General features: G+C 38.5%; 6 protein-coding genes and 1 long non-coding RNA gene across 13 annotated transcripts in view; 3 read left to right on the top strand and 4 right to left on the bottom strand.

Annotated features, from left to right (window-relative positions):
• pnpla7a (patatin-like phospholipase domain containing 7a) overlaps positions 1-5331 on the top strand; it is a 35169-nt gene extending 29838 nt beyond the window's left edge. For 2 of the 3 annotated variants that reach the window (XM_058057115.2, XM_058057118.2), the window contains 4 exons: positions 1-80; positions 1686-1770; positions 3743-3858; positions 4639-5331. The exon at positions 1-80 is cut by the window's left edge and continues 40 nt beyond it. In XM_058057115.2, coding sequence (XP_057913098.2) covers positions 1-80; positions 1686-1770; positions 3743-3858; positions 4639-4761 — 404 coding nt within the window. In that variant the 3' untranslated portion in view covers positions 4762-5331. The remainder of the gene's footprint in view (positions 81-1685; positions 1771-3742; positions 3859-4638) is intronic. The other variant, XM_058057116.2, reaches the window with a different exon arrangement.
• Positions 5332-19815: 14484 nt separating this feature from the next.
• On the top strand, positions 19816-26680 carry LOC144902106 (uncharacterized). Its single transcript, XR_013630364.1, has 3 exons — positions 19816-19910; positions 23769-23899; positions 26346-26680. It is a non-coding gene; the product is annotated as an uncharacterized LOC144902106 (long non-coding RNA).
• Positions 26681-31971: 5291 nt separating this feature from the next.
• nsmfa (NMDA receptor synaptonuclear signaling and neuronal migration factor a) lies at positions 31972-69475 on the top strand. The gene is given in 14 exon segments (XM_058056142.2): positions 31972-32254; positions 42938-42999; positions 43179-44012; positions 47199-47271; positions 56869-56921; positions 57552-57641; positions 60974-61104; positions 61175-61258; positions 61339-61372; positions 63750-63820; positions 63890-63969; positions 65637-65739; positions 66804-66879; positions 68781-69475. Coding segments are annotated over 14 exon segments (1860 nt in total). The 5' UTR covers positions 31972-32183; the 3' UTR covers positions 68879-69475.
• A 3562-nt stretch (positions 69476-73037) lies between these two features.
• Positions 73038-89873, bottom strand: camkk2 (calcium/calmodulin-dependent protein kinase kinase 2). Of its 4 annotated transcripts, XM_058056137.2 has the most exons (18): positions 89772-89872; positions 89586-89696; positions 87159-87461; positions 86748-87065; positions 85353-85400; positions 81895-81948; positions 81010-81061; positions 80799-80932; positions 80677-80713; positions 80549-80570; positions 80358-80446; positions 79118-79317; positions 78939-78992; positions 78785-78858; positions 78635-78722; positions 78437-78568; positions 77063-77148; positions 73038-76964 (listed from the first exon to the last, which is right to left on the bottom strand). In XM_058056137.2, the coding sequence occupies exons 3-18, from the start codon at positions 87396-87398 to the stop codon at positions 76892-76894; spliced, it is 1701 nt and encodes a 566-aa protein (XP_057912120.2). In that variant the 5' UTR covers positions 87399-87461; positions 89586-89696; positions 89772-89872; the 3' UTR covers positions 73038-76891. The 4 variants fall into 4 exon arrangements, with proteins under 4 accessions (XP_057912120.2, XP_057912119.2, XP_057912121.2 ...); XM_058056136.2 differs by having other exon boundaries at positions 89586-89873; XM_058056138.2 differs by lacking the exon at positions 89586-89696 and having other exon boundaries at positions 89772-89866.
• Positions 89874-90309: 436 nt separating this feature from the next.
• Positions 90310-93819, bottom strand: snrpd3l (small nuclear ribonucleoprotein D3 polypeptide, like). Its single transcript, XM_058056141.2, has 4 exons — positions 93652-93819; positions 93035-93174; positions 90645-90837; positions 90310-90527 (listed from the first exon to the last, which is right to left on the bottom strand). Exons 2-4 carry the CDS (start codon positions 93158-93160, stop codon positions 90463-90465), a joined length of 384 nt encoding a protein of 127 aa, XP_057912124.1. The 5' UTR covers positions 93161-93174; positions 93652-93819; the 3' UTR covers positions 90310-90462.
• A 6960-nt stretch (positions 93820-100779) lies between these two features.
• On the bottom strand, positions 100780-107413 carry adora2ab (adenosine A2a receptor b). 2 transcript variants are annotated; one of them, XM_058056593.2, is made up of 5 exons: positions 107078-107413; positions 104527-104886; positions 103756-103887; positions 102793-102896; positions 100780-101758 (listed from the first exon to the last, which is right to left on the bottom strand). In XM_058056593.2, exons 2-5 carry the CDS (start codon positions 104724-104726, stop codon positions 100881-100883), a joined length of 1314 nt encoding a protein of 437 aa, XP_057912576.2. In that variant the 5' UTR covers positions 104727-104886; positions 107078-107413; the 3' UTR covers positions 100780-100880. The 2 variants fall into 2 exon arrangements, with proteins under 2 accessions (XP_057912576.2, XP_078655253.1); XM_078799127.1 differs by lacking the exon at positions 107078-107413 and having other exon boundaries at positions 104527-104960.
• A 4617-nt stretch (positions 107414-112030) lies between these two features.
• Positions 112031-131410, bottom strand: part of LOC131106980 (breakpoint cluster region protein-like) — a 99065-nt gene continuing 79685 nt past the window's right edge. Inside the window, exons 13-23 of the mRNA XM_058056585.2 lie at positions 131176-131280; positions 130923-130997; positions 130648-130745; positions 128970-129101; positions 126461-126520; positions 126256-126365; positions 124304-124443; positions 124083-124217; positions 123909-124014; positions 120497-120659; positions 112031-119163 (exon numbers count right to left, since the gene is read on the bottom strand). Of these exons, the coding sequence (XP_057912568.2) occupies positions 119074-119163; positions 120497-120659; positions 123909-124014; positions 124083-124217; positions 124304-124443; positions 126256-126365; positions 126461-126520; positions 128970-129101; positions 130648-130745; positions 130923-130997; positions 131176-131280 (1214 nt within the window). The 3' untranslated portion in view covers positions 112031-119073. The remainder of the gene's footprint in view (positions 119164-120496; positions 120660-123908; positions 124015-124082; positions 124218-124303; positions 124444-126255; positions 126366-126460; positions 126521-128969; positions 129102-130647; positions 130746-130922; positions 130998-131175; positions 131281-131410) is intronic.

Here is a 131410-nt window from a genome sequence, read left to right as displayed (position 1 = left end):
GGAGTCGCAGCGGCGTGGTGGAGAAAATGCTGAAGGACAGACACCAGGAGGAGTTTCACAACACTCAGTGCAAGAACAATGTAAGCACCCACTTTGGCTTCCTTCCTGTCTCTTACATCACAATCCCTCAGACGCAGGCGGACTTTTCGCCGTGCGCGTTAGTCCAGCTCTTCACAGAAACCCCGGGCACGACAAAGCAGACTTGACATTTTGATGAAGCGTTCCATCAATAATTGGCTTTTTTCCATCCTTCCGAGAGGAACAGTAATCAGCTTTTATGCTGCACTCTGTGTTTTTACGCCAAAAGAGCCCCAGCGCCCCAGCTTAGGTCTCACTATGGCTTTAGCCTTGTTGTCCTATCGCTCCTCGACATACTGTTCTCTGGCCCGGGATTGCCATATGCCAAAAACGACTTGTTTCATAAGACAAACACACAGGCACAGGACGGATTCATCTTCCAAATCATTATACCTGACAGTCTTTTATTTATGAAGCCTGTTTTCTTTCTACTGCACTTTTCCTTCAAACAATAGAAGCCAACCCACACATGCCTTAATGAGGCTGCAGGTTGCAACAATTCTCTTGGGGACTGGGGGGGGGGCAATCGCGACGCTTTTCTATGTGATTACCATTTCTTTATGTGTTGTGCGTGGCCAAAACAATTCTTTTGGCGGAGATTTCCTAGCAACCCGAGAGAACAAGCACTTAACACTGAAGCCTTTAGAGCAGTGGTTCTCAATCGCCCCCACCGAGGGGACTAAAATGTTTTCACGCCCCCCCCCCTGATTTGAAATACGATTGAGAAACTGATAACACATGTTTACTGTATTTATCTCTACACATGTTGACAGGTCTGCACTCCCTGCCTCTCATGCCCCCCCCCGATAGTTCACCACGCCCCCCACGATTTGAGAAGCACTACTTTTGAGTACATAACATTCACCACAGCTTTCATAATACGACTAAGGAAAGGAAATATACAATATATCATTACTTCAAGTATGGTAAGATTGATTAAATATTTTTTTAAATTACAAAATTAATATTAGTATTATATTTAAAATGCATTTATAATGTCATTATTATTAGATATTATAAAATGAATATAAAATTTCCAATTGTCTGCCTGGTTTTGTGGGTTTTAGTACATTGGATTGTCAATGCAGACCTACCAACATGTGCAAATTTATGGTACTCAACATGCATTTTGACGCTTGAATATGCTTGCATGCTCTCCATTTTGTTTTCGTTCTCCTGGTTTCATTTTTAATAATAATAATAATAATTGTTATTATTATTATATATAAATATGAGGAAAAATGCCAGTCATGATGTGCTATATATATATCACTATATTGACACTTACTATGGTACCCAGTATGTCATTGTATGGTCATATCACCTTGTACTTTGGTACGTGACAAAAAATATTTTTATTTTTATTTTTATTTTTATTTTTATTTTTATTTTTATTTTTATTTTTATTTTTATTTTTATTTTTATTTTTATTTTTATTTTTATTTTAACTTAAAATAATAACTTAAATTATATTAGGAAAGCAGGAAGTGAACAAATGTAATGGTTACTGATTGTAAAAGTACCAGATGGAGGGGTAGGATTTAATAAGCTTTGCTTCTTTTTACCTTTCCTCTCCTCTGGACTCATGTCTGTGTTTTGTTTTCCAGGTGTTGACGTGTCCCAATGCTTCCTTCACTGACCTGGCAGAAATTGTGTCTCGCATCGAACCTGTCAAACCTGCCCTGGTGGACGGTAAAGGGACAGACACCAAGACCCTCTTTAACGCTATTAGTCTTGCATCTTAGCAAGTGCGACCCCCCAGTACACACATACTACAGTAGTATACACACATACGTGCATATCGATACTATATCATCTATGGTGTTTAGTGAAGAGTGACCCAAGATGAAGCTGAGGGCAGATACGCTGCTTGTGTTGCTCTTTCTCCACTATATTTAAAGAAGGTGTGTCCAAAGTGCGGCCCCGGGGCCATTAAAAATCTAAATATAAAAATGAATTCAAAATAAAAATAAAGTAAAAAAATATATATAATTCAACAAGATAAATAAGGAAGAAAAGGGGAAAATCAGCAGAAATTTCAAAGTCCAAATATTTAAAATAATAATTTGTAATCTAATGAGAAAAAATAACATCATTTTGGTGGCATAAAGTTGAAATATTAAAGACATATATATATATTTATTTAGGTCGTAACGACAAACAAAACTAAAAAATAAGTTTGAATTTTTTAAATTTACAACAAAGAAGCTGAAAGTTTTGGAAAATAAAAACACAGCAGAAATAAAAAAAAAAGAGAATAGCTGCAATTTTACAATAAAAAGTCAAAATATAAAAAAATGTGTCAATTTCACTTGAATAAATGTAGCACCGAGTTGAAATATTAAAGTCAACTTATTGTTTTTATTTTAAAAAGTGAACTTGTTAAAAAAAAGTCATATTTAAAAAAGTCATATTATGATATTATGATAAACAAAACAAAGAATGAATTTTTGGAAAATTAGTTTACAAAAGTTATCATGTTATGAAAATATAGTCATAGTTTTGAGCAAAATGTACAAGACAAAATTTACATTTTTTTAAATAAAAAGAAAAATGGCAGAAATGAAAAAAAAACTGCTATAATTTTACAAATATTAAGAGAAACAAAAATTGTATTCTGACAAGAAAAAAATTGGCAATTTTACCTAAATGACCTCCTGACATTGAGGAAAAAAATATTGTAGCATAGAGTTGAAATATTAAAGAAATGTTATATAGACAAAATTGTAATATTATGAGAAACCAACAAAACAAAATTAATGTTGGAATTTTGGGAAAATTTTGTTTTGGAAGTTATAATATGAATATAAAGTCAAAATATGATGGGAATAAAATCAAGAAGAAAAATATGGACATATTTCGAGAATAAAATTAAAACATTAACAGGAAAAAGTGGAATTTAAAAAAAAAATAATTAATTAAAGAAAATTGTAACCTTGTAATATGAGACAAAATGCAATTAAAATTTTTTGGGAACTTTTTTAAAAGTCCTAATATTATGAGGAAAAAAAATAAAGTTGTACTTTTAGGAAAATGAATTGGAACATATATAATACATATTATAATATGATGGAAATGTGCTTCATAAATAAACTTCATGAATAAACTTAACCATAATATTACGAAAATAAAATGTACAAATATTATTTGAGAAGAAAGTTGAAATAGTTTGAAATTTCCAAAACAACAACAAAAATGGGAAAAAAGATTGAATTGGATATTAATAATAGGCTTTTTCACCTACACTGCACCTAGTATTGGTTTATGAAATATCAAAGTAGCAAAGTTCATCCTATCATTTTTGGCAATGTGGCCCTTGCTGGAAAAACGCTTGGACACCCCTCCTTTGAAGCAACAGCAATAAATGACTTATTCGCTTTATGCTTGGAAAAGGCGTGCACATGCTTCCGTGTACAGTCGTGTGAAAACACGAGGACGATCTTGTCTTAGCAACTCATTTAACATTCGTCTAATGACGATAAAACGTGCATGTATGCATTTTGACCACAACCCATAGGGGGCGTAAGTCAGGGTGTCCTCATTTTTTCACGTGGCCGTCACGTTCCTGTCTTTTCCTTCACCTGCATGCTCCACTCCTACCTGCTGGCCTCCAACTCCACATCACACAATGTCATCCTTTTGTCCTCCCCTTCCTCCCCGTCAGAGGAGTCAGACTACCACACTGACTATGACGAGGAGGCGGTGGAGAGCGCTCTGTCTGACCTGGAGCTATACACTCACTATGGAGAGCACACTGAAGGGGAGGAGACGGCGGACACGGTGCGGGCCTCCGGTCGTATGGGCGGGTGATCTCTTTTAAGCACATGCACTTTTTGTCTTTTTGTCACTGTTTGGAACACTTCACTTTCAGTACTTGAATAGTGGATTTATTACTATTAGACAGCATTAATAGTATTAGTACTAGTAGCAGGTATAGTGTGGATAATAACAACAATAGCTAACAATGTCATTTTCAGTGTCAGTTTTTTTTTTCCACAAACGAAAATAAGTGTACATTAACAGTGGTGTCAAAAAGTGTTTACCCTCTTTCTGATTTCAGATTTTTTTTTTTTTGTACACTTAAATGTTTCATATTATCAAAGAAATTGAAATTAGTCAATGACAACACAACTGAACACAGAGAATTTGCTTTAAAATACATAAAAATAATATTATGACTTCATTTTCATTGCATGACTTTATTTTAGAAATTTTACAGCTTGGAGTAAATTACAAGACCATTTATTTATGTATTTTTCCTGAAATGTTGTACTGTTATTTACAGTATATTTAATACTTGTACTGACCTATTATTAGAATTTAAATATGTATTTATAGTTTATAAATATTTCTTTTGATTTCAAATATGTATTGCATTTATTCATATTTATATTGAATTTTTTAAAATAGTTTTTCCATATTTATTTTGAATTAATTGATGTCTTTTTTTCTTTAATGTAAATAGTATTGTCAAAATATGAACATAAATATGTATGTTAATTTCATCTCATGTTCGTGCGGTGACAAAAACGTGTTTATGAGCTTCCCTCTTATCCTCAGGATGAAGAACTGGATGAGCGAAGTGATCGCCACCGCCGCAACCACGCACTCTCTGAAGATCAAACACATTCACTGAACAACTTCGCCAATCAGGAAGTACTTTCCAAGCCGTCCAGCAAGTGATGGGAGACGCTGAGCGCCAGCGTCTGTACCACATGACTCTCTTATTGAGACTGTAGTGGGATCGCACCAGAAGAAGAAGGAATTGCAGCCGCAAGGTAATCTACAGGAAGCAGAATCAGGACCACACGGATAAACGTCAGTGTGTCCCTCATGCTGCTTCGTACATTTATTTTGGAAAGAACAAACAAAAAGAGAGCCTATGCAGAATTTGCTATGATTTTGTGCCATAAGTAGTTTATCATACTACTACTACTACTCTACCTTTCAATCCTATATACCGCCTTGAGTAATTGTTACTGTTTAGATGTACAAGCCTGTCTTTAGCGCTTCCGTGCGGGAGAACACGTGCGTAGCCTGGGCAGCACCCCTGCACGGGTAGCTGCGTGGGCGGCGTCACTCTACAGATGCACTTCAATGCAAACGTTCATTTACTGACTGGTAGTGCTTCCTGGAGGGCACTACTTTATCATATAGCATTTACCTCATCGCTACTACATCGTTACTATTTAGTAGGAATATAGAGATGTGGCATTAATCATCCTCACCTCAAAAAATATTACTATTATTATTGTCAAAATAGATCCTTATTGATTGTATTGTCTGATAGTGATCTGTGTATTTTTTTTTAAATCTGGGATATTTGGACAAAAATATGGGGACACCCTCTAATAATAACTACAGGAAGTTAAAGTAAGTAAACGACCCGCATAGGAGGCGTGTCTCGACTACAGGATGTCGAATCTCCATGCGGGCTTCGTGGGCCTTATTATGTCATTCCAGTGCCGGGAGCCTTATCCAAGTACAGTGGAACCTCTAAAGCACAACTGGATTTTCCTTGGATTTTTGATATTTTATTTTGTCATGTAAGTTTAAAAACAAGCCGACGTCTGTATTATGAAATAACGAAGGAGCACTCAATTTGAACTTGAATGGCAAAGAGGTTGTTGTATCGTAGCCTTCTTAAAGGAAAAGTGCACTTTTGGGGTGAATATTGCCCATCAGCCACAATCCTTCTGTGAGACATGAGCTTTCTCTGTTCATACATCCTAAAGATATCAAAATAGCTAATAAATGCACATAATGGGACGCACCTATTCTGCCTACAAAGCTGTTAAAACATCTTTCCTGGGTGCAGTGACTTCACGTAGCAACACAGTAAGGAATGCTACGCTTAGCGTTACCTTTTCCAAAAGGTTTTTCCCCTGTGTTGCGACTATTACACGACAGTCTTTGATCTCAAACTATTTAAAGACTCATTATTAGAGGACGTTAGAGCTGAAGGTTTGTGTACTAAAAGGGAGCTGGAAAAGATCACAACACAAACAATTCAGCCGTTAGCTGTCCCACTGCAACAGCCAACCAGGAAGTCATCGTCCCACTCGGTATTGGAACGCATTACGCCATAGCTGGATGAAACCGTCGTGAGGAGCATTGGCCCTTCACTGACTCAAGTTGATTTTTGTGAGCGCGTGTGTGGGGAAGGTAGTCGCAAGCTGGCTACTCGTGGTGTCACTACACCGGTAAAATAGTTCTTGGGCGTAACAACAACGGCGCTGTACATTGGTTAATAAGCATAATCACATTATGGACATTTGGTGTGAGATGTATTGGTGTGTTTTCCAGAAGGCTTTTTAAGTGGAAAAGGTGCATCCCATTCATAATAGTAATGGATTACATTTTCTAGTATTTCACACTTCACATTAAAGTGAAATCACACACTGGTGGTGGTAAACTACATCTGTAGTCACAGCTGCCCTGGGGTCGACTGAAGGAAACATGGCCTCTCCCATCACCACCAAACATTCATTTGCATTCATACACCAGTGTGGGCAGCACTCGAGGCAAGGCGGGTGACATGTCTTGACACGACGACAGTGGCTGGCTTCCTCTTTTTGGACGACCTGCTCTACTTCCTGAGCCACTGCCGTCCTATCGTTACATGACAGGGTGGTGCTCAGGATGGTTCTTAGGTGCTTGTAAATTTTCATAACAACTTGTCTTGACAATACAATGGTGTAGTCCCAAAATATACGTTGGACTCTTAACACGTTTGTTAGTTTCCTGACACAATGATATAGCACACCTGTCAGTCACATGAGAAACCCATATATTGACCATTGTTAGAGCTCACACAACAAAGTGATATAATGGAGTATCATACATTTCTTTCACAAAAGTGCATCTCTGCTTTATCAAATAGGTGATAAATTATTATTAATATCAACTTCAGTCTTTTTTTTCTTTTTTTGGCCATTTTTTTAATTTTACAAATATTAAACTTCTTTTAAAAATCACTGTAAACTTTATTTTGATAATATAACGTTATTTCAATAATGTTCATATATGCATATATTATTATTTATATAGTATACGGTATTTCCAGTATCCCAAAGAGTTGTGCTTTGTCATATTTAGCTTGCAGTCAGTTTGTCGTTACGATAGACTATACATTCAACATTAGTAGCAAAACTTGGCCAAATTGCTATCAGTGGCTGACAACAAACTTAATTGCGATCCTCATGGATAAGTGGCATAGAAAACGGATGGATGGATGGAGTGGAAATATTTGGAAAACGTAAAAAAAAGAGAAAAAAGTCTGAAGTTGATACTACTAATAATACTTTTTCATCTATATGACAAAGCTGAGATGAAATACTGTATATACTGTATAAGGCTTAGCATATTTACATGTGTTGCTTTTAGCCGCTTGTAGCTTGGCGGGAACAATGGCGGCACACTGATCCACTCTCATTTGTCCGTGTACGACTTTCACCCCCGGGAAGCGTTCCCAAAAAGGAGACTTTAGCGACAAAAACTGTCTCCTCCTTGGGAATATCACGTGCCAATTACACTTCCTGTCCCTCACTCCATGTGTAGCGGACAAATGGGATGACGAGTACGTTAAACCCCTTACTTGAAGCCGTTCCGTCTTTTCTGTGTAAAATTGTCAAAAAAAAAGGAAAAAGCCAAAGAAAAAGTAAACCCGTGCACAGTCAGGCCTTTTGATCTTTTGAATTACCAACCCTTCGACCTGTGGGAGACTTTAGAGGTTCCACTGTACGAGCAGTCAGCGCTGGTGTTGGCTAGCAGAAGCGTCTTTCTCCATTTTGGGGCATTTCCAAAAACAAAGCACAAAGGATTGATGCTCTCTGTCGCAGACACCATGAACGATTTACAGCTCTTTTTTTTTATAAACGCTGATGGATGAGACGCTGATGCGATGTGTGGACCCACGCCAGGTGGCGCTAACACACACACATGCTTTGGATGGACAAGTGCACAATGATATATGCCTTCACTCCATGGCTTTAATGACTTAGCATATTTGTGTATTCCTTATTCCTTATTTCATCATCAGGTGATACTAATAAACCACTATTGTGCTTTCATTTCTTGTAATTTCTTTATAGGAAATAAATTCATTGAATTCATAGAAGACTGACTTGGAAGTTTGTACACACACAATTTGACATTTCCCACTTAATTTTCCCTTTAAATCGAATCTGTCACATTTTTAATTGCCTCAGAAAAACACAAAAATCCTTATGTTAAAGTAACAAAAACAATTTTAAAAAATGTAACAATAAATAAATAATAAATCAATAATAAATACAAACATTTAAAAGTTGAATTATGACAACTACAAAATACTGTCACCAAGCGTCATAGCCCCCCCCCCATATTGGGATTCACACCTTAAATATTAGTCTACATAATCAGAATCAAATTATCTACATAATTAGATGTAAACACACAATGGAAGGGTCTGAATGACTTAAAGAATGCTAACATGCTAACACCAAGCATAATAGTGTAGTGTTTGTATAAGTGCCTATCTATTAAAATGCAGGTAATACCTAAAACTATCATGTTAGCTAGCATGCTAACACCTAGTATGATAGCACTAAGTGCTTCAGTTTATATTCATGAAAATTGCCAAACATTATACTATGCTCATGTTAGCAATAATTTTAGCATGCTAATTTTTTGAATAATAGTATCTACCTATTATTTAAAATGGATAAAAAAAGTTATCATCTTAATGTTAGCATGCTAACACAGTATGCAGGTTTTTGTCTACCCATGAAAAGAGCTAAAATTGCAACTATGCTAATATGAGCATGTTATATGAGCAATGCTAACACTTAGTTTGATAGTAATAAGTTTGTATATATGTCTACCCATGAAAATAGCAAAAACTGCTAGTATGCTAATGTTAGCATACTAGAAATACTAACATGCTAACATTAGTGTGCTAACACCTTGTGTGTTTATGTGTCTACCCATGAAGATAGCAAAAAATGCAACTATGCTAATGTTAGCATAAAATGTTAGCACTAAATTTATTTTTTTAATGCAAAGAATTTCTTAAAGTAACCAATAAAAATAGTATTTGAGCTGTCATAAAAGCAACAAATATTTCTGTGAAAGTTATGCCTGAAATACTGTTTTAGTCGGGAACTGATATTTTCCTGAAACTTACCTACATATGTTCTACTGCTCAAGAACGGGAAAAGGTGGGTTCTTTCTTTTGGTGTCCTTTGAAAAATGGCTGGGGCTGAATGAGTTGAGGATGAATGCTGCTAAAGGGGTCATGGAGTCTGTGTACTGTTACATCTAGGAAGAGAAGAGCACTTCTGGCTCAAGAGATAAAACTACTTTTGTGTATTTGACTTTCACTTGAACAGCAGGTGGCAGTGGTAGCCGGGCAGGGGGTGGGGGGGGGGCTTCATGCTTGGCTGTTTATTCCATAAAAACACAATAATGGATCCCACACAAAGTATTATTAATCCACTCTAATGAGTTTTTTTTTCAATCTTCCTTCCCCAGGGCAAAGCATCAGCCAATTAATGAGCACAGGAGAGGGAATGTAGGCCGCTGAGGATTGAGAAAGGAGAAAGATCTCCGTCCATATATCACCAAGAAGCGGCAGAATGCCAAATGTAAAAAAAAAAAAAGAGTGCTGACAGTGAACAGGAGGTGTCACATTAGCGGCATGTTGGTGGACAAGAATGCCGCTCTGCAGTAAAATAGATGAGTTTGTGATTTATGAAATGTGTACAAATAACACTGAGTCCCATTCTGCCCCCACCCATCCTTTCCCCCCTGCTGCTCTTGCTGCCTGCAGGCCTTGTGAGGAATGGGGACAAAAAGGACTTAAACAGGTAAGTGGGTCACACAGCAGTAGAATAATGCCAGTGCACAAACAGCATGGTGAAGAAAGCAGTGGAACTAAATGGAGAATAATCTTCTCCTTGGAATGGGAATAAAAATACCCTGACCCCCGTGTGAGGGTGGACGTCCGTTGTTCTGTTTTTAGCGGCACACAGGAGGTCGACATGGAAACACAGCAGCTTGTTTCAGTCGTCCTGCTGCAGTCTAATAATAAGAATAGTATCGACTGGGAGCACCTCACTGGTCTAAAAGACGCGTCACTGCTGGGGCTAAAAGGAGACTTCAGTGTTCTTTCTCAAAACGGAACCTATAGTGGCGTGACGATAGGCCCGTTCTCTACGTGTCCTGAATAGATAGAGAACTGACAATAAAGAATATTGTTTAAAAGAGGCTCATAAGAGGCTTTATTGGTCTCAGATTCCCAAATACACTAATCCCTCGTTTAATGCCGCTAATTGGTTCCAGCCTCCGACCGGGAATTTCCGCAAAGTAGGGCTCCTTAATTGGAAATTGAATATTTTGGTAGTTTTTTGTTTAGTTTTATTTGGGCAAATATATGAATTGCAGTGCATTTCTTACATCAATCAAAATATAACTTTCTATTATTTACATTTGTATTATATATATTATATATATTATATAATCATGTTCATGCCACAGTCTTGTTTTCCCCTGTTATTATTATTATTGTAATATTCATTCATTCATTTTCTACCGCTTTTTCCTCACGAGGGTCACGGGGGTGCTGGAGCCTATCCCAGCTGTCTTTGGCCGAGAGGCGGGGTACACCCTGGACTGGTGGCCAGCCAATCACAGGGCACATATAGACAAACAACCATTCACACTCACATTCATACCTATGGACAATTTGGAGTGGCTAATTAACCTAGCATGTTTTTGGAATGTGGGAGGAAACCGGAGTACCCGGAGAAAACCCACGCATGCACGGGGAGAACATGCAAACTCCACACAGAGATGGCCGAGGGTGGAATTGAACCCTAGTGTCCTAGCTGTGAGGTCTGCGCGCTAACCACTCGATTGCCGTGCTGCCCACTTATTTTGTAAAAAAAAAATAGATATTTGTAGATGAAAAACGGTTTTGTTGTCTTTTTTTTCTTTAATATTTCAACTCTATGCTACTAGAATTCAATTGTTTTTGTTATAATAATAATAATAGTTTATTCTCCTGACATTTTGTTGACATTTTTTGCCCCATTGTAATATTAATATTGTTATTATCATTATTATCATAATTGTTATAAATGTTATCATTATTACCATCATTATAATCATCATTAATATTGCCATTTTCATCATTATGGTTGTAACAATTTTTGGATTTAATTTTTTTTTATAATTATTTAATTTTACAGACTTCATTGCCTCTTGTAGAGTGCTGTATCATTCATCTGTTGTTTTCTGAAATCCGCAGTATTTGTGCTTTTATTGTCAATTTATTAGCCCACTTTTCCCCCTAAGTGTAACATTTATGTATCATTTTCTGGATTGCATGTGTCTAATCTTGTGCATTAAAAAAAACAAGAATTTGAGACTGTGTCTGGACAGGTGACCAACCCAAACATCAGTTTCTTCTTGTTAAGCCCTACCTTGAGGTTTTTAGATGTGCATTAAAAAGCAAGAGTTTAAGGTCTGTGCTCAAACCGATGACCAGCTCCAGCCCCAGTCTTCACTTGCTGTGCCTAATCTGGGTTGTTTGTTTGCATTGTATTGTATTGTATTGTATTGTAATGGTTGCTGTATTTTGACGTATGTAGATCATGTTTTTAAATGAGTATTTTAAATCACCACCTTTCTTTGTTTTATCATCAACAACCAATTGTTGCAAAACTCAATTTTTGAAGCAATGATTTCTTGCTGTCTGTTATTACTATTTTTTCCTAAAGTAATAATTAATAACAATAATAATGATAATTATTACCTCTGTATTTATGTATGATTAGCCTAGGTACCTCTACCTCTCACTTACGTTTCTCATATCAGTCAATCAGAGATTAAGAGATTGGAGTGCATTGAAAACCCATGAACCATCCTTCTAAATACGGCTTTTAGCATTACTAGAGCCCAGTAGAAAGACAATAAAACAAATAAAATATAAATAAAATATAAAAATAAAATGTACTATATAAGGCAGGGGTCTCAAACACGCGGCCCGTGGGCCAAATGTGGCCCATAGTTTTGAGGCCCCTGCCTTGATATGAAAGTTTAATGTTAGTGCGGCTCACGCAAGTTTGATATGGATGCTGTATGGTATCATGTACGCAGAAAAAATTATTACGTTTGATTAATGTTCATGTTAAAGGTTAAATAACTGTTAATAGTTATCCTCCCTATCTGTGTGGAAGTGGTAAGTTTTTGGCTATTTAAGTTTAAAGGAAATAACTTGATGGCTACCGTTTAGGTCGCTAGCTCTCGAGTTAGCGAGTTAGCATGTGTCTCAAGAGCCTGCAGTTGCGCAATATGTTGTAAATAAAAAGAGTATAAATGTGACTATAGTCGTGTTTTGTCATGTCTACAGGGCTCTAATAATGCTTTGGTAATTTTAATCTGAAAAAAATAATTTGTCTACCCACCAACTATATGTGGTTTCTTGAGTTTTTATTATTATTGTTATATTTATTTATTACTGATTGAATGATTTATTCTTGATTTGTTTATTTATTTTTCATCTTATTTTGTGCAGAAAAATAAAAATTAAGATATTTGAGAACAGTGGAATGTTTTATCAGAGCTTTTCTTGTAGAAAATCGGAACCAAAGCACTGAAAAAGTTTGTATATTTTTCTGTTTTTAATAAATGCATTTTTTTTTTTTTGAAAACCTAATGTGGCCCGGCCTTGCCCAGACCCTAGCTCCAGTGGCCCCCAGGTAAATTGAGTTTGAGACCCCTGATGTAAGGAAAATACATAGGCAATAAATGTGTTCCAGATGCGTGGAGGACAGGAAGTGACATCGAAGCAGTAGTGATTTTTATTATTTTTATGGTCTCACTTTACAATAAAGTACACAAAACTACAGTTGTTACTAATGGAACTAATGAGGAAGTTAGTACAGTTACCGAGGAACTAATGAGTATTTATAGCAAAATTAGTCATGGGGACAGGCCTACTTGTGTGTCTCGGCATGTGAGTCTGTCCTTCACCGGAGGAGACAGACCTCGCATGTTGGAAACCAAGCGACATAAGCACTCTGACTTCCTCGTGGTGCCCCTGAGCAGCACTTCATCACGTCCTGCCTGATGATGGACTTGGCTTCACGAGCCGAGACTCCAGCAAAGGGTGTGTTTGTTTTCCGTAAACCCACACCCCAGCGGAGCCCCAAATGTGATTCATCTTCCCGCCTGCAGGAGGACAGCCAGCCAGGTCCGCCGGCCGGGGACGTCACCGCCCTGCTACCTCATTCATCTACTTAGTAGTAGTAAGTATTAAATATACACTTAATTCCCTTGTGAATGTTTCCACACAATGTGGGCACCGCACGATCTGCTTACACTGCAATCAAGACACTAGGGACTGCAACACAAGTATAGTCTACATAATGCACACCTAGCATGGTTTTGGAGCTTGTCATGCATTTGTGTGCTTTTGGGGGGGAGAACAATGGAAATATGGGAGGGGGGCAATTACGGACAGAACCATAAATACCGTAAATCCTTCAATGTACATCTCCAGTCAATTAACCGCTAGGCTGTGAGCTAACCGCCGGCGTCTCTGATTAGCACCTGGTCATCAAAATACGGGAATTAACAGCTGTGGCTGTAGGCAACCTCCTGATGTAGCTCAAAAAGGCCAGACACCTTTGAGAAAATGTGGTTAAAGTTAATTAGTGCACATTAATTTATTTAGCAAAATTAATTCCTGGCTTTTTTTCACCACATTGCCATTCGCTGGACACAATGGGGCACTGCCCCACTTTTGCGCTGTAGGCAACCTCCTGATGTAGAACCAAAATGTCAGACACTTTTGAGAAAATGTGTTTAAAAGTTAATTAATGCACATTAATTTATTCAGCAAGATTAATTCCTGGCTTTTTTCACCACATTGCCACCATTCGCTGGACACAATGGGGCACTGCCCCACTTCTACCCGGTAGGCAACCTCCAAAAGGTCAGACACCTTTGAGAAAATGTGGTTAAAGTTAATTAGTGCACATTAATTTATTTAGCAAAATTAATTCCTGGCTTTTTTTCACCACATTGCCATTCGCTGGACACAATGGGGCACTGCCCCACTTTTGCGCTGTAGGCAACCTCCTGATGTAGAACCAAAATGTCAGACACTTTTGAGAAAATGTGTTTAAAAGTTAATTAATGCACATTAATTTATTCAGCAAGATTAATTCCTGGCTTTTTTCACCACATTGCCACCATTCGCTGGACACAATGGGGCACTGCCCCACTTCTACCCGGTAGGCAACCTCCAAAAGGTCAGATACCTTTGAGAAAATGTGGTTAAAAGTGAATTAATGCACATTAATGTATTTAGCAAAATTAATTCCTGGCTTTTTTCACCACATTGCCATTCGCTGGACACAATGGGGCACTGCCCCACTTTTGCGCTGTAGGCAACCTCCTGATGTAGAACCAAAATGTCAGGCACCTTTGAGAAAATGTGGTTAAAAGTTAATTAATGCACATTAATTTATTCAGCAAAATTAATTCCTGGCTTTTTTCACCACATTGCCATTCACTGGACACAATGGGGCACTGCCCCACTTCTACCCGGTAGGCAACCTCCAAAAGGTCAGACACCTTTGAGAAAATGTGGTTAAAAGTGAATTAATGCACATTAATTTATTTAGCAAAATTAATTCCTGGCTTTTTTCACCACATTGCCATTCGCTGGACACAATGGGGCACTGCCCCACTTTTGCGCTGTAGGCAACCTCCTGATGTAGAACCAAAATGTCAGGCACCTTTGAGAAAATGTGGTTAAAAGTTAATTAATGCACATTAATTTATTCAGCAAAATTAATTCCTGGCTTTTTTCACCACATTGCCATTCGCTGGACACAATGGGGCACTGCCCCACTTCTGCCCGGTAGGCAACCTCCTGATGTAGAACCAAAAGGTCAGACACTTTTGAGAAAATGTGTTTCATTGGTAATTAATGCACATTAATTTATTTAGCAAAATTAATTCCTGGCTTTTTTCACCACATTGTCATTCGCTGGACACAATGGGGCACTGCCCCACTTCTGCCCGGTAGGCAACCTCCAAAAGGTCAGATACCTTTGAGAAAATGTGGTTAAAAGTGAAATAATGCACATTAATATATTTAGCAAAATTTATTTTCTGGCTTTTTTTCACCACATTGCCATTCGCTGGACACAGTGGGGCACTGCCCCACTTTTGCGCTGTAGGCAACCTCCTGATGTAGAACCAAAATGTCAGACACTTTTGAGAAAATGTGTTTCATTGGTAATTAATGCACATTAATTTATTCAGCAAGATTAATTCCTGGCTTTTTTCACCACATTGCCATTCACTGGACACAATGGGGCACTGCCCCACTTCTGCCCGGTAGGCAACCTCCAAAAGGTCAGATACCTTTGAGAAAATGTGGTTAAAAGTGAAATAATGCACATTAATATATTTAGCTAAATTTATTTTCTGGCTTTTTTTCACCACATTGCCATTCGCTGGACACAATGGGGCACTGCCCCACTTTTGCGCTGTAGGCAACCTCCTGATGTAGAACCAAAATGTCAGACACTTTTGAGAAAATGTGTTTAAAAGTTAATTAATGCACATTAATTTATTCAGCAAGATTAATTCCTGGCTTTTTTCACCACATTGCCACCATTCGCTGGACACAATGGGGCACTGCCCCACTTCTACCCGGTAGGCAACCTCCAAAAGGTCAGACACCTTTGAGAAAATGTGGTTAAAGTTAATTAGTGCACATTAATTTATTTAGCAAAATTAATTCCTGGCTTTTTTTCACCACATTGCCATTCGCTGGACACAATGGGGCACTGCCCCACTTTTGCGCTGTAGGCAACCTCCTGATGTAGAACCAAAATGTCAGACACTTTTGAGAAAATGTGTTTAAAAGTTAATTAATGCACATTAATTTATTCAGCAAGATTAATTCCTGGCTTTTTTCACCACATTGCCACCATTCGCTGGACACAATGGGGCACTGCCCCACTTCTGCCCGGTAGGCAACCTCCAAAAGGTCAGATACCTTTGAGAAAATGTGGTTAAAAGTGAATTAATGCACATTAATGTATTTAGCAAAATTAATTCCTGGCTTTTTTCACCACATTGCCATTCGCTGGACACAATGGGGCACTGCCCCACTTTTGCGCTGTAGGCAACCTCCTGATGTAGAACCAAAATGTCAGGCACCTTTGAGAAAATGTGGTTAAAAGTTAATTAATGCACATTAATTTATTCAGCAAAATTAATTCCTGGCTTTTTTCACCACATTGCCATTCACTGGACACAATGGGGCACTGCCCCACTTCTACCCGGTAGGCAACCTCCAAAAGGTCAGACACCTTTGAGAAAATGTGGTTAAAAGTGAATTAATGCACATTAATTTATTTAGCAAAATTAATTCCTGGCTTTTTTCACCACATTGCCATTCGCTGGACACAATGGGGCACTGCCCCACTTTTGCGCTGTAGGCAACCTCCTGATGTAGAACCAAAATGTCAGGCACCTTTGAGAAAATGTGGTTAAAAGTTAATTAATGCACATTAATTTATTCAGCAAAATTAATTCCTGGCTTTTTTCACCACATTGCCATTCGCTGGACACAATGGGGCACTGCCCCACTTCTGCCCGGTAGGCAACCTCCTGATGTAGAACCAAAAGGTCAGACACTTTTGAGAAAATGTGTTTCATTGGTAATTAATGCACATTAATTTATTTAGCAAAATTAATTCCTGGCTTTTTTCACCACATTGTCATTCGCTGGACACAATGGGGCACTGCCCCACTTCTGCCCGGTAGGCAACCTCCAAAAGGTCAGATACCTTTGAGAAAATGTGGTTAAAAGTGAAATAATGCACATTAATATATTTAGCAAAATTTATTTTCTGGCTTTTTTTCACCACATTGCCATTCGCTGGACACAGTGGGGCACTGCCCCACTTTTGCGCTGTAGGCAACCTCCTGATGTAGAACCAAAATGTCAGACACTTTTGAGAAAATGTGTTTCATTGGTAATTAATGCACATTAATTTATTCAGCAAGATTAATTCCTGGCTTTTTTCACCACATTGCCATTCACTGGACACAATGGGGCACTGCCCCACTTCTGCCCGGTAGGCAACCTCCAAAAGGTCAGATACCTTTGAGAAAATGTGGTTAAAAGTGAAATAATGCACATTAATATATTTAGCTAAATTTATTTTCTGGCTTTTTTTCACCACATTGCCATTCGCTGGACACAGTGGGGCACTGCCCCACTTTTGCGCTGTAGGCAACCTCCTGATGTAGAACCAAAATGTCAGGCACCTTTGAGAAAATGTGGTTAAAAGTTAATTAGTGCACATTAATTTATTTAGCAAAATTAATTCCTGGCTTTTTTCACCACATTGCCATTCACTGGACACAATGGGGCACTGCCCCACTTCTACCCGGTAGGCAACCTCCTGATGTAGAACCAAAAGGTCAGACACTTTTGAGAAAATGTGTTTCATTGGTAATTAATGCACATTAATTTATTTAGCAAAATTAATTCCTGGCTTTTTTCACCACATTGTCATTCGCTGGACACAATGGGGCACTGCCCCACTTCTACCCGGTAGGCAACCTCCAAAAGGTCAGATACCTTTGAGAAAATGTGGTTAAAAGTGAAATAATGCACATTAATTTATTTAGCAAAATTAATTTCTGGCTTTTTTCACCACATTGCCATTTGCTGGACACAGTGGGGCACTGCCCCACTTTTGCGCTGTAGGCAACCTCCTGATGTAGAACCAAAATGTCAGGCACCTTTGAGAAAATGTGGTTAAAAGTTAATTAATGCACATTAATTTATTTAGCAAAATTAATTTCTGGCTTTTTTCACCACATTCGCTGGACACAATGGGGCACTGCCCCAATTTTGCCCCTTGATGTAGAACCAAAAGGTCAGGCACCTTTGAGAAAATGTGGTTAAAAGTTAATTAATGCACATTAATTTATTCAGCAAAATTAATTCCTGGCTTTTTTCACCACATTCGCTGGACACAATGGGGCACTGCCCCACTTTTGCCCTGAGTGGGATCTGATGCTGTCCATTTCCCTGCCCTCAGCCCACTGATTCCCACCCTTCTGTCAGCTAACTTAACGTTCCGTCTCTCCATCAACGGCTGCCGTCCTCTCTTGGCTAAGCTTCGCAGCGGGAATTACGTGTCGTGGGACGACGACGGGGGATGTGAGGGGGAAGGGAAATGAGAAGCGGTGAGGTCTGCTGCAGCAGCAAGGTGAGCCAAGGTGGGGATACGCATGGATGTCACGTACTGGAAGAGGGAGGCCTTCCCTCTCACACACACACACACACACACACGGAGTGAATGTGGTTAGTGTGGTCGGTGATTGTGGAGCCAGTAATGAGATTGTTAGGAAGAGTTATATCAGACGGTGAATTCGCTTACACCGCGGTCAGCACATACACGACCACTTATCGTCACCTTCATCCTACTCCAGTGTTGCTCAACCGCAAAAGTGGGTCGCAGACAACACGTCATAAATGGCACTGGATTATTAAATCAAATATTTAATGTTGTCATAGTCTGAAATGTATCATTTTTAGCCCCTCCTTTATGGCGGTTAATTGTGTCCAGACCGGACAATGATAAGTGAATTATCAGGCTTTGATTGTAGTGCAGACCTACCAACATGTACTGATGTGTAGTACTCAACATGTAATTTGACTCCTGAAGGCGCTTGGATGCTCTCTGTGTTGTTGTATTTTCCTGCTTTTAAGTTCACTGTACAGTACAGTACACATATACATGAGGTATTAACAGTGTTTCAAATTGGGGCGAAACCATTTCTGCCCCTTAGGGGGGCAGATAGTAAATAATTGAGAAGCACTGAATGAACCTCGGGCGGCACGGCGGTCAAGTGGTTAGCGCGCAGACCTCACAGCTAGGAGACCAGGGTTCAATCCCACCCTCGGCCATCTCTGTGTTCTCTCCGGGTTTTCTCCGGGTACTCCGGTTTCCTCCCACATTCCAAAAACATGCTAAGTTAATTGGCCACTCCAAATTGTCCATAGGTATGAATACATTATTCATACAATTTGGAGTGATTTCCAGTGGGTGGCACAGTGGTCGAGTGGTTAGCGCGCAGACCTCACAGCTAGGAGACCAGGGTTCGATTCCACCCTCGGCGTGGGTTTTCTCCGGTTTCCTCCCACATTCCAAAAACAAGTGTGAATGGTTGTTTGTCTATATGTGCCCTGTGATTGGCTGGCCACCAGTCCAGGGTGTACCCCGCCTCTCGCCCAAAGACAGCTGGGATAGGCTCCAGCACCCCCCACGACCCTCGTGAGGAAAAGCGGTAGAAAATGAATGAATGAATGAATGAACCTAACATGCATATTTTGGGAATTTGGGAATGAGCGAAGCTGTGAATTGGTGAGGGATTATTATTAGTAAGCCACCCCCCGTTATACGAAGAGCAGTGGCGTGACCCCGGCGTCCGTTTTTATCCCGCAGCTAAACCACTATCACAGACGAGTACAAAAGCTAGCCTCCCATTGTGCAAGGAGATGTCTGAGTGAATGAAGAGTTTGTGCTACAACGATGGAAAATGGAGTTGAGCTTAAGGAGTTTTTTTTTCTTTCTTCCTTTCGCTGGCTTTTGTCCGGGAGCGTCGTCTTGACAGAGGAGACGGTAATGGCTGCCCTTTGTCGTCTCCGTAGAGAGGCCATCTATCTCATCACTGTCAACATCAAGCACTGACGGAACTCAAAGTGAAAGACTGGACTCACAAGGCCAGATGTCACAACGCTGGTATGGTACACACGTACACACACTTTACACACATGTACACACACGTGTACACACACTTCCGTAAGCTCAGCCGAATTCAGCATCAACTCACTGAAGGAGCCACTTATAGTATATGTCCTGTATATTTCGTCCAAGTCTCATCTCATGCCAGTATCATCATGTTCACCTTGTGGACATTGAAAGGGTGAAGGAAAATACATTTCCTGGAATAATTCCCACAATAGATGAAAATATGAGCTGGAAACCTCATATTACAAATATACAACATAAGGTGGCCAGAAATATTTCAGTATTGAACAAAGCAAAGTTTGTTCTCAATCAGAAATCACTCCACACTCTTTATTGCTCTCTGGTTCTACCATATCTTACTTATTGTGTGGAAATATGGGCTAATAACTATAAAAGCAATCTTCACTCGCTAAATGTACTGCAAAAAAGGTCAGTAAGGATAATTCATAATGCCGCCCACAGAGAACATACTAACTCCTTATTTCTAAAATCACAAATACTTCAACTTAATGATATAGTTCATCTTCAAACAGCTAAAATAATGCATAAGGCTAAAAATAACCAATTAGCTAAAAATGGCATCCAATACTTCTCTACTAAATTTGAAAGACTTCTATGCTAGGACTACGTTAAAAAGCCATAGCATTTCAGTATGTGGAATCAAACTATGGAATGGATTGAGTAAGGAAATCAAACAATGCACAACGATGAGCCAATTCAAGAAACAATACAAGCAGTTGATGTTTGCTAAATACAAGGATGAAGAGTCTTGAACCAGTCATGGTGTGCTATATATATCACTATATTGACACTTACTATGGTACCCATTATGTCATTGGATGCTCATATCACCTCCTACTTTGGTACGAGGTGCATTATAAAAAAAACAAAAAAAAACCTTAAACTGTACTACGGAAAGCAGGAAGTGAACAAATGTAACAGTTACTGATTGTAAAAGTACCAGATGGAGGGGTAGGATTTAATAAGCTTTGCTTCTTCCTACTCCTTTTGGACATGTGGAACTGTGAACTGATTATGGGATGCATTCAATTGTAATCTGATGCATGTTCAAATGAAATAAAACCATTACCATTACCATTACCATTACCATTACCATTACCATTACCATTACCATTACCATTACCATTACCATTACCATTACCATTACCATTACCATTACATTACCATTACCATTACCATTACCATTACCATTACCATTACCATTACCATTACCATTACCATTACCATTACCTTGTATGTATGCACAGAACTAGTCTCTTATTATTTTTATTGTGGTCTTTCTCCAGCCAAACATCCCATTTTAAAGCCCCGCCCATTAATCGACTGTTTTAAGGATGTGTGTGACCTTCGACTGTTTTTTTATATTGCCCTGCAGCACATTATAAAAAGGTCATTTCACAAAAAAACTAGCAAAAACAACAGCGAAAAAATTAGAAAATCAGCAGTTATTTTTTACAAGATTTGTCTCAAAATACTAACAGGAAAAAGTTGTAAGCTAACAAGAAAATGTGTCAATTTTATGGTAATGTTAATGGTAATGGTAATGGTTTAATTTCATTTGAACATGCATCAGATTACAATTGAATGCATCCCATAATCAGTTCACAGTTCCACATGTCCAAAAGGAGTAGGAAGAAGCAAAGCTTATTAAATCCTACCCCTCCATCTGGTACTTTTACAATCACTAACTGTTACATTTGTTCACTTCCTGCTTTCTGTAGTACAGTTTAAGGGTTTTTTTTGTTTTTTTTTATAATGTACCTCGTACCAAAGTAGGAGGTGATATGAGCATCCAATGACATAATGGGTACCATAGTAAGTGTCAATATAGTGATACAGTGAAGAAAATAAGTATTTGAACACCCTGCTATTTTGCTATTTCTCCCACTTAGAAATCATGGAGGGGTCTGAAATTTTCATCGTAGGTGCATGTCCACTGTGAGAGAGATAAACTAAAAAGAAAAATCCAGAAATCACAATGCATGATTTTTTAACAATTTATTTGTGTGATACAGCTGCTAATAAGTATTTGAACACCTGAGAAAATGAATGTTAATATTTGGTACAGTAGCCTTTGTTTGCTATTACAGAGGTCAAACGTTTCCTGTAGTTTTTCACCAGGTTTGCACACACTGCAGGAGGGATCTTGGCCCACTCCTCCACACAGATCTTCTCTAGATCAGTCAGGTTTCTGGGCTGTCGCTGAGAAACACGGAGTTTGAGCTCCCTCCAAAGATTTTCGATTGGGTTCAGGTCTGGAGACTGGCTGGGCCATGCTAGAACCTTGATATGCTTCTTACGGAGCCACTCCTTGGTTTTCCTGGCTGTGTGCTTCGGGTCGTTGTCGTGTTGGAAGACCCAGCCACGACCCATCTTCAATGCTCTGACAGAGGGAAGGAGGTTGTTCCCCAAAATCTCACAATACACGGCCCCAGTCATCCTCTCTTTAATGCAGTGCACTCGTCCTGTCCCATGTGCAGAAAAACACCCCCAAAGCATGATGCTACCACCCCCATGCTTCACAGTAGGGATGGTGTTCTTCGGATTGTACTCTTCATTCTTCTTCCTCCAAACACGCTTATTGGAATTATGACCAAAAAGTTCTATTTTGGTCTCATCTGACCATAAAACTTTCTCCCATGACTCCTCTGTATCATCCAAATGGTCATATGCAAACTTAAGACGGGCCTTGACATGTGCTGGTTTAAGCAGGGGAACCTTTCGTGCCATGCATGATTTCACATCATGACGTCTTAGTGTATTACCTACAGTAACCTTGGAAACGGTGGTCCCAGCTCTTTTCAGGTCATTGACCAAGTCCTGTCGTGTAGTTCTGGGCTGATTCCTCACCTTTCTTAGAATCATTGAGACCCCACGAGGTGATATCTTGCATGGGGCTCCACTCCGATTGAGATTGACCGTCATGTTTAGCTTCTTCCATTTTCTAATGATAGCTCCAACAGTGGACCTTTTTTCACCAAGCTGCTTGGTAATTGCTCCGTAGCCCTTTCCAGCCTTGTGGAGGTGTACAATTTTGTCTCTGGTGTCTTTGGACAGCTCTTTGGTCTTCGCCATGTTACAAGTTAAAGTCTTACTGATTGTATGGGGTGGACAGGTGTCTTTATGCAGCTAACGACCTCAAACAGGTGCATCTGATTCAGGATGATACATGGAGTGCAGGTGGACTTCTAATGGGCAGACTAACAGGTCTTTCAGGGTCAGAATTCTAGATGATACACAGGTGTTCAAATACTTATTTGCAGCTGTATCACACAAATAAATTGTTAAAAAATCATGCATTGTGATTTCTGGATTTTTCTTTTTAGTTTATCTCTCTCACAGTGGACATGCACCTACGATGAAAATTTCAGACCCCTCCATGATTTCTAAGTGGGAGAAATAGCAAAATAGCAGGGTGTTCAAATACTTATTTTCTTCACTGTATATATAGCTCAGTTTTTGTATACTTATTTTAACTTATTTTTGTAGAACGTTTTTTCTAATGTTACCTAATTTTTTCACACTGAACAAACTAGCCTGTTTGACTGTTCCAGTCAAGTCTCGGTTTTTGTATACAGCGATTTGTTTTTTTTTTGTTACAGTTGTTATACATGTATCGGTTTTCATGCCTTGTCCAGTCAAACCTCGGTTTTAGCGTATAATTTAACATTGTATCTCGGTTTTCATCCACCGTTTTGGTTTATGTACAATATTTCACATAACAAACTAATCTGTTTGCTCTGCACTGTATCGTTCTGAGTAATTGAGCGCCCCCAACAAGGCACCCTGCGGTTTACTGACTCAGTGTTTGTGCATCTTTTTATTCAGTACGGCTGCTAAATAACCCGCCATGGGGTCAAGGAAAGCTACGAGTTCTAGCACTTTGATACAGAAGGTGAAAGACACTTCAATTCAAGTACGGAGAGGGTGTCCCCTCGCCGTCTGGACCACCAATAAAGGTACGATTCCATTTCATTGCGCATTTATAATTATGTGGCATTGTGGAAAATAATAAGCCTTCTCTTTAAAATGTTTTTAAAATGTAGTTTTTTTTTTCATTAGACTGGCTTGATTTCCATTCATTCATTCATTTTCTACCGCTTATCCTCACGAGGGTCACGGGGGTGCTGGAGCCTATCCCAGCTGGAGTACACTCTGGACTGGTGGCCAGCCAATCACAGGGCACATATAGACAAACAACCATTCACACTCACATTATTCATACCTATGGACAATTTGGAGTGATTTCCAGTGGGCGGCACGGTGGTCGAGTGGTTAGCGCGCAGACCTCACAGCTAGGAGACCAGGGTTCAATTCCACCCTCGGCGTGGGTTTTCTCCGGGTACTCCGGTTTCCTCCCACACTCCAAAAACAAATTGTCCATAGGTATGAATGTGAGTGTGAATGGTTGTTTGTCTATATGTGCCCTGTGATTGGCTGGCCACCAGTCCAGGGTGTACCCCGCCTCTCGCCCGAAGACAGCTGGGATAGGCTCCAGCACCCCCCATGACCCTTGTGAGGAAAAAGCGGTAGAAAATGAATGAATGAATGATTTCCAGTGGAGTGCTTTGGTTTTTCCACGTTCATCCCCCAAATAATTGAAAGCTCGACGGCGGTGCCGGGTGGAGGGAATAAGTGAGAGCGGCTGAGTGATGAATGGAACGCTCAGCGGCGAGGTAGCGGCTGCTCCTTGTCATTCTTCACGTGGCGCCTGCTCTACCGCTCTCATCATGCCAGCAAATGACGACCTTTCATTCCCGCACATCAACGCTGGGATTCCGAGGCTCATTTATCCATGCCGGCTGAATGTCACTGGGGATGGCAGGGTGGGGGTCGAGGGGGGGGGGGACGCCATGACTGCGGGGATTCCCGTTAAAGCAGGCGGAATGACAATTAGCATCCAGCCGACTTTTGTCAGGCAGCGAGAGAGAGAGACAGTGGGAGCGATGAGTCACCATGAGAGGGAGTTGAGCTGATGATAAACACAGAGACGCGTCCTCGCAGGAAGTAGAGGCGGGAGTTTGGACACGTTGGACAGTGACACCTCCTCACTGCTCCAATTATATCCTCTTATGTCCCGAAAGCCTGAACTTTTCTTCCTGCTGTAAAAATAAAATGCAGGGATTCCCATACACTCACTCTGAGGATGAAGAGACAGCGCCAAATCTTCAAAATAAAAGCATACTTGAAAATATTATCATAATAAAGTCATAATTTACAAGAAGAAAGTTGATATAGTTGGGCAAAAACAGCAGAGCAGGTAAAAAAAAACCAGCTTGGATTTTACCGGAATAAAGTTAAAATATGAATATTTGTAATATGTGGAAAAATAATCTCATTTTAGTAGCAGAGATTTGAAATATTGAAGAAAAAAAATGGAAGTTGTAAAAATATGAGACACAAAAACAATTGTTTTAGAATTTTTTTTTCCTGAAAGCCTGAACTTTTCTTCCTGCTGTAAAAATAAAATGCAGGGATTCCCGTACACTCACTCTGAGGGTGACGAGACAGCGCCAAATCTTCAAAATAAAAGCATACTTGAAAATATTATAATAATAAAATCATAATTCCAAGAAGAAAATTTACAAGAAGAAAGGCAAAAAACAGCAGAGCAGGTTAAAAAAAAACAGCTGGGATTTTACTGGAATAAAGTTAAAATATGAAGAGAAAGTGTCACAATTTTACAAGAATATATTTGTAATATGTGTAAAAATAATCTCATTTTAGTAGCAGAGATTTGAAATATTGAAGAAAAAAAATTAAGTTGTAAAAATATGAGACATATAATATATGAGAGAAAAAAATTCCCAAAAGCTTGAACTTTTCTTCCTGCTGTAAAAATAAAATGGAGGGATTCCCGTACAAAGAGACAGCACCAAATCTTCAAAATAAAAGCATACTTCTAAGTGGAAAGTTTGTAGTTTGGATGCGAAATAAATCGTTTGTGTCACCAATCGTGGAGGAGACCTGGATGGCGGGTGGAATGAATGAAGTCCTGTAGCGTTCACTGTGGGAACAGAACTGGAGGAGTCCGCTTTGTTTCTGTGGCGACTTTGGTGGTGTTGTCACTCTCCATCTTAGCAGTGTGGACTCCTTTCTTCCAAGGTTAGCCGGAAGCCACTTAGCAGGCAAGCAGGAGGTTGTTATTTGGTGTGGAACACGTACTAACACACGCTGCACCGCCACTGCTTGATAAGGATCTGCCGCCACGGCGTTTTATTTCATAGCAGGCCTGCCCGCCTCTGCAAGCGCTCACGCTGTTTATCCATCACACCCTTGTAATCATATGCACGCCGGCCGCCTTCTTACGGCTAAAATTGATGTGTTGGCACGAGGCCTCGCACACAAGGCAGGATAAATGTCTGCTGCCTGTCCTTGTTTGAGGGTTTCTTCTTTTTTATGCAGGCTTGGCTGGACTTTTCATGGGGAGACGGAAGGATGGGACTGCTTTTCTCCATGGAATATCATCCTCACCTCTTCATAGGTACCAGCCACCCTCCCATACATGCCCAAATAATAATGATCATGCTTTATTTATTTCAGAAAAATACATTAAAAAAGTAAATCATAATAATACACGAATGAAAATGAAAAAATGCCCTGAGAATGCAGTGACCTGTATGAATGACAATATTCACTGGCAAATAGAATATAAAATATTCACAGCGCTTCTTTGTTTCCACATTTCCTTATTTGTCAGCCTTATTCCAAAATGGATTTCATTCATATTTTTCTCAAAAAGTCTACACAAAACACAATTGTTGCAAATTTATTGCAAATAAAAAATTAATAATCTCATTTATTATATTCGTATTCACAGCCTTTGTCGTGAATGAAGTAAATTTGATAAAGTAAATCATAGATAAATTACAATATTGGAAAAATAAGTGAAAGGAAATAAGATTAAACAAATAAAATAATTTACTTCTAATATGGTGATAAAAAGAACTACTTAAAAAATACATAAAAAAGTAAATATAAAGAAATTAAAAATCATTGTAAAAAAATTAGATATGCTTAGTAAGCTTAGTAAGTTACAATAAAAAAGGATAAGTTTTTAAAAATACATAAAAGAGCTGCTGAATGAACATAATAAAAAAATAAATACATAGAAAATAAAATTTCAAATGTTACCATTTGAAATATTTTTAAAAATGCATTAAAAAGTAAATAAATACTAGAAAAATAAAAATAATTAGAAGAAATAATAAATAGATAAATAGATAAATAGATAAATAGATAAATAGATAAATAGATAAATAGATAAATAAATAAATAAATAAATAAATAAATAAATAAATAATAAATAATAAATAATAAATAATAAATAATAAATAATAAATAATAAATAATAAATAAATAAAATAATAAATAAATAAATAAATAAATAAATAAATAAATAAATAAATAAATAAATAAATAAATAAAGTGAAAAAACATATGGTATGTTTTATTTGTTTTCTACACACTTAATAATAAATAAAAGCAATAACATGTGAATAAATCTTCTTTTCCTGTTCAAGTAAATGTTCCAAAAATAGAATAAAAATACATAAACATGATATAGTAGAATAGATATGTTTGTTTTATGGTTTTATTTTTTTCTTAGCTTCAGCTATATGTGATGGAAGTCAATGATCATTATATATATATATATATGCCCATATATATATATATACTCTACTCTTTATAAGTTCTACTCTTTCCCTTCTGAAGCCTCGCTTGTGTCAGTCCGCCGCCGCCATCCATCTCCGCCTGACCCCGCCCTGGGATGGCGGTTGAGCGTGCACGGGCCGCTCGCTTTTCACTCACATGAGACATCAGCCCCCCCAAATGCCCACCCCCGCTCCAGGAGCACCACGTTTTTCATCTTCATTTGTGCATTCCTTGCAAACGCTTGTCTCGCTTGCTTGACGTGATTGGCTTCACAGCGAGGCATGCTGTAACGTCTGTGTGGAAAATGTTGAAGGATGGTGGTTAGGAAGGCTGACATGTTTCACACATGCCCATCCCCCCACTTGAGATGTTCACCACAGAGTGGAACCATGGAGCTTCAGGTTGTGCAGGAGCATCAAACTGTCAGCGATCTATCAGTGTGGAAAAGGTTATAAAGTCATTTCTACAGCTTTGGGACTCCAGCAAACCACAGTGAGAGCCATTATCCACAAATGACCAAAACATGGAACAGTAGTGAACCTTCTCAGGAGTGGCCGGTAAAACCAAAATGACCCCAAGAGCGCAGCTACGACTCATCCAAGAGGTCACAAAAGACCCCACAACAACATCCAAAGAAGTTCAGCCCTCACTTGTTAAGGTCAGTGTTCATGACTCCATGAACACTTTGTCTCAATTTTCCAGAAAACATCTTGATGATCCCCAAGACCTTTGGGAAAATACTCTCAGGTCAAAGGTGTGTGTCCATTTACATCTGGCTTTTCCGGAATAAGAACTTCTCATAGCAACAGTAAAATATGGTGGTGGTAGTGTGATGGTCTGGGGCTCTTATGCTGCTTCAGGACCTGGAAGACTTGCTGTGATAAATGGAAGCATGAATTCTCCGGCCATCTGTTGGTGACCTCAAGCTGAAACCAACCTTCTGAATAGCGGAAGAAAAACCAAATGGAGACTTCGGAGTGGCCTAGTCCAAATCCTGACCTGAATCCTATTGAGATGCTGTGTCATGGCCTTCAAAAGGCTTCATGCTGGGAAAGACAACAATTCGGCAAAGATGAAGAAGAGACTCATTGCAAGTTATTACAAACTCTTGATTGCAGTTGTTGCTGTTAAGTGTGACCCAATTACATATTCATTTTAGGAGCTTTAGGTCCCATTGAATCATATTTTAAGAATGTGCTGAGGGGCAATAAAAAAAATGTCGGGCCACACTTTGGACACCCCTGGTTTAGCAACGGCAGATGTTCCTCATGAGATGCTAGCAATGTTTGCAGCTATTGTTGCTCCCATTGCAGACTCCATTGATCTGTTTTTCCCAATCAATGCAAAGGTGAGGAGTCATCAGTGTAAGAGTCGATGCTAATGTGTGGACCAGACGTGGATTTATGACCAACGTGTGTCTCTATGATCATGTGATGTTCCTCCACCTGCTTTTTGAGCAGGAAACACCATCTTCTTTCTCTCTCTTACTCCACCACAATATGTGCCCATTCACGTTCCTCTTTCCTTTTCCATTCATTCTTCTGTCTCCTCATCTACAGTCCACACACACACACACACACACACACACACTCACACACTCACTCCTTCGTCTCGGTCAGAGCTGCCTGGAATTATTTATCACTTAATGGTCTACAGGAGCTCACAGCAACCCGCTGCTGCTTTGCTTTATTTATTGATTTTCATTCCTTTTTGCTCTCGCTTCATCTGTCTGTGTGCGGCTTCATGTATGTGTGTGTGTGTGTGTGTGTGTGTAGGCATGCGGTGCTCATACCACAAGCTATATATATATATATATCGAAAAAAAAAAAAAAGCCCAAGGACGTCTTGCAAATTCGCCAAGCTGCTGAATTGACTTACGGATTGAACGAGTGATTGATTGGATGTTGGAAGGCTAATCGGCCGTTACAGGGCAATTCATCTGCATGCATGTGTGTGTGTGCACGGTGTGTGTGCACGGCGTGTGTAGTAACAGCCTCTGAGGTGTGAGAGTTAACACATTTTCTTTAGCAGCTACACATACGTACTTCATAGGAATCCTTCCCTTGGCATCATTTTATTCACTAAAAGTCACTCCACCGTACGGGGAAAAGTATGGGGACATGTTAGCTGTACAGTAAGTGAAAATCAAGCTTAGAAATAAATTGATATAAATAATAATAATACTGATAATATACAGATACAGTGTGTAACCGCTACATTTTGGTTACAAGTGGAAAAAATATTAAATACAATTACAAAAAATGTCCAAGTAAAAGCTGTTTTTTCTTGTGATGGCAAAAGTGATGACAACCATAGAACCTCAAATGGAACTTACTGGCACCAAGAAACCTCAAGTTTGGATATGTTCTACAGAAAGTCATGACCAAATGGGACATGAACGCACTGTGATCAGAGGATGTACCAATCACAGTTTTACGTCATGCTAGACGGGACGACTTAGAGGGGGAGGAGTCAGTGTAGCTTCCACCACCTCCCCCACTCAGCAGGGAATTTCTCTTGTTTTCTCTGTAATTTCATAAATTCTCCTTTCTTTGTTCATATTTTACTCAACATTTATCTGATCTGGAAAGATTTGTCCTATTCTCTTTTTATATTTCATATTTTCAAAAATGCCCCTTATTTTCTAGAAAATTTCCCCTGATTTATTTTCTCATATTTTCTGAACAATTAGCCTTATTTTCTTTACTTTTCTACTTAATTCTAATTTTTTTTTCATGAAATTTCTCTTATTTTCGTATATTTTCTGGAAATTGTCCCTGTTTTCCACAAAATGTCACTTTTTTCCCCTATTCTCCCCCCATATTTCAGAAAATGTCACTTATGTTCAGGAAAATGTCCTTTATTCCTTTTTTATTTTTTAAAAAGTCAAACTTTCTACTTATTTTCTGGAAAATGTCCCTTGTGTTCTCATATCTTTCTGAAATTAGCCATATTTTTGGAATATTGTCCCTAATTTTATTTTTTTTCTTTTTGTTGATTCCCCCTTTTTTGGGGAGACTTTCTCTTATTTTGTCATATTTTCTGGAGGTTTCCCCCTTTTTCTGGAATTTTTACAAATTATTTTCTGGAAAACTTATTTTCCTGAAAATGTTCTTTAATTTTTGTATAATAATAATAATAATAATAATAATAATAATAATAATAATAATAATAATAATAATAATTATTATTATTATTATTATTATTATTATTATTATTATTATTATTATTATTATTGTTGTAATAAATATTTATTAATAATAATTAATAATGTATTAATAATTATTATTAATAATTATAATATTATAATAATGATTATAATTGATAATTTATTAATAATAATAATAATAATAATAATAATAATTGTTATTATTATTATTATTATTATATAAAATAATAATTATTATTATTTTATTATAATAATAATATATTAAATTATATATATAATATAATATAATATAGGGCGGCACGGCGTTCTAGTGGTTAGTGCGCAGACCTCACAGCTAGGAGACCAGGGTTCAATTCCACCCTCTGCCATCTCTGTGTGGAGTTTGCATGTTCTCCCCGTGCATGCGTGGGTTTTCTCCGGGTACTCCGGTTTCCTCCCACATTCCAAAAACATGCTAGGTTAATTGGTGACTCCAAATTGTCCATAGGTATGAATGTGAGTGTGAATGGTTGTTTGTCTATATGTGCCCTGTGATTGGCTGGCCACCAGTCCAGGGTGTACCCCGCCTCTCGCCTGAAGACAGCTGGGATAGGCTCCAGCACCCCCGCGACCCTCGTGAGGAAAAAGCGGTAGAAAATGGAAATGAAATGATAATATAATATAATATAATATAATATAATATAATATAATATAATATAATATAATATAATATAATATAATATAATATAATATAATATAATATAATATAATATAATATAATATAATATAATATAATATAATATAATATAATATAATATAATATAATATAATATAATAATAAAATCAATATTTAATTATAATAATTTTATTTAATAATAATAATAATAATAATTATTATTATTATTATTATTATTATTATTATTATTATTATTATTATTATTATTATTATAGTATTATTATAGCATTATTATAGCATTATTATAGTATAATAATAATATTGTTGTTTATTTTATTTATTTATTTTTTCTGCTTGCCTGACATTTACATGACAACACCGATGACTGCTGCACAAATTCCTGCAGGGATGTCCATCACTCGACTTCCACGCCCCCTCCCCGCCCCTCTGTGTGCGCGCGCTCGTGTGTGTCTGTGTGTGCGCAGCTGCTGCTGATGGTGGTGATGATGATGATGATCTCCACCTCCTCTCTCTCTCCCCTCGTGTGTGCGCGTGTCCACGTCAATGAGACACGGCAGAGATAGAGAGAGAGCGAGACACTCCGTGGATTTCCATGCGGACACCTGTGCACGTGCTTGTTTTTGCGGATTTCCTCTTCCGTTTCCCCCCCCTGTCGCATTCCATCCATCCACAAGAGGAGTGTATGTTTTTTGGTGGAGGGGGGGGATGATCTTCTTTCTGTCTGCGTCGTTTCCATGCCAGCATGGGAACCTCCGTGTCCAAAAGGAGGAATCTGAGACACGACGCGATATCATCCGTGGCGGCAAAAGTTAGGTGAGTTTTTTTAACCGTGTGTGTCTTGATGCATGTTTAAAATGGGACCCAAGTGAACTTGTGTTCCTGCGCCATGTTTCCTGCCGTCCTAATCCGGGATTGGCGCACCAAAACGGACCTTGTGGTGTCTCGTAGTGCGTCGCCACTGCAGGACAGGACGTTGCTTTTTTTTTGTGAATGAAGTGATTGTGTCATGCAAGTGCTGGGCGTTCATCCGTAATATGGAGGAGGCGGTCAGCTGACACGGTGACAGGTCAGTGCTGGGGGGGAGTGGGGGTGGGGGGGTGTGTGGCTCCGTGGCAGGAGTCCATACGGTCCCCTGAGAGGGAGTGCATACAGTCTTATACGGGCTCCCCGCTGGGTCGTTAAAATTCCATCAATGAATGACCTTGACTCCGATGTGATGTTACGTCACCCCCCCCCCCTTTCCCCTCTTTGGGGTGTGTGTGTGTGGTGTGTATGTTGTGTTACTAACGTCGCACCGCCGCGTGTTTGCATGCAGACCTGTGCTCCTCTTTCTGGACCAGTAAAGGACGCTTGGACGTATACTGGAAGTCTGGAGGACATTCGGGTTGCTGGACGCCAAGTTAACCGTTTGTGGACGACTACACTTATAGCCCAGCGGTTGTAAACTCATTCCAGTATATGCATTAGTAATGATTTGGGGTGCATGAGAAAGCGGAACGGGTACCTCCATAATGTTCCGTATTAACACATACTAGTGCAGTATATCATAGCGCTGCTACCAACCAACCAGTTTCTAACCCACGGGTGTCCAACATGAGGCCCCAAATGGAAAGAAATGACAGTAAAGAATCGAATAAGAAAATAGAAAAAAGTTGTCATCTTAAAAGCAAAAGAGTCGTAATTTTACGGGAATAAAACCGTAATATTAAGTGAAAAAATAATGTAATTTCAGAAGCATGAAGAATAAATTATTTATTCCAATAAAATATACACAATTGTATTATAATAAACCATCAAAGTTGCTATTTTTTTATTTAGAAATATTCCTGGAATAAAATCAAAATATGAGCAAAATAAGATTTTTAGTATGAAGTAGAAATATTTGGAAAAAGTAAACAAAATGCAGCATAAATTGTAAAGAACGGAACCAAAGTTGAATAAAGTTGTCCCTTGTTCATCACTGTTAATTGGTTCCAGACTCAACCGCTAACTCAAGTAGTATTTAATATGAATAAATGGAATATTTTCATAGTTTGTAAGGTAAATAAATCGTGGTAAAAACCTGCTTACTATTTTATAAATGTTTTTTTAACATTATTAGAGCTCTCTAGACATGAAATAACAGCCCTATAGTCATCTTTACATGTGTGTCACCCAATAGAGTAGATATAATCAAAGACAACAAGACAAAATAAATTAATAAAAAATACAAATAAAAATACTAAATTAAAAAATTATGGGCGGACAGATGTTTTGAGACAGGAAGAGATGTGGAAGTTGAGAATGAGGTTTTAGCTTGCCATGGGGTATAGCCCCAGCAGTAGCCCGTGTTGTAATTATTGTTATTATTATTATTATTATTATTATTATTATTATTATTATTATTATTATTATTATTATTATTATTATTACTGTGCCGGCCAGATCATTTCAACCTGCAATAAACGCCTTTTGTGGCCGTCACGTCTGGCCCTTGTCTCGGTGAGGAATTGCTGACACCTAGTGGCCAATATAGGATACTACATTCACAGTTGGAATGCTTTATCTGCCTTGGATTTGTATTTTAGCTCATTTGGGTACCTCCTATCCTAACTGCTAATCCTTCAGCTAATTTTTTGAAAAGAGTAATCCCTCCCCACTTGGCGGACATTATGATGATATGTAGTAGTCTACATTGGTCACTAGGTGTCAGCATTGTTACGTTGATGAGACAATAACCGCTCAATCACTCCTAGTGCTAACGTGTGCGTCTATATTGTATCTTATTTATGTCTTATTTTGTCTTATAATTAAAAGTACTAAGTAAAAATGGGGGGTGTATGAGAAAGTGAAAGAAAGAAAGAAAGCTCAGGTCTTTGGCTACACGGTCATTTATGAACAGAACCAATGTTGTAATACTGATAATATAAATGATAATAAAAAATACAAAAACATGGATAGGGTTAAAACGGGGTGTGCATGACAAAGTGGAAAGAAAACTTAGCTCTTCAGCCATACGGTCATTTATGAACAAGTATATTGCTACAACAGAACCAATGTTGTAATATCGACATTATAGATGACAAAAAATGGTTAGGTTGGGCGGGTGTGTATGAGAAAGTGGAAAGAAGACTCGGTTCTTTGAACAAGTATGCTGCACACCCGAGCAGCACCAGAACCAATGTTGTAATACTGACAATATAAATGCCAAAAAATACAAAAACATGGATATGGTTAAAATGGGGTGTGCATGACAAAGTGGAAAGAAACATTTATGAAGATTTATGAACAAGTACTATATTGCACAACACAGCAACAACAGAACCGATGTTGTAATATCGACATTATAGATGACAAAAAATGGTTAGGTTGGGCGGGTGTCTATGAGAAAGTGGAAAGAAAACTCAGCTCTTTGAACAAGTATGCTGCACACCCCAGCAGCACTAGAACCGATGTTGTAATACTGACAATATGAATGCCGAAAAATACAAAAACATGGACAGGGTTAAAACGAGGTGTGCATGACAAAGTGGAAAGAAAACTTAGCTCTTCAGCCATACGGTCATTTATGAACAAGTATATTGCCACAACAGAACCAATGTTGTAATATCGACATTATAGATGACAAAAAATGGTTAGGTTGGGCAGGTGTGTATGAGAAAGTGGAAAGAAAACTCGTTTTTTGAACAAGTATGCTGCACACCCCTAGCAGCAACAGAACCGATGTTGTAATAATGACAATATAAATGGCAAAAAATACAAAAACATGGATAGGGTTAAAACGGGGTGTGCATGACAAAGTGGAAAGAAAACTTAGCTCTTCAGCCATACGGCCATTTATGAACAAGTATATTGCCACAACAGAACCAATGTTTTAATATTGGCAATATAAATGATCTTGATCTCTAAAAAATCTTTAGAGTTAGGGCGGGTGTGCATGAGAAAGTAGTAAATAAAACATAGCTCTTCGACCACAAGTATATTGCACAACATAGCAGCTACAGAACCAATGTTGTAATCGCGATAAAGATGCTGAGTCAGCATTAATAGCACAGATGAGTTGACCGGAAACAGCAGTACTAGTTAACCAAGTGGGTTTTCATGCCGACAGCTGTGTATATTATGTGTATATTGTGTATATTGTGTGTATATTGTGTATATTAATATTTTAAAGCGCACACAGAGCCATAGATAATGAAGATACTTCTAAGGATTAGGTTTCCTACAGCCATGGCTGTTGCGAATGCTAATGTTTTTTGGCCTAATTTGAGACCCCTGATGGTTATTTTGCTAATGTAGGCTACACAACCCATGACTATAGGACATTGGTTGAATAAAGGAGTTATAATATGAAATAATAACTATATCATCAAATGGGACACAGCATGGAGAGGCGTTTGGGGCATTCTGTAAATCCGAAATGAGGCTTGTCTCATTTGGTCGGTGTTGTTTAGAGGACGGCGAAAGACAAGGACGGCCATGAATGTTTGTCATGTTTATGGATGACTGCTTCCCAAATGGGTCACATCCCCCCCCCCCCCAACACCCGATCCTACTCCTGTAGCCTCTCCTGATGGGCACAATGGCAGTCTTCAATGGAGGCGCTCCATTGGAGGCTTTGATGGCGCTCTCAGGAAACCCTCGGGCGTCAAACCCCGAAGGGTGGGCGGGCACGGCGAGGGTTGGTAAAAAGATGAAAGGATGCAAATGCGGCGTGGTGGACAGGTGCTCGTCTTTTGTCTTTGGCTCTCTGAAGTCTGCTTCACGTCGGCGTTGGCCTCTTGGCTTGGCCTGTAAAAAGGTCTGGATGACTTTTAGTGTGGAGCATCTTGCTCCTGAAAGTACCTCTTCACATGTATGAGATAGGACTTTGATGGCAGGCTCGCCCACAGCCTTTGAACCAAGATATTAGTTAGCCTTCATCATTGGCCTACGGGGGCACAAACTTATTATACAAACGGATTCGCTTATTGGGATTATTTTTTTCAACCCAGCTGTCACCGGCGATTTCTGAGTTACCGTAAGTCTTCAACTAGCAAAATATTCCAGACGTTTCTGAAGAGACTCAGGAGGGTGTACAAAGCAGAGTGGGGGTTTGTGTGTGCGGCAAGTCCAGACGGCCCACACGGGCTTCATATTTGATGTTTGCTTTGTTTTGGTCTTTCACTGTGTTGTGTGTCGCACTCTTGGCTTCTCAGTTGCTGTGGTTTTGTTTGACATCTGGAGGACGGCATCAAATTCTGCACACCCCCCCCCACACACACACTTTTGCAAAATCTCCTCTCACTTTATGATTTCCGCTTTTGCTTGCTTCTGTTTTCTGCGCTCGCAATCGTCTTTTCTGCTTGCTCTCGATTCTTCATTGAATTATGTCTTTTTTGTGTGATATTCACAACATTTTTCTCTTAATGTGTGGTCATTTTCTTTTAAATCAATACTTTTTTTGTGATGTAAACATTTTTTATTTGTTATTTTTTTACATATTTCAAACTTTAAAATAACTTTGAAAATACTTTATTCTTAAAGAATTTTTTTTTACTTTCTCTTTACTTTTACTATTTACTATTTACTTTTTACTTTCTTTTGTTTTTATTATAAAAAAATCATTTAAAATGAAGATTTTTCTTATGACCTATTCAGATTTTTTTTTTATCTTTTTTTTTCACGATATTCAGAACTTTTTTCTCTGGATATTATGACTTAATTCTTGTAAAATTAGTCCTTTTTTCTTGTGATATTTATTTAAATATTTAGATTTTATTTTGTCCTAAAAAATATTCATTTAAAATTAAGATTTTTCTAATGACACATTCAGACTTTTTTGGAATCAATTAAAAAAATTTTTTTCATGATATTTAGAACTTTTTTCTCTCGATATTATGACTTAATTCTTGTAAAATATTGCTTTTTCTTGTGATATTTATTTATTTTGTTTAAATATTTAGATTTTATTTGTCCTAAAAAATATTCATTTAAAATTAAGATTTTTCTTATGACATATTGAGTTTTTTTTGGAATCATTTTTTTTTTTCATGATATTTAGAACTTTTTTCTCTGGATATTATGACTTAATTCTTGTAAAATTATTACTTTTTTCTTGTGATATTTTTTTTTTGTCTAAATATTTGGATTTTTTTGTCCTAAAAATTAAATATTCACATACATATGTATATGTATATATTTTATTCATATACAATTTTGACTTTAAAAATATTATAATTTCATTGTCATCAAATCATGACTTTTTTCTCATTTATACCCTAAGATTAATCGTCTCATAAATATTGGAGTAATACGTACAGATACCTTATTGTTGTGTTTTTTTCAAGAAGGTATTGTTGTAATGTTATCAAGAAAAAACTACATAGAGTATATATAGAGTACAGTAGATGTGTGTATACAGTATATATGAAAGCCCTGTTTGCTATGAATACCTATCATGCTAATGCATCTACTCAGAGAGCTCCCAGAATGCATTTGATTCCAAATGAGCTGTCACAGGGAAAAGAAGGTGTTTTTAATGGATGGACTGACGGGAGTTGCTCACGCTCTCGCTAGCTAGTTAGTATGGGTTTCATTCTCCTTATTGACTCCCCGATGACGTGTTTGGCGTCATTGTTTGCCCCGACTGTCGTGGAGCGGCCTGTTGAATAAAACATGCGACATCAGAAGGACAACTGCTGCATATTCGTCAGCGTGGTCCTGAAACGGATGACATCACCTGGAGGAGGCAGACACGCTGGCATCGTGCTGCCCTGTACGCTCCGTCATAACCTTATTTCTTTACTAAGCTCCATGTTGTGTACATTCCTTGATGTACATTCTGCACGGAGTTGCAGAAGCGTTGCATGGTGTTCTATTTTTAGCCTGAGGGGTGAGCTAGCTGGCGGTTGGAACACGTGCCGAGTCGCCCAGGAAAGTGAAAGTCCTCCAAATCCCCAAGGGAGTCTGGCGGTGGACTGATGGATGCTCTTTGTCGAGGGCAAACACTCGAGTGCCTACTTGGCATTATTTTACTTGGCGCCGTTGTCCTGCTCGGTACGACACCAGCATGGAAGCAGGAGTTGAGGACATTCAGGAATGAAAGGCCACGTAGTGAACAATGAAAGGATGTTTGATATTTTGTAAAATTTTTGGGTATATTTTTGTAAAAAAAAAAATCTACTTTTTTCCCCAATTTTTTGTATTTTTTTCCCAAAATATTTCAAATTTTCTTCATAAATCATATTTTTCTTTTTGTAATATTATGACTTTTTCCCCCAATATAATTTTCCAAAAATTACTATTTGATTTTGTTGAAAAAAATTATTTTTTTCTTTAATATTTCAATAACTATTGTTGTAAAATTTCTTCTTGTAATATTCTGACTTTATTCCCTTAATATTTTGACTTTATTCCCATATTATTATAAAATTTTTCCACAACCTACTTTAAAAACAAATTGAATTCCATGCAGAATATGACATTTTTCTCTCAATATTTTGACTTTATTGTCCTAAAATTGCAGCCATTTTTTTCATCTGTGCCCCCCTCACAACTATTTCAACTCACTTCCTATAAATTTTCTTCTCGTAATATTTTGTTTTTATATCTATAATATTTTGACTTTATTCTCATGACATTATAACTTTTTTTCACCAACCTAATTTTCCAAAAATGGCAACTTTATTTGTTGTTTTTTCTAACATTACAACTTGAAATGTTTAAAAAGTATACTTTTTTAACTATGCTAATAATATTATAATATTCCCACTTAATTCTTGTAAAATGATGACTAATTTAGTAATTTTGTTAGTTAATTATATTTTCAGAATTGGCGCTCTTTGGACACCCTTGACTTACTGTAAGTTGACTTTGATGCATTTATTGTCTGTAAAGTGGGTAGTTGTAGTTGGAGGGGTTCACTGTTAGTTCATCTTTACGGACGTTTCACTGAACCATGCAAAGCAGCTTTCTCTTCACTCGCTGTGGCCCGTGTGGAATCTGTGAATCCATTTCAGATGTTTGGAAAGGAAAGGAAAAAAAGAATATTTCTGTATTTCCTGCTCTTTGTGATGTGGTGGTGGTGGTGGTGGTGGGGGGGGGGGGGGTATTGGCTGCAAGCATACTCCAGTGACCTGATTCATTAGTCAAGCATATTTGCTCTCTGGACGACGTCTTGGTAGTTGCTAGGAAAAGGTCGAGGTGAAAAATTGTTTGCTGCAAAAGTCATTTTTCTGCGTAAGGGCTGCACGGGTCCCTGCCATGATTCATCAACTTTGCTTAAATATGTTTTACGCTAGAGTGTTCTATCAGGTAAACAAACAAGACAGAGGATGTCAACCTTGTGTATAGCGAAGATTTGAGATGTGTGAAAACACAGAATGGTATGGCTGAGAAAAGATGTTTCTATAACATGTATACTGCTTACAGCCTTGTCGCTGTCATGGAATAGTGTTTATTATGTAAAGAAAGCAGGATTTACTCTTTTGTGCAAATATTCACCAAGTCTTTGTTCGATGTTGCGTTTTTGTCCCTGGGTACTGGCAAGAATGCCAAAATGTGTTGATATTCTACTACTAGTGAAATGATCACTGAACGGAAGTCCATTGTTGTCTTAAACTTATAAAAGCAATCTTCACTCGCTAAATGTACTGCAAAAAAGGTCAGTAAGGATAATTCATAATGCCGCCTACAGAGAACATACTAACTCCTTATTTCTAAAATCACAAATACTTAAACTTGCTGATATAGTTCATCTTAAAACAGCTAAAATAATGCATAAGGCTGAAAAAAACCAATTACCTAAAAATGTCATCCAATACTTCTCTACAAGAGAGGAGAAATATGATCTCAGGGAAGAACTAAATGTCAAATACTTATGTTTACGTTAAAAAGTCATAGCATTTCAGTATGTGGAATCAAACTATGGAATGGATTGAGTAAGGAAATCAAACAATGCACAACGATGAGCCAATTCAAGAAACAATACAAGCAGTTGATGTTTGCTAAATACAAGGATGAAGAGTCTTGAACCAGTCATGATGTGCTATATATATCACTATATTGACACTTACTATGGTACCCATTATGGCATTGGATGCTCATATCACCTCCTACTTTGGTACGAGGTGCATTATTAAAAAAAAAACAAAAAAAAAAACGTAAACTGTATTATGGAAAGCAGGAAGTGAACAAATGTAATAGTTACTGATTGTAAAAGTACCACATGGAGGGGTAGGATTTAATAAGCTTTGCTTCTTCCTACTCCTTTTGGACATGTGGAACTGTGAACTGATTATGGGATGCATTCAATTGTAATCTGATGCATGTTCAAATGAAATAAAACCATTACCATAAACCAGTATTTGTCATGCTCAGCACTCATTTGGCTGATGAATACACTCGTATGCTTCACTGCTAAATGAATAAGTAAATCAACTTCCTCTTTTTGAAACCAAAAAATTACAGTATAACTGTGAACATCCAGCAGCAACACAATGTTTTGGAATGACTACAATTTGGAACCAAGTCGGCGATCTACCTCAAGAAGCGTTTGTTTACTGTTGGAGTGGAGAGGTGTCACTTCGATGATGTCACTTTCGGAAATGAGGGTGAACTGCTTGCTAGTTCATCTTGGATGGCGCCGTCAACTATAAATGACATTTTTGCTAATTAACTAATTCAAAGATGGAACAATGTTGAACATCACTACAAACAATGTATAACACGTTTTGGCAAAGTTGATGAATCATGTAGGGACCTTTAAGGAGTTTAGCAAAACATAGTATGAAAGAACAAAGTGAAATAACCCCAGGTCAGGTTGACTTCTGCATTAGTGAAGCTGGAGTTCACAGAAAGATTCATTGTACAACTTAATCCTCCCTTTTGGGGGGTCCCAAAACCCCCAAAACAAACACAAATATCACAAATATCAAGTTCAACTTGGTAGTTTTTTGAATTGAGTTTGATACTATTTACGTATATAGCAGGGGTCGGAACCTTTTTGGCTAACACAGCCATGAAAGCCTCTTATTTAGAAATGTAGCTCTGTGAGAGCCATATCATATTTTTTAACACCAAGCATAACTAAATTCATGCATTTTTAAGCAAGACCAGTCTGATTTTATTCTTTTTAATAATGTTACTATACTGAAGCTTATTCCCGCTTATCCTCAAGAGCCTATCCCAGCTGTATTCAGGCGAGAGGCGGGGTACACCCTGGACTGGTGGCCAGCCAATCACAGGACACATATAGACAAACAACCATTCACACTCAATTTGTAGTCGCCTATTAACCTAGCATGTTTTTGGAATGTGGGAGGAAATCGGAGTACCCGAAGAAAACCCACGCATGCACGGGGAGAACATGCAAACTCCACACAGAGATGGCCGAGGGTGAGATTGAACCCGGGTCTCCTAGCGTGCTAACCACTCGACCACCGTGCAGCCGTACAATAAAAATAAAATACTTATTTTCAATTATCAAAACAGTTTTCGCCACAGAATTAGCAAACTGACTATTTGATTAAAGGAAGTTTACTTCTTGACCTCTCAGTGACCTGGGTAGGCTCCTGCATTATTCAATAATAAGCGAGTTTTGGTGTCTGACCCGGAAAATATAAGAAGCATAGTTTGCATTGCAATTTTTTTTTTTTTTTTTTTTGCAATTGCAATTTTTAAATACTGTGATTTCAGATTCATAATAAGCTAATAGCGGCTCATAGAGTTCAATTCCACCCTCGGCCATCTCTGTGTGGAGTTTGCATGTTCTCCCCGTGCATGCGTGGGTTTTCTCCGGGTACTCTGGTTTCCTCCCACATTCCAAAAACATGCTAGGTTAATTAGCCACTCCAAATTGTCCATAGGTATGAATGTGAGTGTGAATGGTTGTTTGTCTATATGTGCCCTGCGATTGGCCGGCCACCAGTCCAGGGTGTCGCCCAAAGACAGCTGGGATAGGCTCCAGCACCCCCGTGACCCTCGTGAGGAAAAAGCGGTAGAAAATGAATGAATGAATAAGCAAATAGTCTTCAACACTGCTAATGTTGCAGTGACATTTTGTAACATTTTGCTAACATTTAGCTGATAGAAGCTAACCACAACACTATATCTATTTATAGCTACTATATATGATATGTATTTATTACAACCTCATATCAAATCTACAATAATAACAATGTAGCGACCGCAGAGTTATGTGTGTTAAGAGTTCCGTGTTTTCCAACTGTCTGTGAAGCCGTGTGTGTGTGTGTGTGTGCACAGTGCAGACAGCATTGTGTTACGGTTGTGTTACGGTTACAGCAACAGAGAAAACAAACATGGCGGATGGCTACCATACGGGAAACATTGCATCTCATTGATCATCTCATCAGAACGCCACATTAAATGTCAGCATTCATGCCCCTCTCCCATGAACCGCAGCTCTCCCCCATTGCTGGCAGCAGTCGTGTAGCCCCTACCGCCGCCGTATTTGACTCAATTATCTCGAAAGTGACGGCTTTATATGTGTGTGTGTGTGTGTGTGTGTGTCCACAGAGCAGCACGAGCATTCGGAGACTACCTGTCCCACACACACCCCGACAACCGAAACGGATCAGGTCAGCGTCTTGCCGCCCTGCCGTCCTGCCGTCATTGTCTCTGTCCATTCTGTCCTCCATTCGAACTGCAAGGCTGACCTCCGCGAACGCTTTAGCGCTTTTTCATCCTTCACTCAATCGGTCTGAATGTTCCGTCCTTAGTGATGATTGTCCCTTCCCTTCCCTTGTCCATATTCCAGCTCATCTCCTGTGTGAGACCTTGGTGGCCGCTGATCCAGAGTCGCCGACCGGGCCCAACGACCACCACCTTCAGTTGGACTTGGACAAGGACTCGGAGGACAGAGTGCAGAACTCGGCAGCAAAGACTCCTTTGGGTCCACAACAGGCGCCTTCCATCAGCATCTCCGGAAAGCCGGTGCGTCTCTCCTTGGAGCGCAGCTTCTCGGCAGAGGAGGACGAACAGAAGGCCGTGCAGTGCAGCCTCCACCCGGCCCGTGTCTACACCATCACCACTCGGCACGGTATGCTGATGAGCGGCGGGCGGGGCAGCAAGGAGAGCCTAGAACTGGACGTCCTCAAGGAGAGGTCAGGGAGTGGAGGACCCAAGGGGGGCCACGCTACCTTGATCCAGCCCTCCACCTCCCCGTCCTCCTCTTCGTCGTCCCCCACCCAGCATGCCGGAGGCGGGCGCGGCGGTCACCACCACCATGGCGGCAACCACCACCACCACCATCCAGGACCAAGCGGAGCAGCGGGAGGAGGAGGAGCCTGCGGGGCGAGCGGGAGCAGCAACCAGCACTCCCACCACGTAGTGGCGCACCACCACCACCATCACCACCTGGTCCAGCCCCCCCTGCAGACGTCCGTCAGCGCCCACAACATCCGTAGCTGGGGGGACAACAGCGCTAAAGGGGACGCGGAGTGCGGCGGGCTGGCCTGCGACTCCTGCAGCGCCGTGCCCTCACGGAGCCAAGGGTCATTGGACCTGGAGAGTGCCACTCGAGAGCCAGGCAAGCAGCACCGACGCCTAGAGAGGATGTGGAGTGTGGACCGGGTGACTGGGCTGGAGAGAGGTGAGGGGGGCAAGCGGGGGCGGACACACAGAGCAGGAGAGGCACTCCAATGCTGATGTCAGTGATTTGGGAATACTCGGGTATGGACGCCAGGCTTGAGGAGAAATAGATTTTGGAAAAAAGATCAAACCTAAGGAGAACACAATGAAAACACAACCGGTCGCCATGTCAACGTAGTATAACCTTACAATAACTCCTTTATAGTAGCATTGCTAGCATGGAAATACAGCTACTACCCAAGCAGAAGCTAACAGCAAGTAGTTGTAAACCTACTGTCATACAGCTAACACAGTTTTTCCAACATTGCTACAGCATTGCTGACATGAATTAAACTGTTAGCATTGTGCTAACAGAGGCCATCTAAACAATCGTGGCTATGCTACAGATCCAGAATAAGTAAATTAATAGTAGTCTTCAACACTGCTAACATAGCAGTGACATTTTGTAACATTTTGCTAACATTATAAGAAGCTAACTGAAAGCTAATGCTATCACAGTGATGACATGACATGACATTGCTAACATGAAGCTAATAAAGGCTAACCATAACCCTGCTAGTGTACAATTAACAACTACTGAAATTATTTAATTAGCCAACAACGATGCTGCTAACACAGATTGAATAATGATATGAATAAAATTGCCATACTGCTAACGTTCAGCTAACAGCAACTAGCTAATGCTGCCGGCCTTAGGCCTACTCTTATGTGAAACTATAGTAAACATACTAGCATATAGCTAAAAGGATCAATTGCGATGATTTATTTGGCTAACAAGGGCAAACACACTGCTAACATGGACTGGATGAATACCGTGATACTGCTAACCTTCAGCTAACAGCGACTAGCTAGTCCTACTGGCCTTACTTATATATGAAACAATAGTAAACATACTAGCATATAGCTAAAAGGATCAATTGCGATGATTTACTTGGCTAACAGGGGCAAACACACTGCTAACATGGACTGGCTAAATACCGTGATACTGCTAACCTTCAGCTAACGGCGACTAGCTAGTCCCACCGGCCTTACTTATACTATATAAAACAATAGTAAACGTACTAGCATATAGCTAAAAGGATCAATTGCGATGATATACTTGGCTAACAAGGGCAAACACACTGCTAACATGGACTGGCTAAATTCCATGATACTGCTAACTTTCAGCTAACAGCGACTAGTCAGTCCCACCGGCCTTACTTATATATGAAACAATAGTAAACATACGAGCATATAGCTAAAAGGATCAATTGCGATGATTACATGGCTAACAGGGGCAAACACACTGCTAACATGGACTGGCCAAATACCGTGATACTGCTAACCTTCAGCTAACAGTGACTAGCTAGTCCTACTGGCCTTACTTATATATGAAACAATACTAAACATACTAGCATATAGCTAAAAGGATCAATTGCGATGATTTACATGGCTAACAAGGGCAAACACACTGCTAAAATGGACTGGCTAAATATCATGATACTGCTAACCTTCAGCTAACAGTGACTAGCTAGTCCCACCGGCCTTACTTATATATGAAACAATAGTAAACATACTAGCATATAGCTAAAAGGATCAATTGCGATTATTTACTTGGCTTACAAGGGCAAACACACTGCTAACGTGGACTGAGTAAATATCATGATACTGCTAACCTTCAGCTAACAGCGACTAGCTAGTCTCACCGGCCTTACTTATACTATATAAAACAACAGTAAACGTACTAGCATATAGCTAAAAGGATCAATTGCGATGATTTACATGGCTAACAAGGGCAAACACACTGCTAACATGGACTGGATAAATACCGTGATACTGCTAACCTTCAGCTAACGGCGACTAGCTAGTCTCACCGGCCTTACTTATACTATATAAAACAACAGTAAACGTACTAGCATATAGCTAAAAGGATCAATTGCAATGATTTACATGGCTAACAAGGGCAAACACACTGCTAACATGGACTGGATAAATACCGTGATACTGCTAACCTTCAGCTAACGGCGACTAGCTAGTCCCACTGGCCTTACTTACACTATATGAAACAATAGTAAACATACTAGCATATAGCTAAAAGGATCAATTGCGATGATTTACATGGCTTACAAGGGCAAACACACTGCTAACATGGACTGGCTAAATACCATGATACTGCTAACCTTCAGCTAACAGTGACTAGCTAGTCCAACCGGCCTTACTTACACTATATGAAACAATAGTAAACATACTAGCATATAGCTAAAAGGATCAATTGCGATGATTTACATGGCTAACAAGGGCAAACACACTGCTAACATGGACTGGCTAAATATCATGATACTGCTAACCTTCAGCTAACAGTGACTAGCTAGTCTCACCGGCCTTACTTATATATGAAACAATAGTAAACATACTAGCATATAGCTAAAAGGCTCAATTGCGATTATTTACTTGGCTTACAAGGGCAAACACACTGCTAACGTGGACTGAGTAAATATCATGATACTGCTAACCTTCAGCTAACAGCGACTAGCTAGTCTCACCGGCCTTACTTATACTATATAAAACAACAGTAAACGTACTAGCATATAGCTAAAAGGATCAATTGCGATGATTTACATGGCTAACAAGGGCAAACACACTGCTAACATGGACTGGATAAATACTGTGATACTGCTAACCTTCAGTTAACGGCGACTAGCTAGTCCCACCGGCCTTACTTATATATGAAACAATAGTAAACATACTAGCATATAGCTAAAAGGTCCATTCTACACACTAGAATGTAAGAATAAACTGCTCGGTGATTAGCTAACACAGGCTAATACATTGCTAACGTGTAGCTAAATTTTGCAAGTAGATGCTAACACAGCTAGCGCCTTTAGTACATGAAGAACATTGTAACATTTATAAAGCCATTAAAGAAGTAGTAGTTTTTGGCATGACGTTTTTTCAAGATCTATTTGCTCCCAGGTTTGGTGGACATTGTCGCTTTGGTGTTTGGATGTATTTCTGACTATTTGTCTACTTGATTTGATTTTTTTTTTCCTGCTATCTCTTCCTGCGTGTCTTCCTCGCCTCTCTCCGTCTGTGGAGTGCTGGAGTCCTGTGAAGTGCTGGTGGCGCTTTTTGTGCTTTCATATTTCCAAAACATCCACTGTAACCTTTGCCACTATTACACTTTCCAATGCGTTGTCTATCATTGCAGACGACGCTAACTGGTTCCCCAAGGAAAACATGTTCAGCTTTCAGACGGCGACGACCACCATGCAGGCGTGAGTGTTTCAACCTACACACACACACACACACATAATAAACATTATGCATTATGCTCCGCGTTAATGTCAATGGCTTGCCTTGCATTAACACCACATCATTTTTTAGATGCTGTCCAAGCTTCCTCTCGTTCTTTTCAGTTTAGCAGGCCATAAAGTCGACATGGAGGCAATCCATCACAGGGAATACACACACGATATTATTATTACTATTCTTTGGATTCAGATGGGTTTGTTTTGGAGGAGGACCATATGTATGGAATATGTTGATTCATTTTTAATATGATGTTTAATTAGTTGTTTCTTTTTTCTTCTCTTGTTGCATCCTTCAAACAAACAACGCAGGATATCGTGAGTATTTGTTTTTACCTACTACTATTATTATTATTATTGTTGTTGTTGTTTTTAGATTTTTTAACCTCTCATAATGAACTACTTTTGGTTAACTTTCAACATTTTAACCTTCATTTATGAGCTCTCCGTAGACCAGAATAATATAAACATAATTTATAAAAACCAGAAGAATAATACAAATTATAACAAAACTAAATACAAAATATAGATACAGTGGGGCAAAAAAGTATTTAGTCAGCCACCAATTGTGCAAGTTCTCCCACTTAAAAAGATGAGAGAGGCTTGTAATTTTCATCATAGGTACGCTTCAACTATGAGAGACAAAATGAGAAAAAAAAATCCAGATAATCATATTGTTTGATTTTTAAAGAATTTATTTGCAAATCATGGTGGAAAATAAGTATTTGGTCAAAAACAAAAGTTCATCTCAATACTTTGTGATATACCCTTTGTTGGCAATGACAGAGATCAAACGTTTTCTGTAACTCTTCACAAGATTTTCACACACTGTTGTAGGTATTTTGGCCCATTCCTCCATGCAGATCGCCTCTAGAGCAGTGATGTTTAGGGGCTGTCGCTGGGCAACACGGATTTTCAACTCCCTCCAAAGATTTTCTATGGGGTTGAGATCTGGAGACTGGCTAGGCCACTCCAGGACCTTGAAATGCTTCTTATGAAGCCACTCCTTCGTTGCCCGGGCGGTGTGTTTGGGATCGTTGTCATGCTGAAAGACCCAGCCACGTTTCATCTTCAGTGCCCTTGCTGATGGAAGAAGGTTTTCATTCAGAATCTCACGATACATGGCCCCATTCATTCTCCCATTTACACGGATCAGTTGTCCTGGTCCCTTTGCAGAAAAACAGCCCCAGAGCATGATGTTTCCACCCCCATGCTTCACAGTAGGTGTGGTGTTGTTTGGATGCAACTCAGCATTCTTTCTCCTCCAAACACGACGAGTTGAGTTGATACCAAAAAGTTCTATTTTGGTTTCATCTGACCATATTACATTCTCCCAATCCTCTTCTGGATCATCCAAATGCTCTCTAGCAAACTTCAGACGGGCTTGGACATGTACTGGCTTCAGCAGGGGGACACGTCTGGCACTGCAGGATTTGAGTCCCTGGCGGCGGAGTGTGTTACTTATGGTAGCCTTCGTTAATATGGTCCCAGCTCTCTGCAGGTCTTTCACTAGGTCCCCCCGTGTGGTTCTGGGATTTTTGCTCACCGTTCTTGTTATCATTTTGACCCCACGGGGTGAGATCTTGCGTGGAGCCCCAGATCGAGGGAGATTATCGGTGGTCTTGTAGGTCTTCCATTTTCTCACAATTGCTCCCACAGTTGATTTCTTCACACCAAGCTGCTTAACTATTGCAGATTCAGTCTTCCCAGCCTGGTGCAGGTCTACAATTTTGTTTCTGATGTCCTTTGACAGCTCTTTGGTCTTGGCCATAGTGGAGTTTGGAGTGTGACTGTCTGAGGTTGTGGACAGGTGTCTTTTATACTGATAACCAGTTCAAACAGGTGCCATCAATACAGGTAACGAGTGGAGGACAGAGGAGCTTCTTAAAGAAGAACTTACAGGTCTGTGAGAGCCACAAATCTTGCTTGTTTGTAGGTGACCAAATACTTATTTTCCACCATGATTTGCAAATAAATTCTTTAAAAATCAAACAATGTGATTATCTGGATTTTTTTTTCTCATTTTGTCTCTCATAGTTGAAGCGTACCTATGATGAAAATTACAGGCCTCTCTCATCTTTTTAAGTGGGAGAACTTGCACAATTGGTGGCTGACTAAATACTTTTTTGCCCCACTGTATTTAGCATGAGTTATCAATGTATAAATATTTAAATGAAACTCAACATTTTTATTCAGTGTATAATGTATACAATATTGTCATATTAAAATATTACATATTTGTTAAGCATTTATATATGAAGTTTTCAGAACATTTAAATAAAACAAACAAAATCATCGTTGCATATTAATACTTGTAAATAAAATAATAAAAATAATAAAAATATTCAAAATATATAATAAAAAGTTCTAAATGTATTCAAACACATTTTATTTAAATCCAACTCCCAAATATATTTAATTCAAAATCATGTGTTAAATGTGTCAATGTTAAAATAATATCTATAAATACAAAATAATAAAATATAAATGCCATTAATTTATTTTTTAGAACATTTTTTTGAAAAATATAAAATATCTAAAATGTATTAAATATTTTAATAATGAAATATAACATATAAATCCAAATGAAATTAAAACAATTACATTTAAAAGTACAAAAGGCATATTAAAAATAATATACATACATTTAAATAATAATAATAATATAAAACATATTTAAAACATGAATTCAAATATACATAAAATACATTCAATTTTCATAGAATTGAATGGGCGAAAAAATTACTATTATTTTACCCAAGTTAGCATTAGTCATGCTTGCAAAGCACTGTGGAAAATCCTGGGACGCCATATTTGTTTCTACGTATGACACAAAGGCGGTTTCTGCAATCAGCAGTGTCTGCTCTGTTAGGCTAGTAACATGACGAGTACTATCGGTAATTGCATTATTTTATATTTCCCCCTCCCTGCGATGGCCTCCTCATCCATTTGTCTAAATCCACTTGTGGCTGCTGACGGTTGGAAAGCTGCAGGTTTATTCAAAGAAGTAAACGCTACCACGCCATTTGTTGTCATTACTGTCAATTGTGCGGCTAATTTTCGCCAGGAGGAGTCCGCTATCGTGAAAGACAGATTTCATGCATTCCTGGCACGTTGTGTCGGCATGGAACAAACGCCATCACGAATCCTCATCAGGGGGAAGTGTTGATGAGTGTTGAAAGTGACGCGTTTAACACATCGGACATGGCATGCTGCGACTCAAACTTTCCAGCACTTAGTGCCTTAGTTGATCAAACACACTGGAAGCTCGGGTTTTGTTATTCATTTCTTCTAAAAGGTCAGACGAAAACAAAAATATAGGAAGACTGTGGCGTTGGAAAATGGCGGTTTGAGTGAATGCTAAGCGAACCTGCCGGCTATAGCGTGGAAAATAAAGCCCTCCCTTTCTTACCGTGCCACGTCCTGCTACGTCTTTCCAGGGATTTAGCTCAGGAAAAAGGAATATTACTGCAAATAACCTGACTTTGTGGATTATTTTATTATTTAGCCATGCTGATACATTTGATAATACAAGGTGGGGTCATCATAAATGACTTGCGAGGAGCAACGGCATTGATTGAAAGACTCGCATGTGACCAGCCAAGCATGCTATGGTGTTTGACTTTTGGATTATTTTGAAGTTTTGTATTTTATTTTCTATGAAATATGTTGAGTAGCATCACAAATCTGCGAGGAGCAATCGCAATAATTTAAAAACACGATTTTAGTGTAGCCACAAACGTAATCACAGATAAGCGAGCCTGCTGTGGGGTTTGATTTTTGGATTATTGTTTGTTTATTTTTAGTGTTTATTATTATTATTTTATGGCATTGTATGTTATGTCCATTATAAAAAACGAGGAGCAATTGCATTCGTTAACTCACATATTTTTATTACACACACAGATGGAATCGCAAGCGTTTTGGATTATTTTGCATCTTTCTATTTCATTTTTACATGAAATATATCATTTATGTTTAAGAAGCTGTGAGGAGCGATTGCATTAATTCAAAGACATCTAAAGCCATGTCTTTGAACGCATCATATGTACCATAAAAACGTAGTTGTGGATGAGCCGCATGCTGTAGGAGTTTGACTTTTGGATTATTTCCAGTCTGAGAAGTTTATTTTGATTATGAAATGTGTCGGTTACCATTAAGAACTTGTGAGGAGTGATCGCATAAATTAAATTAAATCTTTATTTTGCACAATAATATAGTCGTGGGGGTGCAAGGGTGCCATGGGTTTCACTTTCTGATTTTGTTTTATTGTCTTTTACTTTTGTATTTGTGTCATAAAATGTGTCAGTTATCATCAACAACCTGCGAGGAGTGATTGCAATAATTCAAATACACGTCTCTAGCACGCATGCCAACATAGTCATGGGTGAGCGAGTATGCCGTAAGGGTTTTGACTTTTGGGTTATTTTGAGTCTTGAGTATTTTTATTTTATGTACTATATGATGAGGTATTTCATCATATTATCATTATCATCATATATAAAAGTTATCGCTAAGAACTTGCAAGGAGCAATTGCATCAATTAAAACAGTCTTTCTATGACACATGCTCTGTGCTAAATATGATGGGGCACTCCTCCCGTTGCCCCTCATGCCGATTAGACACAGAAACTCCAGACACAAACTTGAGTTTCTCATAAAAGCGACGACCACGTTTGCTAACTTAGCACTTTAGCGTGAGCGTTTGACCTCGGCGCCAACGACAACAAGGTCGCTGGGGCTCAGATGCCATGTGACTGGCGGCCAGATGGGACATTCGACACTTGATCGGTGTCTCCATCGTCCATCTGCAGTGTGGACGACGTGTGCGGCGTGTTCTTTAATCAGAGTGAGTGCTCCAAACCTACTCTTTGCTCCGCGTTCTAAACTTTAAACCGACATCTTACTGATCACATCGTCTCAAGATGGCGTTTGTTTCCTCGTCGGTCCGTCCAAACTTCCTGATGTTGGAGTCAATTCCAATTTGTTAGCTCATTGATGAGAGAAAGACTTCCTGGACGTCCATTGTCATTTGGCAAAAAAAGGAGGAACGTGATCCTATTTGGGCCGTGTCCAAAATAAGCTGGCAGATCATGACTTTGCTTAACGTTCCGGCTTCCGATGTTTCTTAATTGAATTGCATGAATTAGTGATGGATGCTCAGCTAAGTATTCTTTTTAGGAAGAGCAATCTAATAGAGAATGACTCAGCAGCACCTCCGCTGGTTGCAGAGGAGTACTGCGCTCCATTTTCACTCACTTCCATGAACATGACATTACAATACATTACATTCTAATGCAAACGGCTTTTGGCAAACTTAGAATGTATAAAAATGGCAACTGGATTTTGATATTCTCTAGCATGTAACGCTGTGGACAGGCTTCCCTATTTCAGTTAGATTATTTCTATATTTAGTGTACATTTGGTAAAATAGTTCACATTTATTTTACTTTTATGCCATACATATATGGCTATGCTATGTGTTAAAATATTTATATAAATAATATTAATATTATTTATAAAATATATAAATGTATAATAAATATAAATATATATGTAATATTAATATTATTTACAATGTATGTAAATATACAATATAAATATGTATATTATATATTTACATACATTATAAATAATATTAATATTATTCATAAAATATATAAATGTATAATAAATATAAATATATATGTAATATTCATATTATTTATAATGTATGTAAATATATAATATAAATATATATATAAATAATATTAATATGAGTTATAATATATAAATATATAATTATTATAATATAAATATTTATGTATATAAATATTAATTAATTAATTAATTAATTATATAGATATTTGGGCTGCATGGCGACGACCCGAGTTCAATTCCACCCCCCGCGACCCACCCCCCATGAGGATATGCAGTAGAAAATGAGTAGAGAATGAATGAATAATAATATTTATATAAATATTATATTATATTATTATATTATATAACCCAAGGTTATATTTATTTTGTGATTTTGTTTAATAACCAACATTATGTTGCACATTTTCAGGTAAAATTTGTAGAAATATTAGAAAATATATATATACTATAATATAAATAAAAATACAAAATAAAAAAATTAAAATATATGTGAAATATATATCAAAATATATACATCAATACAAAATATTTTTATGTTCACTGTGAATCCTGGATAAATTGATAGAAAGTACAAATAGATTGTATAAAAATTATAATAAAAAATACTAAAAAATAATTTCCCACTTCGATGTCACATCGCTGCTTCTTGCGGGCGTTAGCGGGTTTTCCGTACCATAAGGCACATCGGATTATTATAATCCTTAGTGTCAATTACGGAGTCTATAGTGCGGACAATACGGTACTTTCTAAGACCACCACAAATCCATGAATAATTCATAGACTCATTAAAAGATCTTATTTTTGTAGACTTGTTGCTAGGCGGACTTCATGAGTCACGATCTGGAACGATTTACGGCCGCCATCTTGACAGAGGTAAAGCGAGGCCAAAGATGAAGCTTGAGCGTTATGAGAGTCATCTTTAGGAGATTTATCTTGGAGGAGAACATCACGTCAAGAGTCATACACATGGTGCTTGATGAAGGAGCTCAAGTGGAACATTATGTGTCATTATTATTGATACACATACGCAGGTGGATATTTATCTTTTTTTTTTTTTACCCCATTAGAACATGTTTCCGTTTATACGCAAGGCTGAAAGCTTTTTGGTTAGTGTCCATGAAAGACGCCAAATGCCTTTTAAGTACATGTAGAATTATGCGCCATTGCTGAAACGGAACATTCATTTTTTCAAAAGCTGTCCCTCTCAGTAACGGCCATTTTGGATTATTTTGACAGATTTTCAAGGCACACGAAATATTATGTTCTTGGGCTACACAGACGGAAAAAAAGATGAGAATCCGTAATCGTAATCAGCAGTAGAAGTAGAACAGAGTTAAGTTTCATCAAAATATGGCTTTTTGTGAAGATACATAACTTTCACTTGGACATAAATGTAGCTATATACTATATTTAATGATGCCAAAACATAAACAACACAAAAATGGTTGTTTTACATGAAAATAACCTTTTTTTTGTTTTTACAAATATAACGGCATGAGCTTTTTACACTTTTCACATTTGTATAGAAATGTATAGAAATTTCCCCTCACTGCGTGATCTCTTCAACGCTACAAGATTCTGTGCCTTTTCACTTCCTGGTTGCTGTGCAGCGTCTATTCCAATGCTTATAAAATGCACTTCTTGGGGGGCTTAAAATGGCATCTCTCCTATTGTAGACTTGCATCATCATCATCTCTCAAAAATCTGACGTATATATACATCTTGAGGAGATTTTGACATTGTATGAGGACAGTGGTAAGATGTGCTGGAGATGTCACAGAAGAGTTCAAGGTGAATGAGAGGGACCCGATTGGAAGAGTGAGGTTACAGGGTGAAGAGATACAGAAGCGTGTGCAGGTAGGATGGAATGGGTGGAGAAGAAAGTGTCAGGCGTGATAGAAGATTATCAGAAAGACAGGAAGCAGAACTGGAGGTAGCAGAGATGAGGATGCTGAGGTTCTCATTGGGAGTGACCAGGATGGATAGGATCAGGAAGGAGTACATCAGAGGGACATTACATGTTAAGGCCTTGGACATAAAGTCAGAGAAGCCAGACTGAGATGGTTGGGACAGAGGAGAGATAGTCAATATATTGGTAGAAGGTGTAGAGGAAGACCAAGGAGGAGGTTCATGGATGTAGTGAAGGAGGACATGAGGGTAGTTGGTGTGAGAGAGACATCAAACAAAATTTGAAGATCAATCAGACAATTTGTCACATTTGTTTGGTACAGATGATGAAGACGACACCTTGAAGAAATACATAAGCCAGTTCCTGAACTCGTCTCAGCACCACCCAGTGGAAACAGGAAATGGAATGGGCATGCCCTCCAACTATTAATTAAATTAAAAAAATTCTAGCTTGTTTAAAACTATCTTGATGGATGTTCTTTTGTTTTACATTATTATTGTGTTTGGAATCAAAATTAACATAATTTCCGCTGTATAAGCCGCTACTTATTTCTTTAACTGCGGTTTATGCTGTGTTTTTATTTAATTTGTGGCTAAATTCTAATTTTTTTCTCATTTCCTTTACTTCAGTACTACTTCACGACCACCAATCACAACCTCAGTGAAGTCACTACAAGCTTGTCAACCCACTGGAAATCAGAGGAGGTTATTACTCAATAAAACAGTCTGACTCAGAGTGTCATTTGACAAAGAATCCGAAAAATCATCACACAGTAGCTTAACACTCAAAGGTAGCTAGGAAATATACAATAGAAGTACCAATATGAGTTTAAAATAAAAATTAAAACAAAAATTACATTTTCCCTTCATGCATTGTTTGTCCAAGCAAAGCATTGATTGGTGCTGCAATGATGTCAGCCTCCCTCTGGGCTCTGGACAGAGGCAGCCAGTATTACAGCCCCATGCATCTATTTTTTATGCTCCTCGTCCTCCAATGAAATGTTTTGCTCGGACGAAGTGCATTACGGCAGAATGTAAAACGTTTTTTTTTTATTTTAAACTTGTATTGCACTTTGCCGTCTTCTGAGTGTCAAGTTGCTGTGTGATGAGTTTATTGTTTGTAAGATGGCACCGTGAGTCAGACTGTTATTTTATTATATTATATTATATTAGTAATGAGGCGGCACGACATTCGAGTGGTTAGCGCGCAGACCTCACAGCTAGAAGACCAGGGTTCAATTCCACCCTCGGCCATCTCTGTGTGGAGTTTGCATGTTCTCCCTGTGCATGCGTGGGTTTTCTACGGTTTCCTCCCACATTCCAAAAACATGCTAGGTTAATTGGCCATTCCAAATTGTCCATAGGTATGAATGTGAGTGTGAATGGTTGTTTGTCTATATGTGCCCTGTGATTGGCTGGCCACCAGTCCAGGGTGTACCCCGCCTCTCGCCCGAAGACAGCTGGGATAGGCTCCAGCACCCCCCGCGACCCTCGTGAGGAAAAGTGGTAGAAAATGAATGAATGAATGAATGAATGAATGAATGAACGAATGGATGAATATTAGAAATGACTTCCTGTAATTTTCAAAGGGTTGACAAGCTCATGTTACTTTTTTGTAGCTCACGATTGGCTCCAGTCAAATAAGGAGCTACCTGATCCTCACCGCATGTCACGATTATAGTCTTGGTTTATATATGTATTATCTGTTTTTTCCTCTAAATTTAGAGGTTGTGGCTTATAAACTGAAAACATAACGTATAAAAGAACATAAAAATGTATACAATAAACTATAACATAAAACATTTATTTGTTACTTCCCTCCATCGTCATCTTGTGTGTGCGTGATGTAGCACGTACGTCTGCGACGCGACAATCAGGGGTTTCCCTTCGGCAACCTCCCATCCTGACAGGAACCTTTAATCATGCTGCACCCCTAATAACCTCCTTCTCTTACATGCTCTCCTTCCGCCGCCTCCTCCTCCTCCTCGTCCTCGTCCCCCTGCACGGCCGGTGTGCCCACTAGGAACTTCCGGAAGCATCTTCGGATGGTGGGCAGCAGGAGGATTAAAGCGCAGAGTGAGTCAGACGTGGTTGAAGTGCAAATGTGTTGTTCGCCTCGCCGCCATTTGTGTGTGCTTTTTTTTCTTTACGGCTGCTTTCAGTGTCAGGCTGCTGATGTTTTGATGCCGCCTCCTGGCTTTATATACACATTATGTGTGTGTGTGGGGGGGGCAACCCTGTAGGTGGTCCTTCATGTGTCTTTGAAGACTTTAAGCCGACTTATTGTTGAGAAATAATAGATGGTTGTCCATGAAGGCTGCTAGGGTATTGTGTGTTTTTACTTGAAGTAACGATGCCGATTTAGGGAACAGCTTCCTCTTCCCATCATTCTTGTGATTTGCTGCAAAAGGGAATGAAGTCAAGTTTTTAAATTCAAAATGTGTTTTCGTTCCGTGTATTTTGTTCATTTACTCAACTGCAGAGAGCACCAGGTGTCTATTAGTCATCTAATCCTAACCCAATGTCCCTGGAGGGAGGTGCAAGTTTGTGGTTTCACAGTGGCCGCCATTGGACGCCATTTGCACATTTGCATCCGCCTTTGCTTGTGTGCGTTTCAGCTCATTTGTCCAATCTTAGTGTTTGTGCATGTGTGCGCGTGTGCGTTACAATCTCTCCACCCCCCCACCCCCCCCACCTGCACTGTAGCGTTTGCTGAGCGTAGATCGAAGAGTTTCAGCCGCTCCTGGAGTGACCCCACCCCTGTCAAGACTGACTCTACTCATGAGCCCAGAGACAGTGAGTTCTCTCTCTCTCTCTCTCTCTCTCTCTCTCTCTCTCTCTCACACACACACACACACACACACACCGCGAGGTCAACAGCTGATCTGTGTGCTGATGACACCAACAGAAAATAATCAACAGTAATCCAACTAAATGTCATTTATTTCCACCTCTGCCTAACCCTAACCAAAGCCATTACCCCAAAGCTCATCCTAAACAAAAACAAAAACTCTAACCTAAAAAGAAACCCACAAGCTAAACCTAAACCCTGATCTAAACCTAACCCTAACCAATGCCTTGTTCTTTACCCAAACCAAACCCAACCCGAACCCCGAACCCTAACCCCAACCCCAACCCCAACCCCAACCCCAACCCCCAAACCCTAAACCCTAACCCCCTAAAATCAAAACCCTAGCCCCACAGAGAGCCCTAACCCGAACCCCCTAAAACCAAAACCGTAGCCCCAGAGAGTCCTAACCCGAACCCCCTAAAACCAAAACCGTAGCCCCACAGAGAGCCCTAACCCGAACCCCCTAAAACCAAAAACGTAGCCCCACAGAGAGCCCTAACCCGAACCCCCTAAAACCAAAACCGTAGCCCCACAAAGAGCCCTAACCCGAACCCCCTAAAACCAAAACCGTAGCCCCACAGAGAGCCCTAACCCGAACCCCCTAAAACCAAAACCGTAGCCCCACAGAGAGCCCTAACCCGAACCCCCTAAAACCAAAACCGTAGCCCCACAGAGAGCCCTAACCCCCAAAGCAACTCCAACCCCTAAACCAACCAAAACCGTAGCCCCACAGAAAACCCTAACCCCCAAAGCAACTCCAACCCCTAAACCAACCCTAACCAAAGCCCTTACCCTAACCCCCAAACCAACCCTAGCCCTAACCAAAACCCTAGCCTTACAGAGAACCCTAACCCCAACCCCCAAAGCAACTCCAACCCCCAAACTAACCCTAACCAATACCCTAACCCCCAAACCAACCCCAGCCCTAACCAAAACCCTAGCCTTACAGAGAACCCCAACCCTTCACCCCCAAACCAACCCCAACCCTAACCCCCAAAGCAACTCCAACCCCCAAACCAACCCTAGCCCTAACCAAAACCCTAGCCTTACAGAGAACCCTAACCCCAACCCCCAAAGCAACTCCAACCCCCAAACTAACCCTAACCAATACCCTAACCCCCAAACCAACCCCAGCCCTAACCAAAACCCTAGCCTTACAGAGAACCCCAACCCTTCACCCCCAAACCAACCCCAACCCTAACCCCCAAAGCAACTCCAACCCCCAAACCAACCCTAGGCCTAACTAAAACCCTAGCCCAAACCAACCCTAACCAAAACCCAAACCTTGCAGAGTGCCCCAACCCTAACCCCCAAACCAACCCAACCCTAACCCTACCCCCCCCCAAGCAACTCCAATGTATGAAAAGTGTATCTGGTGGCATATAGATGACATTGTGTTGCCAAGGGTCCCTGAACACAACACACATAAAAGAGTCCAACTCGCTGTCTCTGCCGTCCAATCTGAGCGTGTCTGTCCTCTAACTTTCCAATGAGTCCAACCTTGTGCTGCTCTCCCTGTGAGTATGTCCCGTTCAGCCAACGTCTTGGAGTGTTGTGTCGGAGTGATGAACGCGTGGGTGTGGCCTATCAATGAAGACTGCTAGCATGAGGCGCATGTGCTCGTTTGGTGTCTCTGTGCTTTTATGTTTTGTCCCCCACGTCCATCTTCACAGTGAGATCCGTGTACCATCAGTGACCATCTGACGTGTCGTTCCTGAAGAAAAGCTCTTTGTTTTGTGAAGAGAATGTTGATGCTGGAGTGTACTTGTCATTCTCGTCTTCTCGTCCTCTTCAAATCCACTCTGAAACCAGGATAAGAAAAGCCAAAGGCGCTAAAGATACGGTATAAAGTCTTTGTGTCCTCGAACTCGTCGACTCCTCAACACTGCACACAAAAGAGGAATGGATCAACATCTGCATCTTTTATCAATATTACTGCAATATAATAATTAATTTAATTTAATTTTTAATTTAATTTTTAATTTAATTTTTAATTTATTTTTTAATTTAATTTTTAATTTAATTTTTAATTTAATTTTTAATTTAATTTTTAATTTAATTTAATATTAAATAAAATATAGCGTACATTTTCTTGAATATTTCAACTCTGTTCTACTACAATAATATTCAGAGTTTATTTGGGGAAAATTATTCTCATTAGAAAATAAACTTTTTACAGCAGTTTTTTTTCCATTGATGCTTTTTTTTCCCAACTATTTCAACATTTTTTTATCATAATTATGATTATATTAAAAGTTGTCGCTTAAGTTTCACTTATAGCTTATATAATTGTATAAAACGTTATACAATTATGTGAATAAAGTCATAGTACTGCGAAGAGAAAATTTATGAAGATTATTTCAAAAGAATGGTGAAATATTTGGAAAATTACAGCAAAAAAAGGGAAAAGCAGCAAGATATTAGAATATATTGATATTAATAAGACTTTTTTTATCTATATGACAAAGCCGAGGTGCAGTTTTATCATGAGACTTTTTCTTTAAGACTGTCACTCAATTCAAATATTTAATCCCGATTAAACACATTTACCATAGTTAACTAAGAAATAGTTATAATTAATCACAGATCTATAACTATTTTATTTATTTTTAACTATTTTATTTATTTATTTATTTTTACTATAATTATAATTATGATGTTTTTATCATTGTGCCTGAGATCATTCAAAGCTGCTATAAAATTACGTTATGTAAATTATGTTACGGCAATCAGGTCTGGTGCTTGTTTGTCCCACCGAACAACCGCAGACACCTAATGACTAATGTTGGAGCCTACATTCACTATTTGAATGCGTCTTCTGAATGCCTAAGATTTTTATTTTTCAATTAAATTATTAATTATTTTTAATGATTTTAAATTATTAATTATTTCATTGAAGTTTTTTTTAAATAACTTCATTTCGGCAAAAAAGATTTTTTTTTTAGCTTTTTAGATTAGCTTTTTTTGCAATTAGCTTATTGTGAAACTAACCCTAACCCTAACCCTAAGCAGCAGGATTTATTTATGAACATGTTTTCAAGACCGTGATGGAGTCAAGCCACAAATTCTGTGATTTGGTTCTTGCATCCATCTCTTTCTGCCGAGGGAAAGCAACATTTTGAGACTTTGTAATTCTTCGGGCAGCTGCCATTTCTTCCCGCGGCTTCCATCAATCACGAGCGCAGCTTCCCCTCCAGCCTCCCTCAACTTACATGCTAGCTTTGTTTTGGTTTTTCAATGCTGAAGCTCACCGGCGTGCGTCGTCTCTCCTTCCAAGGTGGAGACCTGCAGACATCCTGCGGCACTCTGGACGAGGGCGGCGTTGATGACTCAGCCGACTGGGAGGAGGAGAGGGAGATGGAGCGGCTCGCCTGCGAGGGAGACGACTTTGTACCTCCGAAGATCATGGTGAGGAACCCCGACTGGAGCGGCGTTATGCGGGACTTCACGCTGACCTGTCGTTTACGTCTCCTTATAGCTGATCTCCTCCAAGGTCCCCAAGGCGGAGTACGTGCCCACCATCATCCGCAGGGACGACCCCTCCATCATCCCCATCCTCTACGTGAGTCAAGGAAACATCAATCTGGACACATTTGATATGAAGACAGACATTATCAACTTTTTTTGTCTCCTCCTACTTAGGACCACGAACACGCAACCTTTGATGACATTTTGGGTGAGTCACTGTTCGGAATATAATGAACCCCCCCGTGGCGTCCCGCAGGGTTCTTTCCCGGAGCCATTAATGTTTCACGTCTTCTTCTATGACGGCTTGGCCGATGATAATTTCATCTACCTTTGCCTCACCTCGTGTGATTGACACATGGAAGGATGCAGAGATACTTCAAAGACATCCGCCTGTACATAAAGACGTCAAAAATAACCCAAGGCTACCACCTTCACGCTCGCTTTCATTGGCTTCATCTTCAAAAACAGCAATACAGTTCATATATTTTTAATGTTTAAAAAAAAAACACATTCTGATCAATTTAGTGTCATTTAAAATGCTTTGACATGACCTTTTTGTGCTACACACACAGTCCAAGGGTTAGAGTTCAAGTCATGTTTTTGTATAATCTGTAAGAAGGAACAATATGAAGACTTCATTAGCCAAAACATATGCATTGATATCAGAAACATGAGGAAAATAAAGCAAAAACACAAATTGTTCAAAAAAAACATAGCAATTTTTTCCCGTGCAAATCCAATTAATCTTTTCCAGACACCCAAAAATACTTTTTATAGAGAATATTATGTATTTACATGCAGAAAATAATTACAAATAATATAAAATCAATAATAGGCTGCACGACAGACAAGTGGTTAGCTCTCAGGCCACACAGCTAGGAGACCCAAGTTCGATTCCACACTCTGTGATTGGCTGGCCACCAGTCCAGGGTGTACCCCGCATCTGAATGAATGTTATAACTAATATATGTATTATTTATATTAGTATATTATTATATATTATATATATATATATATATATATATATATATATATATATATATAAACATGTCCGAGCATTTGTGTGCATTATTTATCGACATCTGGCCAATCAGCATGAGAGCTGCATGTGTTCATTTGTTCATCATGCACTTTCACTTGTGACACACCAAAGTCAGGCAGTATGTTTATACCAGGGGTGTCCAAAGTGTGGCCCGCGGGACAATGTAAAAACAAAGAAAAAAGGCAGAGTGTGAAAATAAAAATCATATGAATAATTATTACTGACAGGAAGCTAATAAATTAAATACATGTAAAAACAGCTTTTTCTTAGCCTTTTTATTAATAAAAAAATATTTCTATAAATATTAAAGTGTTTTTTGATTTTTCAACATCTGTGGAAAATGTTTGGACGCCCCTGAACCGTAAACACCGTCAGACCCCGGTTTTTAAACGCCCAAATTTTCACATTTGTTTTCAACAAAAAACAAATGTAGTATGTGAATGAACTGATAATTTCATAAAACTATATTTATTACTAATATTTATTAATTCATAGTATATCCTAAATAATATATGTATTTGTTTATGTAATAATATTTGTTATAATTATTTCAGATTGTTTTATGCAAATAAATCTATACTAATTATTCTCGACAAAATGTACTATTTAAATCAATTTACCACCAATAATTATATACAATTATTTAATTGAATGTTGGCTGCACGGATGTAGAGTGGTTCGCGCACAGGCCACACAGCTAGGTGACACGAGTTCAATTCCGGGCATCTCTGTGTGGAGGTCACACCCTGGACTGGTGGCCAGCCAATCACAGGGCACATATAGACAAACAACCATTCACACTCACATTCATACCTATGGACAATTTGGAGTCGCTAATTAACCTAGCATAAAAAGCATTTTTGTTCATATTTTTGGGTGTCTGGAACAGAACAAGGGCTGCACGGCGGTCGAGTGGTTAGCACGCAGGCCTCACAGCGAGGAGACCTGAGTTCCATCCCACCCTCGGCCATCTCTGTGTGGAGTTTGCATGTTCTCCCCGTGCATGCGTGGGTTTTCTCCGGGTACTCCGGTTTCCTCCCACATTCCAAAAACACTTTGATACTTATAGAAATATTTTTATTTAATAAAAAGGCGAAGAAAAAGCTGTTTTTACATGTATGTAATTTATTAGCTTTGTATCAGTAATAATCATTCGTATGAATATTTCAGATTTTTATTTTCACACTCTACCTTTTTCCTTTGTTTCTACATTGTCCCATGGGCCGCACTTTGGACACCCCTGGTATAAACATACTGCCTGACTTTTAATGGACTCTGGTGTGTCACAAGTCAAAGTGCACGATGAACAAATGATCGCGCGCCACCTCCTTGGAGTTTGTAGCAGATAATCAACGGCGCAGCTCTCACGCTTATTGACGAGGTGTCGATAAATAACTCACACAAACGCTCGGACGCTCCTCCGTGGCCGTGTTTTCATTGAGTCGCCGTACGTCACCTCTCCCGTCTCCATGACGCGTCGTCGATTCCAACAACAGTTGAAACAGTGACGTTTTCTATCCAAGCTTTTTCCGTTTTTTCACAGAGGAGATCGAGAAGAAGCTCACAGCCTACAGGAGAGGAAGCAAGTTCTGGAGGATGCTCATCTTTTGTCAGGTGGGGGGACATGATGGCGGCTGATCATCAGAAGAAGAACTAACAATAGCTGCTTTAAATCTCTCTTAGGGAGGCCCGGGTCATCTCTACCTGCTGAAGAATAAAGTAGCGACTTTTGCAAAAGTGGAGAAGGAAGAGGACATGAGCCAGTGAGTTGGGGGCCATTTCTTTGAGGCGACTGTCTATCCTCGTGAAGGAGGACTGGGGCCACACCGGAAACTAAATGAGTGGAAATTCCTGAAAAAATGGGCTGAATATTTAAAGATAATGCTTTGTGTGATTTGCAGGCCCATAAAAAATGAGCTATGGGTCACAAATGGCATGAATTAAGAAAATTAAATGAAAGTCAAATACATATAAATAAATGTAAATAAAATTAAAATGAATAAACATAAATAACACATTTTATTCAATAAAAATACAATAAAAAATAATATATATAAAATAACTGCTAATACAATAAAAATAAATAGAAATAAAAATACAATACATTTTTAAAAATTCTAAATAAATAAATTTTTAAAAAGAGAATTTAAATGATGACGTTTGACTCCCACATATCAATATCACGTATCGTTATTGGCAGATATGGATGAGCCGATACAGGACCCGCAACTATTTTTACATTATTTTAATGTAATTGTTGTATTATGTATATATATTTCTTATATTTATTTATTTTTCTATGGGCTAAGCATGTTGGCGGGAGATCTGGGTTGAAATCTCAATATGTATGTTTTTAAAATAGTATTACTTTCATTACTTTTTTTTTATTAATTTAAATTTGATTTTAGATACATTTTAAATTCTTTTGTATTTAATTTTAAATAAAAGGTTAATAAAAATGAGAGTAATACTGTTTTAAAAACTAATCAAATAATCAAATATTGAGATTGAGAGGCCATAGAAAAATAAATACATAAAAAATATACAAATAAAATATTATATATATGTATATATATTTTTATGTAATTGTATTATATACATATATAGAAAAAATATATAATATATATTTTTTCCTATCAAATATATATCAAATTATTATTGTATTATATATATAGAAATATATGTATGTATATATGTATATATATGTGTGTGTGTATATATATATATATATATATATATAAATACAATATTATATATGTATATATATTTTTATAATATTTTATATATTTACAATATATTATTAAACATATTTAATATTTATAATATTATTATTAAATATAATATTTATATATTTTTTAATATATGTTTCCTGGATATTTTATATATATCTATATATACAATTACATTACAAAATACTAAAAATGTAAAATAACAATAAAAATAGTTGTGGTCGCTGTTGGCATAACAATGAGCTACTGTATCGGCTCATCCATATGTGCCAATCTGTATTTCATTGGCAATGGGCTTTGCTAGCGACGCGGACAACGCAGGAAGAATCACTCTGAGTTGTTTGGCTCTATTTTCATAGCTTGCACTGCTCACTGCAATATATTACACAAGCGGTATTTATCTGTGAAATTCGTCCAGTGGAAGAACGTATGGTGTTGATTGCACCACATACTCGCTGTGTTCATTACACGACATTAGCTCGAGGGAACAACTGCTGCTGCTGGACAATCATTTCATCTCCAAAAAGGGGGGTGCTGCAGAAACATCTTGTGAACCACTGGGCTAAACTGCATCCTCAAGTCTTTGAAAGCTTTATTTTGCCCGAGACACTAGTGGTAGATGATGAAATGTTCTATCTGTCTCTAGACAGCAGGACTAGCTTATAAAAGACATGTTTGTGTCTTTGGGTGATTTTCCTCAGATTCTGGAGACGACTGAGCCGACTGATGAGTAAAGTCAACCCGGAGCCCAACCTCATCCACATCATGGGATGCTACGTCTTGGGGAACCCCAATGGAGAGAAGGTAGGAACACCATCACCACCTTAAATGTTAAAAATGTTCTAAGGCAAAATGTTGTGTTGCTGCTGGATGTTCACCGTATCCCAGTTCTGCTCTAAGCTTGTTTTCTTTTTAAAAAGAAGAAGGTTTCAGACTAAATTAGACAAAGCAAGTGCAGAGAATGAGTGGCAAATGGTTCTGTTCTTTGCAGTGATCATTTCACTGATGACTGCTACCAAGGACACACCTCTATGTGAAGCATTTGGCTTGAAAGTACGGTATAATCACATTTTGAAAAAGAATGCTATTTCTCGATGAAATTGTAGAAAAAAAAACATCACAGCTGCTACAGGACAGAGTAAGTCCTGTCTTGTTTACATAATGTCTTCCTAACACTATTCCATGATAGTGACAAGGCTGCATTTCCGGAAATGAGGCTGAACTTTGAGAGCTAGCTTGTCGCTAGCTAGCGCTACAAACTCTAAATGTCTGTTTGATTTCAACTATTGACCAATATATTACAAACATATTACATATTTAAGGGCGGCACGGGGGTCTAGTGGTTAGCGCACAGACCTCACAGCTAGGAGACCAGGGTTCAATTCCACCCTCGGCCATCTCTGTGTGGAGTTTTGCATGTTCTCCTCCAGGTACTCCGGTTTCCTCCCACATTCCAAAAACATGCTAGGTTAATTAGCGACTCCAAATTGTCCATAGGTATGAATGTGAGTGTGAATGGTTGTTTGTCTATATGTGCCCTGTGATTGGCTGGCCACCAGTCCAGGGTGTATCCCGCCTCTCGCCCGAAGACAGCTGGGATAGGCTCCAGCACCCCCGCGACCCTCGTGAGGAAAAAGCGGTAGAAAATGAATGAATGAATGACACATTTAAGCAAAGTCGATAAATCACGTCAGGGCCCCTTAAAAACGACACCCCGCTGCACTAAAACGTTCCCCTTCAAATTAAAGGGCAAAGACTGGGTAGTTTTGTGTGTTTTAAGGAGTAACCAAGCGGTTGTGTTTTTTTGCGTATCCAAGCGTGCGGCGGAGCTTTGATTGTCTTTGTGCTTTCTTATCTGCGGCCAACAGCTGTTCCAGAAATTGAAGAATCTGATGAGGCCTTATTCTGTGGAGTTTGAATCCCCGCTGGAGCTTTCCGCGCAGGGTGAGTAAACACACAGCCATGGAAAAAAAGCGCTTGATACCGCTGATACTTTATGGATACCTCAGAATAGATTCTGTGTTTATTTGATGGGATGGAGGTTTCGGTCCACAGTGACGTGTCAGCCAGTCCTTTGTACCCAAGAAGATCAGAACACATAAACACAATTTTTTTTAAATCTAATTTTACTATCACAAAAATAAATGTTTTTTTCTAAAAAAAAAAAAAAAAAATCTAATAAGATGCTGACTGACTTTTGAAATATAAAAAGTCAAAAACCTACCACTTCCACACAGAATAGGAGGATAACTTTTCTTCACTCTGTCATGTTGGACATGCCATGGCTGGCTTCATGCAGACTTAATCCTTTGTGTCACTACTGCCACCTAGTGACCACAGTACTACATGACAATTGCATGTAAATACAGTATGTACTATATGTACAAACTACTCAAAGAAGATAATTATCGATTTACATACAGAAAAAAATGCTCAAAATACAAAATAATATAATGTAATAATTAACATGCTTTTAATATATTATAAATAATATACATTTTGGAATTGTTTTTGATAAATATTTTTTTATGTTTTAAAATTCATCTAAATTATACATCATCTTGAAAACAGAATCATAGGAAAAGTGTTGAAAAAGCGTTGAGATGTGACTGTATAGTCCGGCAGTGTCCAAACCTTTCCCACTACTCTTCAACTACTGTAATACTACTTTATTCTTGTAACACTGTGACGTCTTTATTGACATGAACGAGGGCTGTTAACGCACCAAAAGTTAATCACCAGATTAAAACGTGATAAGATTTCTCGTCTGGTGGGCTCTTGGTCTGGGACGATAATAATTCGATAAATTCATGACACAATCTATGAAAATGAACTTGAACTGTTTGCCTGCTGTAATATATTGCAAGTCCGTTTTTGTTTATTCCGTAGAACAGCGGCACAATCGGAATGAGGCGGGGCCGCTAGCATACACACAGAGTGCGGAAGAGTGTAACTTAGTAGAAATTATAAGAGTAGATAATGCTTGGAAAACCATCAAACCTGAATGGAATGGTCCAAAAATACCTTCAACCAGAAACCAGACTCTCATTGGAAGCTATAGGAAGCACTTATTTCTGATAGCAAGGAGGATCTACTAAATACTGATGTTATTTTTCTCCCCAAATTTATGCACCTGCTTACTTTTGTTGAAATAATCATTGCACACTTTCAAATAAACTTCATTTCACTTCAAAAATCATTCTTAATAACCCATTATAATAGAAATAATTGTAACACTGCTTTATTCTTGCAGGATTTTTAAAATAAAAATGTCATTAATGTAAAAAAAATAGTGGTTAGCGCGCAGACCTCACAGCTAGGAGGACCAGGGTTCGATTCCACCCTCGGCCATTTCTGTGTGGAGTTTGCATGTTTTCCCCGTGCATGCGTGGGTTTTCTCCGGGTACTCCGGTTTCCTCCCACATTCCAAAAACATGCTAGGTTAATTAGCGACTCCAAATTGCCCATAGGTATGAATGTGAGTGTGAATGGTTGTTTGTCTATATGTGCCCTGTGATTGGCTGGCCACCAGTCCAGGGTGTACCCCGCCTCTCGCCCGAAGACAGCTGGGATAGGCTGCAGCACCCCCGTGACCCTCGTTAGGAAAAAGCGGTAGAAAATGAATGAATGATGCACAATGACCTCACTTTGAAATGAGACTGTACTTTCATTTTCAGCCACAAGAGGGCAGCAGTTTACCAGTAATCACCCACACAGGCCCGCCCATCCTAGTCGTGTATTTGTTTATTTATGAGTAGCACTTACATGCAAATTAGTACTTCAGATTGAGGTTACAGAACATGGAATAAAAAGTGAAATATGTCAACGTTTTGTGTCCCCTGAAGGCAAAGAGATGATCGAGATGTACTTTGACTTCCGGCTGTACCGCCTTTGGAAGACACGCCAGCATTCCAAACTGTTGGACTATGAGGACTTTTTGTGACGAAAGACACCCGAGAGAGGAAGAGGAAGGTGAGGATGACGTTGCTAACCTCTCGTGCCACGGGGACTATCTCTCTATCTCACCACTTTGATTCTCTCAAGCAGTTGAAATAAGAGAAAAAAAACCAAGTAGGGAGATGGACTGTTACCATCTCTCCCAACAGTCAACCATGAGGCTAATATCGTGGCGTGGTGCGTATGATCCATGACTAATCCATACATCCACCCATGGTGTCTGTCGTGTATGAATAGATCCCCAGTAGAAGCCCGGTCAGATGCATCCTTTCTTCTTCATGTGCATTTGCTGTGACCTTCCTTTTCTTCTCCTCTTCTCTTCTAACTCAGGTTTTCAGCCATTAAGTAACAATTGTGTCTCTTGGCTCAGCATATTGTAATCGCCAGTGTGTGAATGTGTTTGCTTACTGTGGGGGAAAAAAAAATAAGAAGCTCAATGTATTTATTCATTTTCCTGCTGTGATGTCAAGAAGGATGTAATAGCCATCCATCAACTTGTTGCTCTGATGATTACCCCCAAGAATAAAAGTACCCACCCCCGAAAATCCCTCTATACACCTTTAGGGATGGGCATTTATCTACATTCCCATGCAGGACTTCTGTTTTTTTTATATTTAAGTGTAGTTTGTGCTCACTGAGCAGAAGAACTGGAACAAACCAGAATGTGACCTGTTGGTTTGCCCTAATCCAATACCGCTACCACATCACTGCAATCAGGAGAACCAGAGTATAGAGCGGGAGGAGCCACCTGGCGTGGCCCAGCAAGGTGCACCGTATTCGGGCACACACGCTCCGAGCAGCCGGTGTGACGCCACGGACGTCTCCGGCAAAACTTTTGTATTTTTCAAATGCCGCGGCGCTGGCGTTTCAGGTGGCTGAGAAGGTTTTTCGTGTTTACAAGTGAGGGCAGGGGAAGTTACGACAGGCCGATGAACGATGAACAGGCAGGAGAAAAGAGGAGCGTTTGATTTGCTCACCCGCACGGTACAGGTAATCTATTAATTTTTTAAAAATGATGGGTTATTGGAGCTATTTTATATTATGTTATGTTATGCTATGCTATTTTATTATAATTTTTTTTAAATTTAATTTTATATTTTATTTTATTCTCTATTCTATTCAATTTTTTCAGAGCTCTTTTTAATCAGATTTATCATAATTCCTTACATTTAGCTATTTTATTTCTGCCTGATCTGATCTAGCATGTTATGTTATATTATATTATGTTATGTTATGCTATGCTATGCTATTCTATTTTTTTTCGGAGCTCATTTTAATGTTATCAGATTTATCATAATTCCTGACATTTAGCTCCTAAAATGGCCTCTCATATAAAAATGTAATATATATATTTTTGTCCCACTTTCACCGCATCTTTTCAACAACAGATAGACTTTTTAATATTTTATTTCTGCCTGATCTGATCTAGCATGTTATGTTATATTATGTTATGCTATGCTATGTTATTCTATTCTATTTTTTTCGGAGCTCTTTTTAATGTTATCAGATTTATCATAATTCCTGACATTTAGCTCCCAAAATGGCCTCTCATATAAAAATGTAATATATATATTTTTGTCCCACTTTCACCGCATCTTTTCAACAACAATATTTTATTTCTGCCTGAACATAAACAAAATATGCAATTTTTTCCCCCTAAAACGTATTACTACAATGTATGTCAATTGAAGAGGTTCAAGTCCAATGGAGAGCTTGAAATGGTACAAAGGTTTAAGTTAAAAGATGAAGTCACAATTGAAGAGAAGTAAACCATCTTAACACTAAAAATGTTGTTTTTCCTCCAAAGAAATAGGAGTGTTCTAAAACTTTAGACTGGTCGTGTACATCTTCTATAAGATATACCATACATATGATGCATATGAAATAGATATACAGTATATTGTTGTTAATCTTCACCATTCCGGATTGTTATAATGTTTCAGATATTAAGATGTAAGTTTCTGTAATCATTTCTAGGTTCAAAAATAAGCTTTTTCCCAAAATGGAATATTTACTGTGAGGTTATTACAGCCTTGATCTCACTAATTGATAACATGATATTGATTTTGATGTACAGTTATCCCTCATTTATGGCGCTTAATTATTTCCGGACCTCGCCGTGACGATGACGTTCACCAAGTAGGACTCCTTATTTATAAATGGAATATGTTGATAGTTATGGCATAGAACACCTACTAATGTGTTTTTTATAACATGATTAGAGCCTTCTGGACATGAAATAACACCCCTATAGTCAGCCTTTACACTTGCAATCTAGTAGACATAATCAAGAAAAGCCATTTAAGGCAGTTTACATTGGAGGGGAGCAGAATTGACGGCGGACAGGAAGTGAAGTCAGGAAAAAAAAATTTTTTACTTTATCAGAGCCCTGTAGACGTGACATAACACCCCTATAGTCACCATTAGACTCCTATTTTTCAGTGTTTACTCCAGAACTATTATGCTCCAGATGGCCGATAGCTCGCAAGCTAACAAGCTAGCGAGCTAACAAGTTAGCCCCTTCAGAAAGGGTTTCAAACGGAGCAGGGAAGCTGGAGATGCCACTTACCACTTCCAGACAGAATAGGAGAACTGTTTTGTCCGCGATGTAGCGAGGGACGACTGCATTATTATTATTTTTCTTACCCTTAGGTCCCAAAACATCCCTCTGATTGAATCAATGATTATGCCCATCCCTAATACCTTTATACCTTTTTTTTGGGAGGGGGGGGGCAATGTACAGAAGGTGAAACAAAAAGGGCTTTGACGAGAGTGAAAATTGAAAAAGCTCAAGTAGAACTGAAATACAATAAAAGGGCAACTCCATGAATAAAAGCATGTGTTTGTGTTTGCAATGAATACTTTCTTCATATGTTGTCTGCAAGTAGGGATCCCACATGGATCCCACATAGATCAACTGTACATTTTTCTATTGATTTAGGGTAATTGATTTAGTTGCACAGGGCCCTTCCTGATTTCTTATTTTTGTCACACTAAAACACAACTGAACACAAAATACTGTTTTTAAATGAATAAAAAGAATCAAAATCCAAAGCTATACATGGCCCAGTGTGAAAAAGTGATTCCTCCCTACAGTTAAGTAGCCACCCTTAGCAGCAACAACTGCAATCAAGCGTTTGTGATAACTTGCAATGAGTCTCTTACAGCCGTGGGGGAATTTTGAACCTGCTGGTGTGTTTTTGTATCATGGTCCTGCTGCAGTTTGAGGTCACCAACAGATGGTCGGACATTCTCCTTCAGCAGCAAAACAGCCCCAGACCATCACACTACCACCGCCATATTTTACTGTTCAAAAAAGTTCCACTTTTTTCAACTCAGACCACAGAGTATCTTCTCAAAGGTCTTGGGGATCATGGTGGATGCTGTTGTAGGGTCTTTTGTGACCTGATGGATGAGTCATCGATGCGCTCTTGGGGTTATTTTGGATGGCCGGCCATTAATGGGAATTCATCACTGTTTCATGTTTTTGCCACTTGATGATAATGGCTCTCACTGTAGTTTGCTGGAGTCCCAAACCTCGAGAAAATGGCTTTATAAACTTTTCCACATTGATACATCACAATTAAGTTATGTTTTAATAAGGAGGGGCAATCTATTTTTCACACAGGGCCATGTAATTTGGATTTTTTTTCCTCCCTTAATAATAACTAAGTACTGCATTTCGTTGTCACTAATTTGTTTGATGATATGAAAAATTTCTGTGCGACAAAATAAGAAGACAAAACAAGTAACGACATAATCAGTAGCATGTCAACAAGATAGTTAAATTGCTCAGTGACAGGTACGTAAGCCCATGGATGTGATATCCACTCCCCAGTGGGACAAAAACCAGCTCCAAACTAACCGCATTGCTTGTTTGTTTTAAAAACAAAATGTCACTGTGGTAAAAAGTCACATTTGGAATCCGAAGCCCAGAAGCTAGGCGGATAATTCTGTATTGCTAGCTAGTTAGCCGCAACCATCGACAGCTAATCAAAGCATGTAAAGAAGTGGAGCACGAGGTTTGAAGGGAGTGATCAAACACGCTGGCACGGATTGGAGTGCTGATCATGTTTTTGGGTTTTTTTTGTTTTTATGGAAATCGTCCGATCCTAATGAGAAGAAATGTTCACATGAAAAATGTCTCCAATATAGTCATGTTTTTATTCAACCCTTGAAGAAGATAGTAAGTATGTATATTTGTGTCGCATGCTGTGACAATACAGTGTGTGTTTGTGTGTGTTTGGCATGCATCGTGACGTAGGATTATACAGTATATAAATATCATACATACAGTACAGCAGGTCAACATGAATATCTGATTGGTAAATGTATGGAAATGAAAATACTGATCCAGCAATTGAAACATTCAATTGTTTTACCTTCAACTCAGTCCACAGCCAGCTTGTGCAGCCTATTTGGAATATCACATCAATATCATCTGGTTTTATTTATTATTATTATTTTTTTTTTTTTTTGCATATTCTCACTCTTTTTGTGCTCTCTCAAGGGGCAACAGGTCAGGGGGGAAAAATAAAAAATTAGTAAATTCACTACTTTATAACTGTAATATTTAAAGTTTGGAAAATTAAAATTAGGACAATATTCACATAAAATTGGTATTGTCAAAGGACTATATCCTTATTCTGGTAAAATAAAGTGTGTGTTTTTTAATGGGACCTATTATGATTATTTTTTGTCCCTTTGTATTGAGTTGTGGACTCCTATAGAGCAGCTACACATGATAACCACTAGATCTTCTGGGATCTGCACCTATTTCCGCGAAAACAGTCTGTTTTAATTTATTCCACCAATTAATTTATTCCACGATGACTTTATTCCACGCGCCCAAGTGCTCAGGAGGACGTCTGGTCTTGTGCTGCTAGGTGTGAAGCCAACTTTTATAGTTGATAAACGGTATAGGAGTTTATCTTTTTAAGCATACAGTTGTATGTGTTGGATCCCGAATCCGATCCGGAAGTAGAGACTGGACAGTCCCAAGTTACTTCAAGACGTCTCTCCATGGTAAGTAGCTTTAGCATTTTAGCGTTTTTCTCTTTTTTTCTACAGCATTGGTAACGTCTAATGTGGTAATGTGGGTTTTATGTCAAAATATTTTGAGAACTCCTTGACTTTATTGTCCCATTGTGACTTTGGAAAATGAAGGACTCCATTAAAGTATTAAGTATAAGTTTTCACATGACTTTACCACTTTATTCTCATGAGATTAAAACTTTTTTTACTTGATAATATTATGACTTTATTCTCATAATACAACTTTATTCTTGTAAAAAGTGACCTTTTTTCCTCTTTACGTCTACTATTAGTATTCAATATTACAACTTCTTATTCCTTAAGATCCCAACTATATTCTGGTAAGATTTGTTTTCTTTAAAAACATTTATATAATAAAAATATTTTTAAAATTATAATAAATAAATAATACCAACCAATATATAATTATAATTTTAATAAATATTTATATATTATATATAATTAATATTATAATATTTATTATAATGTAAAATTTTAGATTTTATATATATTTTTCTCATGAATTTTTTGTTCTTCTACGACAACTCCCCCCCCAGGTTAAAAAATATATATATCCAAATTATTATTTTTAGATCTACCCCTTGTAATATTCCTTGTAGGTGCATTAAAATAATGATTAAAAGAAGAAAAAAAGAGGAATGCATAGTTCTCATCTTAAACAAGAACAAGAGGGTGGAGAAATGTGCAAGAAACTTAAAAAAATCCCTTTTTGTATACATTCAACATCAAGCAGTGCTGACGTACAGTAGCGGCTGTGTGGAAGCATTGATTATATGATCAATATTCTAGCATGTTGATTAGACACCTCCGGTGATGAACTGCTGTGATGAACGTGTAAAGAAGAAGTTGGTTGGAAAAGTCCGCCTCCACATGGCACATCTTTTCTCTACATTTTTTTTTTAGATATGTCATGCATAGATTTGTACAAAAAAATCCCTCATCAAAATGTATTTAAAGGTTCTTTACATATAAAATTCAGCTTTTTTTGGTGTCTTTGCAAACAAGATCAGTGCCTTCTGAACATAAACGACACAAAACGTATTTTCACTTGGAGGTTGGAGAAGAGAAGTTGGGAGGAATACAAAGACCAGCTATCGATTATACCTTCATGGGGTGATGTTAATTATTGACATGATTGATCAGCTTTGCTAAAATATGTTATATACAGTATTAGCTGGAATTATGTTCTACATTGCGGCAGGAATCATTTCAGGAAGTGACACTTCTCAGCTACACAAACAAAGCGGTGTACAACACAGAGCATGTTTACAGTCATCGTAGCCGACATCGATGTGTTACTAGTTTTCGAGGAGGAAGAACCCCCTCGCAGACCCACCACCTATGGGGGCAAGCATAAGGGTCCGGTGCATTGTGTGTTGGGTGGCGGTCAAGGGCGGGTGCATGGGCGACCTGGTCTTCGGCGGCCAAATCTGGTTCATGCCTCCCGGACGCCTCCCTGGTGAGTTGTTCCGGGCATGCCCAGCCGGGAAAAGGCCCAGGGGCAGACCTAGAACACGCTGGAGGGACTATGTCTCACAGCTGGCCTGGGAATGCCTTGGTGTCCTCCCGGTGGAGCTGGAGGAGGTGGCCGGGGACCGGGAAGTCTGGGCTTCCCTACTAAGACTGCTGCCCCCGCGACCCGGACCCGGATAAGCGGAGGAAAATGGATGGATGGAGGAGGAAGAAACATTTGGCAGAAGATGGACTTAAGCCTTAAGACATGGAGATAAAGATTGGTATCGGAATGTTAATACGACGAATAGTATTCTTTTTCAAAATCAAAGTATCCTCGGGACAAGATAATGAACCTCCAGTTCCTCCTGATCAGTCGTCATCAGTAAATAAATGGAGGTGGAAAAGCACTATGCAAGTGAATTTTTACCATTTACCATTTTAAACCTTCCACTTTTGTGAAACAAACAAACTTACAGTATCACTTAAATACATTGAACATCCAGCAGCAACACAACATTTTCATATGACTACTATTTCTATCAAAAATATACCGAACCAAGTCAACTAGCTATACCTCGAGAAGCTATTGTTTACTCTGCTTTAGCAGATGTCACTTCAGGAAAGGAGGCTGAACAGCAAGCAAACTCATTATGTGTGGCACTAAAAATGTCATTTTTGACAATTTACCGTTTTCTTTCAAAAATGTAACAATGTAAACGGTAATTACAAATAAATAAGCAATATTGGAATAGGCTCCAGCATGCCTGCCACCATCATGAGGATAAACGGTATAGAAAATGGATGCATATATAAGCAAAGTTGATCAATCATGTCAGGGACTCTTTAAAGATTCACCAGAAGCACCTTGCAAAAGATTAAGAATGTTCACCTAGCATGTTGGAGTGATGGAGTGCGATTGTTCACAAAGCACTACACCTTCATTAAAGCTTTCTATTCTTCGTAAAAAGGTTCAAATAGCTTATAAAGTCACCAGAACACGTGCACTCAGTAAACAGTCCATCCCTTTTTGTTTTTTTTTTAGCTTCCTTTTAAATCAAATATATTACAAGATGGGACACAAGCGGGGAAACGGTTGAGTTTTTTTTGTAGTACTTAAAAGTGATGAAGACTGAGAAGGTCCTCCCTGACTTCATAAAGTGTGTGCTGTTGTCGTACCTGAAAGTGTTGTCAAAAAGGAGACCAGACTACGGCGGAACACGGAGTGGACGCCTGAGACTGAGCATGCTAACACCAGAGAAGCATGCAAAGATAGGACGAGGAGGAGGAGGAGCCTCTCCTCCTGGAATGTTCCCACAGTCTCGTAGAAGGAGACGATGTCCTTAAATGTTCTTGTCCCCCTACACGGCCATGCCATTTCCACATATAGGCAGCGTACAGTACAGTACAGTACAGTAGTTGTGAGTTGGACAGTAGAAAAGTAAAGGGGTGTCGGCGTGGCGGGAATAAAGGATAAATCCAACCTGGCGCATCAGGAAAGAGCTTCGTCTTCTCCCACATAAGGAAGATCCACGCTCCTCGTGCCGTCGCCAGGCTGCTGTTTCCTATAACAAAAACAGCAATGATGCAAAGAGACCAGTGCTAGAAGTATTTTTTGGTTTTAATTGAAGGTACTTTTCTGTTTACGGCGTAAAGTCCTTACGTCTGTAAGCTGCCACAACCTTCTTTACGACCCCAGTCGAAGGGGTTCCCGAAGGAGCGCTTTCTCAACATGGTTCTCACCAGGATCTGAAAAAAGTTTTAAAAAAATACATTTAATAACGCTACTTTTTTTTTACATTTCCCCCCTCTAGATTTCTTAATTTCTATCATTTTTATTGATATGAATTAATATATTCATGTTTGTATTTTGCATTTATTTAATAATTCCTTCAAATGTATTGATTTATTCATTCATTTATTTTCTACCGCTTATCTTCATGAGGGTCGTGGGCGTGCTGGAGCCTATCCCAGCTGTCTTCAGGCGAGAGGTGGGGTACACCCTGGACTGGTGGCCAGCCAATCACAGGGCACATATAGACAAACAACCATTCACACTCACATTCATACCTATGGACAATTTGGAGGTATTGATTTATCTTAATACTTATTTAATATGTCACTTCACAAATAAAAAAAAAATTACAAATGTGAAATGTTACAGTTTATTTTTTATTTTAATTATATTTATATTTACATTAATACATTATTTTTTTTAATTAATATTTAAAAAACTTGTTTTTTTAAAGGAAAATGTTTTCCTTCATTTATTTCTATATTTAATTTATTTACTCTTCTTTATGGCAGATATTTTATATTTATTTTTATTTTGTATTATTTTCATGATTATTTTAATGCATTATTTTTTATATGTTGTTGATTTTATCATGTCTTATTTACTTTAAAGAAGATAATAATAATTATTATAATAGTAATATAATTAATAACAATAAATTAACTTTATGTATTTTACATTTCTTTTTATTTCATGTTTTATGGCAGATGTTCTATTGTATGTAATGCAACTCTAAAAAAACAAATAATATTATGCTTTTTATTAATTTAAATGCAGAGTATATCATATTTATGTATTTATTTATATTTTGTATTATTTTCATAATTATTTTAATGGATTATTTAATTGTTTAATTTGTTATTGGTTTTACCTTTTTTTACTTTAAAGAAGATAATAACAATAATAATAATAAATGTACTTTATATATTTTACATTTCTTTTTATTTCGTGTTTTATGGCAGATGTTCCAATATATGTACTGCACCTCTAAAAAACAAATAATATTATGCTTTTTATTAATCTAATTTAATATTAAATTAATGTATTTAATTTAATACATTCAATACGCTCTCAAAACTCCATAATAATTAGAGCACCGAATACATCAAATGAAGTAAATTGCATGAACGTAATAGAATACTAAAATGAAGAGAAGTGTGTTAATAATGACAACAAACTCCTACTTGGACGGTCCATCACTCACTGGGATAAAAAGTAAAAAGTGAAGTGACAGGCGTTTACCACTGTGGCCAGGCTGGGGATGTGTTTGACGGAATTCTCCACTTCCTCCTCCGTCACCTCAATAAGCATGCAGCAGGCGTCGTCTTCCGGAGGGAGGGGCTCGGCGCCGTGCCGGGTCACCCACGGGTGCACCTGGAAGACCAATCAAATGAATAAAAAAAGCGGAGTGGATGAAAGAAGAGGAATGTTGCAGCTTACCTTCATCTGTGGAATGGATATTCTGCTCTCTGGATTCTTGTCCAACATTTTCAGCAACAAATCTTTGAGGTCTTCTGATATGTCGGCACTGTTAAGACAGTAAGAGTCACGCTTGGGAGTAAAAAAAAAAAAAAAAAGGTAGAAACTAACTGTTCTGGTAGCTCCACTGGCAGCGTTTTGATTTTCTGATGCAGGCTGAGGATGCGCTCATCCATAAATGGACACTAAACATAAAGACAAATAAAGGTGTTGCTTTGAGGTGATTCGTAGAATAAAGTGAAAGTTTATTGAAAAAATGACTCACCACTCCAAAGACAAAGCAATACAGCGTCACACCCATGGCCCAAACATCCAAAGCCTGCACGATTCATTGAAAAAAAAAACACTATATGAGTGTATTGACAAATGGAAACCAGGAAATGCCTTGTAGCACCGCCTTGCATCTCCAGAGGGCGCTGACAAGCCAGCTGACTTTGACTTCACCTTGCCGGAGAAGTTCTTCCTGGTCTCTGACAGCGTCTCGGGGGCGAGGAAGGCGGGCGTCCCCACGGTGCTCGTCAGGAGGGCGTCAGCCCCCTCAAACTGGTTGCTGACGCCGAAGTCGGCGATTTTGATGTGTCCGTCCTCACCCACCAGCAGGTTGGAGGGCTTCACGTCTCTGTGGATGATCCTCTGATAATGTACTGCGGAGATGACATACAGTACCAGCTGCATCAGCAGTGCAGACATGAAATAAATATAGAAGCATCAGATATGTCAGCTTTCATATAGAGGATGTCGATGTGGCTACAGTGATACATGAAGTAGAATTCTTTATATATAAATTAATGAAGTAGTAAGGGCATAGAGAACCTGCTTACAACATTATATATTTTCTTTTTTACCCTTATTAGAGCCCTTTAGACATAAAATAACACCCTGTGGTCAACTGGGTGTCATACTTAAAGAGCTTTACAAACTGGCAAGAATAGATGACAAGAGACGACATCCCCTGATCTGAACCCCCATCTGGGCAAGGATGGGGGCAAGAACATCAAAAGAGAAAACAAGACAAATAGAAGACATAATATAGACTCACAGAAGCTAGCATTGCTCATTTCTTTTTTGAGTTGTGGACTCCTATAGAGCACAGAAAGCATTGCAGTTCTTGCTAATCTGCACCTATTCAACTGTATTTCTTTGGATTTTATGCTTCCAGCGAAAACGTTCTGTTTTAATGTATTCAACAGTCCAGTCTGAAATTGACAAATGCCGTACGAGCCATTGCTAGCAGAGCTTGAATAGAATGGGGGAGTGCAGAGAGCTTATCTGGCGTACACACACGCCCATACAAGGACATCCTCCCCTCTGTGACATCACAGAGGGGCAGTTTTACCACGCCTTTTGAAACCCAGCCCTTTGAGCCATTCTAAACTTCTTTCAGGGCTCACTTCCAAATGCACAAACCTGATTATCTGAAAAACTGGCATGGTTTAACACCAGAATATAGAAGATATGTTGTATTTGTTGTCTAGCTTGGAGATTGTAGCTGCTGAATCAGCCACTAACTAACTAACTAAATACACACACATTGATGAATGTACTGTAAATGACGTTTTGGTGTTAAAATACGGCTGCTTGAGAGGTTGCTACACACCGGGATGCATCCAGGCATCATGTGTTAATGCTGTGTTTCTGTATGTAATGGCTCATGTAAAGATAACAGGATGCCCGTGGAACTCACAATACTCAATTCCCCTGAGAAGATCCTGGAAATAAAAGCGAGCCTGGTCCTCGCTGAAGGGTTTATCTGTCGGCACCTCCATCACCGCCCTGGATAGAGACACACACACACACACACGCACATGCTCAATTAGCAATCATAACTAATGAGATTGAAGCATTTCCAGTGTGGTGACAATAATAGAGGCTTACCCTTGTTTGACCAGCTCAAACACTGTGACACAAACACAAATGTCATTAGTAAACGACAATATTCATTATCGTGCGTGTGTGTGTGGCGGACATGTGTGCAAGAAAAAGGCTTTCTGGGCACAACGTACCCATGTACAGATGGTCCTCACTGGGGTCATCCAAAACCTGGCACACGATTCACACAAGAGACGGAAATGAAAACACGCACACACACACCATGAAGGCTTATTACAGGATTCTTGTTCTTCACCTCTACTAGCTTCACCACATTAGGATGGTCCAACTTTTTCAGTATGGCAATCTCCTGGTAGACCCGTTCCAGGGGGCCTTTAGGTTGCGGGGGGCCCTCGGGGTCCGCCTTGGCTCCGCGAGGAGGGGGTCGTCCTGGTGACGGTTTAGGAGGAGGAATTACAGCACAAAAATGGCGGCGAGCGTTTCAATGTTGATGGATGCTAACTTACGTGGGAAGCCCGCCTGCCTCATCAGCCGCTTCTTGGACAGAACCTTCATGGCCTGCAGGGATTTGGACGGCGAAACACATTATTAGGATTAGATAACCATTTCTAAATAATGATTATAATAAATACATTATTTAGTACAAACTATTGAAATTTTTGCAATAAATAATAATTATGAAATTATCATAAATAGTATTTCAATATAATTATTAGTGAATAATTATGTTTCCCAAGCCGCAGTGGGAAGTCATCATCACAGCAGGAACATCAGTAAAAGCTCAGACAGAGAAAACTAATATTGGCTGCTTGACTGTCGGAAAGATAATTTAAGTGCTAATGAATGTTACAGAGGTCAGGGAGTCGGTGTACTGTTACACCTGAACACCCAAAAAGAAGGTCCCAGCCTGGGACGATATTTAAAAAAGGCAGAACACATTCTGTTGTTGCAACACCCCTTCCAGCGTGCAAAACAGTATTTACGTGACGTATCCTAATCACAGTGGACTGGTGTTGTATTACTAAAAAGAGTTTTGTAACACATCCTTCCCATGACTTCCTATGGGGACATTTGATTTTAAATGATAATAAATGTATATTAAATTATAGCCAATGCTCTCAGTTCTTAATATAATGGTGATATAATGAGACAATGTGCCGTGCGGGCCCCGTAATCTGCACTTCGCAGTCTATCTGCATCACACGGTTTAATGAGAACTGCTGTGACGATCATTGCACGGCAACCTCGGAAGTTGTTGCAATGATGTCTTATTACTGAACTGGTGCACACACACACACACATACACACACACACACACATAGCGTTGCATGTACACTTATTGTGACAAGTGGGCTCGGTTATTAGAGATATTAAGAGGAACGACGACTCACATAGTACGTGTCGTCGTCTTCGTTGTAAGCCAGCTTGACAACCCCATAGGAGCCCTGGAGTTTTAAGGAAGGGGAAAAAAAACAGCAATCAGAGAATATCATACAAAAGATGATATACACAAACATGGAGGACGTGAGTGGGCTGATGGCACGCACTCGTGTTGCACCAGCTGTCTCAAAGCAACAATAGACAGCATTTGCGTCGTCTCTCCCTCTCCCTTTCAATTTTGATTTCAGGCTAATGAAGGAAATGGGATGGGGGATTAATTCCGTGGCACTCCCACACAGAGCAGAAACGAGGCTCACTTACATGCCTGAGGGAGAGAAATAGCTTCTAACTGAGAGGAGCACATCAGAGAGGCTACGATGTCGTTATACTTCCTGGGGGAAGGTACGCTCAATTGTAGGCTCTACTGTTACGTATCTGTGTGCAAAATAGGTTAAAGACGTGATGGTGCTGGGTTGATTGGATATTCATCGTATAAATGCAAGGCAGTACTTGGCTGCAACCTGCAGGGGTGCTCTTGATATGAAGACGTTATAGATTATTATTAATTGAAGAGCTCATTTGCGAACAGATAGCCGTCCCTCATCACTTTGCACTCCGAATGTCATTATTACTAAATTATGTTGTCGAAGAAAACAATTATGCATATTCAAGCAACAATACAAGCACTGGATGTTTGCTAAATACAAGGATGAAGAGTCTTGAACCAGTCATGATGTGCTATATATATCACTATATTGATGGTTACTATGGGTACCATTATGTCATTGTATGGTCATACAACCTCATACTTCGGTATGTGACAAAAACATACAAAATAATATTAATTAATAATAATAAATAATATATAATATATTATATATACAATATATAATATAAATAATATATATGTATATAATAATATATAATAATAATTAATAATAAAAATAAATAAATTATATCAGAAAGGCAGGAAGTGAACAAATATAACAGTTACTGATTGTAAAAGTACCAGATGGGGTAGGATTTAATAAGCTTTGCTTCTTCCTACTCCTTTTGGACATGTGGAACTGTGAACTGATTATGTCATGCACTCAATTGTAACCTGATTGTATTGATGTGCAGTACTCCACACTGGTCACTAGGTGTCAGTAATGTTACATTGAGTAGACCAATGGCCACCACAGGAGCATTGTACAGGACAGTACGTAAACAAAGATGTTAACATGTGTGAGTCTATTCATTCATTTTCTGTGTTGCTTAATCCTCATTAGAGTCAAGAGTGTCGGGCTAAAGGTAGGGTATATCCTGGACCGTTCGCCAGCCAATCGCAGGGCACTAGGCCACTGTGCGGCCCGTGTGAGCCTATATAATGTATTTTTTATATATATACTGAATATACACTACCGCTCAAAAGTTTGGGATCACTTGCAAATTTCTTCTTTTCTCTACTATCAACAACTGTCAGTCCTCTGCGTCAATCTCCTGGAATGGCTGCTAATCCAAGTTCATCTTTTTATAAGGCTAATAGATTATTAGAAACCCATCTAAAAATCTAAAACTAAATCTCTAACCATGCTGTTAACTACTCCCTTCAGAAAGCAGCACAAACTGGGTCTAACAAGGACAGAAAAACAACGCACAACTGTGCAAGAATGTCTTCTTGCAATATCTGAGAGTGTGTAGTTTAAGACAAAGACGCCTCACAGGTCGTCACCTGGCAGCTGCACTAAATAGTAGCCGTCAAACACCAGCGTCAGTATCAACAGTGAAGCGGCGACTTCAGGATGCTGGACTTCATGGCAGGACTGCCAAGACAAAAAAAACATATCTCAGACTGGCCAAAAACATTTTCCAAGTGATCCCAAACTTTTGAGCGGTAGTGTATAATATACTGTGAGACATTATGTGTTTATTATTATTGACTGGGTAATAGGGGTGTAAAGGCGACTATAGGGGTGTTATTTCATGTCTAGAGGGCTCTAATAATGCTTAAAAAATATATTTGGAAGGCTGTAAACATGTTTTCTATGCTCTAGCTACAAAAATAATACATTTATAAATAAGGAACCTTACCTCGAGGAAATTTATTTATCATGGTCAGGTCGACTAACCACGATAAACAAGGTTTCCTTTATTAGACGTTTTATCCAACTCTGGTCTGCTAAACATTACCTTCAACACACAAGATACGTATATATTTGTTATTATTATCTATTTTTTTATAGTTTTAACATGGACGAGTGGTTAGCATGTAGGACACACAATCAGGACATCGGGAAGACCTGGGTTCAAATCTCCGCATCTCTGTGTGGAGTTTGCATATTCTCCCTGTGTGTGGGGGGGTTTTCTCCGGGTACTCCGGTTTCCTCCCACATTCCAAAAACATGCTAGGTTGATTGGCGGCTCTAAATTGTCCATAGGTATGAATGTGAGTGTGAATGGTTGTTTGTCTATATGTGCCCTGTGATTGGCTGGCCACCAGTTCAGGATGTACCCCAGCTGGGATAGGCTCCAGCACCCCCTAGTAAGGATAAGCGGCATAGAAAATAGGTGGATAGTTAAAAACGTTTTTGGTCATGTCATTAAAAATTTTAAATTTTAAAATCAATTTGTCAAAAATAATATTTTTCCCCAGTAAAAAAAAAAAAACTTTTAAAAAGACCAGTCGTCTTACATTCAGGCGTCAGATTAAAACATGCAAAAACAGGTGGTGCCAATCATCTACACCTCTAACCAGTCGTTTTTCTTCCAGTCACTCCTGCACACACACAGGTGACGGAGACCTGAAGAGAATGGGTTTTAGCAAAACAACAGAGGAGGAGTTATAAGGTCAAATGTACCGCAGAGCAGCTATGAAATAGAATATCTTTATTACTATTGATCACTGACATTTACCAAAGGATTGCAATCTATTTGTGGTGGTGCATTGTCGGGGGGCGGGGCTAGATGACGTTTACATATTTAATTTGCGTACTGAAGGCTAAAAATGTTACACTTGTTTTTCTAAGGTCTTTGTATCAACATTTCAAGTCTTTCTCATTACCTCATATGTCTTTTTGCTGGTTTGCCATTTTTGCTGGGTCTTTTTTTAAATTATTTTCTTATATTTGTGTCAGTATGGTGATTCCTTGTCTACATCAAGGAAACGTAGTCTAACGCCTGTCCCTACATTCTATCTTTAATTAAGTCACACACAAAAAGAATCCACAGTGCCTGGCACAACCCTCGGAGAGCACCTATTTATACCGGCCTCTCATCCATCTTGCAACTCTCTGGTGGGCCGTCTGCTTTGCACACACACACACACACACACTCAGAAAGGGAGAGAGAATAGGAAATGAGGACATCTGAGGAGAGGATATCAGGCAGCGCATTACACATCCTGGTTGATGAGCGCTAGCGACACTTGACAGGCATGTGGTATGGAGCTGGAGGGGAAAAGTGACAAGGGGAGCAATCGGGACGGTACCTTTCCAATCTCGTCTTTCAGCTTGTACTGGTTGAGCTGAACGCAGTCCTTGATGAGCAGCCAACAGCAGAGACGGGTGGGGGGTGTGGGTGAGACAAGAAGACGCTTGTTATAAAATGTGCTTGGCAAGGACATCATATCAATCTCCAATTTACCTCCCCGGAGTTACAGCTCAGTAAACTCAAAAGAAAAAGTTGACAGAATCATTATCTGCTTATTATGCGGCGTGTCATACAGTAGGACGCATCTTTGAAGACTCTTTTGTCCTGCGGTATGAGCGGGTGCTGCAGTGAAGAATCTGAAGCCAGACTACAGCACAGAGGGATACAGTGACGAAGCAAGCTGCTATTTTTAAAATATAGCATCGGGGGAAAAGTGTGGCGCTGCCAGCTCACGCTGTACGACGCAGAACAAACTCTACATTATCTGCTCGTTGACTGCCAACGACTGGGTGAGGACGTCTCGGCTAAAAGCTAACCAAGGTCCGTCTGCTACCTTCTACGTCTATGGAGACCTTACCTTTCCTTACCTTTGCATCCACAAAGCTCAGCTTTCACTACTGGCATTGCTTGAAAAACAATATTTAGTGCTAATTAGTACGGGTGTGGGGGTGTCTAAATCGACACACAAAATAAAGTATTTCCTCAAATAGTGGCTCCAATAAATGCTGCACCCAAAATCAGGGCCAGACGTGCTGTACACTTAAATGCCGTAAAATATTTTTCCCCCCTGACAGGTGGTTCGACTGGGTGGCTTACCTAATTGCCGTTACTATGGCAACAAAAACACCACCTGCACAGCAGATGAAGCGTTGGTAAAGATGCCAGTGGGATTTAAAGACAAAACTGCTGCTGCATATGCCCAAGAATGTCTATTCTATTCTATTGCAAATATAATATATATATCAACTATTGTACACAGAAATTATATATATAATATGTATATTATATATGTATATTATTTATACAAATAAATAAAGATCTGCTTATATATTCTACTATATACATAATATTTCAATTATTACAATTAAGTATCATTTATTTCTGAGAAAAAAAGCTTAAAAATACATACAAAGTAATAATTAAAAATGTTACTTATAATATAAATAAATACATACATAAATAATAATTAGAAAAATCACTTGTGAAACCAAAATGAATGTTATTTGCAATGGGAGCAACAAAACTCCACTTGTAACAGATGCCTGGTCCTCTCTGCAGTTAGGTAAATAAATGCCACCCGCCACTCTAAGAGGAAGTATGATATAGTACGTAGTATACGTATAGTATTAGTACTCTATGAGTATGTAGTACTCTGTGATATAGTATGTAATCATAGCTGTTGAAATACACGGGCAGAGGAAGTGAAGCGCAGTGAAGGCGACTGTGCCCATACCTGGAGGTCCGTGATGGAGACACTGTGGGATTCCACGGTGGGCCGGCGGGGTAAACGTGGAGAAGAGTGGGGCGATGTGATAGGGGAGTAAGGTAAAGACGGGTAAATGTAGCGGCCGTTGAGTCCCGGTGACCCGCAGGGTGACGTGGTCGTGTGCGAGCGCTCCTGCAGCGACAGCTTCCTGTCCGACAGACTCAAGCGCGCTCTCTGCTCCTCGCCGGCGGGCAGCAGGGCCTCTGAGCGACGCCCCGTGTGGGAGAGCAGGTCACAAGACTGAGTGGGGAAGGGCGGCGTTTCGGAACTGTCCATTTCCTCCACCTGCGATGTGAGGAATTGCTTGTGTAAAGAATACTCGTTAAGTCCAACTTTAAAGGTAAGGTGATATGTATGCATGTCTGCTGGTTGTCTTACCTCCTCCTCATCCCCTTGCCCTCCAGACGCTCGGCTGCTGGGTTCGCACTCTGTGACAACGATGAGGGAGTCCATGGGGTCTGGTGAGGGCGTCTCAGAGTGGGCGCTCAGCGGCGGCGGGGGACAGCTGCACAGCAGATCGGGGAGCAGCTTCGAGGGCTGCGTCATTGGAACATGACCGCCGCGGGAGCTGGCGGCGGGCTCAGCGGAGGGCCAGGCGCTTACATGACAAGGGAACATGGTGCCTCTCTGCAGACACTAACAACTGCTCCATCAGATGGGAACCTCGGGATGGGTTGATGCCTAAAAGCAAATACAGCAGGAAATAGATTTCTCACCACATGATGTTTTAACACACGGGGTCGTATCTGGACTACATTTCCTTCAATTACTCAGTTGCCCCTCCAGAGTCAGCACAATGTTGTGATTAAATCTCCTGACCCCCAAAAAGACCAATGTTTGGAGCGGAATATAAGACGACTGCTCATTTTCAAGACATGGTTTTGGAAAATCTTATTTAATGACCATATCAAAAACAGATCATGTGGATGCGTAGAAAACTCGCGACCCTGAATATAAGACTACCCGTCGTTTTAGACTCTTTTGTCCCATATATAAGATGACCCTGACTATACAGCCACTATTTTTTTAATCTGATTTTAGAAAAATATTATTTTATGACAAAATCGAAGGTGAGTGGAGCAGCAAAACCATAAGCCGACCCGTCATTATCAGACCGTTTTAAACCCAAATGTAAGACGAGCACTTAATCGGTTTTGGAAAGACATTAAGTCTATATTATGTATAAATCTCTCAACCCCAAATATGAAATGGCATTACATAAAATGTCAAAATATAATAAATGACAAAATATAAAAAAAGTCATTTTCAGACTATTTTGAAACAAATATAAGACAAACCTTCAATTTTTAAGACCTGCTTTCTGGAAAAATATTCTTGCATGACAAAATGAAAGACAAATTGGGTGGATCCCAATTGCGACCCTGAATATAAAACGATCTTCAGTCTGTTTTGAACCAACTAAGACAATTCCTTCATTTTTAAGATCCAGTTTTGTCAAAATAGATGTTAAAGACAAATAGGTTGAGTAGTTTAAAGTTTTTGACCCCAAATATGACACCACCCATCATTCTCAGACTGTTTTCAGACGAATATAAGACAACACCTCTTTGTTAAGACACAGTTTTGTAAAAACATTATTTCATGACTAAATCAAAGACAGATCCAGTGGGTACGTACGAAACTCCAAACCCTGAAAATAATTTGACCAAGGTGTACCCCGCCTATTTCCAGAAGTCAGCTGGGATAGGCTCCAGTATAACCCCACTACCCCAATGAGGTGAAACACCAGCTGCTGTACTTAGCATCATCATGTAACAAGTCAGCTGACCTTCAATGTCAAGTGGAGGAAGGTTCATGTACAACCTTAAATGCAAGCATGCAATCCTAAAGACCTAAGATACTGGACATGTATAACACACGGATCAGCTGGATGAGGAGGATTCATTAAGAGATCAAAGAGGGGCGACCCTGAGAGTGAGCCACACAGCCGTGGACGAGATAAGCTGCTGTAAATGGACGGATGAACATCCTTGATCAACTTAAACACTGGCACACAACCACATCCACTACATGCCAACATATAGCAATATAATAGTATATCAACAGTATATTTTATTTGTAGGAAAAATAAACTAATCAAGATTATTAATTCATAATATTAACATTTGAGGTTGTGGACAAAAAAATCAAAATTTGCTATATTCTTCTTAAATTTTTCTACATAGAGGGCGGAAGCTCTCTGCAGTTGAGTACTGTACATTAAGACCTCACCACTAAATGAGGCAATATTGTTTGTTTTTTTACTTTCCCTACAACTGCACCATTGACTGATCAATTAGCTCTAGTTTTGTGCAACAATTCCATATGAAAGTCTTCAATTCTCCCACATATCATGTAATAATTTATATAATTTCATCACAACAAAACGCACATCAGCTGCTTAGTAATTAATTAACAGCCTGCAATCAAAATAAACATAAGTGTTTGCATGTAAACAATGGTGTAGTTGCAGCTGTTTACCATACGGTGATGCGTTCAATGTCCTCATCTTGCTCACGACCACTTCAGGTCCAATCATACACATTCCAGCTACGCTACGTTGACATGTTAGGCGCTTCAAGTGATTTGAGGAATGATAAAATGTATATTGTTAGCAAAAAATATGTTAACGATGTTAACCAGCAGGCTAACTTTAGCCCACTCAGCTAGCGCTAGCAGGTACAGATGTTATGACAAGGAGGCGAGGATGCTACGGTGAACGTTCGAGTAATGACGGTTAAGTAAACTGTGGTGGTGAATAAATAAAAAAAAACAAGCACACTTATAGAGCAAATACAAGCTTACCTTGGCGTGTTATTTAAGAATAGAGACGGGAATCCTCTTCGGCGGTGGGAGATGTGACAGCTAGCTTACCCAAGTGAAACAATGTAGCGCTGATGTGACGGAGCAAGTCTCCTGTCTCACGACAATGTTGGCAAAATAAGAGAACAATACCGTGTACTTTAAGACTTTCAAACCAGCGACACCCACCAAGACAGAGAGAGTTGGCTTCCGCACAAAATGTCGTTTATCTTATGACCTAAATATTATACTTGGCTCTTGGGAATCTCCACTTCATTTAATGGGCCACTGGCGCTCCTAGCGGCGTATCGGGGAGCTGCAGCTGAATCTCAGCTAAAACGCCCCAGTTTAAAATGATTTTACTTAGATTGAAGTGTATTGAGCAATCACACCTAGCAAAGATTGGCGAATAATTACCGCATTTTACACTCGTCTGCATGTGGAATACCAGGAAGCTTGTTTGACTTGTAGCTCCACATTCCACACCAAATTTCCTTGTACAATTATGGAAAAGCGAGGTAAACACCATCCGAACAGCGCAAAGTAAACATTTTGTGATGATCAACATTTCTTGTAACGTTGTGTTGTTCTCAGTGTGTTCTAATCAACTGTTTTTATGGGCAATAATTTTTTTTTAAGACCTGCAGGCAACAAATGGCTGCTGTGCCACACATCCCCAGCTTAACAACCATCAATGAATAATAAGTCTAGTTGAATAAACACCACATGAAATTAAAAGGTTTATTTTATTTAAAAAAAAAAAGGAACTTACAGCAATATACTCCCATGGACAAGGTTCAGAACAAGACGTTCAATTGATGGGAGAAAATGAACAAAAACAAGATGTGGCCTATACAAAAACACACTAAACCTGCAGCAATTATCGCCTCTTCTGGAAGATATTTCCTCTTCCCATGCCACCACGTCCTCTTCCTCTTGCAGCCACTGCAGGAAAAGAAAGATGTTAGCACCATGTAACACAAGAGTATAAAAGGGCATATTGCACATAATGAATGAACGCATGTGATTGAAACCAAAATAAGGACGCCGGGAGAGACTCACCTTGCGCTTTGAGAATGGCCGCCTTGCCCCTTCCGGCACCGGAGCCTTGGTTCTTGTTCTTCATGCTCTTCAGCATGGGCGCGTTCTTCAACATGTCAGGTAGAATCAGGAAGCGGATCTTGCTGCCGCGGATGTACACCTGCTCCAGCTGAGCCACCCGCCCGTCGCGATAGGTCACGGTGATGTTGGACATCTGTGGAGAACATCGACAATTAAACGGTGACTCAAAAAGCCGCCGTCAAGGCTGAAATGTACGGTTTTGCTGTGATCGGGTGGTACCGGGTTTGTCTGTGTGGAAATATAGAAGTTCTTAATTGTCAAGCGGTGTATGTTGTCCATTTTAATAAACACCTCCACTCAAATAGAGGCCTTCTTTTTTGCCTCCTTGCTTCTGCAGGGTTTCCCATGCATTTACTCATTTGTAGCGACCCGCCACAGTTAAATTTGGACCACTACAGAATGACTTTAGTTATTTTAGTAATTTTTTTAATGTCGCTTCCTAAGAAGACTGTCTGAGTGGCTTGGCATTACAAAACTGTCCACTAGAAGGCATCATAACTGAACAAACAGGCGCACTTAGGACTGCTTGAGGAAGGCGCTCTTCAATTAGAAAGCTAATAACTAGCCTGGCAGTGCAAAAAGAGGGTCAAACTAAAACCGTCTTACAAATAGGAAGCAAAAACACATACCAACTAAGAGACAAGTTCACACATCAGTTACCATTCTGCATGTTTAACAAGAAGTGTTATTTGCTGCAGGGCATGCTGGGCACTCCACCGGACGCTACAATATAGAAAGATCTTCACTCATTCGCCAAAGACATCTACAGACGTTGTTTCAAAAAGTAATGTAGACTGCCAAAGTTAAACACGATATGGCAAACCAAAAGGCTCAGTTTTACCATTCCACATGCAATTTGGCACTATGGCAAATAATGCAAATTAGGCGCCTGCATCACCCTTGTAAAAAAAATAAAAAATCTGCAATTTGCTATGTCAGACCAACATGTGTGGTGATTTGTAAAGTTGATAGTAAAGCAGTTTATAGTACAATTTAAAGCACTACTGTATGAAGCCTGGCTGAATCTGGAAAAGGAAAAGATCTCACCTTGCTGGAGAGGAGGAAATAAGTTGTTGTAAAGTTTTCACCAAGTTTCCCAAGTGGATTTGTTGCACACGGACGCAACATCTCACACCATATGTTACAATACTCAATCATTATTTACTGGGGGTCTCCCGAGACAACACAACACACAAGATTGGGTCTACGAAAATGAGAGGGATGAGATTTTAACATTAAAAAATGATAGTGAAATTTACTTTCTATACTGTAATTACGCTCCTGGCCCCGCCTCCACCCACAGAGAAAGACTATGACTGAGCCCACTCTAGGGCCACAGCTATAAAATACTGTATTTTAGTCATTGAGCATTCTACTAAAAATGTTTGGTAAACAAGTAATACATTTTTCCCCGCTTGCTTAAAGAGCAATTAGAAAAAAAAACATTTCAGCAAATAATTAATTGGTTTAATTTCTTAGTCAACTGTTTTATTATTCACATAAGAACAACTTTTTCTTGGGTCTGGTGGACTAAATGATGGAGCTTTTCTAGATTCATTTATCAGAGACCACAACCATTTACAGGAAAAGAGAAATAATTCCTTCAAAGACTAAAATCATGTGACATTATGTTGATGGCTGTGCATTTACAAATACCCGACTAGACCGACTGGCTAGAAATAAGACAAATTCTTGAAAATATAGTGTTTTTGCAATGTTCAAAGTGCACAGTGAACACATTACTCTCAATGTGAGCGAGACACGCACTTCCGTGTTCTATTACACGGTATTGTCTGCTAGAAATGAGCAGCTACTGATGTGTGCTAAATGTTTCATTTTGCATCATAACCGAAATAGACTGTATGAAGTCATGCTACCATCATAATATGCCACGTATTGCGCAGTAGTCATAATTAAGAGAAAGCCGGCATCCCAGATCTCAATTTGTGAGGAGATAGCAGAAAATTCTAGATTTTTTTTGGAGTATGAATCGTTGCACCCCTAGCTCACTCTGTTCTTGCCATTGTTCTATGGAACAAAAGGTGCCATGGTGCTGAAACCAAAGCAAAATGAACGCCCTTCCTCCAGTTTGGAGGCAAAAGACGGGGAAAACAGACACATGTACATGGCAATATAGTGAGAATGGCAAATTTGAATTAATTCCATTAACTGTGTGTGTATAATTATTTATCCCATTATTATTACCGGCAAGACATTTTTTTGAGTGAGAAATCTCGGGAGACACCCTTTGCATTAAACTGAACATGTACAGGACTTGCTATAATGGCCAGATACTCTCTGGAGTTGAGTACACAAAAAGGGTTTCTTACCTGGCAGTTCATGTTGTCTTCGGCCTCGATCAGCTTGCCCCTGTACACCTCTCCAGTGTTGGTCTCACAAGTCACAATGTGTCCCTCCGCCTCATGGAGCACTTTAATGGGCACGCCGATTGACATGTTTCTTTTGGTTCCTTCAAAAAATGACGCATTTTAATGCCGCTGTAGGATAATGGGATTTAAGAGTAAATTCTAAATTGACGAGGGAGGCATTCGGAGTTTTTAAACTGAACAAGTTTAAAGCTGGCCTTAAAAATCAAGTTAAGCCTTAGCACAAGTGCACTGTGCTGTATTTGTTCAGCCTCTAACAACCACCGGCTAAGGCTAGCCCTGTTAGCCACACCGGATACCTCGCACCTCGAACGGGCTACACTGCATGAAGGCACCGAAATTAACTTTTAAATCATCAAGCCTAATAAATAATCCACGGTCTAGCGCGACCAAATACATTAACATGAATTACAATAGAAAACACTGGTGTAGCGGAATAATGGAGGTAGCCATGTTGGAAGAAAGAAATGCCTTAACAGTCGGAAGGGGTTTTGCTTTAAAGGTTAAAGAAACCCCCCCAGATGTATATAAATAAGTATGTGGTAAATTATTTTCCTTACCTGTGGCAAATACAGCTGTAAAACCGAGCTTCCCTTGTTGTTTCCAAACTAAAGAAAAGCCGCAACGTGTGCTCGTCGATTTCTTGCTTCGCTTTTGGAGCGCTTTTCCGCCTTCCCACCATGCAATGCGGCGACAGTTCAACTGAAGTACTTCCGGTCCGCCTGCGCGGTGCTTTCTGGGACTTGTATTCATTTTAACTTGACAGTAATTTATTACAGGACAGTGTTTTGTTTGTTTATTTCGACTTTTTCCTGATTAAGGAGTCGCCACAGCGGATCTTTTTTATCCGCATACTGATGTTGTATTAAACTAATTATTTATATTACTGAATTTAACCAAATCTTGGAGCCTTGCAAATACAAAAAAAAAAACGCTCATGTTCACGAAGCAACATTTAACATCAGTAGAGGGCAGTGTGGAGTGATATAGTGTATAGTGTATACTTAATTTTCCTGTACAGCACTTTGGCCCTCTAAGATTCTTTCAAGGTGCTTCAGAAATAAAAGTGTATACAGTAAAACTAAACCTGCAGTCGTTAGCGTTCTGGTCTTTGGAGCTGAGGCCTTGGGTTCGAATCTCCACTAGGAAGCATCATCAATTAATAAATTAAATATTCAAAGATCTGGTGGTGATTTTTGCCTCTCTGGGGGCATTTTCGGCTGCAGCACATTCTAATATGATAATTATATTTTTAAAAAAACTACAAAAATGGGAATATAACTTTTTCCGAGAATAAGATCATAATATTATGAGGAAAAATATCATAATTTCAACTGCATAAGGTTGAAACATATACATTATTGTTTTAAACTTATACTATTATGAGAAAGAAACAAAACAAACTTGCAATTTTTGGAAAATTTGGTTGGGGAAAAATTTTAGTGTTACAATAAAGTGAAAATATTATCAAAATGAAGTCATAATTACATAAGAAAAAAAAGAAAAGAAGAAAGTTTCAATGCTGGAAAATGTAAAAAGAAAAAAGCAGAAATTGAAAAATAAGCAGTAGTTTTACAAGAATAAAGTCAAAATATTGGGATCAAATTTGAAAAGAATTGAATAGAGTAGAATTGATAGAATTTAAAAGAATTTTATATGAATAAAATAACACTATTATGGGGAAAATAATATAGTTTTAGGTGCATATGTAGTTAGAATATTACAGAAAATATGCATTATTTTTTAAAAGTCACTACTACTTTTAAAAAATAACTACTATGAGAAAGAAACATATAAAAATAAACTTTTGGAAAATTGTAAGTCGATGTTAGAAAAATAAAGTCAAAATAATATGGAAATAAAGTTATAATTATAACAAAAACATTTACAAGAAGGAAGAGGAAAATATTAAGAAACAATTTGACAAGAATCACATAACAATATTATGAAGAAAAACAATTTTAGTTGCATGAATTAATAATGTTTAAGTCATCCTTTTATGAAAAATATACAAAATATTGTTTTGTAAAATTAGGTTGGTTTAAATTAGGTATGTTTAAATATAAAATCCAAATTCAAAATTAAGTCATAATTATAAAAAAAATGTAAGATAAAAAAGTTGAAATGTTTGAAATAAAAAAAACTGAGAAATTTTTATTTTAGGAGAATAAAGTCAAAATATTTTGAAAAAAATGTTTTATTCTAACAAGAAAAAAAGTCACATTTGATGACAACTTTTTAAGACGTCTTAGCCCAAAAATCCCTCAATTGACATGAACACGTTGTTTAACCATAGCATTCTCTTGGAAGGAAAATGGCGGACGTTAGCAAGAGCATCCGAAACAAAGCAAGCGTGTGGCTGACGGCAATTCAGTTTTACTTCAGACATTCGGAGGTGGACTCACTGGTGTGTTTTGATTCACAAGTTTTTAAAAAAATGCAATATTATAAGGAAAAATAGTCAGTTTAGGAGCATACAGTTCAAAAGTTTGAGAAAAAAATGTTTTTCTAAAAGTTGTAATGTTACAAGAAACAAACAAAACAAAAATAAAGTTGTCATTTTTCAAAAATTAGGTTGTGAAGAAAGTTCTAGTTTTTTTTAATTTATGTATTTTTATACTTAAAATATTAGGAAAAAACAACAAAAAGAAGGAGAAAAAGAGCTAAGTTGATGCTAATGATATGCTTTTTCATCAAAAGCTGAGATGCAGGTTTTTTTAATGATATATAGCATATTAGCATACAAAATACCAAAGTTGCATCATTTCATTTTCCACCATGTGACCATTGCTTACTTTCCTCAGATATGAGATATTAGCTACATTAAAGGGTGTTGTACAGTAATTGGGGTTTAGATGCGTTTGGGAAGGGAAGATAAAACAAGCGTAAAACCCATGACAGCCGATGTGTGTTCATTGGGGCGGTGGTGGGGGGGTGTCTCCTAGATGTCTGCGTAGGGCGCATAAACATTGCTTTTGAGACCTTTTTAATGAGGAAAGAGAAAGTATAATGGCATAATAAAAAAAGATGGTCATTTGATTTCCATTGCATTAAGCTCTTCGACTGGCGTCAGTGCACGGGTGCTCTGTAAACACCTCCTGCTGAGTGCTGCATGGTGTCGTACGTGTGTGTGTGTGTACTCTGTCTGTGTGTGTGTGTGATTCATTGCCGTCTACAAACTCTGAAAGTGGTCCCCCCGTTGGCGGCGGCGTTCTGTACGTGGGGGCTTATATTTGACCAGATATGGAGCTGGCTGTTTTGACTGGTTGGGTTTTCTCAACGTAAAAGTCAACAAACGTTGCTTAGCAGTTATCAAATGCATCATCAAAGCCGCCATTTAAGCGGTTACTTTTTAACAGATCGTGTGTGTTTTCCCCAAACATGGGGGTGTCCACATGCAGAAACATCGACGGAATGACACCAAGTGGAGCGGGATACGCTTGAGATCGGAGTGTTTTTAGCCCCTTTCACACAGAAACAAAAACCCTGGTTGGTTGGCCCCCACGAAGCTGTTCACACAGAACTAGGACTCATCAAACCAGCAAATTGGGGCGCAAAGTTAACCTGTCAATTTTTCTAAGGTAGAAACAGAGGAGGGGCAACGCCTGTGTGAAAGCGCATCCTCACAATAACATCTATTGTGACATTCTCCCATGACTAAACGCTTATGCTGTCCCTTTTACAGGAATTCTGTGTGAAAAGTCTTGAGAGTGGAGCTTTCAATATAAGGAGAAAATAGAAACTTCAAGTACGTGCAATTTTCTGAAAGAAATACAGTCATGGGGTCTGCTGGAGCCTTCAGTCTAATCATTTTGTCCATGACTGGGTGGGGCACATATGGAATGGGGAACTCATGAGAACTGTACTTACTGAGGAAGTCATGAAGAACTAATGAGGAAATAATGAGAACGGTAGCTACTGAGGAACTGAGGCCCATGCATTTAGAGTAGTTACTATGGAACTAATGAATAACTAATGAGAACAGTAGTTACAGAGGAACTAAGGCACATACATTTGCTGATGAGAACAGTAGTTACTGAGGAACTAAGGCATATACATTTAGTCGTTACTAAGGAATTAGGTTACTAATGAATAACTAATGAGGAACTAATGAGAACAGTAGTTAGTAAGGAACTAAGGCACATACATTTAGAGTGGTTACTAATGAGGAGCTGGTGAGAAGAGTAGTTACTGAGGAACTAAGGCACGTACATTTAGAGTAGTTACTATGGAACTCATGACGAACTAATGGGGAACTAATGAGAATGGTGATTACTGAGGAACTAAGGCACATGCATTTAGAGTAGTTACTACGGAACTAATGAGGAACTAAGGCATATATATTTAGAGTAGTTACCGAGGAACTAAGGCACATACATTCAGAGTAGTTACCAAAGAACTAAGGCACATACATTTAGAGTAATTATTGAGGAACTAATGAGTAGTTACCAAGGAACTAAGGTACATACATTTAGAGTAGTTACTGAGGAACTAAGGCACATACATTCGGAGTAGTTACCAAAGAAGTAAGGCACATACATTTAGAGTAATTACTGAGGAACTAATGAGTAGTTACCAAGGAACTAAGGTACATACATTTAGAGTAGTTACTGAGGAACTAATGAGGAACTAAGGCACATACATTTAGAGTAGTTACCGAGCAACTAATGCACGTGCATTTAGAGTAGTTACTAAGGAAGTAATGAATAACTAAAGAGGAACTAATGAGAACAGTAGTGACTGAGGAACTAAGGCACATACATTTAGAGTAGTTACTGAGCAACTAAGGCACATGCATTTGGAGTAGTTACTGAGGAACCAGTGAAGAACTAATGGTGAGGGTTAGGTGTTAGGAGGTCTGTTCCTCATTAACTTCTGTCATTCTGTGTTCCTTGTTGTACCTTCCAAGTGTTACCCAGAGATTCAAACCCACATCTTCTAATCATTTTGTCCATGACTGGGTGGGGCACATATGGAATGGGGAACTCATGAGAACTGTACTTAATGAGGAAGTCATGAAGAGGAAATAATGAGAACGGTAGCTACTGAGGAACTGAGGCCCATGCATTTAGAGTAGTTACTATGGAACTAATGAATAACTAATGAGAACAGTAGTTACAGAGGAACTAAGGCACATACATTTGCTGATGAGAACAGTAGTTACTGAGGAACTAAGGCATATACATTTAGTCGTTACTAAGGAATTAGGTTACTAATGAAGAACTAATGAGGAACAAATGAGAACAGTAGTTAGTAAGGAACTAAGGCACATACATTTAGAGTGGTTACTAATGAGGAGCTGGTGAGAAGAGTAGTTACTGAGGAACTAAGGCACGTACATTTAGAGTAGTTACTATGGAACTCATGACGAACTAATGGGGAACTAATGAGAATGGTGATTACTGAGGAACTAAGGCACATGCATTTAGAGTAGTTACTACGGAACTAATGAGGAACTAAGGCATATATATTTAGAGTAGTTACTGAGGAATTAAAGCACATACATTTGGAGTAGTAACTGAAGTACTCAAACACATACATTTAGAGTAGTTACAATGGAACTAATGAGGAACTAATGCACATGCATTTAGAGTAGTTACTATGGAACTAATGAGGAAATAATCAGGAACTAAGGCACATACATTTGGAGTAATTACCAAGGAACTAAGGCACATACATGTGGAGTAGTTACCGAGGAACTAAGGCACATACATTCAGAGTAGTTACCGAAGAACTAAGGCACATACATTTAGAGTAATTACTGAGGAACTAATGAGTAGTTACCAAGGAACTAAGGTACATACATTTAGAGTAGTTACTGAGAAACTAATGAGGAACTAACGCACATACATTTAGAGTAGTTACCGAGGAACTAATGCACGTGCATTTAGAGTAGTTACTAAGGAAGTAATGAATAACTAAAGAGGAACTAATGAGAACAGTAGTGACTGAGGAACTAGGGCACATACTACATTTAGAGTAGTTACTGAGGAACTAAGGCACATGCATTTGGAGTAGTTACTGAGGAACCAGTGAAGAACTAATGGTGAGGGTTAGGTGTTAGGAGGTCGGTTCCTCATTAACTTCTGTCATTCTGTGTTCCTTGTTGTACCTTCCAAGTGTTACCCAGAGATTCAAACCCACATCTTCCAGATCTCCTGACTGGGTGGCGAACATGCTAACCACTAGGTCATCTCCCAACATCAAAGGTTTAATTCCATGACACCCCTTTTTTAAATTGCTCTGTTGTGACGCTTTTCCTACAAAGATGCTATAAGAAATCAAACGTACGCCAAAACTCACATGAAAGAGGCAGAAGCAATCCAACATTCTTTATGTATGAAATTGTTAGAAACTGTCTGGGAATGGTCTGCATGACAGGAGGACTCAAGTATGGCAACATATTTGCTCTTGTTCACCACAGACAGCCGACACAGTTAGCAGACCTTTCCCTTGGAACAAGCCCACCCTGTCCTGGTCCGTATCTGGAACATGCGGACACAAAGTTTCATTAGGAGTCACCTTGCTCTTTCTTCAAGAGGCGCTCGGCCACCTGGCCAAGATCGCTACAAGCCAGAGAACATACACCTAGAAACGGCTAACTCAGGGGTTGACCATTATTCGGAGTGGTTGTGAATTCCGTGCTATGTACAATTTGTTTCCAATTTTAAAATGAGGGTAATCAAGCTAAACTATGCAGATCGCTGTAAACACTTTGTTTGATGCCGTCCACAAGGCGGGCCAAATCAATGCTATTGAACGTAATAGCACCTCATTAAAAGTAAAAAGCTTATTCCACACACAATATTGCAACAAGTCAATCAAATAAGTGGATATGCAAATGAGCTGACACTTATTTTGACGTTTTTATGTCAATATTTAGACAATAACGCTGATTGAAAATCCAAAATATGGCATAGTGTCCATGATACGCGTTATGTTTTCAACTGATCACTTTGGGGAACTATCGTTTTACGGTACATGTTCCCATGCGCCTTGAACCTTGAAATTTTATTTCAATTCTCTGGATAAAAAAGAAAACAGGTGTAATTTTATGAGAAAAAAGCCCAAATATTAAAATAAAAAAAGTGTATTCTAACAAGAAAAAGGTTTTTTAAGGTTAATTTCTTTGCGTGACCGTTGAAATTGTGCAAAAAATGAAATGAGAAAAAGTCAATGTTATGAGAATAAAGCCAAAATATTGTGGAAATAAAGTCATAATTACGAGAGAAAAACTTAAAAGAAGAAAATTGAAATAAATTAAAAAAACAGCAGAAATTGAAAAAAAAAACGTGTAATTTGATGAGAAGAAAGCCCAAATATTAAGAGAAAAAAGTGTATTCTAACAAGAAAAAGGTTTTTTTAAACAGCGGTTAATTTCTTTGCGTGACCGTTGAAATTGTGCAAAAACTGAAATGAGAAAAAGTCAATGTTATGAGAATAAAGCCAAAATATTGTGGAAATAAAGTCATAATTACAAGAGGAAAATTTAAAGGAAGACAATTGAAATAAACAAAAAAACAGCAGAAATTGAAAAAAAACAGGTGTAATTTTATGAGAAAAAAGCCCAAATATTAAGAGAAAAAGGTGGATTCTAACAATAATTAAAAAAAAAAAATTATTGTCGTTGAAATTGTGCAAAAACTGAAATGTCATTAAAACAAGACTTTGATGTTTTTTAGGTTTTTACTTCCAGCTGTAAACTTCTTTTTACACTTGACCATTTATATGGTTCCCAAACTGAGGGGGGGGGGGGGGGGTTTGGGGTGCGACGCGGCAGTGCCCCAACTCACCCCACTTGTGTTAAGTGGCTACAGTGTGAAGTCTGTATGGCGGCAAGAGTAGGAACGTTGACAAAAGCGATGCGGCTTCCACCACCGTCCCTCAGGTCCACATTCCTGGTCCCCTCCAGCTTAGTGACTGACTCCACCCCCTCCTGCGAAGGAAGTCCCATCATGCACTGCTGCTGTGAGCTCGCTCCGGGCTTCCCGTTGTGTGTGCAGCTGTTTGCTGACGCCCACTGGCTGGAGTCCAGGACGTAGCTGTTGACCACGGTGCAAGACAAGGTGTCCTCTTTAGTGATGTGCGAGGACGTCCTCCTGATGCTGCTGCTCCTTGTGTCGCCGCCCCCTCTGAAGCTGTCCCTCTGCCCCAGAAGGTGGCGATACAGAATCCTCCGGAACGTCTGCCGGAACTCCCTGATGCGGTATGCGTAGATGAAGGGGTTGACCACAGAGTTGGCGTGCGACAAGATGATGGCGATGTTCATCACCCAGACGTGCGGGCGAGCGCAGTCGTGACACAAGTAGTTGAAACAGTTGATGATGTGCAGCGGGAGCCAACACAGGGCGAACAGACCCACGATGATGGCCAGCGATTTGGCGGCGTGCACCTCCTTCTGCAGGGTGGAGCGGGACGACGGCATCGGCCCTTTCAGGGACGGGGCGGGCGGGGCGGGGGAGACTTTCTTGAGGCTCGTCAGGCGGAGCTGCCGCCGTGCCGCCATGAAGATGTGGGCGTAGACCACCAGCATCACCGCCAGGGGTAGGAGCACGCAGCCGAAGAAGTTGAAGTAGATCATGTAGTCCAGCGTGACCACGCCCTCAAAGAGGCACTCGGTCAAGCCTTCGGGGCACGTGCTGGAGGCGGAGCTGGTGGAGTTCCGTCCTGTGGGGAACAGGACCCCAGCTGACTCACAGGACACTTATGCGCAAACAGTCATCACACCCTCACAATGTCACATGTTTCTCCTCAGTGAACCGCGGCTCCCAGGTGAAGGCAGCACTCGTGCAGCCCCTAAGTATTCTCAAGTCTATTTTTCTTCAAGTTTATTCTCATAATATTGCAACTTTTTTCTGTTTTAATACTTTGACTTTATTTTTGTAGCGTTACTGCTTGTCATTTCTGCTGCTGTTTTTTTACACTTTCCAACTTTCTTGAGGCAAATTTTATTCATGTAATTATGACATTATTCCATATTTATTTATTATTTATTCTCATATTATAACTTTTCCCCACCCACTACATTATTATGTTTTGTTTCTCATATTACTTATTATTTTATTTAAAAGTTGAACTCTATGCTACTAAAATGACATTATTTTTCCTCAGAATATTTAAAAAAAATTCTCAATATTTTGGGGTTGATTCTTGTAAAATGACTGCTGTTTTTTATTTCTGCTGCTGCTTTTTAATTTTTTAACTATTTCAACTTTTCTTCTCATAACTATAGCTTTATTCCCATATTTCTGACTTCTCATAACATTGTAACTTTTTCCACAACCTAATTTTCCAAAAATTACAATTTTATTTTGTTTTAATTGTTTATATTATATATACATATTTATATATAATAAATATGTATATATAAATAAACATAAATGTTATATATATATAGTTTATATTATATATATATTAAATAATCTTTTTTAATATTTTAAATTTCTTTATATTACAATGTTACTTTTATAATATTGTTTTTTTTCGTTTGAAAGCACATTTTTCTCTTAATATTTTTACTTTGTTCTGGTAAAATTACTGCAGATTTTCCCATTCTTGCTGTTGTTTTTAGTTTGCTTGTTAAAGTATATTTTTATATTGGGTCTATGGGCCAATAAAAAACATCCCCTGGTATATCCAGCCCTGTGATTGGCTGATGAGGGCAGGTGTCAAACATGAATGGATATTTTTTAGAAACTCACCTTTGTTCCAGCCCAGCATTGGCGTCAGGCCGATGCCCACCGAGAGCAACCAACACAAGGCAATGATCGCCTTTGCCCTCGGACCGGTCACCAGGCTGTTGTACCTGCGAGACCAGTACAATCAACGCAATTAGTGCACGTTATTGAAAGGAAACATGCTGGCTGGAAAAAAAACTAAGCCGTTATGTAACTTAGTCACCTGCTGTGGATTATAGAAGATGGAGGAATGTTCAACAACCTATTATTCATTCACTTATGTTACCAGCTTGGTCTTGGCGGGGTCCCGCAGAGCAGTTAGCTTTTACGAGGAAGCAGTTAACAAAAACACGCTAGCGCTAGATGCTAATTTCCACAGACAATCCCATTGACCCGCTAGCAATTAGCATTAGCGATTTAACATGGCGAATTCATTCAAACGCCTCATAGTATTATCATTAATTAAATAGATAACAAAGCGGCCAAATTGAACTAAAACAGACAAACACTTTCAACATCTTGATGACTAGCAAACCTTGTTGGTCTTCTATCTAAGCAGTCGGGAGACCTCCGAGTCGCGCTCCAGAGCGGAGATGTGTGCGAGTCATGAACGAGTCGTTCACGAAAAACGAGAGTTTTACTGACTCGTTCACACCCCTGCTACCACCTGGCTACATTGAAACAGTAAACACATTGACGAGGAAAGAATCGCGGTGACGTGTAACTGAACAAGTAGTTCAAAACTCGCAAGTAAATCGGATCTCATCTCCGGACCTCCTCTTCCTTAAGTCGTCCATCATACCGATGCTACAGCTAGCTAAATTGAAAAGGTAAACCTGATGACATGAAACTAATTGTACAAGTAAGAACTTGGTTCATTAAAATGAATCAATTTTCCCATCACTAACTAGCTTACTAAAAGTACTCAAAACAGTTGTGAATCACAATTCTGGAGGCGTTTGTACATAGATGCAGCCTCTGTCTCACCTGAGCGGGTTCTTGATGGCGACGTATCGGTCCACAGCGATGGCCAGCAGGCTGAAAATGGAGCTCTGGGTAAGCACCAGGACGAAGCATGCGATGAAGAGGCACCCGTGGAAGTCGGCACAAAAGCCGGTGCTGCATTTATAAATAATACGAATAATGATATCATGTTTGGGAGATGTTGTGACAATTATTTTGCCAATAAAGTTTGTACTGTATTGCAGGGTGATGATGACCATGCTGGGCACACACTGCTGTGGGATGGCATTCCACCTCTCAATCAGGAAGCGGTTGTTTTGGTAAGTGTCAGAAATGTTTCTATGTAAAGTTAGGTTGCGTTTAGTTGTGTGTGTGTGCGTAGCTTTAATGCTAATGAGCTGCTAATGAGCACGAATTAGCACTTTAGCAATGCTGCGCTATGTACTCCACGTACGGACGGACGGACACAGACATTAGCAACACTAGTAACTAGTAACTAGTTACAGTATGTGATGCTAAAGTGCTACCATGGTACATTTTTAACAGTGACACTATGCTAGGTTAGCCTATTCGCTGACAAATAAAAACAAAGTAGTCACATTTTAGGCCCGCATGTCAGGTAGATGACTGACGGACAGTTGGCAAGGGCTTTATTTTAATATGCGTAGCGAAGCCTGTCCATCCAAAGGCGATATCATGTGCACTTCGGGCCGTCCCACAGCAGTGTGTGACCAGCAGGGAGCGTAAATAAACATTTAGTTGTGAAAACGAACAACGCGAGCGGCGATGTGCTACCTGATGGTGATGGCAAACGGTATGGCCAGCAGCCCCACAGCGATGTCGGCGGCAGCGAGCGACACCACAAAGAAGTTAGTGATGCTCTGCAGGTTGGAGTTGAGGAACACGGCCCAGCACACCAGGACGTTCCCGGCCACGGCCAAGCAGGCGATGAGCACCTCCAGGCCGATGTAGACCATATGGTCATTCCTCAGCATGGTTCCCCCACCCGCCTTGGCCGGTTAAGGCTACGTTTGTATGACAGGAGACAGGAAGTGGACACCCTCAGACTCCCACATGCCTTTTTATCACTCGGTGAGGGAGGTGGCTAAATCCTGGCGGTTTTCGCTTCGAGGGCGTCCAATTAAGAGCGCTGATCTGGAGGGGGAAGTGGAGAGAACAGAAAGTGAGAGCCTGGACAGATAAAGACATTTATCTTGCCTGGACAGGGGAACACCTTCTTTCCCACACACACAGCGCCAACACGGGGGAACAATACGCCTTTTATGCCGCCAACGTCCATCATTCCTAACATGCTCCACCTTCACTGGGCTATTATTGGACGCAGTTAGCCAACCTCACACTTCAGTTCCACCTTCAAGTAAAGCTGCTTAGAGAACACGCTGCTTTGGAGCTCAGATAAAAAAAAAGATAGCATTTAGTTTAATTAAATTATTATTTTATTATTATTATTGATTTTATTCATTTAGTTATTATTATTCATTCATTCATTCATTTTCTACCGCTTTTTCCTTTAATTATTTAAATTATTTTTTATTTATTCATTCATTTATTTATGTACATAGATTATTATTATTATTATTATTATTATTATTATTATTATTATTATTATTATTATTATTATTATTATTATTATTATTATTATTATTATTATTATTATTATTATTATTATTATTATTAATGTTTTGCTAATACAAGAAAAAAATGTCTACAATAAAAATGTGAAATAAAGAAATGCTGTGAGAAATTATAAATTTGTCATCTTTAAAGAATTCCATCAGAAAATAAAATGAATAAAGCCAATATATAAATAATATATATTCAATATGTATTGTCATTAAAACACATTTCAATGGATAATATTTTCACACACAAAATGTATATTTAATTAAAGAAATTCTGTCTTGCACAACAATGTCATAACATTAGCAAAAAAAAACCTCAGATTACAAGAATAACAAAAAAACTGCATGAGAATAAAATCATGATTTTGCCCCAGAAAATTAAAAAAGCATAAGGCAGTTTCAAGAAACAAAATAAGAATTTACAATATTAAAAGAATAAAAATCATAATATTACAAGAAAAAGTCATCATTTGACACAAGGGTGTACTTTATATCACGAAACAAACTCACAAAAAGGCAGTCTCAAGAATTGATTAATTTGTAAGACTGAAAGAATAAAATCATAATATTATCATTTTTATTGAAAATTGTTTTATTTATTACGGTAATCCATGGAAAGGTGTACCCAAATACACATACACAAAAATAATAATTTTAAAAATAATAAAAATAATAATTTTACAATAAAAACAGTAAAAATTGGGATTTTAGAAGAAACATATTTTAATACCACAACTACGAGGAACTACAATTAGGAGCAAAATGTTGAATAAAATTGCTAAAGAAAATACAATTGAATGTGAAAAAAAGTTGTAGTATTAGAAGTACAATATACAGCATCAAAAAATATTAATTTGTAATATTAAAATAATAAAATATTATTTCAAGAAAAAGTCACTAAATAGTGGTAACATAAACATATTACACAAAAGTTGTACAATTATGAAGAAAAGTGCTAAAAAAAGCTTAACTTTGTCAGAAAAAATTGTATAACAAGGCGATTACAAAACAAAGAAAATACCAAAGTTGTATTTTTATTGTAATAATATAGTAAAGAATAAATAAAGAAATAAATATAAAAAAAATTAAAAAATAAATAAATAAAAATTAAAAAATAAAAAAAATAAAATAAATAAAATAAATAAAATAAATAAAATAAATAAAATAAATAAAATAAATAAAATAATAAATAATAAATAATAAATAATAAATAATAAATAATAAATAATAAATAATAAATAATAAATAATAAATAATAAATAATAAATAATAAATAATAACCATTTGGTTGTCCATAAAATGGAGTTATGTGAAATAACCCGCAGAAGCATGTCATTGCAAGTGAAGTCGCTGATGCTGATGAAGTCAGTTGTCACGGTCATTTTTTTTTTAACCACAGACACCAGCAAGAAAGAAAACACGGCAGTGTTTGCTGAAGGTGACATTGATTGACTTTATTGACTGAAAGAAAAATATGACCTAATTCCTGCCGAGGCCAGGAAAAGCTCACATGACACACGTCGCTACCACGGAATGGAAAACATGGATACTGTAGATATACGCTACACACGCTGGCTCTATTATTATTATTATTGCACTTATTACATGTTAGCATAAGTTAGCTTGAACAGACGCGTTATGGCTCATTGCTACTCCATAAGTCATGAAACAATCATGAAACAATCATAAGAAGTATTTCTTACCGTGTGTGTGGCGGGGTATCTGCATCCCTTCATATTCCATCACTGGACGAAGCACGAGTAATCCCGCAGGAAGTGATCCTGATTGGCAGCTTGGGCTGACCAAAGTCCGCTCTTTCCCTTTTGTTCCATGTCCGAATCCTTCTCAAGGAATTCCAACTATTCTTTATCCTGCTGCTTGGGAAATCACAAACAATGGAAAAGGACACCACATGGATGTTTACCACCTATGCAAGCCCGTAGTAGTAGTAGTAGTAGTAGTAGTGGTGGTAGTAGTAGTAGTAGTAGTAGTAGTATGGTGGTGGTAGAGTCCCCAGTGGACAGCTGTCTTGTTCCACCGGGCTGATAGGATGATGCCGGCTGCAGGCTTGGAGGAAATGATAAGCACATCCTGCGTGTCCTGATAAAGTGGACCCGCCTGGACGCCGGCGATCGATGCCGCAGCAACAATAAACACCCGCAGGAGAAAACACGCCATTCAACTGCCATTAGCGGTACACACCACACAATTCCACTTCACTCTGGATGTGCTCACAACAAACATGACAGGAATAGCACGGAAGGTGAAATGATAGAAGCAAATAAATAAAATGAATAAAATCTTAGCTTCTTTTATTAGAAAAAACAACTTAAGAAACATAAGTCATCGTTTTATTAGGAAGAATTCAGAGAAAAATAATAATCAGAGATTTCCAGAATACAAATTGTCAACTTTATTCTCCTAAGTTTAAGAGAAAAAAGTGAAAATTTAAAAAAACGATATTCAATGAGAATACATTACTACTACTAAAGTTACATAAATCGTTGTTGTTATAACTTGTGTTTGAAACTTGTAATATCACGAGAATGAAGTCTTACATTTTGCAGAAAAAGTCGTAATATTACACAAATAATGTCGTAAATTTAGGGGGAAAAAGTTGTAATATTAGGAGAATGAAGTTGCTAATTTATGTGAATAAAGACATGAATTTACACGAAAAAAGCCGTAAATTTACAAAAAAAGCTTGTAAAATTACGAGAATAAAGTTATGACTTTCCAAAAACGTTAATTTCCAGAAAAAACTCATAAACTTTACAAGAATAACATAATTAATTTATGGGAATAAAGTCATGAGTTTAAAAAATCATAAATTAAAAAAAAAACGTGTAATTACGATAATAGAGTCGTTCATTTACGGGAATAAAGTCATGAGTTTAACAGGACAAAATCGTAAATTTAAGGAAAAAACGCAGATAATTATAAGAATAAAGTTGCTTACAAGAACAAAATAGTTAGTTGGCGTAAAAAAAAACGTTATGACAATAAATTCGTAAATTTACAAGAAAAAAAGTTGTAATATTACAAGAATAAAGTCATGAATTTACAAAAAAAACTTGTACAATTATGAGTATCATAATTTATGGCATAATTTATGACATTAAGATTGTGAAATTACCATAATAAAGTTTATAATTGTAAAAATAATTTATTTGAATAAACTCATGAGTTTACAAAATCAGTAATTTACGGGGGAAAAAATCAATAAATTATGAAAATAAAGTTTTAAATTTACAAGAAAAAAAGTTATAATATTACAAGAATAAAGTTGTCAATTTATGTCAATAAAGTCGTGAATTTACAAAATCGTTAATTAACAAAAAAAAAATAATCTAAAAGAACAAAGTTGTGAATTTACAATAAAAACCTTGTAAAATTATGAGAATCGTGTCGTAAATTTACAAGAAAAAAGTTGTAATATTAAGAGAATAAAGTTGTTAATTTATTTGAATTAAGTCATGCATTTACAAAAACAAAATCGTTAATTTACAAAAAAATTTTATTATGAGAATAAAGTTGTTAATTTATTTGAATAAAGTCATTAATTTACAAGAACAAAATTGTTAATTTACAGATAAAACTTGTAAAAATATGATGAAGTAACTAATTTTGTAATATTCAGAGAATAAGGTCGTTAATTTATGAATAAAGTTGCGAATTTAAAGGAAAAAAAGACTTGAATTTCCAGAAAAAAGCTTGTAAAATGATGAAAATAAAGTTGTTAATTTATTTAAATAAAATCATGAATTTACAAAAACAAAAACATCAAAATAAAACCAAATCTACCCCATATAACAAATCTGTTTAGAATGTAAGGGCATTTAGATTAGACATTAAAAAAGAATTTGACCACAAAATGTGGAATTTGACGAGAAAAGGACCAACGTAGTATGACGAAAATTGTCAAAATTCTCCAACAATAAAATCCCAATTAAAGTCATACAGTAAAGTCTCGTTATATCGATATTCTCGGGAGTCGGAAAAAATACAGATATAACCGGACTATCCATATATCCGATCCTGCGCCGAACTGCATTAAAAGTGGGCAATAATGCACTCGACATTGTTCTATAGAAGAACCAACTGCGTTCGTGGTTTCTCTCGTGTGTATAGAATCTATACACACGAGAGAAACCACGAACGCCAGCATGTACATATGAAAAAGAGTGATTATTGCAAGCGATAAAAAGATATCTGAATACAACACAATTAAATACATGTATTGTACGCTTGTGTCTTCGTTGGAATAGGTGTGTATGCTATGTCAGTTGGTTCTTCTGTTGCAGGCATGTGTTTGGCCAGCTATGTGGGGAGGGTTGAGCATGACCTGTGAACCAGGAAGTGCGGGAATCGGTGTGTGTGCTGCGCTCTGGTGGTGGAAGTGTGAAAAATAAAGTTGACTGGAAGCAGCCGTTCGCCGTGTTCTTTTTTGGTATTGAAATCCTTAAGCAAAGATTGATTTAAGCTGCTTTTGTATCGATATAAGCAGACCAAATTGGCTGGCGGGAGATGAAAAGGGCATCGTAGTAACCGGATTATCATAATAACCGGGTATCGTACTAACGGAACTAATTATATCATAAAAGACTAGAAATTTGCCGGGAAATGAAAATAGTATCGTAATAAGTAGTAATTCGTTATAACCGATATCGATATAACAAGACTTTACTGTAATTAAAAAAAGAGAATAAATGAGATAATAAATGTTGAATATTAGAAGAAAAATTGTTAGAATGAAAAACAGATTGGAATTCGAGAAAATAAAATCTCAAAATATTATGAGATTTTAAAAAAGTTTCCCAACAAAGTTGGACATTATGAAAAAAGTCATTTTATGAGGGAAAAAATACAAGAAAAAACAAGTTATAAAATGATCAGAAAATATTCATTTTTGGAGAAAAATGTAAAAAATTTAAACAGAGAAAATAATAAATTCATTCATTCATTCAATTTCTACTGCTTGTTCCTCACGAGGGTTGCGGGGGTGCTGGAGCCTATCCCAGCTGTCTTCGGGCGAGAGGCGGGGTCACCCTGGACTGGTCACCAGCCAATCACAGGGCACATATAGACAAACAACCATTCACACTCACATTCATACCTATGGACAATTTGGAGTCACCAATTAACCTAGCATGTTTTTGGAATGTGGGAGGAAACCGGAGTACCCGGAGAAAACCCACGCATGCACGGGGAGAACATGCAAACTCCACACAGAGATGACCGAGGGTGGAATTGAACCCTGGTCTAAAATAATAAATATTATGTGGAAATTTATATAGATTTATATATTTATAAAATATTTAATAATAGAATGCAGTCATAATTTTATAGAAAAATTTATGAAAAAAAAGAAAATTTTCGGGAAAAAAAAAAAAAAAAAAACGTGACGTGAGTGACAGATGAACACAGTAAACAGATAAAAAAAGCGAAAAGAAAAGTGATATGAGACGGTACTACAATAAGACAGTAGACAGCGGGTACTGTATATACAGGAGTTTTTTTTATTCATCGTTTGTGTACAAACATCAGCTGCAAATGCTTCCAAACGTGTTCGTCCTCAGAGTTGACGCCGTGTACGGGCAGAACGAGAGTCCAACCGTGGGGGGACGTGGGGGTAGAAAAAAGAGAGAGTTTGCGGTCGGCATCATGAGCATGAATTCACCGACCGCAGCGTCATGGAGCATTTGAAGTCGTCTATAATCCATAATCCATAATCTACAACAAGATTGACGTGTCACGGAGCATTTCAAATCCTTCATCATCTTCTCCTCAACGTTGACTTTTATTATGCACCAAACTCTGGTGTTTTATGTATGACAAAAGTATACATGCACAATAACCACCATCATTTCTCTCTCTCTCTCTCTCTCTCTCTCTCTCTTTAGGGCCGCACTCAAAAGAAATAAAATACTACAGGAAGAAATAACCCCAAAAGTCATCATTTTGCAAGAAAAAAAAATTAATTTATGATGAAAAGTCAAATTATTAGCATAAAGTAGTGTAATTTAGTGGGGGTCAAAGACTACAAAAATGAAAATACTATTTAGGTAGTATTTTTATTATATGAGTTATGAGGGAAAGTTGCCGCAGATATTTGGATATCATGAAATGATGAAAAAGGATGAGAAAATGGTCATAATCCTATAAAATATTTGCAAAAGTCCTAATTTTATGGGAAAAAAGTTGTAATCTCAGCAGAAAAAGGCTCAATTTTTAAGTCAAAAGTGGCAATTGTGGGAGAAAAAAATGCCACTTTTTTATATGCATATTTTCAGAATTGTTTTTTTAATAATAATCATAAAATTTTCTGTTAACTGATCACAAATGATCTGTTTTCAGGGAAAATGGGGCCATTTTTAGAGACACTATTTTACAAAAAAGGCAATTTTATAACAAATAATATTGCAATTTCATAAGTATAAGTTGTAATTTTATCCCAAAAATACTGTATTTTATGTGAAAACATTAATAATGACAAAGAAGTTGTCATTTTAAAGTAAAATCTTAATTTTGAAAAAAAACTTCATTTTTAGAGAAAGAAGTTGTCATTTTTAATGAAAATAGTCATAATTTAAAAAACGACACACACATATGTATATATATATATATATATATATATATATATATATATATATATATATATATATATATATATATATATATATATATATATATATATATATATATATATATTAGCAAAAGCAGTCTTAATGTATGAGACAAAAGTCATCATTTCATGAGACCCAATTTTAAAAGAAAATATGATTTAAAAAAAGGTCATAATTCTATCATGACAAAAAAGTCCTAATTTAAGTCATAATATGAGATTTGGAAATTTATTTTACAGACAAAGTCATAATTTGAAGACGTAAAAGTGGAAGAAAAGTTTTTCTATGAGGAAAAATTCAGACTTTTTGTGAGAAAATCTCACAAAATTCGAAAGAACAAACAAAATTCACAATAATAGGAGAATTTAGAACATTTTAGAAAAAAAGTAGTGATATTTAAACTGTATTTTACATGAAAAAAATGATGTCATTTTATGAAAAAAGGCATAATTTTATGAGACAAAGCTTTTCAATTTTATAATGACAAAGTCATAATTTTATAAGCAAAAAAAAAGGCTATTTATGAGGACAACAAGTTGTAAATTTACACACAAAAATTTTATTTTAGGGGAAAAAATTCAAATTTTCCTTCTAAAATTTGCAATTTTATGGTTCTTTAAAATACAGAGACTTATTTTTTATTTTCTTAATTGGAAATATTACAAGGCCTGCTGCGGGGGCTTTGGTGTAACGGGGAATGGGACGCTAGCGGTTCGGACCTTTTAAAACCTTAAAACTGATTTATCCTGACGACAGGACCGGTTTCTCTTCATGGCCTTGCCGCTTTTACGGATATATCACCGACATCAGGAATCTGTTTTTGTCTTTTGAGTGCGGCCCTGAAAACGCCTTCCTCCGTTGTGCCGGTGATAAAACAACACATCAAACCAGTTGCGGTGTACCCTTGATGCCTCGCCCCCAACAATCACAGTGTCCAGTCTTGTTTTATTTCAACACCACCGACGACGACAAACGCAACAAGAAACATGAACGTCTTCCTCCAGGATATTCCCATAAATAAATAGATCCAGCAGACCTTCTACTCCGAGACAGAGCATAAATAAATCGGCGTCAAAAGGCATTTAAGGGAGTCGAGATAAGGACACGGGCAAGAATTTCAGCGTTAGAAAGGAGAGGGGGGGGGGGGCAAAGCGGACCAGCTAAGACTGTTTATTGAGACTTTGAAAGGTCCTGTCTTAGTCTAGGAGAAAATGTGCTCAGCAAAAAAAGGCAACAAGGAAAGTTTGCACTGTCAAGCCAAAGAAAAGCGTGTGTGTGTGTGTGTGTGTGTGTGTGTGTGTTTTGAGGCACGACAGGGTCATTACAAGAAGTGTAGGCAATCGGGACGTAGACGTAGAAACGCATGCTACACACAGCAAGGCGGAAAAGGACGTGTCGGCACCTGATGAATCTACCCGACGTTTAAACACGCACCAAAAATGGCAGCGCTCGCGTCCAATTTCACACTTTTTCTAGGAAACGAGTGGATCAAACGACCGGTTGTGCTTTCATTCCAAAAAAAACCTACAAGATGTCCGATGGGATACATGGTGGCCGTCTACGAGCATGCATTTAAAAAAAAAAAAAACCTTTGATATGCTTTTTTTGCCAATCATTAAAGCAGAGAAATGGAGATATGTACTGCATATGCTGTACTACAGGATACTCCACGAGTAGTAATGATGAAGGGGCTGGAATAAATACTAGTACAAAAATACCAATGAAAAACAACATGCCTGCATGTTAATCACCAAAACATCACTATGGGCTTATCATTCATTCATTTTCATATTTGGATGGGATAAAGGATCCTAACAAGGACAGCCTCTTGCCTATGCTGGGCGCTAACGTTAGCCATTAAGGTTGTGTGCTGACGTTAGTCTTTAAAGCCATGTGCTAACGTTCGTCATCAAATTCGTGTGCTAACGTTAGTCACCAGAGTTGTATGCTAACATCAGTCACCAAATTTGTGTGCTAATGTTAGTCACTAAAGTTGTGTGCTAACGTTAGTCACTAAAGTTGTGTGCTAACGTTAGTCACCAAAGTTGTGTGCTAACGTTAGTCACCAAAGTTGTGTGCTAACGTTAGCCACCAAAGTTGTGTGCTAACATCAGTCGCCAAAGTTGAATGCTAACATTAGTCACCAAATTCGTGTGCTAACGTTAGTCACCAGAGTTGTATGCTAACATCAGTCACCAAATTTGTGTGCTAACGTTAGTCACTAAAGTTGTGTGCTAACGTTAGTCACTAAAGTTGTGTGCTAACGTTAGTTACTAAAGTTGTGTGCTAATGTTAGTCATCAAATTTGTGTGCTAACATTAGTTACCAAATTTCTGTGCTAACGTTAGTCACCAAAGTTGTGTGCTAACTTTAGTCACTAAAGTTGTGTGCTAATGTTATTCATGAAATTTGTGTGCTAATGTTGGTTACCAAATTTGTGTGCTAATGTTAGTCACCAAAGTTGTGTGCTAACGTTAGTCACTAAAGTTGTGTGCTAACGTTAGTCACTTAAGTTGTGTGCTGATGTTAGTCGCTCAAGCTATGTGCTAACATTAGTCATCAATGTTGCCGTGTTGACTTTAGTCGCTCAAGCTGTTAACCACTCATTAGCCACTCAATCTGCGTGGTAACGTTAGCCACTAAAGTTGTATGCTAATGTTAATCACCAAAGTTGTGTGCTAACGTTAGTTACTAAAGTTGTGTGCTAACAATAGTTACCAAATTCGTGTGCTAATGTTAATCACTAAAGTTGTGTGCTAACGTTAGTCACCAAAGTTGCACGCTAACGTTAGCCACTAAAGTTGTGTGCTAACGTTAGTCACCAAAGTTGTGTGCTAACGTTAGCCACTAAAGTTGTGTGCTAACGTTAGTCACCAAAGTTGTGTGCTAACATCAGTCGCCAAAGTTGAATGCTAACATTAGTCACCAAATTCGTGTGCTAACGTTAGTCACCAGAGTTGTATGCTAACATCAGTCACTAAAGTTGTGTGCTAATGTTAGTCATCAAATTTGTGTGCTAACATTAGTTACCAAATTTCTGTGCTAACGTTAGTCACCAAAGTTGTGTGCTAACTTTAGTCACTAAAGTTGTGTGCTAATGTTATTCATGAAATTTGTGTGCTAATGTTGGTTACCAAATTTGTGTGCTAATGTTAGTCACCAAAGTTGTGTGCTAACGTTAGTCACTAAAGTTGTGTGCTAACGTTAGTCACTTAAGTTGTGTGCTAACGTTAGTCGCTCAAGCTATGTGCTAACATTAGTCATCAATGTTGCCGTGTTGACTTTAGTCGCTCAAGCTGTTAACATTAGCCACTCAATCTGCGTGGTAACGTTAGCCACTAAAGTTGTGTGCTAATGTTAGTCACTAAAGTTGTGTGCTAACGTTAGTCACCAAAGTTGTGTGCTAACATCAGTCGCCAGAGTTGTATGCTAATGTTAATCACCAAAGTTGTGTGCTAACGCTAGTTACTAAAGTTGTGTGCTAATGTTAGTCACCAAATTTGTGTGCTAATGTTAATCACCCAAGTTGTGTGCTAACGTTAGTCACCAAAGTTTTGTGCTAACGTTAGTCACTAAAGTTGTGTGCTAACAATAGTTACCAAATTCGTGTGCTAATGTTAATCACTAAAGTTGTGTGCTAACGTTAGTCACCAAATCCGTGTGCTAATGTTAGTCACCAAAGTTGAGTGCTAACGTTAATCACCAAAGTTGTGTGTTAACATTAATCACTAAAGTTGTGTGCTACCGTTAGTCACCAAATTTGTGCGCTAACGTTAGTCACCAAAGTTGTGTGCTAACATTAGTTACCAAATTTGTGTGCTAATGTTAGTCACTAAAGTTGTGTGCTACCGTTCTTCACCAAAATTTTGTGCTAATGTTAGTCACCAAAGTCGCATGCAAACATCAGTCACCAAATTTGTGTGCTGCCATATAGCCACCAAAGTTGTGCTAACTGTCACCAAATTTGCGTGCTAACGTTAGTCACCAACGTTGTGTGCTAAACTTTGTCGCCAAAGTTGCACGCTCAACATTTTTGGTGTTTTATGATTTTAATGTTCTACTGTACAAAGTGTGCACATGCGCCGATAATTATGTACCACAGATGCTCCAATTAACAGCTCCATTCTGGCTTTTACGAGGAAAAAAATCAATCAATTTTATGGGAAATAAGTAGGGATGACTAATAATTATCGCTACCGATAATTATTGGCCCAATATCAGTATAAATATTTTATATGGGTGTCAGAATTTTTGAAAAATGCTGTATACGACACATAAATGTTGTATGTTACATGTTACACATATCGGTATTGGAAAGTGAGAGTTGGACAATATTGTTTTTTGGCAAAAAAGCCAATATTGGACATGCCTAAAAATATATTTTTTAATTTATGACAATTTATGATGAAAATTTCATGGGAAATAGGTTATAATTTTACAAAAAATATTGTAATTTCACGGAACAACTGTAAATTTTAGGGGAAATAAGGAAAAAAACAGCTGCACGGCAGCCGAGTGGTTAGCTCGCAGGCAAGTTCGAATCCACCCTTGGCCATCTCTGTGTGGAGTTTGCATGTTCTCCCCGTGCATGCGTGGGTTTTCTCCGGGGACATTCCAAAAACATGCTAGGTTAATTGGCCACTCCAAATTGTCCATAGGTATGAATGTGAGTGTGAATGGTTGTTTGTCTATATGTGCCCTGTGATTGGCTGGCCACCAGTCCAGGGTGTACCCCGCCTCTCGCCTGAAAGACAGCTGGGATAGGCTCCAGCATGCCCGCGACCCTTGTGAGGATAAGCGGTAGAAAATGAATGAATGAAAGTCATACCTAAAAAAAAATGTCATTTTATATAAAAATTCATAATTCACGAGAAAAAAAAGCATAATGGACGTCTGGCAACAATTGGAGCATTCACGATAACAGTAGTGAGTTATTCATCAGCGTGTTTTACGTTGCTGTTGATGGCCGTTTGAATGCTCAAACATGACGGCGTCTGAGCTAGCAAGGATGCAAAACCCTCCTGCCGCCCGCTAATGAGAGAGATGACGTCTGGATGCGAGACGGAGCAGAGAAAATAAATAAAGAGCAGCATTCAAGTACATCGCCGTGGCGGCGAAAGAAGCAACAAAAAGGCTGCAGAGGAATGAATAAGAAGGCTAACATCCTGCTTCTGTTGACGGCGAGACACGTTCAAGGCTAACTAAAACCACCCGCCTCGTCCAAAAACCCCTAAAGTACGCACATAGAAAAAACAGGAATAAATTACACTCAACATCTTAGATTATAAAGATCTTAAAGACAGACTTTAAGAGTATGTACAACGAGGAACCAACCACCCCACTCGATGGAACAAGGTAGAAAATACATCACTTCCTGTGGATCGTTCACGTACAACAGCGGGGAAAACGGCAGGCTGTGAAGTGTAGTACTCTGGGAATACCGGTACAGTAGGTCCCCGCTTATTTGTCGTTATTCCTAATTAAAAAACGGTAAATTAACCAGAAAGTGGCTTGATGGAAAATAGTGCTGCAGCTACAAATCCAGCAGAGGGCGCTGTCTTGCAAGCCAACCTTTTCCAGCAGGAAGATGCTTAACAAGAGGTGATGTGTAAGAAAGCTAATATCGAGCATCTCTATACATTGCTGTATACCAGGGGTGTCCAAAGTGTGGCCCGGGGCCTATATCTGGTCTGAGTGTCTGAATTGTTTTTATTAGCCTTCATTTAAAAAAAAAAAAAAGAAAATATAAAATTAAAGCTGCAAGCACCCCTAGGTAGTTTAGGGGTCCTGCTGCGGAGTGTGGAGGACTAGTTCACTCAAACACAACCCCTAGTTTTGCCCCAAAATTGCCACCAGAAATAAAAATATCTGACTTCCTGTTTGATTTGGAAGGCGTCTTCAGACTTTTTTTCATGTTCTGATATGATTGATGTCGCCACCAAATTTTGTACTGTTCTGTGAAACTGTTGGTTGGGGTTGAAAGGGGGGTGCTACTGAGTGAGTTTTGGGGGGGGGGTTCTCCTTTAACAAACAGAACTGATGAGTTTTCCGTACATGTTAAAGCCCTCAAAAATTCAAGAAAATTGGCAGAATTTATGTGATTAAAAAATATAAACGTAGCAGTTGCAAGAAGGAATCCATACGTTGGTGGTCAAGGCCTGTGATACAGAAAAAAAATGCAAAAAAAATTGGCCATCAACATATATAAAAAATATAAATAAAATTTAAAAAGTAAATAAAACACAGCAAAATGATATTATGAGTTAAAAAATATGTTACAAGTTGAAATATTCCATCTTAAAATTTGCAATATTATTAAAAAAAAAGAACAAATGTAAAGATTTAACAAAATTAGGGTGGGGGGGGTCTTATATCATGAGAATAAAGTCCAAATATTCCGAGTTGAAAGTTGAAGTATTTGTAAATAAATAAATAAAAAACTCCACATGTAAGCTTTAAGCATATATGACTTCTTAGCTGAATATACTGTATATACAGTAACTTATTAGGTTGGCAGAAATAAAATAAAATAAAATAAAATAAAATAAAATAAAATAAAATAAAATAAAATAAAATAAAATAAAATAAAATAAAATAAAATAAAATAAAATAAGCATCTTCTGATTTTTTCAGTAAGCGGCCCTCGGTATAAAAAGTTTGGACACCCCTGCTGTATACTGAATGCCCGCAAAGGTCCAATGAAAAGGATCTGTAGCAACCGTGAGTAGAGTAAAGTTTTCATGGCCATTGTTTGCTAGCATCGCTGTGTCAATTCCTTCAAGCGGCTGTGGTTTGTTTACCTTGTAAACAGACATAAGAAGCAGGAACGTTGGATATTCCGCGTCCTTGCTGAGATGATGTCTGGAAATGTAGGAGATGGACGCGTCTGGTGCGGAGGATGAGATCCCTTGAAGGAATGCAGACGGAAGAAGAACGTACGGATAACTGACAGATGCGGCTAGAGGTTCACCGCCACCCTCTAGTGGTCAGGGGGGAAAAAAAAAACCTTTCCTCTCCTGCCAGGCTCACTTTGAGTCCTTAACGGTCCAGGTTTGAGGTAAGTAAAGTAGTCTTTAGACCTCAGTGGAGAAGAGGATGCTCTGTCGTTTGCTGTCGGGGGTGGGGATGGTCTCCAGCTGCAGGAAGTACAGCAGAACCTGGACCTGTCAGGAGATATGGCATTTCAGTACAAGCTAGCATGAGCTCCAAAAGCACACAGGACCAACATGTATGCTCAGAAGTTAGCATTGCCATGTAGGTGAAAAATCAGACTATTAGTATCAATTTTTTTTTGTTTTTCCCAACATTTTCAAAATATTTCAGCTTTCTTCTTAAATAATGTTGGCAAATGATCTTCTCCAAATATTTTGGCTTTTTCCCCAAGCAAAAATTACAACTTTATTTTGTTTTGTTTCGCACAATATTCCATTTTCAAACATATTCAAACACATTTTTTTCTTGAATATCTCAACTCTCTGCTACAAACATTTTTCCTTATCCTCATGAAATGAACAACTTTACTAATTATGACTTTATCCAAAAAATATTTGCACTTAATATAATAATATTTTTTTTTTCTCGAGTATTTCAACCCTTTGCTACTAAAAACAATTATTCCTCCTCATATATATTAATATTTTGACTTTATCCTTGTAAAATTACAGCTCTTTTCATTTCTGCTGCTGTCATTTTTTAAATGGTCCAACTATTTCAACATTGATCATCTAATTTTTCATTTGTTTTTTAAAAAGACAAATTTTCCAAAAATTATGACTTTATTTTTTGTTTGTCGTAATATTGCAATTGCATATGACATTTTTTCGTCAATATTTCAACTCTAGGCAACTAATATGACATCATTTTTTCTCATACTATTGTCAATTATTCTGGTAGAATTTATAACTTTACTCTCTTAATATTTTGACTTTATTCTGATAAAATTCCCATTTTTTAATTTTTCAACCATTTCAATTTTTTTTTCAATAATTTTTATTTTATTTTATTTTTTCAACAACATTTTCAAAGATATGTGACTATTTTGTTTTGTTTGTCATATTATTAAATTGTAAACATTTTTCTTCAATATTTCAACTTTATGCTACTAAAATTACATTATTTGTCCTTATAATATTAGTTAAAGTTTTTCTCATATTTTTTTCTCATTTTTTGAGAGAATTTGATTTTTTTGAATATAAAATTACAGCAGTTTTATCAATTTTCTGTGTTTTTTTCCCAAACAGTACAACTTTATTTGTTTTCTTTGTTTGTCATATTACGACCACAAAATTGCATCTTTTTTCTTTATTATTTCAAATTTATAGCACTAAAAAGAATTGCCTTCCCTCATATTATGATGTATTCTTGTATTTTTTTACTCATTAAAATCCAACTTTTTTCTCTGTATATTTTGACTTTATTCTCTGAAAATCACAGCTGTGTTTTTCCAACTTTTCTTTTGCAACTATCGATGCCATAAATATGACTTTGGAGGCGTACCTGTGCCATGACTTCCAGGGACCAGCTGTCCCCCATGCTGATAGGCTGGGTGGGGTTAGCGGGGATCTTGCTGTCCTTCTCGGCGGGCCTCAAGAGGGTGGGACCGAACACGGTAGCCAGATTGTGGAGGGACATTTTGTTGACGCACTCCTTCTCTGCCACCCTGACCAACATAACGGACAATGTTATCATTATTCATGATATCATATGCATATTAATGTTGGAAAACGACAAAATGTCTCTTTTAATACCCAGCGTGTGTATTTGTACTCCTGTATTTGTACTTTAGTGACTCAGCGGTAATGAATGATAATGGAAGATGATCCATCATCAAAAGGAATGGGAGCCACGGTGTAGCCTTTAGCCTGGTCCTAGCACTGGAGGCTAGCAGGCCTCCTGTTAGTGATGGATGCTGAAATAACGATACTTCCGATACTTCAAGTTTTTCATTCTTGTAATAATTTGTACTATTTAATCATTTATTTGTAACGGTTTCATTAGCTTGGCTATGCTGTATCATCCCGCTACCTCGGTATACTTCAGGGTTGAAAATAAATCATAATTATTAAGTTACCGCTTTTCCTCACGAGGGTCGCAGGGGTGCTGGAGCCTATCCCAGCTGTCTTCGGGCGTGAGGCAGGGTACACCCTGGACTGGTGGCCAGCCAATCACAGGGCACATACAGTGAAGAAAATAAGTATTTGAACACCCTGCTATTTTGCTATTTCTCCCACTTAGAAATCATGGAGGGGTCTGAAATTTTCATCGTAGGTGCATGTCCACTGCGAGAGAGATAAACTAAAAAGAAAAATCCAGAAATCACAATGCATGATTTTTTAACAATTTATTTGTGTGATACAGCTGCAAATAAGTATTTGAACACCTGTGTATCATCTAGAATTCTGACCCTGAAAGACCTGTTAGTCTGCCCATTAGAAGTCCACCTGCACTCCATGTATCATCCTGAATCAGATGCACCTGTTTGAGGTCGTTAGCTGCATAAAGACACCTGTCCACCCCATACAATCAGTAAGACTTTAACTTGTAACATGGCGAAGACCAAAGAGCTGTCCAAAGACACCAGAGACAAAATTGTACACCTCCACAAGGCTGGAAAGGGCTACGGAGCAATTACCAAGCAGCTTGGTGAAAAAAGGTCCACTGTTGGAGCTATCATTAGAAAATGGAAGAAGCTAAACATGACGGTCAATCTCAATCGGAGTGGAGCCCCATGCAAGATATCACCTCGTGGGGTCTCAATGATTCTAAGAAAGGTGAGGAATCAGCCCAGAACTACACGACAGGACTTGGTCAATGACCTGAAAAGAGCTGGGACCACCGTTTCCAAGGTTACTGTAGGTAATACACTAAGACGTCATGATGTGAAATCATGCATGGCACGAAAGGTTCCCCTGCTTAAACCAGCACATGTCAAGGCCCGTCTTAAGTTTGCATATGACCATTTGGATGATACAGAGGAGTCATGGGAGAAAGTTTTATGGTCAGATGAGACCAAAATAGAACTTTTTGGTCATAATTCCAATAAGCGTGTTTGGAGGAAGAAGAATGAAGAGTACAATCCGAAGAACACCATCCCTACTGTGAAGCATGGGGGTGGTAGCATCATGCTTTGGGGGTGTTTTTCTGCACATGGGACAGGACGAGTGCACTGCATTAAAGAGAGGATGACTGGGGCCGTGTATTGTGAGATTTTGGGGAACAACCTCCTTCCCTCTGTCAGAGCATTGAAGATGGGTCGTGGCTGGGTCTTCCAACACGACAACGACCCGAAGCACACAGCCAGGAAAACCAAGGAGTGGCTCCGTAAGAAGCATATCAAGGTTCTAGCATGGCCCAGCCAGTCTCCAGACCTGAACCCAATCGAAAATCTTTGGAGGGAGCTCAAACTCCGTGTTTCTCAGCGACAGCCCAGAAACCTGACTGATCTAGAGAAGATCTGTGTGGAGGAGTGGGCCAAGATCCCTCCTGCAGTGTGTGCAAACCTGGTGAAAAACTACAGGAAACGTTTGACCTCTGTAATAGCAAACAAAGGCTACTGTACCAAATATTAACATTCATTTTCTCAGGTGTTCAAATACTTATTAGCAGCTGTATCACACAAATAAATTGTTAAAAAATCATGCATTGTGATTTCTGGATTTTTCTTTTTAGTTTATCTCTCTCACAGTGGACATGCACCTACGATGAAAATTTCAGACCCCTCCATGATTTCTAAGTGGGAGAAATAGCAAAATAGCAGGGTGTTCAAATACTTATTTTCTTCACTGTATAGACAAACAACCATTCACACTCACATTCATACCTATGGACAATTTGGAATGGCCAATTAACCTAGCATGTTTTTGGAATGTGGGAGGAAACCGGAGTACCCGGAGAAAACCCACGCATGCACGGGGAGAACATGCAAACTCCACACAGAGATGGCCGAGGGTGGAATTGAACCCTGGTCTCCTAGCTGTGAGGTCTGCGCGCTAACCACTAGACTGCCGTGCCGGCCATTAAAATTATTAATATGCTTAATTAATCCATTTTCACATGTCTTCTATTCTTTATACTAGAATGTGAATTACACTACACAACTTATTAAAATTTACCGCATCGGGTGAATTGGCAGAAAGTATTGGTATCACATCGGAATCGCTGATATCATCCTGAATCTTACTCAGTATCGGATCAGAAACGAAAAAGACTGTCATACATTAAGTTCACCACACTGCTGTTTTTGTTTTGTTAGATATGTTTCACAACAATGGTGCATTCAAGTATTGCCGAACAAAGTGCGAAATTGCAACGCTTGAGCAAAAAACATGATCAGTGAAGCATGAAGACATGAAATTAATATACATTGCATTAATTGCATCATGTACAAGATGTTTAACACATCTTGTACATGATGCCGTTTTATCCCGTATTTATGAATTATTAACGATTAACTGCTCATAAAAATGAGAATATGTTGGGGTTATATTTCCCCGAAAATTGGCTTTTAGTCAACCGTACATGCACAGCGACTCCATTTCAATGGAGAGTGTCTGCTACATGTCGCTTCAATTGTACGGGCGCCCACACCGACATGAGAACTGCTTGTCTCCATGGCAACCACGTCACCATACGCAGCTGAATGAGAGCCGTCCCTGAAGGTGAACAGAGTGTGAAGGAAAGATGACCTAATGTGATGGATCGCCATCTTTTCATGATAAGATTACACTATTGTCTCACGTAGATGTCGGCATTGGAGGCATCGCAAGTGGTTCACCTTATCTAGCTCTGCATGCACTTTAAAATGTTGCTACAGTTGTAAAACGGTGTTGTAATGACACTGTATGCTTGCTTGCTTGATCGTTTATCGTCTGGCCTGTGATGCATTCAAGTGCTCCTTTGATTGCCGTACCTTTTCAGGTGGTCCAAAAGGAAAAGGAAGGTGACCAAGTTGGGCTCCGGTAGCGACAGCAGCAGGTTCAACATGCAGCTCTCCTTGGCCACGCTGTCCGACAGCGCTGCGGAGGAAAGGACGCAGAGATTAACGTACGGGTGAAAAAGGACGCCAGAAAGTTGTCCGACGTACTGATGCCGCCTGCAAAATTGGGGTAGAGCTCGTCGGTGAACAGCGGCTCCGGCAGCTCACGGAAGTACAGCTTCAAGGTACCGGCGATGGCGTTGACGTCCATTTCGCTCATCATCACAGACACGTCTTTGTTGTCTACGCGCGGCGACACAGAGAGCTTAGCGACGACAAAGACGGACAAAGACCAAAAAAACTTGCGGCTTGACTTGAAAGCCACTCACTGGTGTCGAAGGCCGTCTTCAGGGCCTGGATGTCGGTGGCCACCCCGGACACCCGGTAGATGCCCACTTCCTCCATCCCCCGCCGCTCAATCTCCTCCAGGCACTGGCGGACGATGTAGGGCACCTTGGAACGCTCGCGTCTGCGTGGAAGGACGCACAAGTAAGAAGACATACAACTTTACCTCCTTTGCGGATATTAAGTATATGTACTTCAGCAAATATGCTAACCTAGCATGAAGTTGCTGCTAAAATGTGACTAATGTTAGCACTTTAGCACACATGACTATGCTACTGTTGCTAATGTTTGACTTCATTCGAAGTGATGATGAACTTTCCCGGTGTATACTTTAATTATTCCAAATTATATTCCAAATTGTACTACCTCGTGGGTATTTGATGTCAGAAATACGAACTGTGTTATTTTTGACAAGCTGATGGTTTGAAAATAAGCTTGGGTGCAACTTTAGCAGCATATTTAAGTATAATATATTCAATTGTTTATATTATAAACTCAGGCTTCGCTATCTTAAAATAAAACTTAGCTACAAATGGGACTGTAATGTTAGCACTTTAGCACACGCAGCTATGCTAGTCTTGCTAAATGTATGTGATTTTCGAGGTGTATATTTCAGAAATGTATTCCAAATCGTACAATCTCAGGGTTATTTGACATTAGCAGTTACAGCTGCGTGCTAGCAAAGCATCGTACTTTCAGCAAATATGGCACCCTAGCATGTTGCTGCCGTTGAAATGTGACTGTTGTGTTAGCACTTTAGCACACATATGTAGCTATGCTAGCCTTGCTAACATTTTACTTAATTCTGAATGGACATCTGAAACTCTGATAGACTTTAGAGTTGTATATTTCAGAAATTAATTCCAAATTGTACCACCTCAGGGGTATTTGACGTTAGCAGTTCCAACTGCGTGCTAGCAAAGCATTGTATCTTCAAAGCTCGTGAGGACTTGTGACATACATTGAGTTTAGCATGCTGTCTTTAGTGACGGTGCCTTGACAGTGGACATTTTGGGCACTTTAAAAGCTTATTTAATTATGACGTAAAACAGGCTTCGCTACACATCTTAAAATACATCCCAGAGCCCTATCCGTCGACCAGCTCCGGACGTGGCCGTTGTCAGTTTGATCATGTTTTGTTTCTTCAGCAAATATGGCACCCTAGCATGTTGCTGCTGTTGAAATGTGAACGTAATGTTAGCGCTTTAGCCCACATACGTATGTAGCAATGCTAGTCTCGCTAACGCTTTACGTAATTCTGAATGGTAATCTGAAATTCTGATAGACTTTCGAGTTGTACATTTCAGAAATTAATTCCAAATCGTACCACCTCAGGGGTATTTGACATTAGCTGTTCCAACTGCGTGCTAGCAAAGCATCGTATCTTCAAAGCTGAAGTTAGCATGCTGTCTTTAGTGCCGGTGCCTTGACAGTGGACATTTTCAACTTTAAAATCTTATTTAATTAATAATGAAGTAAAATATTGCCGCCGTTGAAATGTGAATGTATTGCCTTCAAGGCATATGCCGATATTGTCCAACTCCCATTTTCCTATTCCGATATCAGCTGATACCGATAACCGATATGTGTAACATGACATATCTCCTGTGTGTTGTACTATGTGTTGAATACAGCATTTTTTAATATCCATTTTTATGATCGGGGTACCAATATCAGTTGCGTTTTTATGCTGATAACGGCCCGATAATTATCGGTACTTATAATTATCGGACATCCCTAGTTGAATAAGATGTACGGCATGTATTACGTTGGACAAGTGCAGAGTTAAAGTGTATGTGTAGAAAGTGGGTGTGGAAAATCACGGCTCATTAGCATTAAAGCTACACACACACACAATTGTGACGTATTTAAAATTTGTGAAAAATGGAGACGTAAATAAACGGATAAAAATATCGCACAAAATGTGAAAACTCACTTGGTCACGGTGGAGATCTTGACTCCGAAGACGCCCATGGGTTTCCTGGAGGGCATTCTCTTCAGGCTGAACTCCCGGCTGGTGAACTTCATGGATAGTTTGACCTCGATCTGTCACAGGAAATAAGACGTTAAATAGCAAAACACCGGAATTGAAATGGAGGTAAATGTGGCTAACAGAAGATTTCACATGTGGACGGACGCACCCCGTTCATGGGAATGACCGTCCTTTGCCAATCTTTGCCTTGCAGAGTTTGCGGGTCCAGCTGAGTGAGGGAAAACCACACACAAACAATGTTAGCATGACCTAGCATCCGGGTGCCAATGGTGTCACGTGACTATACAAGGATCCAATGTACACTTCATTGCTAATTCTAGTGCATAAACACGCTGTGTACATGCATGTCACGTGTCTATTAGCGTGTCTGAGCCATCTGTTAGCATGTAAAGCTGACATGAATCATACTACACATGTCTTAGACGACTGAGCGGACGACTGAAAGCGCCTTCGGGTTTATGAAACGATGAAGTACATCGTCCTTCTCGCTCTCTTTGGCACATAAAATGACACTTTTAACTATTATTCCTTCATTTTTCACGTGTTTACCTCCTTTGTGTTGTCGAGGATGCTTTGTTTTATGGATTATGGACGACAAACAATATACATTAGACTACATTCTCACCCATTTAATACTGACACAAATATTTGCACATGCTTTTTGATACAAACGATATTCGTCTGCGCTTTGCTGCTTGCTTTGTTCTGTTTAATAAATATATATTTTGTAAAATTATATTAAATTCATTCATTCATTTTCTACCGCTTATCCTCACCAGGGTCATCGGCGTGCTGGAGCCTATCCCAGCTGTCTTAAATGTTTGTATTATTTTTTTAACCATTGTTGTCGCGTCAATAAGTGTCTGAAATGTGTTTGTAAAAATGCCAAATAATAACAACAATCATTATTATTGTTATAACTATATCATTATCTGTATTATTATTATTATGATGTTAACAATTTATAAAAATATTATGACTATCTTTACTATTATTATTTTATTTTATTTTATAAAATATAATTATTATTTTATTTTATAAAATACATAATAATAATAAGAAAAATATTTTAATCATCTGTAGTATTATTGTAAAAGTTATCAGTGTTACTATCATTAATATCAGTATTATTATAAAATTTCTCATGTACAAGGTTTGCAATATTTAAGTTTATTTTTTTTCCATTGTATTTATTTATTTATTTGTTTTTCAACATTTTTGGTAATCCCCAAACAGATTATTCATGGCTTTATGGTGTATCCCTGTATACATTTACATTTATGGTCCCCAAAAATTATTCTAAAAATAAAACATTATTTCCTCCAAAAATAGGATGCTTTTTTTCTGCAGAAAAAATTCACGCTGCCTCGAGAATCATTTATGAATATGTAGTAATACAGGTAGAATGTACCACTGTTGGAAAGCATGTTCATGTCTCTATGCTTCACTGATAATGCTATTTCACTAAGGTAGAGATTTGCCACTTTGGTTTCATGGTCCTTGAACGCACCACAGTTACTGTGAGATCTACTGTCTCATTATTTCGGCTGTCAATTTTTTTTTTTAAAACAATAAGTGAATATTCTTATCACTCACGAACGTAACTCTTACGGCGGAAGTACATTTTGATGCATTTAAGTACACACAGAAAATATATCTATACTCAAAACGTATGAGTTCAGCTTACATTACTTTGTGTCTTTTAACACAACACAGAGTGTGACTCAAAGGTGCTACTATTGAAGAGAAAAATAGATTGTTTTTTGGTTAAACTTCAATGTTCAGTTCATTTGGAGCTGTTAATACATACAATATATCACAGACAATATCGTTTTGGTTGATAGAATACTTCACGTATCATTCCAAATGTTGGCCGAGTGGTTAGCATGTAGGCCTGTTACTGTTACTGTTACCAAATAATCCACATAACATCGCACATTACGTCATTGCAGTGATTCTCACCCAGTCACAATTGAGCAGGAAAAATAAAATTAATTTATCATATTTCTTATTCCCAAACCTGACCTGTGTAGTGCAAATATGAGTTTATATATTTCAGTTTTTTTTATTTTATTTTTAAGATATGTGTAAAGGCAGCCAAACAAAGCAGTGGTTTGTGCAGCTTATTTGGGATGACATCATCGGTGTAGTGACACAGACCTACCACTAGAGGGCGGCGTCATTCACACGTGCAGCCACACAAAGAGTGCATTATTTATATATCATATATCATGTGATCTTTTTAAGACATTAGGAAAGGATTGTCTGCTTGTGCTGAGTGAAAGCACGTGCTCAGGTCACACCCATTCATAAAAATAAAAGCTTTTTTTTGGCGTAGCACTTTTTGTTGTGCTTTTTTAACACGAGTCTGCCTCTCCTTTGTTGGAGTTGTTATTATGCTGAAGGCTGGTATTGATGAAAATAATATTATTATTATTCTATTAGAAGCAGAGAAGAAAAGCACTTATTCCCATGTGAGCGGTCCTCAGAGAGAGCCATGCCCCCCCCCCCCCCCCCCGAGCGTCCTCTCATTACGTCATCTCATCCCAAACAAATTCACGCTGGCTTTAAATCATCCGCGGCACAACATTCACGCTTCGTGATAAGCGAGTCCAACGAGAAGGCTCTGCGGAAAGGAGGCTGACGTCATGCCATACCGGGATCTGGCCTTTCCCCATGATGCGGTCCGTGCTCTCGCCGTCCTCTTTGTTCTGCTTGGTCTTGTTGTAGCACTTCTCGTAGCAGAGCAGCCGCAGGGTCTGCGAGCCCTCCAGCTCGATCTCGAACTCCTGATGGACACACGCACAAGTCGGGATAGAGTTGATTTTGAAGCTCATTTCGTCAGCGTGGTTATTGCATGTATAGGTGTCCCTGAGGCTGGCCCCAATAAAAGGCCACTTCAAAATGCACAGTTTTTACATTTACACTATTCCAGCATAACGGATGCCGATGATTTGACAGGATGACACAAATGTTAGCAATACCTATGTGATGCTAACGTGCTAATATTACGCTCACATTTTAGCATCATGCTAGGTTAGCCTATTTACTGAAGAGAAACACAAGTCAAACTTGTGGGAGCTGAATGGCTGTATTTTAAGATGTGTCGAGAAGCCTGATTTACTACACATTCGGGAGCGGGTCAGAGGAAGGAGTTTTTTTTTTTTTTTTTCAAAATCCGTGCAACGCCGTCTGTAATTATTTAACGCTTCACATTTGGTCGACTTCACATGTGGACGCAGTCATCACCAGCAGCTCCTCATTAGCGGATATTACTTCCACTTTGCTGAACAAACTCCTCAGAGACTTTCACTGCAGATGCAACCCCCCCCCCCCCACTCCCCTTTCACGCCACTGATTGGGTCTCACAGCTTTTCTTCCTCCATGCAGCTATTCCGTTCACGTGCACGTACGTGCTTGTGTGCTTGCACATCTAGACTTTCAGCACAGGACATTAAATAGACTGTAAACCATGTCACAAAAGTATTGGGACAGAAATGTATGGTTTGATTAAACGGGGTGTCCCAATACATGTCAGTGCTCACAATAAGCAGTGGCATTGTGACATTGTATGACATGTTTTGAAATGAAGATCACGTGACAAAACACACTTTTCTTATGATTTTCTTCTATAAAGAATAGAAAAACATATATGGACAAAAGTATTAACAATAAATTCATTTATTGTTTAACTGCGCTGTCCCAATACTTTTGTCTTTGAAATAAAGCTATATATGCAACAAAGCACACATTAAAAAAATCTGAAAAAAATAAAAGCCCCCCAAAAAAACATGAAACATTTGAGACTTTCAGTCATGGCTACAAGAAATTCTGTAAAATATGGACAGAAATATTGGGACAAAAATCCATTGGTTGATTAACAGGGCTGTCCCAATACTTTTGTCCTGGAAATAAAGCTACATATGCAACAAAGCACACATTAAAAAGTCTGAAAAAAATAAAAGCCAAAAAAAAAATTAAACATTTGAGACTTTAAAACACACTTTTCTTATGATTTTCTTCTACAAAGAACAAAGAAAACAACATGGACAAAAGTATTGGGACAGAAATTCATTTATTGTTTAACTGGGCTGTCCCAATACTTTTGTTTATATATTATATATATTGCTATATATGCAACAAAACACACTTGAAAAACTTTTTTCAGTGCTTGTACGGTTACACATGAAATAAAGATAAGAAAACATACTGTTTTCTTTTAAAAATAATACAATACGGTATTGTTCATTTAATATACCTCTATGGAAAAGTATTGGGCCAAAAAAGCACAGATTTCTTCCCATGAGTTTCCCAATATATACGTATGTCACTTACTTCGTTCCATTTGGGTTCAGTGGTGTATCGATACACTCTCGTCTTGGCTTTATTGGAAAAGAAGCCGAAAGAGTCCACCTCCAATGTGCAATACAGATCTGACAAGCACAAACGACATGCGGCATATTAGCAAATGATTTTAGATGTGGGCTGTGCTTGAAGTAGCAGACTAGCGGCTAAGAGCTGCATTTATCGTGAACACGACTCAACGAATGAGCAAAGAACTTAACGTTAATTTGCTCTGACGTGTTTGCTTTTGCGTCTGTGTGACTCACTCAAGCTCTGTTTGAGGCCGGAGGCGGAGTGGACGATTACATTCAGGAAGCCGTAGAGACCCGGCGCTTCATCCTCTGCAAAAAGAGAAAAAAAGTATCTAAACAGAGTGTTTGTGTTGGAGCGTAGTCATACCATATCAAAAACATTTGGCTGGATGCTGATTATTTTTACATCTCCACAAACTGCAACTTTATCCGGATGGACTGCCACAGCTTCATGAGCGTATCATACGTATCAAAACAAGTCGCTTACCTTCCTTGTTGATACTTAGCGGGATGTGATGGACCGTCTGCAGCTTGACACACGAGTTGGTCAGCATTTGAAGTTCCATGGACGTCAACGAAGAGGCTTTAAAACCTTACAAATAAACCACAGACATATAGCATCATTTGGTAATAAAATGAATAACTATTGATTGCAGTAGTTCATTCATTCATTCATTCATTCATTCATTTTCTACCGCTTTTCCTCACGAGAGTCGTGGGGG

Source organism: Doryrhamphus excisus, linkage group LG19 (genome assembly GCF_037039965.1).
Source record: "Doryrhamphus excisus strain RoL-2023G ecotype Guam linkage group LG19, RoL_Dexc_Guam_v1.1, whole genome shotgun sequence".
Classification (NCBI taxonomy): Eukaryota; Metazoa; Chordata; class Actinopteri; order Syngnathiformes; family Syngnathidae; genus Doryrhamphus; species Doryrhamphus excisus.
Note: the sequence above shows the minus strand (reverse complement) of the source record. Positions and strands in the feature narration are given on the sequence as shown.

Bases quoted from the DNA above. Each gene is read 5' to 3' on its own strand.
- camkk2 (XM_058056136.2), bottom strand. From the start codon at position 87,398: ATGTTCCCTTGTCATGTAAGCGCCTGGCCCTCCGCTGAGCCCGCCGCC. The intron at 80,447-80,548 runs GTAAGCCTCTAT...GTCTCTATCCAG, and splicing joins TTTGAGCTGGTCAAACAAGG to GGCGGTGATGGAGGTGCCGA. The intron at 78,723-78,784 runs GTTAGTTTCTAC...CTGTCTTAACAG, and splicing joins CCAGTGGAGCTACCAGAACA to TGCCGACATATCAGAAGACC.
- adora2ab (XM_058056593.2), bottom strand. From the start codon at position 104,726: ATGCTGAGGAATGACCATATGGTCTACATCGGCCTGGAGGTGCTCATC. The intron at 102,897-103,755 runs GTGAGACAGAGG...CTGGTCTCGCAG, and splicing joins GCCATCAAGAACCCGCTCAG to GTACAACAGCCTGGTGACCG. The intron at 101,759-102,792 runs GTGAGTTTCTAA...TGTTCCCCACAG, and splicing joins AATGCTGGGCTGGAACAAAG to GACGGAACTCCACCAGCTCC.
- snrpd3l (XM_058056141.2), bottom strand. From the start codon at position 93,160: ATGTCAATCGGCGTGCCCATTAAAGTGCTCCATGAGGCGGAGGGACAC. The intron at 90,838-93,034 runs GTAAGAAACCCT...TGTTCTCCACAG, and splicing joins AAGACAACATGAACTGCCAG to ATGTCCAACATCACCGTGAC. The intron at 90,528-90,644 runs GTGAGTCTCTCC...CTTTTCCTGCAG, and splicing joins GGCCATTCTCAAAGCGCAAG to TGGCTGCAAGAGGAAGAGGA.